Source organism: Pseudonaja textilis, chromosome 1 (assembly GCF_049901715.1).
Source record: "Pseudonaja textilis isolate UNSWEBS1 chromosome 1, rPseTex1.2, whole genome shotgun sequence".
Taxonomy (NCBI): domain Eukaryota; kingdom Metazoa; phylum Chordata; class Lepidosauria; order Squamata; family Elapidae; genus Pseudonaja; species Pseudonaja textilis.
The window spans coordinates 248,721,320-248,848,881 of record NC_141990.1 but is presented as its reverse complement, the minus strand read 5'-3'; the positions used below and the strand labels follow the sequence as shown (position 1 = coordinate 248,848,881).

The window sequence follows — 127,562 nt, the reverse complement described above, 5'->3', positions numbered from 1 at the left end:
CTATACTTTATAATATATTGATTAAATTGCTAGATTTGAATAAACTATGGTCTATATAACCACAATGGCTGGGATAACAGAAGTCACAAAGTAGTTTGATGTGTTTTGGCTAGGGATATTGCCTGGAATCAGCCAAAGAGCACAATGTTAAAAAAAATTTTTGGAAATGAAGGTAACCCTAACTAAGCATTGGCCAAAAGTGGTGACATGAAACACATGGATTTGTTTAGAGGCAATATTGCATTGACTGGGGAATAGCTGGGAGTATGGATGCTTTTCCCCAGAAAATATCTTTTCCTGGACCTTCCTTATGCTACCTGATTTAGATTCTCTCTTTTCTATTTACACAAATAACAGAGTTAGTGGGAAAAGCCACGGTGCTATATTCTTGCAAGATAAATTAGGGAAAGCTGTCACTTTTAATGAGGACTTTTTCAGTGACGAAGAGTTCAATTTGTGCCGAATAGTGAAATGTGTAGAGCAGGGGTGTCAAACTCGCAGCTTATGGGCTGGATGCATCCCACCCCAGTTTAGTGAAGTCACGCTATATCACGTGACGACGTGATGACTTGAGTTTGACACCCTTGGTGTTGAGTTAATACCACTGCCTTCCCAATGTAATATCTGCTGTGTATAAAGACTGAACATATTTTTTCAAAATGTTGAATCAGTGGGCAACAAATTGCTCAATTAATGAAAATGCTCCATAGAATAGAGTTGCTAGAAATGTACCAATTATGGCACTATGCTCAGACAAGAAATTAAAACAACAGATCTATAGTTAGAAACAGAAATCTCCATAGAGATCCAAGTGGGAAAAAAATAAATAGGCAGGGGTTTATGCTATCTGATTTGTAGATTTCTAAGGGGTTTTGATTAAAGCTGATTTTCCTTTGAATTTATTGGCATGTTATTTCTCAAAACTGAATAACATTTGCCAAGTTCTTGATTAATTTCCAGAGGTATTCTGTGGCCATATTCTCTGATAATATTGTATTGTGGTTACCCCTAACCATTATCTGGAATGAAAGTATGGGTCAAACTAACTGAGCTTACATTACATAAATTATGAACTATTGTTACATTACATAAATTACGAGCTATATGTTGCATTGTAGTTGATTTCTGATTGTATGTTCTAATTATATGAAATATTTCAATATACATTTACTGATAATTTTGCAGAAAATTAGAGACCATTTTTTCAGACTACAACTGTTGATCAAAATTACCATGAGTTGCAAGCTCTCAGTTCTCTTTCTCCCTCTTGCTTAAACATTACAATTAATTACGTAAACTTTCCTGCATACTGGATTAATGGCTTTTTTAAAAAGGCAAAGCAGAACTTTTCTGTTTTTGGTATTTTAAATGATGTTTGCCTTTTTAAATGATAATGAATATTTTGAAGTGTGATATGAAGAATATGAAATAGTTTGGGATAATCATATTTTAAAGAAAAAATTTCATACATTAAAATTTAGAATGTATTCAGTTTTGTGACAGAGGGATAAAAATTAATGAAAAAGGAGAGATCAAATTCAAAATATTTCATTCAAGAAATACTGAGGATATACTTCACATGTGAAAGACATGACTGGATCTCCCAAAATCCAAAGAGAGTAAAATAATTGCCAAATTGCCCAATTACAAAACTACCACATTACGTAATGAAACTTAAGTAATGCAATTAATAAATTGAAACTAAATTATTACACAAATAACAATCTACTTGGGATAGATTGGAGAAACAACTATTGGAAACTGAATTTGAGACAAGATGTCAATGAGAACAAAAAATAAAAATGCAATTCCACAATTCTATCTTAAATATTTCGGACACCTTCCATTGTTTTCAGTGAAAAGTCTTTCTGTGGAAGTATGCCTGAGTTAAAGCTAAGAATTTCAGGCTTTGGTTACTGCTATTGACGCTATTATACATAATGACATTGTTTCTAGAAAAGGATCTTTCTAGACCTGGGTTAGCCAGAGGTTTTAAATGATGGCTTTAGAAATGCTGAGGTTTAGCTAAGCCTTTAGAAACATAGTAAAAATATTTTTAGCAGGAAAAGAGGATATCAGCTGATGTTTCACTCCCTCTCTCTTTCTCTTTTTCTCTCATCACATATTTATATGCTACACAAATAATTCATACACTTAAAAAAAAAATTGATCCAGGCTTTAAGACTCTAGAGAAACAATACAAAAAGAAACAACTAAAAGGAACATTTGGAAAAGAAACAACTGCTACATAAATGCTGGAAATGTCCACATTGTTGTTTTTTCATACACATAAACATTCAATATTTATACTCATTTTAAAGAATTATGTCACTTCTGATGTCTGAAAGCAACTCCCTGAAATTTTCAAGACCTGGGTTTATAGAAATGGGTCTAGTATATTCCAAACCAATTTTTAAGATGTTTTTAGATGTGAATCAACAGGCCTATTTATTTCCTTGATTTGATTGGGAATTTTCCAATTTTCCATAACTGGTTTGAATGCCAAACCTATAAATGGCATCTGATTGAACAAGAACTCTTCCTTACTTGTCCAGATTTGTTCCATTGCTCAGTAAAACCAAGTGATTGCCCTTGTATCTGGGCTACACTACTTTCAAGTAAGAGTAACACTTGGTTAAATAATGGTTCTCATTCACAATAACTTTCCCTACCTAATGAAAATTGCAGCCTATGGTTTGATGGAGCTGCTGGTTCTCCTTTTTTCTTCACTTGCAAATGTTCAAAAAAATGAGCCTTTGCTTTCACTTCCAAAAGGTATTATCCCAGAAAAGCTTTTTTCCCCTTTATAGTAGTTCTGCATCTCTAATAAACAGGCTTGGAAAGTCACTTGTGTGGCATGTGATGCAGGCAGTGTGTGATTCAGAAGGTGAGGCATTGCCACAATATCTCTGCTGTTATTTTTGGACTTTCATATGTTATGTTTGGACCCAGTTCCATGGCATTTGGTTTCAGATTTTCTTCCCCTCTTGGATTTGGCTTTTTAAGAATAGAAAAACATATTTAAGCAAAATCCAATAAAATGTAACTTTCAGAGCAATTTAAGGCCAAGGTTGGTTTCAAGCTGGAAATACACTGTTCTCTGGTTTTAAAGGATTCAGCAGCTGATCCTAAAAATATTGTTTCTAAATTATTGCTACAATGGTAGGAATGGCTGGGGGTGGGAGAGAGAATTAAATGAACATTAACACTGAAATGCTTACTAAACAATCATTATGTCTTTCTTGCACATAATTAAAGTTTAAACCCAATGAAGTAAAAAAAAAACATCTTCTGAGTTATGATAGTGCTGTCTACTTTTTTTGCTAGTTTTTCCATTACAGTGATTTTTCTAGCATATTTGTCACTGTATGGAAATACTCAAACCTTTTCCTGTTTATTCAAGTCTGTCTACCTGTCTCATTAGCCGTCTGGCAGCAACCAGTGAAAAATCCGTCAACTGTCTTTAATGTTTAGTTGTTGTTGTTGTTTGGATTATCAAAAGGAAAAAAAGAAACAGAAAAGAAATGAACCAACCAAATAAACAAAAAAAAAAAAACTTCTGTGAAGTCAATTTAGAATCTAATATAATCTGAGCTATTATTTATACTTTTTAAATGAATATTTCAATTCAAAAAAATTAATCCAATTAATGATCTTTAATTATATAGCATAATTAAAGTATTATGTGTGTGCATGTATGTGTGTGTGTGTATGTGTATACACACACACACACATACATTACATACACACACACACACACACACATACATATTAATTAATTTAAAACCGAATGCCACAAGTGCTGTATTGTAAGTGTGATGGACTTTATCTCTCAAACACCTTCTCCCCTTTTATGTGTGTTTGTGTAATGGATTCATCACCCAACAAAACAGTATGTCCCCTTTTTATGTTAATTCAAAAAATCTTAGGTTACAAAAAAGACAAGCTAAACTCTGGATTAAAAATGTTTTTTTGAACCTCAGCATATAATTTGAAAACCTTCTGACTACTGTGGCTGTAACTCCAAAGCATAAGCATTGTGGGAATAAAATAATGCTGCTGTTGTACAAAAAACAGCAACAACACATTTAATAGTCTTATTTAAAGTTACACCATCCTTCCACAACCTGGTAAATATCTTTAGAATATTTGTGCTGAAATTTGTAAACTAACCCATTGGAGTTCACCTGGCTCATGAGAGGTGTTTTTTTTTTTTTTGAGTCATTTCAGCATCAAGAGAAAAGTTCATTTTGTAATCTCTGAATTGTCTGATATGGTTGAAGCACCTATGCGGGGTAGGCCTAGATGAAGATTTAAAACCAGGAGTGTTCAACCTTGGCAATTTTAAAACTGCCACATTCTGTGAATTGAAGTCCACAAGTCTTAAAGATGTCAAGCTCACCTCACATCAAGCCGATGCCATTGTAGTTCCAACCCTTGAGATGGTCTGGGACAAAAATTAGGAAGTATCAGCTCTTGTGCCCTGTGAAAAGCTGAATTAATTTTGGGTATAAACGTAGGATCAGGACAAAGGACCACTCAGTCAGAATGGAAGACACAAAGATCTTGTCTGATCGACCAATCTGCAAGTTCTGAAATACAATGAGCAGAAGTGATTGCTACAAGGAAAACTACTTTATATGCCAGAAATCGGAGACTTGACGATTTCAAGGGTTTGAAAGGGCCCTTAGTGAGTGCAACAAGGACCCAGTTAAGGTCCCAAGTGGGATAACGGTGTACTGCTGGTGGGCGTAAATTTGTGGCTCCTTGAGGAAAACTCGGTATGCGTGGGTAATGGGAAAGAGATAGTAGACCTTCACAAGTGATAACTGATGCCAAGGCCTCCACCTGTCTTTTCAACGTATTAGGTGATAACCCCTTGTCAAGCCCCGCTTGTAAGAAGTCTAGGATTTGAGCCACAGATGGAGAGATGGGATCAATTTGAGACTTTGCAGAAACTGGACCATGTGGTCCAGTAAATGCGAGTTGTTGAGGGATGTCTGGTGGCTTGGATGGTGGCGATAATTCTGTTAGAAAACTTTTCGCTCTTCAGATGACTCCGCTCAACCTCCAGACAGTCAGGTGCAACCATTGAGGGTCCAAATGTTGAAGGGGTCCCCGGGTTAGCAAGACCATGTCCGGTGGAATTCTCCATGGTGTTGATACAGATAGAGTACGGAGGTCTGCAAACCATGGCCGTCTGGGCCAGAAAAGAGCTAATAAAAGCAGTTCCGCCCTCTCATCTAGCAGTTTCTGGATGACCTTGGGAAGCAGTGGAAGTGGCGGGAATGCATACAGAAGCCCCAGGGGCCAACGACAGTGGAGCGAATGGAAGTTTTCCGCTCCTTGCGAGGGGTACCTGGAAAAAAATCTCGGGAGCTGAGCGTTGAGGGGGAAGTGAACCGGTCTACCACCACCTGTCCAAATGTCCTGACCACATCGGATGGAGGCACCACTCAAATTGATTGATCATGGCCACTGTCATCTTTGTTGTTTGTGTTAACCTTGGAAGTACTAAATAGAAATATTAGAGAAGAAAAGGATATAAAAGGGATGAAAATTAATAAGGAAGAATTTAAATTGCAAGCATTCACAGATGATCTGGTTTTCATTTTAGAAGATCCACTAGAAACAGCACTAAAACTGATAGAAAAGATAGAGGTATATGGAAAAGTGGCTGGTTTGAAAATAAATAAAGACAAAACAAAGATTCTGACAAAGAATATGTTATTAAGACAAAAGGAAGAATTGGCGGATGTTTTGAAAATTCAGGTCACAAATAAGATCAAGTACTTGGGGATACATTTGATAGCAAGATGTATCACACTTAAAGAGAATAACTCTATTAAACTCAAGCAGCAGATAGCACTAGATCTGGCCAAATGGGAAAACTTACAATTGTCATTAATAGGAAGAATATCAACAATTAAGATGGATATATTACCCAGAATTTTATATTTGTTCCAAACAATTCCAATTAGGCTTGGAAAAGATTATTTTGAAGATTTAAATAAAATTGTGTTGAAATATATATGGCAAGGTAAGAAAGCGAGAATAAAGCTAAAACTCTTGCAAGATGCGAGAATAAGAGGAGGATTTAGTTTGCCTAATTGAGAGTTATACTATCAAGCTACAAATCTGATGTGAGTTAAGCAATGGATAACATTAAGAAATACTAGATTGTTGACATTAGAAGGACATGATCTGTTGTTGATGGCATGCTTTTTTATGTTATAAAGGAATCAAAGCACAGGGGTATTTTAGAAGACATTATATACAGGAGTCTCTGTGGTTAAATTGGGAGAAGACTAAAAGGCAATGTTATTTGAAAATTCCAGTCTGGCTATCCACTACTGAAGCATTTTCTTATCCTATAATATATAAAAAGTAACAGTTAGATATGGTGAAATATTGAATGAAACGGGTAAACTTAAATCTATGCAAAAACTAGAGGAACAAGGTATAAAGATGAATTGGTTTTCATATGCGCAAATACATTCTAGGTATGATAAAGATTCTAAAACAGAAGCTTTCTATGATAAATTGATTTAGATAAGATTTTGACAGGTACTGATGAAAAGGTGATTAAAAAATTGTATGGATATTTATTAGAAATTAAACTAGAAAAAGAACAAGTCAAAGAAACAATGATTGCTTGGGGGGAAAATTTTGGATATGGGATTGATTTTGAGAAATGGCAAAAATTGTGGTCTCAAAATTATAAAATGACAATGTCAACAGCATATGAAGAAAATTTGTATACGGTGTTTTACAGGTGGCATCCCCCCCAAAAAAGAATAGCAAGAATGTTCAAGAACAAATCTGAAAAATGTTGGAAATGTCATCAGATACCTGGCTCATATTACCATATGTGGTGGACGTGCGCGGATGCTAAAAAATATTGGGCTAAAATCCACACATGGTTGGAAAAAATGACAAAAAAGTATATAGACTTGCAACCAGAGATATTTTTATTGGGAATTTTACCTGAATTATACAGTAAGGAATTGAAATATTTGACTGTAAATGTATGAACAGCAGCTAGGATTGTATTTGCTAAAAACTGGAAAAATGAGAAAATACCAACGCAGGAGGTAGTTATTAAAAAAATATTAGAATGTGCTGAAATGAGTAGATTGACATTTGAAATCAGAGAACAAGAAGATAAATAATTTTATAAGATTTGAGATTTATTTTATCAATGGTTAGACAATAAAACATGGTAATGAAATATGTAGATTTTTAGAATATAATGAATATATAAAGATGTTTTTATCATAACTATAGTATAAATTATAGGATAGATTTGGAATGATAATATGAATTGTCATAAAACAAATTGTAAAATATGGATTATCTTGTAAAACATGAATGACTAATAGAATAGTCAAATGATTAACAATGATATTAATGTATTTAGGAACATTTGATTGACAATATGAGAATATATACAATGTAATTGTAAGTGATGACTATGAAGTGGATGTACAAAACAATTTGTAAAGCAACCGACACACTGTATGAATATATGTGGAAGATGGCTTGATGTTTTTATGTTGTGTTTGTCTATGTTTGTCTTTAAAAACAATAAAACTTTTTTTTTTTAAAGAAGCAAAATATCTTCAAAGAAAATATGGAAACTGGACAAAGAAAGTCCAGTTGCCTCTTGAAAAAGCACCTTTAGGACAACCATGACCTGGATGACTGAGAATCTCCATAGACATTATCTTTGGGACAATTTCTTCTGTATCATTTTTCTGATTGTTCATCCATTCCAGGCTCTATTTAAGAGAACGACAACATAGGATAAGCTTCCCCAGTCCAGGATCCACTAGATTTAATGGGAAAGTCACCTGCTGACTTTTTTTCTTTTCATTTTCTCCTTTCCTATTTGACTGCCCACATCCCGGATAGTTATTTTAAATTAACTATCAAGCTGATTTTCTTGCTAACAACTGAAAGAAATTGTATAGTTTTATTCACAGAAAGAAAAAAAGGGGCAGAATTATCTGTGATTAGTTGTATGAGGGTAAACAGCCATTATCCTGTTCACTACTACAACTTTTTATGTTTCTTCTTTGGGTTTTTTTAATGACAAGCTTTTATGCAATTATATTTCACATGGGATCATTCCCAAAAGGAACAGCAAAATACAGTTCATTCTCCTGAATTAATATGGATGATGTTTTTATAATATTGTTGAACTCTTTTATCCTGAAATACTATATCCAAAAGCAAAGCTGTTTTCAAGAGCTTTTTCAGTGTCATGTTATAGCAGCATTAATGGCCCCACCTGCAATAATAAAATTATTATTTTTAATAAAAAATGATACTTTTGCTTGGAATGTTCTCAAACACAGTTGCTAACTTGGAAGGCAGTTCTGTCTCAAATCATCAACTGAAACCATTTCCAAATCAGTAGGAGTTCGTTTCAAAGCAGATTCCAGTGAAATGAAGAGAAGAGAAAATGAAATAAATGAAATAAAAAACAGAACCCGAGCTTCCTGCTAACATTTTAAAATCAACTCTTTGTTGAATAAGATCTTTCTTTCATCCAGTACCTAAGGTTTGGATCTGATCCATCCTCTCCAGTATATCTGTCATCTGAACAATAGTGATTATGTATGGTTGTGTTCTATCAAAATGCAATTACCATCATTTTGAGACAGTTAACAACAACCCCCCCCCCCCATATAAATCTGTATGTGGTGGGAAGCAAGGCAGTTCTTCAAAAATGGACCCCGAGATATTTTCACATAACATGCTCGCTCATTTTCAGGTAAATCAGAGTTTACACACTCCAATGTTCTGGATTTGGTGCCACATTGAACTATTAGTGGATTTACTCATATTATTCTGTATCTATCAGTAGCGTAAACATAAAAATGCATACATTGTAGTTGGCCATATCCCAGTATTTGAAATCTATTAAAAATTCACGCTTGTTTCAGATATGAGGGCTGACTAAAAGAAATATATTGGAAGCAAAAATCCATATCTGATTTTCAATTATGGTTTTCCGTCAACATTTTGAATTAGGGTAGACCTGGATTTTTGTTTGTTGTTGTTTTGTTTCTTTACATTGAGGTAAGGAAGACTTTCAAAGTTTGGGAATTGTGGCTATATCAGTTTTCTTGATGGAGAATGTTTCCTCACAATGGAGAAACAAAATATTTTCTTTTGTTTCTCCAATGATATTTGAAACTGTTTTACTCAGATAGTACTGCCATATGCAATCATATTTTACTTCTCTTAATTAATTTAGTGTACTAGAATTATATTAAAAATGACATATTGAACCATAAGCTAATCACATGGGTGAGGCAAAATTGTGGCTGAATACTTTGAGGTTTGGTGTGACATACAAGCCCACAGTCCATCTTGTTCTAATGACTGTAGGCAGTAGATACAGAGCTATTTAATGTTGAGTATTCCCAAGCATGTACATGTCTTGACTGGTCTAACTATACAATGCATTTCTTCTTTGTATGAGAAAGATGGTGGTTCCATTTCTTATTTATTCTTTCCAATTCAACAGAGTGTTGGGAAGAAATTATGTACAAGGGGGCTTAGATCTCTATCCATCTGTCTGCTACAGGATTACTCTACAAAATCAGAACAGAGTGGGATTTAACGTAATGTGTTACGTTAGGAAGAAAGCTGGCAAGAAAAAGGTTGAGTTTTAAAAGGGCAGATCAGGCTGAGGGCTTCAGGAAAAACAATCCAGGAAAAAAATTCCCCAACATACCCCTATGGAAAGATAATTGGGTAGTGATAGTTGCTAACTTTTCCATTCCAAGGCCATTTTCTCCCCCCTCTTAATAGTAGAAGCTGGAGTGGAATATGTACAGCCTTCTTTATAATCCTAGCATACATATACATATAAAGAGATACAGACACAGGGGAAAAAAAACAGAAAGGTACACCAATTGATGGCAAAATGTTACTTCGTTACACAGAAAAAAAAATACAGCTGCTTTCTCTAGCTACTGACTGAAAAAGATTAGAAAACAGTCCAGAGACATGTTTCCCCCTTGTCAATCCTTAAAGATTATTTTAAAATGCTGATTTCGTTAGACATATAAGATACCAGTAGTTGATTGAATTGAAATGTTGATCATGTAAGTAAATCTATTTTCTAAAAGCTAATGTATAATTTTACGTTTGGCAAATCTCTAGGTCTACAATTCCTTTAACTTACCTACAACCCCGCCCCCCCCCAAAAAAATCTCTCCTGCTCACTGTCTATAATTAAGTCTTTCTGATTTGATTGGAGAACACTGATTTTTCTTATTATTATTCTACCATTACAAATCCTTTCCTTAATAAAAGTCTAAGGTCCCTGTCTCATGATTCTGTACCAAAAGCATACACATAGTATTTGTCTGGACTGATTATTCACCAGAGTCAGTTTCAACCCTTCCTTTTTTATGTATCCTTTTTTCTTTTTTGATTTATTTGATTTATTTGATTTTTTCAATCGCTTACAAGATAATAGGTATAAGTATAAACATAGTTATGAATATATGAAATGGATACATATGAGCAAAAATAAAAAGAAACAATAGGACAGGGATGGTAGGTACGTTGGTGCGCTAATGCATGCCCCCTAAAGACCTCTTAGGAAAGGGGTGAGGTCAATAGTAGACAGTCTAAGGTTAAAGTTTTTGGGGTATGGGGAAGAAACCACAGGGTCAGGTTGAGTATTCCAGACACTGAACACGCTGTTGCTGAAGTCGTATTTCCTGCAATCAAGTTTGGTGTGATTAACCTTGAGTTTGAATCTACTGTGTGCTCTTGTATTGTTATGGTTGAAGATGAAGTATTCATTGACAGGTAGGACATTGAAATATGTAATTTTATGTACTATACTTATATCAAACCAAAGGCAGCGTAGTTCTAGGTTGTCTAGGTCTAAAATTTCAAGTCTGGTGGCATAAGGTATTCTGCTACAAGTAGAGGAGTGGAGGACTCTTGTAAAATATTTCTGGACTTTCTCAATTGTATTAATATCAGATAGGTAATGCAGGTTCCAGACTGATGAGCTGTATTCAAGTATTGGTCTAGCAAATGTTTTATATGCTCTAGTTAGTAGTGTGATATTACCAGAGAAAAAGCTACGTAGGATTAGGTTAACAACTCTTAATGCCTTTTTGGCTATGTAGTTACAGTGGGCTCTAGCACTTAGGTCATTAGAGATGAGTACTCCAAGGTCCTTGACAGAGTTTGGATCATCAACAAGCTTGACTATTCAGCTTGTATTTTATTTTCTGATTTTTTTGCCAATATGTAAGACAGAGCATTTATTTGTTGAGATTTGAAGTTGCCATTTGTTTGACCATTCTGATACATAGTCGAGGTCTTTTTGAAGGGTAGCAGCATTATCAGTAGTGTTGAATAGCTTTACATCATCAGTGAAGAGAACGCAGTTGCTCTTAATATAATCACAGAGGTCATTTATGTAGAGTATGAAGAGAATTGGTCCTAGAATGCTGCCTTGGGGGACACCACTGTTGACAGGTACAGAATTTGATAGGACGCTCCCAATTTTGACCATTTGTTGTCTGTTTGACAGGAATGCTTCTATCCTTGCTGCATAGATAGATCTTTTCCAGGACAATCTGTCCCCAATCTGGTCCATTAGGTCTTCCAATGGTCCAGCATTGCCACAGTAACTGAATCCATCCACTTTCTACTAGTCATTTTCTTTTCTTTCCTTCTACCTTTTCCAGAATTACCGATTTCTCTAAAGAGCTACGATTTTGCATTAGTGTCAGATAAGTTAGTGTCATACAGTATGTGTCCTGAATGAGAACTCTGGGTTGATTTGTTCAATAATTTATTTGGTTTTTTTTCCCTTTGTTATTGGTTGTCTTCTCCAACACCAAATATGTAATGTAATATAACATCAGATATGACAATGGGATTCTATTTTCACCATACTACATGCAGATAAATGTTTTTTAATTGATAAATGGCAATTTCTGCTCTCTAATATCTTCCACAATCATTTGAGGTCAGGAGACATGGATGTAGTCCTGGAATATTAATTCTTGTGGTGACAAATGAGTTTAATAATGGCAAAAACTCAAAATCATTTGAAGCTCAGTATCCCTTAATCCTTCTTTTGGAAGCATTTCAGCTGTCCTTAGAGAAGCTATACATCAGTCGTTAAGATCTCGTGTTAAGAGTTCTTCCTCCACTGAGAGTAAAATGAGTCACTAAAGGTTACGGATGCTAAGGAATCTGAAGATATTGTTAAATCTACTCAATAATTATGGTGTAGATTCATGTTGTCTTAATTACAATGCTACTAGATTTAGTTTGGAAAAAACATTGGAATCAGTATAACGACCCCAGGTGTTTGCAGTGCAAGCAGATAGGCTTTTATTTGAATTCTCTCACTCTATAACCAAAGATATTTCACGCTTGGTGATGGTAGGGCACTATCTTTCTATTGTCTTTGACTATCCAAGAAAGTCTCTCAGTTATTTGCTTAGCATAATTTTCATGGCTGAAGGTCAAGCCTTGGCATCCAATGATGGATAAATGACCATCACCATCAGGACATTGGCAAGTAGATCTGGCAGGAAACGTTAGCTGAAAAAGACTTGCTAAGACACACCAATCTGATGAGGCTTGGCAGATCTTTTTTTTTTTTTTGTACTATATGTGCAGGTTGATAGTGAAGATGCCAATTTCTTAGTTTCTTTAAAATATATATATATTTTAGAAACAATATACTTGCTTTGGAAAGTAAGATTTAAATTGCTTAAGGTACAGTAGCTGGCATCTCTTGCACCCTCCTGGTTTTTTTTTTTAATGTATTCTCTCAGCTCTGTTTCTTTTCATTTATTTATTTCATTTATTACTGTTCTGTTGGTGGGTCTTGTGAGTAAAATTCTGTGCAATTGCTCTACAGTTGGGAGAAGCATATAAGCACACTTCAGATATTCTCCGTAGTGAATATACAGGCTCAGTCATTATTATGTAATGTACATGTGTATGCATTTGCATCATTGTATCTGCAAAGCACCAGTTAGAATCATTTTCCTAATTACATATCCGGTCCTATTCCATTCACTCAATTTGATAAGAACAAAGTAAATACTTTTGGAATACAGTATTATGGAGATGACTCTTAATGTATCATGATTCTGTTTAAAATTGTTCTTTCTACATTCTGCAATGAGTAATAGATCTGGGTTTTGTTTTTTGTTTTTTTTGCCATTGTCTTAACCGAGACCAGTGAGAACACCAAGATTCGGATTTCTTTGTTTTACTATTATTTAAATTGAAAGAACTGGTTGTGACTTAACTCTGGACTTTGACTGTGAAATCTAGTCAAATGGAAGCAGCAACCAAAATACATTGATTTGTGACATTTAATTATATGTAGAAGAGGGACTTTCATAAAGTAACTGTTTCATCAAAATATGAAATTCGATGATAAAGCAAAAAGTTCTGCCTTTTCATAATTGTGTAACAAAGTGACATACAAACAAGATATGACCTTTGTACTATGGTGCATGTTTTATCACTCATTTTATCACTCATTTATCACTCATTTCAGGGCTATAGATGTCTGTTGGTCTCCACTATTAATAAATATTACTTATCACTAACAAGATAGTTTCTTGATGATGAGAAGGAAGGCAAGGTTCAACTGACAACCAGAAAAGGTAAGGTATGTATTCACTACTTCTTGAAGACTGTTGGGCCAATGTTACACGTTCTGTAGCAAACTTTTGTTTAGAAGTTTTGATCCTTATACTACAAACTTTAGGACAACTTTCCCTTGTATCAATCTTTTGCTGCTAAAATCTTTTTGCTGTTAAAAAGTCAAGAAGAGCTATACTTGCCACTATCTCCAAATCCGGCAACAAAATCCTAAATGGGATGCTTGTCCACATCTTCAGTCTTTCTGGCTTGAAATGGGCAAGTATGTGCCAGACATGTTCAGTTAATTATAAGTTGGTTTTTCTTCCTTTAAACCCATCTGACAAACTTGTCTGGCAGAGGTCTCCTTCTTACAAACAGCTTGCCAACAATCAATATACCTTCTCTTGCTAGTCACAGTGCCAGTAATGTAAAAAACAAAACAAAATCCATCCAATTTGATAAAATAGGAATTGGTAGAGCCCACGTCGTACCCTGGAGGAGTACAACATTAGGATGCAACAAGATAGCTGCACTCTGATTTCTGGACTCTAGTGTTTTTCTGATCTTGGTTGTTTGTTTGCAGATGTTTCATTACTCAACTAAATAACATCATCAGTGCGAGTGTAGGGTTTGCTCCTAGTCAAAGTAGTTTGCCTGGCAAATATTGGTAGCGTGCTTTTCTTTTGGGGAGTTCCTTGGCTAGGATATTGTTTTCTGCTTGCTTGTCTGGTATTAATCCCTGCTTTTCTTGGTTTGGGCTGTTGGATGCATGTTTCCTCATAATTTTTTCTCTCTCTTAAATGGTAAGTAAATATGATTTATTTCTATGTGTCTTATTGATGGCTGATTTGTCTGAATGCCAAACTTCCAAAAATTCTCTAGCATTTTTGGATTTGCTAGATCCAGAATGCTGAGTTTCCTATTTGGAACAATGGTTGATTTTTATTGTATCTTCTGACTGCTCATTGGTGCACTCTGCTGATCTTCTGCCTGCCTGTGGCAGGTGCAGCTTTACACAATATGTTGCAATTCTTCCACAACACCCTAATCAAGAAATTGCAAGGAGAAAAATCACAGGGCAATTAGCTGCAGGGCAATCTAATGTATATAAACAGGGGGGAAACCTCACACTCAAGTAGTACTGATGTTACCCTACTTGGATAATGAAACGTCTGCAAGCAAAAAACCAAGTACAGAGAGTACCAAAGACACCACTATTAAACTATCTCTTTTATTTGGGACTTTGAATTGTTAGCTAGCTCATGGATCTGGCTTGTAGTTGGATCTTTTTTGTCTTCTCCTCCCTCTTTAGAGGCCACATCCAGATTAAAAATAAAACCAGGAGAAAAAGCTCACTGAAAAAGCTGGGAGATATTGCCACTTGCACAACAGTTAATAATTACAACATGTTTCCCCCAGTTTTTAAAATGAAGATTCTGAGAAAATAGGAAGACTTTGAACACCACTTAGGATAGATAGCATTACAGCAATATCTCACTTCCAGAAGTTCTGCCTACTTAGAATTAATTGGATTGCTTTTTTTTAAAACCAACCACACTTTTTTCAATATTCCATCTTAAAATAAAGTTTCGGATGTATGCTTTGCACCATTTTGGAAACCAACCAAGTAATGTTTTTCTTCTTCCCTATTCACCAGTACATTATATTGACTGAACTGAGTCTAACATGTACACTCATGACCAATCTTGCCTAAAACCTTATTCAGGCGGGTAGAAAACCATATTTGTAATGCCATAGATAAGATTGTTCAAGAGCTTTCATTCTGAAGTTGCTATTTTTAGAGATGTTTTTTTAGATGCAACACATTCTACAAGCAAAGCAGAATAATACTTCTTTCCCAAGGAGACATGAAGGCAAAGATAAAATTAAATATGGAGAAAAAGGTCAGTTTTTAACTGGCCCTCCTCTCCTCTCCTTAGTATAATTTGTTGGAGCATCTCAGATAGTGTGGTATCTTAGTACTGTCTTCTCTAATTTTAAAATGTGTTTGCATCAATTCAGGGTTGATTTGTTTAAGAAACCTATTATTTTTTGGATAATACAAATTAAACACCAAAGGCAAATTGTAAATAAGTATTTTTTAAAGAATAGCATGAAGAGGTATTTCAAATCTTTCAATGGTAGATTAGAACCACACCTTTGCTTTGTTCAGTAATTTCTAAATAAATTACTGTGGGTTTAATTGTAAGAGGCCAATTCATGAGTTCCTTATATTTAAAACTATAGGGGTCTTGATTAATATGCTAAATATATCTAAGGTGAGTCATAATTAAATGTATTTACTATTAGAGATTATGAGTATAAACAAGTCTAGGGACTTTATAATCATTTCTAGACAAGACTTGATTGAAATTAAGGCAATCAAGGGTTTTTCCTATGCTACCCCAGACACTTGGCAAAATAATGACGACTACAGTACATTCACAGAGCATAAGACTGTTTTTTACTAATGACTTATAGCATCTCCATGACATCACCCAGCCATCACTGAAGTGATATAAAGTCTGTCTTTCATTAGTTATTTTACCACAGTGATAGTTTTGAGTGTAGAAGTCTCAGTTGTTTGTGGACAAATTACATTAATCTGTGTACTGACTTAATCATATTTTCTGGGGTCTTGGGAATCTAGACCATATATTAAGTTGCCCTCAAGATTGCTTGAGGAATATGGTGTAAAATGTTTGATGATTTCTAATTTATTTCTTGGTAGATATTTAGGAATTTGAAATAATGCATTTTTAAATTTTAAATAAGTATAGCCATTTTATAGAATCTTGTACTGTATACTACAATCTCTGAGTAAGTGATGTGGAAGAGTATCCTGAAAAAGCAAAGTGTAACCTTTCTGTCTAAAATCCCTTTACTACATAATTCATTTTACCATCTGAAAATTCCCTGCACCATGTCAAAATATCTTATTTTCTTCTACATTTTCATTTAAGGTATTTTTCTTTTTTTTACTGTGGAGTTAAATGTATTGGAATAAATCTTATACCATGCAGACTATGTGACTGAGCTATTCACTGTTGTTAATCCAACCTAGTCCACATGTTTGTGCCAAATAAAATAAAGCAGCTATAGCCATAAAAATACTATAAATCTGGTTTTCCCTCCACCCAGAAGAAATTACCTGATGTTATAAGCCCTGTTTGAACATCCATGAATATTCAGTGTATAATAACCTTGCTGCCAAAAGCATTTTAAAACCACCAGCTGCTGCAGGCATCCACGTGTTGAATGTAAATATTTGTAGCAAAGAGACTTATTCACTATTAGTTTTCATTTGAGCAACAATCCTGCATTATAAGGATTTTTTAACTTGCATGCAAACCAACCTAATTTGGCTTTTGCATCTGCAGCATCTGATTTAATTTGGGTGACATTCATGGGGAATGATTGAGACTATTCCCTCTTTCAGCATTTTTCATAATGAAAATGGAACAGGACTACAGTGGAAGAATTACATGCATTTAGATGCTCAATAGGAACAGTATAGGAAAGTTAAAATTTCTTTAGGCTATTAGAAATACTTCACTTGAGACTTCTGGTTTGTTCCAGAGCGGAATCTATGATCATGCGAGCTCACTTGCTGGAGGGTCCCGATCGAGACCAGAACCACCCTGGTGGGGTGGTGGGAAATCGCCTGGAGGGGCGGGGCGAGTCACAACTCCCCTCCCTGACAGGAAAATCCTTCCCAAAGGCAAGTTGCAACAGTGGTCCTAAAATGGCCACCACGAAGATAAAGAACACTCTGGGAAACTAAGTTTTGTGCTGGAGCACAGAAGTAGCGAGGAGAGTGTGAACCAGGCAAAGAACATCACTTTTGAAGTACCCCGGTATTAAAATAAAGGGCTATCTTGGAGGGAAGTATGTGGAAGCGGCGACCAGAGAAAGTGAGAAAGAAATTGGATCCTATAAAACTTGGATTAATTTGGAAGAGAAAATTTAAAGGAAAATACTTTAACACAACAAAGGTTTAGAAATTAAACTGGATAACTATTGAATTATGGGCACTGAAAGGGCATAATTAAATGCTGAAATTGAGTGTGTTGAAAAGAAAAGATATAATAGCTAATGATTGAAATTAGTGAACTTATTTATTTTATTTATTTTATTTTTATTTTATTATTTTATTTTTTTTATTTGTCAATTGTTTACGAGATAAGTAAAAGTGTATACATAATTATGAATACATGAAATGAGTACATATAAGAAAAATAAAAGAAAAATAAAAGAAACAATAGGACAGGGACGGTAGGCACGTTGGTGTGCTTATGCACGCCCCCTACAGACCTCTTAGGAAAGGGGTGAGGTCAATAGTAGACAGTCTAAGGTTAAAGTTTTTGGGGTTTGGGGAAGAAACTACAGAGTCGGGTAGAGTATTCCAGACATTGACCACTCTGTTGCTAAAGTCGTATTTCCTGCAGTCAAGCTTGGTGCGGTTAACCTTGAGTTTGTATCTGTTGTGTGTTCTTGTGTTGTTATGGTTGAAGCTGAAGTATTCATTGACAGGTAGGACATTGCAATGTATGATTTTATATACCATGCTTAAATCAGACCGAAGACGGCGTAATTCAAGGTTTTCTAGTTCTAGAATTTCAAGTCTGGTGGCATAAGGTATTCTACAACGAGTAGAGGAGTGGAGAACTCTTCTTGTGAAATATTTCTGGACTTTCTCAATTGTGCTAATATCAGATACGTAATGTGGGTTCCAGACTGATGAGCTGTATTCGAGTATTGGTCTAGCAAATGTTTTGTATGCTCTAGTTAGTAGTGTGATATTACCAGAGAAAAAGCTACGTAAGATTAGGTTAACAACTCTTAATGCCTTTTTTGGCTATGTAGTTGCAGTGGGCACTAGCACTTAGATCATTAGAGGTGAGTATTCCAAGGTCCTTTACAGAGCTTGGATCATCAACAAGATCTTGACTATTCAGCTTATATTTTATTTTTGGATTTTTTTTGCCAATATGTAAGACAGAGCATTTATTTGTTGAGATTTGAAGTTGCCATTTGTTTGACCATTCTGATACACAGTCAAGATCTTCTTGAAGGGTAGCAGTATTGTCTGTGATATTGAACAGCTTTACATCATCAGCAAAAAGAACGCAGTTGCTCTTAATATGATCACAGAGGTCATTTATGTAGAGTATGAAGAGAGTTGGTCCTAGAACACTGCCTTGGGGGACACCGCTATTGACAGGTACAGAATTTGATAGGACACTCCCAATTTTGACCATTTGTTGTCTGTTTGACAGGAATGCTTCTATCCAGTTATGCAGTTGTCCAGAGATACCATAGGATTTTATTTTTAGTAGTAGTTTGTCATGTACCACTGAATCAAAGGCTTTACAGAAGTCTATGTAGATTGCATCTATTGTTTTGCCCTGATCAAGTTGTGTAGTCCATATGTTTTTGCAGTGTAAGAGTTGCAGATTACAGGATAGTTTTTTTCTGAAACCAAATTGTTTATTGGAGAGTAGGTTGTTTGTCTCTAAGTGGAGGATGATGGATTGGTTAATAATTGATTCCATGACTTTACAGGTGACGCAGCATAAGGAGATTGGTCTGTAATTTTCAACTAGGCAAGGGTCTCCTTTTGAAGATGGGGATGACTGTGGCTTGTGACCATAGGTTAGGCAAGGAACTGGTCCTGAAAGATTTTTCAAAGATTATGCTTAGAGGTTTGGCTATGGCAGTGGATAACTTTTTTAAGAGATAGGCACATATTCCATCTGGTCCAATAGATAGGGATGGTTTTAGATTGAGTAGTGCTTTTTCAACATTGTCTTCTGTAAAATCGATATGTATTAGATCACTGTAGTTATCTGTGGTTCGGCTAGGAAATGCTGGGCATGATCCATTGCTGTTTACAAATACTGAGCCAAAAAATGTGTTAAAGATGTTGGCTTTAATGGTGTCGTTGTTGCAGTCTTTACCATTAGGTCCTATCAGGGGTGGGATGGACCTTGAATCTTTTAGTTTGTTGTTTACAAAATTGTAAAAAGCATTGGTGGAATTGGTGCTTAGAAGGTTTTCCTCTTGTTTAATATGATAATTGGTGCATTCGGTCTTTATTTGGTGGCATAAATTTTTGTATCGGCTTTTGAAATTGGCAACGTGACCAGATTTGTTTTTCCGCCAGAGTGATCTCTTTTTGGATTGAAGTTTCCTTATTGTTATGGGCAATCTGTTTTTTTGTTTTGTTTTGGGAGTAGTTGTTGGTACATATAGTTTGATGACTCTTTTGACTTCAATTAAAAATATGTTGTAATGGTCTTCAACAGTATTGCATCCAGTGAATAGAGATTGCCAATCAAGGGATGAGAGATCGTTGTTTATAAGATCATAGTTGCCTTTTTGAAATTATAATTGGGGATCACATCATTGTGGTGGTTTTTGTGTGGACGTATGTTGAGACAAAAGTCAATCATATTGTGGTCACTGCTGGAAAAGGGTTCTTTAGTTTGTATTCCGTAAATTAAATTCAAACTATTGCAGAAGATGAGATCGAGGCAGTTGTTTAGTCTAGTGTTGTTGGATACTAGCTGTTCCAGTCCCAGATTTGTAACAGCATTGTAAAAGGTTGCATGTATGGTTTCAGTTGTACATTCATTTAGGGTCCAGTCAATATGAGGCAGATTGAAATCACCAAGAAAGATAAAGGGTATGGGCAGGATGCTGCCCATGTTAGTAGTGTATTTAGCTTGTTTACATGTTCAATGTCATAATCAGGTGCTCTGTAACATAGTAAGAATCGAATTGTGATATTTAAGGATAGTTCACAGATAATGGTCTCAGGAAGAGCAAGCTCCTGGGTAACTTGGATATTTTTTAGATGTAAGGACTTTTGTAGAAGATAGCAACACCACCTCCTACTAATTTCACGATCTGATCGGTAAACATGATAGTCTCTTACTGTGGTAATGGAGTCGGGGAGAGATGCATTGAGCCATGTTTCACAGACAAATATAATGTCGAATTTAGCCATATTTAGTAGGAGGAAAAATTCAGGTATTTTATTTACAAGGCTTCTTGCATTGAGTAGCTTGCATTTAAGGCCAGCAGTAGTTGGAGTTGAGGTAGTTAGGGCGTGCGTGCTAGTCTTGGGTGATGGTGGATTGGTTGAGGTAGGGTTGTGGTTGAAGGTTAAAGCTGAGTTGCGGGATGTGTGACTTACTTTTGATACAGTCAGCATGGTAGTCAATGTACAGGTCCTTCTCCCATTGTCGAGACGTTTTTTGAGTTCAGTGCGGAGTACACGGGAGCGGGCACGTTGCTGTATGGTTAGGTCAGGCGACAACGGAGGTTCTTATGGTTGGTGTTGGTTTTGGCGAGTGAATTTATAGTGTAAATGAATTTGCATTTGCTTGATTCATTTTTGCAAATGATCCTGCAGAAGCGTGGGGTCACAGAGCCGTCACTGTTTTTGAGCTCTCGGCCAATGCGGGAAATGTCAAGTATTTCATCAGGGGAGATGGTTGATGCTTGATAATCACTGATGATGTTTCGGACGGTTGTGATGTCATCATTATCATTGATGCCCTCTAGACCAAATAAGATGGCGTTTGGACGTTTCCGTTCACGCTCAACAGCCTCTCTGATGAGGATTGGGATATCAATATTTGTCTGGGTTATGTTTTTTTGTGGATTGGGTTGTGGTTGTTGAGTAGAGATGTGGTTTGTAGCTATTGGGTGTTCAGGTTTTTGCATTGTGTCTTTTTTTTTTGAGGTTGGATAATCTTTCTATTAAGGCGTCCAGGGATGCTACTTTGGTGTCAAGGGATGTTAATCGTGTTTCAATGGTATCGACTCTTTCCAACAGATCCAGTATGGGTCTGCATGAATTGCAGAGAAATGGAAACTCATTGGATGTAATAAAAGTATTACATTCAATAAAGAAAGTTAAAGGTAAAAAGACTCAAGAGCGCCACCTGATAGTACAGGAAAACTTCAGTATGTTTTTAAAAGTGTCTGGTCTTCTCAAGAGTTTGGATTTTGGAACTTAAAAGAAAATAAAAGAAACTATTATTGTTATAGAACCATTTGAATAAAGCCTCAAAAGTATGGATTGTTGAAAATAAATTCAAAAGATATTGGCTGAAATAATATACTGGACTCTGGGATTGAATATATCTATTAAAGAAGAGGATTTTAACTATTAAGGAAGAGAAAAGGAAAGGAAAAAAGTAGAAGATATAATGGAGAAACTATTTGTTGATATAAGATTGGACTTACAAGAGTCAAGGTTGGATTTGCAAGATATAAGGAACATGATAAAAATTTAACTTGAAAGATGCAATTATGTACTACAGAAATTAGAAATGGTGACTCAGCATATACAAGAACAAAATAAACCAGAGGGGGAGGAGTTCTATAAAGAAGAAGCCAACATTGAAGGACAAAACGAACAACAATTATTTAAGCGGGGGTGGGGGAAGGAATTAGAATTAAAAATGTGTGGTCTGATGGGATGATAAAAGGGAGAATGGTTTGGAAAAAGGATAAAGAGAGAGGGAAAAAGCAGAAAAAGAAAGGGCAAAAGAAAAATCAAAAGAGGGAGAGAGAAAAGTTTAATAACTGGAATGAGAAATGGAAGGGAATAAGAATGGGAAAAAAGGGAATTAAGAGAAAGGACCAGAAAACAAAGAGGAATAGGAAACAAACAAGAATGAAAAGAAAGTACATTGTCCAAAGAGTGAGAGATAATGGGTGATAAGGAAGGAGATTCCGCAAGGTAATATGTTGTATAAGAATATATTGAAAAGTGTTTTGTAATGTATAGATGATTCGTAAGGTGTTTGAGAAAATATAATGTGGAAACTGAAATATATATATATATATATATATATATATTTGTGTTATATACTAGATAGGGAGATTGATATTAAGGTAGAATGAAGGTGGTTAGCTTGAATTATTAAGCAGAGGGGACAATTGTATTTACAGATAAGGTTTGATAAAATGACAAATGTGACAGAAAAAATATGAGAAATGACAACAGAAATAAGATGAGAATTTTAGATAACATTGTAAAATAAGATATGAATATGTATTAATATAACATGAATTGGAATTGGATAAGCTTAATATTTAACAATAAGGATGATGCAATATGAAACTAAACAAATATAACAGGTAACTATGGTTATGTTTGTATTGAGATGTAAAACCTAGAACCACCCTGCTTGCCAAATGAGAATTTTTTATTTTAAAAAATAAAAGCAGGGAGAAAATTGAATAATGGAATTACTAGGTATGTTTAACTGATATGGTGGTAGGCATATGGAGAGAGAAAGGTTGAAAATAAGCATTGAAGGATTATAAATTAATGTGAAATTATGCATTGAGAGATATGATTGATATTATTAATTTTGCCTATACTAAAATGTATGATATATTGATGCCACACTGTTAATGTATTGGTGTGCATATGCAGATTGAAATAAAAAATTTGGGGGGGAAAAATACTTCACTTGAAGCATTTATTCTTGTTAACACTATCTCATCAAATTCCATTGATATTTAGAAGCCAAATATATTTTTCTTTAGCACTTAATAATGTTTAATATAACTGACTGACTCAGCTGCTGTTTTAATCACTGATCTCTTATCTAAGATTATGTTCTTCTTGATACCTCGTTTTAAATATGTTTTAGTCTAAAATAAATTATCACTAAAAGTGTGAAAAGACATTAATAGAATTAAATTTAGGCTACAATTTTATGATGCATTTTCTTAACTAAAACCTCTGGCAACATAATTAAAAATCTTTTAATTAAAAAAATCAATAACAAACTGATAACTCTTAATCCTATACAGTGGTGTTTTTAAGAGTTTCATTCTTATCAATTATGCCATTTCACAACATTCTCCTAAGCCCTTCAGTGATTTGAATTTTAGAGAAAATTGATAACCATGTTATGCAAACTGAAAAATGCATCCCTTTAGCACCCATTGCAGATACATGCATATTTTGCACATATACTGATTGGTTAGATCACAGAGGTCATTGTTATTTTGTTTCCTCTTAAGACTCAATAATATTAAACAAAGGGGAGATTGTTTCATTGCTTCAGACATGGGGATGGGATAACTTGGATGAACAAAGCATTTCTTTCTGAAATTTGAAAACATTTAAACAATATTGTCTATAGTCCATCTACTTTCCATCAATATACTACCTCTCACAGTAATGCTGTACTATGCCTTCTGTTTATTTCATGCATTTCATGCATGCTAGGAAAGGAAAGCAGAGGAATTAATGACTAACAGCCTTAGGTTCATGGTTCTTGTCTTCTTCATTCCCAAACAGACGGGCTTGGGTTGAGATTGAAACTCTGCAATTACAAAGACCAGATTCAATGAGTAAGATAAGAGAATAAGTATAGCAACCTGCATTTAACATATATAATAAAAGTATTACTTAACATTGTTTTAAAATAATTACTAAGCAAGCCTTGTATCATTCATTGGGTCAGCAGATTTGCTGGAACTGCTTCCATTTCTGCCCAGTGTTTGGAAGCCTGATGTACAAGCTCTTTATATCCACTTTTTTCCATAGCATGCTTCTATAGTAGAATGTCACAGCACTATTGAACCGAGTATGGTATGCTATACTGTTGGCATAATCTGTCTCAGAATTCATGGGATTTAAGATGAAGAATGGGCTACACCAGGGGTGTCAAACTTGTGGCTTGCAGGCCGGATGCATCATGTGCTGGCCACACCCACCCTTGGTTTAGCAAAGGGGGGGAAGTTGTGATATGTCACATGAAGTGTCATCATGAGTTTGACACCCCTGATCTACAGCATTCCAATGCAAAGAATATAACAGAGGATAAAAGTATACAGGCAACTTCAGCTTAGTTTTTTTTTTCTAAGCCAGGCCCTGAAAATAGTCATTACATGTACAGCTATTTATTTTTTAAAAGGTTATAAATTGACATGTCTAAAATCATCCAGTAAAGATCAAGGAAAAACAATAACAAACATAGAGGTAATGCATATATTTAGGACTGATGCCAATGAGGTACTCTTGAGCAATTGCTTGAGGAACATTTGCCATTGTCTATATTGAGTCCTATGGCACTGAGAGCAGCATCTGATTGCTGAGCAAGCTCCACAATAGCCTGAAGTTCTTTGATATTACAGGCATTGTAGGAAAACAAGTTTGACCCAACTGCCCAACGTCACTAGAATTACTGCTGTCAGCTTTATTTACAGAAGGCCAATTTGTAGACAGCTGTGCATCATGTTCTGCAAGGCAGTTTAAAATTACCCATAGCATTTGGAACTAGAGCACCATCTTTTGTGAATAAATTAAACTCTGTTGAACTTGATGTCTCACGCTATTAAAAAAAAACCCTGGATATGCTAATGAGATTCAAACTGAATTCATCTATGATTCATTTTGTGCAAGTCTTTTTTAAATGACTGATGCAATCTCTTCTATAAGGACAGAAAATGTGCAGGAAAAGGATTATAATCTAGTAGCTTCAAAAATTATGTCTCTTTGCCTGGTTACTCAAAATATTAAAAAATAAAGCTCTTTCATTCATTAAGGAAGAAAAAAAAGATTGCTGAAATTATTTTTCAAACATTATAAAAATGGCCTGGCTCTCTAAGGATTCTTGAACATAATATAGTATTCAGAATGTTCAAAACAGGATTCCCAGCTAATGGCAAATGGATTTAATTCTAATCAGTTTCCTAATAATGTCAGCATCACCAAATTGTATTTCTTGCTGCTTAATGTTTGTATCTATTTCCAAGTTTGTTTTTTTAAAATGTTTTAAAATGTTCTATCAAACAGTTTTCATTTTATTTTTCAGACAATGTTGCAGTGATCTCTTTTCTATAGAATGGTTGAAAAGCCTATCTGGATAAGCAGCCCTTGGTTTTTAAATTATGACCAAACCATATAGAATACACTTTAGTTGTGCATTATTTTGTTAAACTTATATGTAGAAGATATAGTAACTGCTTGTGTATAATCAACAACTTTATGCTTTAATGTGTATATTTTATAAGCCATTAATAAAAATCATTAGTCTTGTAACGATTTGTTTTATTCCTTAAACAATTGCTTTTAAAACATAAAAAGAAACAATTTATTTAGAAATTACAAATTGTATTTATTGGCAGATACACTATATACTTTATAAAACTTCTATTTCTTCTGCTAGCTTAAGATTTAAAATAAATACTATTTATACAATTACCTACTACAAACCAATAGCATTATCAGAAAAACTAAGATGAAGAGAAAATATATTACAAATATAGTACATATCTTTTATTTCATATTAAAGGGATGCATTTCACAAATCAATAAATAGAGTATTAGAATGTTCAGCTCCACACTCTGCAAGTTAGTTTAACAAGCATAGTTAGATAAAACCCAATACAGTTAATTGACTTTATAGGCCCAAATGGATTAAAATCCAAAGCCTTAGTTTTAGCTTGCAGCCAAAACTTTGATTTATCTTTCCACTGTACTGTGGTGATCTCGTAACATTAGCTAGCTCAAAAAAAGCACAAAAGCAATAGAAGTTGCATATGTAAATATAATACTTTTAAGTATTTAACACAAAGATATGGCTCACAAGATATCCTATATAAAATGAAATTATCATTTATTTTTCTACTAGGTGCTTTAACAATAAAAAATGAAAAAGTATCAAAAGCCAAGAAATCATAGATGTTTACATGTCACACCTAATGCAACACTTTAAACTTCACTAATATTATACACAAAATGCCTATGCTATTTATGAAGTCTGTGTAATGATCCAAGATAAACATTACTCTTGGATTTTTGAAAAAGCACTGATGAAGATCTATGGGTGTGACTGGATAGAGGCCTCTTATTTTTCTTCACTGAAACATACTTCTCTTCCTTAGGAGGAGGCACAGGAATTGGTTTCCAAGGTATGGGGTTGTAAAAGGCTGGAGCTGGGTAGGCATTTCCATCTGGGTATGCTGAAAAGTTCAGAAAGCAATAGTTAAGAACTAGTATGCAGGCTAAATTTTACCTTCAAACTGAAGAAAGCAATGGATTAATTATAAAGTATTTGACAACCTGAGTTAGTCATAACTTGAAGATTTAAAGAGCTTTTCTTGACTGATTTATCTGGCATTCAGTTGCACTTTTTAGCCTTATCTACCTAAAACCATTGATACTCCTTTCAGTTCTTGTCTATAATTTTCATAGGTTCTTTCAAATATTAATCAGAATTTGCTTTCATGGCAGTAGCACTTGTTTTTATATTGTTTAGCAAACAAAATACCATCATGCCTCTAATCGTATTTTTTTCAGCTGCATCTTTCCCTTCTCTGGGATTCTGTAGTGTACCTCCACCCCTAGCCTGGTTGGTCCCAGACAATCCAGTAATCTACCCTGGTTGGTCCCAGACAACCCAGTAATCATTTAATTGTTAGGTTGTGCAATACTATCTTGTATTTATCGTCACTGGAAAGAAAAATAAACCTCTATGTCTTTCTCTTTCTTCTTAGGTCAGGAGGATTTAAAAAACAAAGTCTGTTGTCACTGGTAACAGCAATACAATGTGACACTTTTTAACCTATTTTCTATAAATAATGAAGTTGGTTATATTTGTAGGTATATGAAGACCTCTATGAGGTCACAGGTATGCTGTTAAGTATGCTCTGAAGGCCTGCCTTGGCACTTAATTCCTCTTCATATCCAAAATATTTATGACCTGGCTCATTAACATTTTAAAGAAAACTTGAAAATCAACATTTCTATACAAGTTGAGGAAATATTGTATTACAGTAGTTGATTAACTACTGATACAAACTTGCAAGTTTCCCATTGACATAGGCACAGCCAGCAGAGGCTGGGCGGGGCTTGTTTTTAGAATTCTGCAGCCATTCTTTGAACATCCTCTCTGATTTTTCTTTTTTCTCCTGTAATTCAGCTTCCCGTAGCTTTTCCTTTTCCTGCAAAAGTAAGCATGTAACAATACCTAAATACAAAGTACCTTGAAATCCTGCAAAAACATATTTCATCAAGATAATTGGCTGCTCTAGAAACAATTGAGTTATAGTTACACTTTTATAAGTCACGCTTATAAATATGGATTATTTAAGCAAATGCTTAATTCTCACACCAAAACGAATTTTTTTAAAGGTGCTTGTAACCTAGAGTGAGTTTCAATTTTCCGAACCAGATTTAAAACCAGTAATATTTTTACAATTTAATCATTATTCTGAGTAGATACAATATACAGCATCTACCTTCTTTTGGTGGAACTAGGGTAGCAGTACACTGACTTGTAAGGTAATATTTAGATTAGAGATGCTGGTTTGTATAAAATGTGAGCAACCTTTGGATAAAATTGAGTTTAGATGGCCTATAACCGTGATGGTGAACCTATGGCACATGTGCTAGAGGTGGCACTCACAGCCCTCTCTATGGGCACGGCTGCTGGACCAGTTGTCTAGTGCGCATGCGCATACTGGAACCCAGAAGTGCTGCTGGCCACCGTGCACATGTGCACCAGCCAGCTGCTCTCTTCCTGGTTCCGGTGCTCTGGCGTGCACGCACTCCAATTCTGGCACTCAGTGCCGAAAGTTAACCATCACTGGCCTATAACATGCTAGCCAAATCTGCCAAAGCTTACTGGTATTTTGTCCTTAACATACAAGCAAGGAATGCAGTGTGTGTGCCATAGGCGAAACTTAATCTAACAACCCAGACTATTTTTTCCTTATTAAAAATAAATTGACTTTTGTTTTTATCTTGGAATGTTTTCTATTATAAGCTACCAGATCTGCACTGTTCAAGTCAGATAACATATACATTTTATAAATAAACAAAGTTTTGTGAAAGCCTCAAAAGATGTCAATGTTCATGGCTGCATGTATTTATGATTATGCCACATGAAATACCGCAGTTTGGAATGTAAGAAGAATGCAAGGTTAAAAAGCATAAATTAATGAATGGAAGTTTTAAAAATATGATGTATTCGTAAAAATAACAGAATAGGGAAAGACACATTAGATCTAAAAGGTAGTCTGATCTTCAGGAATGGAGTTGATGAATATATTAAACTTTGCAAACCATGACCATATACGACTTTCTTCCATGACCATATACTACTTTATGTTCTTTAAACTGCTCATCTCTTTCTGAGAAATTCACCAATTCCACCAAACTATAACCTTTTTGGTCTTCCTTTTTCTCTAAGAAGGAAGAGTATAATGAATGTGTGTACATGTATGTATGTAAAATTATTTCATCTACTCTTAACTGGTTAATCATATTGTTCACAGTAGTTACTGTATTAATCACATTGTAACAGATATTTCAGGACAATATATACAACAATAATTTAAAATTCAACAATAAATGAATATAGCACCAAAATATATAAATGTCTCAAAGAGAAGGCAGATTAGAAAATCCTTAGATTAACATGTGTGTAAAAAGAAACCCCTGTGCTGAAAAAAACTGTCAAATATGCAAACTGAGTTGTTGTGGAAAAATATTCTACAAGTGTTACTTCATCACTGAAAACATCTTTCCCTATACCACACAATTGTGGATTTTTTGTGCTTCAGTCTTTAACAAACAAGATCCAATTGTCTTTAACCAGAAGAAAAAGGAAGAAACACATTCTTTTAAAAATGTTAGTAACTAACACCAAAAAAGAAAGATCAGTTATTGGTTTTCTACAAATAAAAAGCTAAGTTAAACGTACTTTCTCGTCTTTCTTTTTTTGAAGATCTTCCATGTTCTTTTTCTTCAGCCATTCCTTATACATTTCTTTTGCTTTTTCCTTTGACTGTATTTCCTCAAACTGTTTTATTTCCTTTTCTCTCATTTCTCTTTTGAGCTTACGCTGTCTTTCTTTTCTTTCCTGCAGACAGCATTATTTTAGAAAATATAGGTAGAAATATTACTACTCACAAAATCTAAGTTCTTGATACCCTGGTTATTCAATAATACCTGCACCTGAAAGGTATGAGTCCCAATGCAGATTTATTACCTGGCTTATATACCATGGCTATCTATAAAGATACTATACTCTTCTTTTGCAAATTGAACCTGTCAAAGCAATCTTATTATAGCACTTTTTGATTTTGCTACTTACCAGGGTGGATTTGATTTAAATCAAATTGATTTAAATCACTAGTAAAAAGGCTGGATTTAAATCAACTCAATTTAAACCATAATTTTAAAAGAGCAACTGTCACCTCTGTCCCACAGCAGCTCCTTTGATCCACTGTTGACTCACCGACAGTCCCATTCACTTTAATGGGGTAGCTGATGATGAGGCAGTGACACAACAAGGTGAGGGATGTGGCAGGCAGCAGGTAAGTGGTTGCCCACTTACAGGTGCTACCACGATGGATCTGAAATGACAGGTGTTCTTTAATATTATATTCATAAACTGCTTAGAAGGTTTCACTTTCATTTTTACTGCTTCTCCTTCCTCTTCACACTTAAGGTCTGGTAATATAGATGCATTTCTCTCCAAACAATCATACAGTTTGTAGTATACATAGATTCGTAAAACAAGGGGATAAGGGAATATTCCTGAACTTTATTTTATGATTTATCTCATCGTTACTGTAAAATTGTGTGAATGCATCAATCCAGTGCATGTCATCTCAGCTTGCAGAGCTTGGATTCGTTGAATGAGTTTACCAAAAATGTAAATATTGCAGAATATACAGCCTCATGCTACATAACTAAGCACCATTTCATGCTGAATAAATTAAATTATCAATGTATCTTAAATAGAAAACTATCTTTAGATAGATTTTTACTCCAAAAGCATTTTATTAAAATACATTTAATAAAAAAAATTTAAAAATCTGAATTTAAAAAATCTAATTTAAATGTTAAAAATCTGATTTAAAAAAAAAATCATTGATTTTTACCCACCCTGCTACTTACTGGCTTTATGACAATTATTTACCAGTTTAACCAAGAAACTTTGGTTATGTATGTGCTGCTATTAAAACTGTATCAGGTACACTGGTAATGTACAACTTATAAGTTTCTTTTAATTGAGCATGTAAAAAAGACTATTTTCATATTTGTAGGCTGACTAGGTAACATCTGGATAAGATTAGTCATAGTGGATCATCAATGAACAATTACAAAAAAAAAATGCATGTGACCATCTCCATTTTAAAGGCCCATTGACCATCTTCAGACTCAGTGGATTTATATAATGTTTTGTCATTTTATGCTATTATTTTTTTCTCATGTTTTTCTTAATAAGAGTCTGCCCATAAATATTAATATTATAATTGTGTTTCATTTACAAGACAATTGTGATTGTTTGGCTTATGTCATGCTCAAATTAGCCAAGGTAAGACCAAAGTTAGTCTGAAACAGAAAAGAGTGGGTCAGTCCCTAACCAAATTCATGCCACTGTTCAAACTTATTTCAGAATGGCTGACATTAAGAACTATTCTTAATTTTTTCCATGTATTGTTGTTGCTGGGAGGGGATTGTTTTTTTATTTTCTATATTGTGATTTCACTTCTTGTGAACCACCTAAAGTCACTGTGAGTGAGTAGGTGGCCATAAAATTTTCCCAAATAAATAAATAGGTTTGTATACCACCTTTATTATTTTTATAAACAACTCAAGGCAGTGAACATATCTAACATATCTTCCTTCTCCTATTTTCTTCACAACTACAATCCTGTGAGATGGATTGGGCTGAGAGTGAATGACTTGCCCAAAGTCACCCAGCTAGTATTTCATGCCTAAGGGCAGGGCTATAACTCACAACAGCATGATTTCTAGTCTAATCCTTAACCACTAGACAATATTAAGGGAAATGCCAAATATTTCTAGAATTATCTGTAAAAGCAATTTATAACTCTGTAATACTATGATCTATGCTGTAGTGTGTATCTAAGTTCTTATCAGTAGATAAAGAGATTCAAAAAAATGTAGTGAGTTTTATTGAACCTATTGAGCCAACACTCACTGTCCTTGTTGGAAAAAGATATGAAGATTTATATATAGTAAGGGGGCACCTGCATCAGCAGCAACTTAAATGTTTATTTTATGGGTTAATTAATTCTGCATATTGAGCTTAAAAGAGTTCTGCTCCATTCCTCTTTATAGAACTATTTCAGCTCATTAATACTCCGTCACTGACTGTAGGATATCCAGATCTCAAAGTTGCAAAATATCCATACCAAAATATTGCCATTGCCATATTTCACAGTTGCCATACTCCAACAGACTTGATACAGTTGGTTATAATTAGGAAAATGAAAAGAATGGAAGACAAATCTTCTTTTGAATTGGAATCAAGTAGTTCACTTGGATAGCCAGAACATTTTACATTTTATTCATTTTGATAGACAAAATTGAGAATGTCTCAAGTGTTACAATGGGAACAAGCACTCAAGCCATTTTAAAGACTCTATTATAACGAATAATGGCAAACTCAAAATAAATCCTGTGTCTTTTTTACCAAACTGCAGCATAATTGCCTGATGACTTTTTTTAAAAAAGGAAAACATAAATTTCCACTTGAAATATTAAGACATGATATTTGCAACACATTATTATGCTAAGCAAAGCAATTGCTGCTGGATTGATACCAATAAAGCCCAGAAGATAACAACAGTAGTATCAGCCATAGGCTCCTGCAAGACTTGTTCCTTATTAAAATGTACATATATATATATTTTAGATTATAAACCTGGTCTGCTGGCATCAGCCGAAAACAACTTATGTACCATTGGAGGTTAACTCTCTCTAAAGCAAAACACCAAGCAGCAGCAGCACGTACCAAATATCAACTCTGCACATCTGAACATGCCAAAACTAGTATAGTTTATGCTTTGTATTTAGCAAAAGCAGCCTGAAACTTCAGTCAACAAAACTGATTTTTCCACTTGTCTATAGTGCCTGCACAGGAAAAAAAATAGCACGACACAAGTGGCAAACAAAAAATTACAATATAACAGTGAACAGAATTATTTTATTAATTTTCCTAAAATAAAGAATTTAAAGTATCATGTACTTATATTACAAAACAATTTACTAGTTATATAACATTTCTTTTTGTTTTTGTTAAATTTGCAGTTAGAATTTTAGCCTAGTTGCTAAATCTCCTTTGGACCATGTCATTCTTGGATGATTTGGCAGCTTCTAGAAGATTCTGGCTCACAGGATTCTGTGAGCCAGAAATAAATGGAGATGTCCCAAGAGTGATTGAGACATTAAACAAGTCTGTTCTGTCTGGAAAGTCATGTCTGAAGTGCTTCAAACTGCATCAGCTTTGGACAATAAATTGCTATGCTGACCCAGGAATAGCATGACCTGGAAAAGGGCTGGCATTTTAAATATCTGTAATTGATGGTTTTGGAATCTTTCTGGGTATAATATATGTAGGACTTAATCTCAATATGTCTTTGGGGTTCCTAAATTATGTGGACAATTTTTATGGCCAGTACTCAAAGGTTACGATGAATTATCATCAGATAAAATAGAAAGTAAAGTTTGATCCTATAAACATGCTAAGTTATTATATGGTAAAATTTGAGAATAGAAGGGGCAGTGTTCTTGTTGGAGAACCTGGGTAGAACATGGAAAGCATAGTTAACAGGTAATTTATTTTTTATGTACTATTTGAGAAGTTGTAATATTAGTCTTTTGCTGAAACCTAATTAAGTTGGTAGTTCTAAATAGCATAGAATGTGATTGAACATGATAGTTAAAGTAATGTATGTTCTTAATGATATGAGATTATAATAGTTATTTATAAAGTGTTAAAATAATTAGATGTTAAAACTAATACTAATACTAATGAATAAGGAACTGGAATAATCATGAATTAACACAGATGAAACAGCATTTTTTCATCTGTGTCTCATTTTTACATATTTAAAATATAATTCAACAAAATATTTCATGCCTATGGGAAACTATGTAAGATGTTAGGCAGCAACTGGTGTCTTTAGCTAATTATTGACAATATGATGCTTAAAGTATGTTATTTCATAAAAAGCGCCTGCATGCTATAGCACCTCCAGTTTTGACAAATTATTTCATATATTAATTTTATTCTACGAGGCTTACTGATTTTTATACATATAATATTCTCTTTTTGTATAAGCATGGTTTAGAAATTGATAGAGGATTATTGTAATTAATATAACTTTTGTATAATTACAAAGCAACTGATACAGCTAGGCTGAATGAAGGACATTCATTTTTCCATCAATTATTCTAAAGAACTCATCTTTCTAAATCTGAGCCAGAATTGTTCTGCTATGAATTCCATTTGTTACATATGTTCCTAAGCCAAAAGACTTAAAATTTAATTATAAAATATGAAATTTGGAGAAAAATCAGTGTAATTTTTTTCCTGAAAAATCCAGAATATTTTGAATGATTTAATGTTATTCTTCAGGATGCACAAAATGTTGATGTGTTTATCCCTCAATGACTTATAATACACATTAAATAGGAATAAGATTGATAGTAGATCGTTTATTTTTGTACATTGAACACAACTTAATGTCAAAGCAAGATGTCCTTGTGATCTAAAATAGGCACCATTCTCACCAAATGAAAGCCATATCTTTTTTCAACTTTTTTTTGTTGCAATTTTATTTTTTCTGTTACATTAGATAGATAGATAGATAGATAGATAGATAGATAGATAGATAGATGTTTTCTTAAGTTTTCGTGGGTATCTATATGTATGGTATTCAGCTTTGTTCGGGTATTTTCCCATGTCATTATAGTTGTGCTTTTTAAAGTTGTAGCAACGTTTTGGCAGAATCTCATCTGCCATCATCACATAGCAAACTCCAAGACCAATAAATACAGACCAAGACTCCCAACCAGTCAGGATGAAGAAAAAACCATTCTGGCACAGCAGCAGGCTAGCACCAAATTTAAAACAGAAACGGCTGTGAAAGTCTGACTCACAGACGAACGTAATACAGAAGCCTGATGATGGCAGATGAGATTGCTTCTAAATCAACAAAATTGAATTAAACATTAAAATTGGCATCCAAACACTAAAATAGGCATCACAGATAATAAAAACCTGTTACTCCTATTATATTTTCTAAGTGTTGATAATTTCACATCATGGATTATCAAAATAATTAATTCTATTATATAGTTTAAATAAAAGTATGTTCCAGACAACTAGAAGAAAGTTGGCCTGTTTTTAATTCTATCTGATATCCAGTATCTAGTGCATATTTCCCAAATTTCCCTACATATTCCAAAATTCTTAGCAATAGCCAAGTTGATACAGTAGAAATAGCAATAGCCAATTGACAGTTAGAACAATTAATCAATGGAACAATTTGCCTTTAGAAGTTGTGAATGCTACAACACTGGAAGTTTTAAAAAAGATGTTGGATAACAATTTATCTGAAGTGGTGTAGGGTTTCCTGGACTAGAAGACCTCCAAAGTCCCTTCCAACTCTGTTCTTCCATTCCATTCCATTCCATTCCATTCTATTCTAAGGTGGCTGGGAAATTCTATAATTTGAAATTCCACTTGTCTGAAAATTGCCAAGAATGAGGAAACACTGCTTGCTATATAGCAAAGAGTATTCCGAACTACTTCAAAGTATATATAAATCATCATAAACAATGTAAGTATAAGCCAAATTATTATTATTTGGTTATGAATTATATAATTTGTGTTTAATCATCAGAAAGCAGGTATTTTTACAAGAATTTATAAAAAACTCACAGGAATTTCTATTTAACTATGAGGAATTTACTTCATCAGTGGCACTGAAACTAAACAAACTGCTATGCAAAAAAAGAATTCCTCAGTATACCACATGGAACCTAATTCTGAAAATATGCATATGTTTGTCTGCTATTAATTAATTGATCTTAATCACTGTTATTAACAAAATAAGAAAGGTCATATTTTCATGCTATGGTGAAGGAAGTACATTAATTCTTACTGAATCAACAAAATAAAATCTAACTAAAAATCTGCAGTGGATTTTAAAAGTTTAGGAACTACAATATTATTTTGGTTCACATTAAAAAAGATACTAAATGCCATGTCACAAATACAATATATAGCTGAAAGAGAAAAGCAGTTCTTCACCCTTTTCACCTCTTCATTTTTTTTTTGGACCCATTCTTTGTGTTTCTCTTCAGCAATTAATTTTTTTCTTTCTCGTTCTTGTTTTTCCTTTGTTTCCTCCATTTGCTGATTCATTTCCTATTGAAAGAGATGAAAATTACTCTTTGTTTCTTGATTACTTTGCATAAACCACAGCAACTTTGAATCCAAATACAGTTCTCACTGCAAAGTACACGTCAAATTTGTTTTATTTTAAAGTAATGAAAGTAATAACTTCCAGAAATCTTTTTGCTACAAGATGTTTCATTATGATGTGTATGTTTAACTTATCATGAAGTTTTCTCTAATGAATGAGTATGCAGTTGTATGAGGGGTTAGGTGAGTTAATGAATATCTTGGATGCCTTGTCCTTCCAAAACCTATAATTTGTCTTGATGAAAACAATAAACATTGAAGCAAGTCTAGATAAGATCCACAGGCTGAAATTCATGTTTTGAGGCATATGTCCAAATTCTTCTTCTCTTCAGAACACTAATTGTAAGGTGCCATTCTCAAGTCACCCCCAATTATATTCAGCAGAAAAGGATTAACCCTATTTTCTTGTCAGAGGCAGGGCATGACTTTGGCAAACTGCGGAATTGCCCTGACTTTCCTTTTCATCCATCCCACTGACTTAAGCTGCAAAATACTATGTGCTTGTACATTTCTTGAATGTGCCAAACATCTTAATTTTACTTCTGACTGACTGAGGGAAATTATTCATTAATGCCCCTTGTTGAGGAAGATGAATTTTCCTCCAAGAATTAGAAACCCCAGTTTGTGCAGGCAATGAACTTAAACTCCAGATTGCTCCTTCACTCAAAAAAAGTTAATGAACAGATTATCACAGTAACATAGGTAAGGATCCCACAAGGGACTCAAATGTCTGACCATTATTGCCATTACATTTGTGAACATTGTGGATATTGTACTGATTTTTGATCAAATGTAAGGGCCTTGAATGCTCTCGCTCAAGTTCCCTGTGTGGAGGAAAGCAAGACTGTGCAGGTCTGTTCTATTAACCTAATCTTTCTGCTTTTCTCATGTTTTTGCTCAGAATATGTGAATTAGGCATCCATGAATAATATCCAACATATATCAATTAATGAAATGGAATAATCTATTTAGTGATATCAACATCTCTGTGCAATTATTGGCTACAATCAAACATTATGATTAATGAAGCTCTCACTGACACTGATCGGGCTACATAATGTTCTAAGCCATAATGTAATTGGTTTTTTTTATTAGCATATTGTGTAAACCCAGCTCTTAAGATTTGTAAACAGGATTTATGTAATATAAATATGTTTATTCTTGTAACCATAGTTCACAACATATGAAGATGCCATAAAATACAATAAACTAACCATAATGAAATTATAAAACAGCGTAATAGAAGTATTAGAAGTAAAAAGGTTACAATAAAGTCAAAGCTACAACAAAGATCTTAAGTATTCCTAAGTGCAAATGACAACAACTTTGTTTCCTGACTGTTGGAAACAGTTTAATTTTGCAAGGTTAGAGGCCCTGAGTTTATCCGTCATTAATAATTTGGGCCTAATCCCATTGTAAACAAAGCAGTGGAGGATATAATTGATAACATCTTCCACTTGATCAGCCCCACCAGCACCAGGACAGAAGCATTGTTCAATAGGAAACTTACAAAATTTACAAAAACTCCCTTTGTGATATGCAGAGGGCATGGCTTGCAGGCAAGGGATACTACAGACATTTCTCAGTGAAGAAACTGGGAGAGGTTTCTATGTTTTTTATAGTAATGATACAAACATGAAAATTTGGATGATTGTACTATTAAAAGATGATTTGTGGCTTACCACGTTTCATCCCAGCAACTATTGCTTAATTAATATAGTATGTTTAACAAAATTGAAGAACCACTTCGTACCCTCATTTCTTTACTTAACAATGGTTTGGACTTAGAGAAAATTATTTCTTTAGTCTAGGCCAAACTGACTTCCTAAAGATTGCTCAGAATTTTTTTTACAATAAATTGAAAATCTAAAGCAACAAATTTTCTTCTTTGCCAAAAGCCCTGTTTGTTTCTTCAGTAGCTAGGATCCATACCTGGTAAACTGCAGGAAGGTTTACATTAATTAGATAAAATAGTTGGGACAATAAAGTCTTTTACCAGTCATTCAAAAATTACTCTTAATTATAGTCGAAAATGTCCATCAGCATAGATAGAATTGAAACGACAGAATTTTTCATAAAATGCAGGTAGTGCAAACAATATTAAGACTGCATCATCTCACAAAATGAAGTGAGACTATTCTGAATATTACCAGAACATTAGATAAGTTCATGAGTAAAAAGGGTACTAATATGATACTTTTTAGAAATAAATTTAATTTTGAAATGGACAAAAGCTCAACATATTTCTCTAACAGTCATGTTACATACTACAGTTTATCACAACACATGTCAACCATAATATACTTTTATAGCCAACCATCTCTTACCCTGGATCATAAAATTTCACTTACCCATGAACAGCACACCTTTTTAATGTGTTAAAGCTTCAATACATATGTACGAAACTTTTTTTAAAGCATTACATTTTAAATTTAAATTTAAACATTTAGGAGGGAGTTGATTAAGTAAAATTCAAGTAATAGCTTCTATCAGCATAACATAAATAAAAACAGAGTAAAAATATTCACTACTAGTAATGAATCAGGACATAATCAGCAAATAAAAAGCAGGACAAATATGATAAAAATACAAAAAACAATCTGTATTTTAAAAAATAATCGGGAAAGTATGCCTTTTGATGTCTCACAATCTGTTGTTAACTATAAAGATAATAAGCTATGTTTTCACCTCCAAAGCTTTCATTTGTAAACGAGCACGTAGTTCTCTCTCTTTGCAAAGGAACCATTCTTCCCATGGTGAAAGACTATTGTGAACAGGTGAAAGTTTATTTGTATCCTTAATTTGTTCCAGACTGTGAATTGACAAATAAGAGATCAGATGCAATAGTGTTTAATGAATACAATTTTAAAACAAATCTTTGTTTTCAAATAAAATGAGAAACAAGTAATATTATGAATTGTTCTTTAGATTACTATAATTATGGGATTTTACCCCCAAAACTCTGTTTGCTACTATACTATAGTATAGTCTTCTCTCCCTTCTCTCCCTTTAAAAGTCTCCATGCAATTCTCCAAATCTGCTTCTGTAGGAAAATAGAATGTGGTCACAGCAAAGAGAGAAAAATTGTAGTCTAATGGAAATCATTATAACCTTAGAAGATTTCATCCAATGTTGCTCAGAGTTCCATTCATATAGTACAATGTCTGTCTCTTCTGTGTATAGAAACATGTAACAATACTTAATAAATTCAATTAAAATGAAAGTTTTCCTCCAATAAACTTTTTTTAAATATATACTGGTCGTAGAAGTTATGGCTTTTATGTATTGCATTAGTATAATGTAAACATTTATTCAGAGTGTAAACAATACATAGAATATTGTACTCAGATATATTTATTTATTTATTTTACTGAATCCCAAAGAATATCAAAAGCCCAAACCCACGATTTCAGAATTGCAGATTTTTCATAATTACATGGGGTGGAGGGAAAAAGTGATATAAATTCATGATTTGATCTAAATACGTATTTTCAATATATGTGAAAATGATTGTCTCTAAATTCAATTTTAATTAAAAATGTATATCATGAAAATGATAATCAGGATATTTCATCTATGACTCATTAAGGTCTTTATGATACGGTAGTATACAGTCCTATCATATCACATTGTTTGCTAGCATATCAGTATGCAATTGTTATCATAGTACCCTGTTTTTTTCTGAAACAACCACAGTATTCAAATGTATGTTTTTGATTTTTGATTTTTAACTATGCATTAAGTTAATTATACATGGCTTTTGGAATTAACTCAAATGACAAGGCCTTGTGATAGAATAACAATATTTGTTTCCCTAAAACATTACAATAATGTATAATAATGGTTATCAATTTAAAGGTGCAAGGGGAAGGTGAGTGAAGTTTCTGTCAGATTTTTTTTTTTGTTGAGAAATGCTCCTATGTTAATGAATAACTTCCTCAAACACATTAAACATAAATAAAAAATGATAAATATTTAAAATATATTGTAATCCAAGAACATTCCTTTTTCAATTACTTTTTAATACACTTGATACAAGAACTAGGAATATGTATCAAGCTCCTTCCTGTCATGGTAAAGATGTCTTGCCAAATAATATTTGTAGGCATCATTTCTTTAGCCTTCCAAACCTGGTCTCTTTCAGAGATACATTGGTCTAGTCAGGACTACCATTTTTGCAGTTTACCTCTGATTACTTTAACAGCTTTATTTTCCTTACCTTTAACACTAAATGTTTAATCAAGGCAATGTCTTTATAATAGTGCTTATTTAATCCAGGCTCATTTGATTTACTAAGAGCCCCAAACATGGACATTTGAAAAGTAATTAAAATAGGCAAAATTAACTTTATAAAATTATTTTCTATATTATATAAGCCATTCATGCAATGTTCTCTAATTTTGTTCAATCCCAATTTATGTGTCTCCATCTAATTTGGAGGAAATTCAACCCTCCAGAACAATTTACAAAAATCTGATGGTTGTGCCTCTTATTGGATGTAAAGTACTTGAATATTTAGCTTATTTCTTAAAAATTTAGTAATCACTAAGCTTGTTTTCAGTTATTTATTGATATGACCATTGTAACTTTCTAACTTGACATACATACATCTTTGTCTATGGGAAAGGAATATCCAATCAATCTCCGATGAAACACAAAATAGAAATAAATTTCTAGGGAAGAAATTGGATTTCTAAGTTTATATACCTGTAAGATGTATAAGCTACTTCAGTCTAAAACGGCTTTATGCAGTACATAAAGCAGAAGCCATTTTCTCTTATCAATTAGTCTAGAATCACTGTGTAAAATAATGAAGATTAATTTTGGGGGCAAACATGCCATTAACCAAGCTAAAATACCATGATGCATTTTCTTCAGAGGTGGTATTCAGCAGGTTCTGATCAGTTCTGGAGAACCGGTAGTGGAAATTTTGAGTAGTTTGGAGAACCGGCAAATACCACCTCTGACTGGCCCCACCCCCATCTATTCTCTGCCTCCCAAGTCCCAGCTGATTGGCTGGGTCTTCTTTTGTTGTCTTGCACAGGAGAATGGACCTGGAAAGCAGGTTAGTGGGGTGGGAAGAGAATGGAGATTTTACAGTATCCCTTGCCTGTCACGCTCACCAAGCCACGCCCACAGAACCGGTAGGAAAAAAAATTGAATCCCACCACTGCTTTTCTTGTATAATAGATGCCACTTCCAATGCTATGGGACAACTTTGATGACACTTTATTGGGGCAACAATAAACAGCAACACTGCACAATAGAACAAAGGGGGATATTTTTTACCACTTTGCAAAACAAATCTAGGCTCTGTCCAGTAGTGATATAATTCCTTGTTTCAGTTTGTGACACCTCAGGGCAGAGGAGTTTGGATAAACAAAACACTTCCCACCAATATTAAATATAGCTTTCCAGTGTGCCTTCTGAATTATCTGGGCCCCCATTTGCATCATCATCATCATAATAACCACCCAATAAAAATAGTAAGTTGCACTGTGCGAATGTCGCATTACCTATGGTGGTGTTTCATCTTCTGAGGGATGCTCGATCCCCTGCTAGTTGTTGTTGTTTCTCCCTCTCCCCCATGATGGAAATCTGATAACTCTGGATGGAAACTGTCAGAGATCAGGGAGAAAGTGGAAGACTTGCCGGCCCCCTCGTCGTCAGAACTAGCAGGGGAGGAATAGACTGCCTCCCGCCTGCTTTTGGGGGGCTCGGAAGTAGGCATGATGGTGATTAGTACCTGTGAAGAAAGGAGCAAATGGAGTGCCAAGTTTTCCCGGACCCCCCTTTTTCCCGCTTCTCCGCCTCCAATGACGCTCGACTCTCCCCACCCGACTATTCGGGGATACCCCCTCAACCCCTCTCGCCTCCATCTGTGGGGCTCTCCCTTCACCCATCCACACACACCCCGCCTTCGCGCCTCCCTCCCGCCTCCCCCTTCAACGGTCCTCAAGGACACAACACCACCTCGCTACCTGAGGCTGCCTCTTCTAAACCCGCAGCGTTCATTCGCTTCCCACTCGCCCCTGCGGCAGAGCCGACTCCACCAATCACTATGCGCAATGGATGTCATGGCAACAGAGACGCCTCTCTGCCATCTCTCAGGAAGCCCGCCTTAGAACGTCTCGGTCCCCGCTCCGCTTTGGCGGTGCGTGGGATTAGGCTCCTCCTCTTTCCCTACTTTTCCCGAGAGCCAGCCTTCATTTTTAACCTTTTCCTTGCCTGGGTGACTTACAGCGGTTTAATAAATGCCCAGAGCCCACAGCTGCATGTGTGGGTCTGTTATAATCCTCCCGGCTCTTTCTCTCGCCGTCTAGTTATCTCTGGCTGAGTTACTTCAACAATGCATCGCCTCCGTCACTATCGCAGGCGAAATTTCATTTCACCACTGGGCATCAAGCTGGCGGGAGTGTTTTTGCGCGGCATGTCCAAGCTTAGCCAAAGGGCTTAAGTTCCCTCTGAGGCTGAGGCTTGGAATGAGGAAACAATGGGGTTCGAGTGCTGCTTGCATGTCTCTCTCTCTCTTCCCCCAATCTCTGCTCTAATGTGAATTAGAAAGCTTTTCAGGCAAATAAATCCGTTCTGAACCCCTTCAGGTTGTGAATTGTTTGGTTGTTGTTTTTTACGTTCTGCTATAATTTTCCTGCTAGCATGGAGCAAATTCCAAAAACATATGTTGAGACTTTGGGGGAAAAGTGCAAAGAAGAGCAACTTAAGATGATTAAAGGCTTGGAAACTAAAACATGAATGGTTGCAGGATTTGGGTTTGGCTAGAGAAGAGGGCTGGGGGGGGGAGGTTATGATAGCAATATTCCAGTAGTTGAGAGGCGGCCACAAGAGGAGGGGTCAACTTATTTTCCAAAATACCAGAGGGCAGGACAAGGAAAATGGGTGGAAATTAATCAAAGAGCGAAGCAACCTGGAATTGAGAAACTTCCTAACTCTGAGGACAATTAACCAGTGAAACAGCTTGTCTTCAGAAGTTGTAGGTGCTCAAGAAGAGACTTGGTCACTTGTCTGAAATGGCATAGGGTCTCCTGCTTGAGCAGGTGATTGGACTAGAAGACCTCCAAGGTCCCCTCTAGCTCTATTCTGATTTAAGTGGCAGCTACTATTGTATTTCCATCACTTCCCCCCCCCCCCACAAACCTTAGAAAATTAAAAGCTCCCACAGATGAGTTTCAAAAATCCAGATGAGTGGATGGCACTGTCTTCTAGTGATTGTTTGAATCTTTTTGCAATATATGTATATATTGGATACAGTAGCCCGTCTCCATCATTATGGATGCAGTTTTACTGTTTCTTAAATACGATCAGAACAGCTACCTTGTTAGAGAATCCTGTTTCAAGCAGATGTTATCCCTGCTTATGCAATGATCTTATTCCATAGGTTCCTCACTATCAAGACAGCCACGCTCTCAATTCATACCCCGGATTGCACCACACTTTGATTCATGGCTTACTGGGTGACCCCTCTGCCCTTGAGTCCAGAGTGCTGTTCATACTTTTCTAGACTTTCTTGCCAACTGCTGCATTGATTGGGAAGGCAGAAAGATAGCAATACCAACTGAGTGTTGACATATCATGCCCCAGATGTGGGCACACCCAGTTAGGTGGATCTGGTAGTTCAAGAACCTCAGGGCAACAGTCCAAATACCAAAATTGCCACGTTATGGTTTGGAGCTTGTTAACTGGTTTCATTTTGAAGAAATGGACTTAGAATTTAAAACGTTTTAAAAAGCAATAAAAATGCATTTTCAGTATTTTATTTTTGGAACTGAAATATTTTGATATGTTGGGACTTGGAGATACTGAGATATTTTGAGTCTTGAGAGATTCTTAATTCCTCGAGAATTATTTATATTTCTAGCTTGATTCAGGATTTCACTAATCATTTCAAGGATGTCAAAATCGACCAAACATTTCAAGGAGGGAGTGTATCAGATCAGGAAGGAGAAATCTTCCTCCATGGCTAAAAGCTAACTCTTAAAACTTTGTTATATTCAGCCATATACTGTACATCCAGTCTCTGTGCAAAGAAAGCAATCATGCCTCAGAAATTTCTGCTTCACCCTGAAATTCAACAAATACTGGAACAGTACTGTACAAAGAAATGAGTCATAAATCAGTGTAAGACAGTTTAGACTTTTTTGGCCCTGTCTCATGAAATAACATATATAGGTCACTATTCCCGATGGATTATTTTGGATTTAATCTTATCATGGAAGTAATGTTACAATTAATAACGTATATCTTATTGTGTTAACAGCAGGATTATAAACAACTGTGGTAGGAGTTCTGTTTGGGGAACCCAACAGGGCAATAAATCTATGAATGTGCAAGAAGAATAAAAGTGTTGATCTGATGACAGTGACCTGGTGAATGTTCATGACTACAACGTTGCATGTAATACTATATGTAAAGTTACATGGCACTGGCCTGTAACATTAGGTTAAATATCTAAGAGACTTAAGTATAACAGAACATATCAGAATACTTTCTTGTTTTCAGTTTTCTATGATTTTACTAGGAACAATTTAGGCTTACAAAATTATAGTATACAAGAATGATAATAGCTTATTTTTTTACAAGTTAAGTAATTTTGGTACACAAAGCTTCTGGCTTTTATTATAGTAACAATATACAACTGAAATTTATTTACAATGGAAAAATATATAAACCACAATTTAAACATTCTGCTACTGGCAGCTTCTATATTTCAGGAGGTAGCTTTAATTAACAAAAGGTACTGAAGCCACATTTCCCATCAAGTGTTCTATCAAATAATTTACAAACCAAGAAAAATTCTTTTTATGCACACTTTGTACAGTTTAATTTTTCTAACTGCAATTCTAATGTTATTTAATAAAAATATGTGCCAGAATTTCTGATTTGGCAGTTGAATTGCTCTCATTTAACGTTTTGTTCAAAAAAGATGTAGCTTATATGTATTGATAACTAGAGAAAAAGGTTAATTCTAAAATGCAATGATCTGTATATCTCCTTGATTGCCCTTTTAAGAAAAGTCAGCCTGGTTTCACATTACTGTAACATAACAATAAAATAGAAAATCCCAAGTATAGGTACTTAACATTGTTCTGTCTCTACATTAGGAACATCTGAGCCTCTTTTAGCAACAGTCCTCTCTAAACAGTTTTACAGAGTCAGCATATTGCCCCCAACAATCTGGGTCCTCATTTTACCGATCTCGGAAAGATAGAAGACTGAGTCAACCTTGAGCCTAGTGAGATTCAAACTGCCAAATTGCAGGCAGGCCAGTAGAAATTGCCTGCAGTACTGCATTCTAACCACTGTGCCACCACGGCTTTTACTCTTAATAAAACCTATTCTGTTAATATATTCTACCTCAGACTTTGCGGTGTACCTTCCAGATGTATAGGATTCCCTATAATTAATCTACATCTGGAGAGCACCAGGTTGCAGTATGTGCTGTAGCTTCACTGAAAATGACACTTTAAAAAGATTTTCATCTACACAAAGTAGAGTTAATTTTTTTGCTGTCAAAATAACATATATAACCCAACATGCACATTTAAGATTATAGGATGACGAAGTATTCTGTTGCCTTTGTGAAAATTGTTTGAACTGGCATTAGAATACTCACCATATGTCCATTTTCCAATGTATGTAGATATGAACATATCCATTTTAGAGGCAGGAAACAACTATTATGGCAGAACTCCAAAGTGAATCTAGACTGTAGGAATGTTCTAATAGTATATATTTTCATTCAGAGGTTAAATATTAGTGCAGCAAACCTGAGTTTGATGTCATTTAAGTATGCTAAAGATCAGTTTCAAATGGTTTTCAAGCAGTACTCTCAAAATAAAAATTACTATGACAAACTACTCAGAATATATTATAGGGGTGATAAGTATTTGGCTGAAATAAATAGTTTTAACTATAGAAAAATTAATCCATAATTTGACCGAAGAAAAAATGTTTTGCCTGTATTTATCTCACAGTTGCATATGGGAAAAATATTCCCATCTTTTGGCCCTGCAGTAAATTGTCCTGAGATTCAGTCAAAAATGCTATACAAAAGTTAGCAACAGCCCCCCTGTGCAGCTAAAAAAACAACAACACCTATAATATTCTGTTGTTTGTGCTTATTTATAAAAGTTATCAGGATCAATATCACAACAAAAAATGAAATTAAAATTGGATAACATGGCAATAAGCTTCAAATATATAGTTGCTTGGGAAAAAGTTTTTAAAGATGGATTACACATTTTGGTTTTCTAATTATTTACAGGAGCAACAGCTCTTATTTAAACTATATAGTACTTAGGCATACATCCCTTATTTATAATTAATATCATACAATGATTAATAAAAGTGCTTTCAGATGAAAGAATGAAACAGGTATGGTCTATATGAAGCATCATGCTTCCTCCTTTTTAGTATATGGATTGCTTGCAATAAAGCCTTTCAGTCTTTAATCCTCGGGGTGTTGTAGGCATAACGAACTAACGGAAAGCCTCTGCTCTGATAAAAGCAAGCACGTCCACAGGCCTGCACCTGATCTGAACTATCCGATACAAATGAGTCCTCTTCATCAGCGTAATCAGAATGAGCAGACTGTGTACCACAATCTGACCAACACCCATCAGGCCTTTGGCAAGGCACTACAGTCAGAGCAGGACAACTGTGAGATTTTACTAAATGTTTACATGGTGCAGGCTTGGATATAAGGAGTGACTCACAACATTCGCACATGGTTAAGCTACCCTGCAGATGGGTGTACATGCTGCAGTCATAGTAGAAATCCTGAGTCCTACAGCCAGTTTGTGTATTGACAGCAACTGTTCCGGTCCCATTCCTCTTGGTGATGTGCCATCTCAGTAACTTCCAGTCTTCTTTGAATTTGGGGTTGAAGAACACATATAAAACCGGGTTCAAACAAGCGGGCAGTGGGAAAAATATCAGAGTGACAGACTTCATAATTTCAGGGCTGATGGCAATTGCAGTGATGAGTGGAGCAAAAGAGAAAAATGCAACAGGGCAAAAAAAGATGCAGTTGGTGAAGATGAGCCAAGCAACATGTTTAATCATGCTAGCTTGATTGTTCTTGGAGAGATCTTCCTTTTCTAGCTTGCAGTAAAGTTTTGTATAAATAACAGCCATTAGCAAAAAGGCTAATGAGTTAAGGAGCACGAGGGTAACCGTGAAGCCCAAAGAAGGGGCTTCTCCAGTAGGAAAGGGTAAGCAAAGGGGTGACCCAGAATATTCTCCTTTATGGAAGACTGGCAAGCATGCTGCTATCAATGTACACAAGAATGCAAACACGGCTGCAATTCGAAATTGGTTTTGATGGCTGCTTTTACCCTTTTTAATGATTTCCTTGGCAGACAAGCTCCGTTCAATAGTAGCCAACAAAAGGAAAAAAATTGCCCCTTCTGAAGAGAATATAGCCAGAAACCGAGCCACTTTACACCCATTGCCAGTCTCCCACCAAATACCAAATTCAGCAAATCGTCCCCAGGAAACTGCATCCAGGAAAGTTAATATACCGGTGTAGATCCCCATCAGTAAATTAGAGATAGAGATCAAGCCAATGAACAATTTGATCGAAGGAAGTGAAGTAGAAGAAACAAATATACTTAAGATGACAAGCATGTTGAAGACTAAGGCCACCAAAAAAATAAACCAGACTGTAAGACGAATCATCCAGCTTCCCAGTAGGTATTCGCATGGCTTGAAAGCACCTAAAACAGTGGGGAAAAATATGCTAAGAAAAAAAGATTGCTAGTTGCAGCATATTATATAACAAACAAGTTTTTTTTTCTGAAAACAACATAAGAACATTTACAATCAGGGTTAGATTAATGGGTTAGACAGAGCAATAGGGTAAGAAAATATTCTTGAAATAATAATCAAAATGAAGTCACACTTGAGAAGCCGTTTCATAACCTATGTGAAATAGATCAAAGTTCAATTAAGCTTCACTTAATCAACTGACTTGTATTTATTTATACAATTAGGTGCTTGATTGGATCCAATTTCCAGATGACACTTGGGGAATTTCCCAATGATCTAGAGGGCAGTTGTATTTTTTGTTGGCCTAGTTGAAGATATAAATAATAAGAATGCTAGACAGGACATCTCCCAAGTATCTCTAGGCCCACAGATGCCAGGAAACTCTGTGGCATACTGAAGAAATTCATGTTGCAGAGCTTCTGCTATGGGTGTGTGTGTGTGTGTGTGTGTGTGTGTATTTTAACCATAGTTATACTCAATATTTCTGATATTATGTATTATGTGTATTATGACTGCATTGGCAGAAGCTGTGGCTTTTGTGCCCTGTTTAAAGAAGCCTTGACTAAGCGGTTTAGAAATTCAGAATTGAATATGTGTAAAATAGAAGTACTGATGCAATTAGTATTTTCAGAAAAGGACAAAGAGGAATGAATACTAGGAGCTCTGAGCTCCCTACATCTGGGATGACTCTGCTACAGGTTAGATTTGCAAACAATCTTTCTTTGGAAAATTAGAAAAGAAGCTGCTTGTCAATTCTTCATAACTCTCTAGTTCTACTCTTCCACTTAGTAAAACTAGGAAGAAAGTGGGATGATACTTCACTTATTCATACTTCTACTACAAAATTTATTTTGCATCTGCTTCCAAACCTTCTGAGCAATAGCACATCTAAGCATCGTAAGGATATAAAACATTAAGCAGAAACCCCAGGGCACAGGATGAACAGGATGACAATACTCCCTGGGAGCAACTGGATAATGCAGAACTTGCAGTACGTGCCTGTACTATTGCCTCATCAGAAAATAAGGAGAGATTATGCTAGAAGAAGAATGAGAAAGGACATTATTTTTGATCCACAATAAATAGGAAAATATCAGTATAAAGTGGTCTTATAGCAGATGCATATAGCAGCATATTTCTAGGGATGCTGAGGAAGCTCGCATTTCTTATTTCAAAGCCTTGGTCTGCACTTTTTGAGAATTCAGTTTATCAGTCTGAATTCTGAGAGAATGCTAGGACACAGGCATGTTATCTTTGACGAGAGTAGAAGGATGAGTGTATGCGAAATTAAGATTAAACAGCTGCATGTTAATAAGGACAAAGCAGTTTATTAAGGATCAGTTAGAGAAAAAATGCTTTTTATTAATAGCCAAGATATTTATCAATAACTAGTCAATCCAGTGAAAAAGCCTTATCTTTTTTTTTTTCAAAATAGCATGATAAATGAAGGAAAACCAATTCAGCATAATATGCAAGAAGCTCCTCATTCTGCTGTTAAAAGAAATAAAATGTAGGCTGGATAATATTCCTCTTTTTATTTAGAATTATTTGGCTACACAACTTGCTATAGCAATTCTGGACAGCTAACAGATAAAAACACAAACAAGGGGAAAAAACCCAAATATATTAAACCTATAACGCCTTGCATATATAGGTATCAAAACAATATATACAGAAGAGATATAGTCCAAAGATGTAAAAAGGACCCAGTTATTTTAGCTCATCAAAAGCTGTATGTGATGCAGCTACTTACAAAATCAACTTTATACTGCATAAACTTACAGTGTCTGCATCAGATGATGTTAATTACTCTATCCTATTATATCCTTGAGCATTGCCATGTCTATGTGCTATATTTTAGTAAGGTCATTAATAAATCAAAGTCAGAAAATTCAATTCTATCAGAATAATTGAATATATTGAATAAGCTTAGGTTGCAAAAGAGAAAATTAAAACACAGTCTGCAAACATCTCATGATGTCATGCAGAAGGCATGAGAAGTAGCCACAGATGCAAACTGGAAAGAAGGCAGTCTTTGAAAAAACATTAGTTATTACCAGTGTCAGGCAGTGGAACAGATTGCTTTAAGAAGTAAAAGGTCTCTGAGAGAACGTTTAAGCAGATGCTGTATGCTGTAGATGCCTCCTCTACTACACGTCCTTTATTCATGTTGAAGAGTAGGCAAAATGTCATCTGACAAAAAGTGGACAGCCAAAAAAACCTACCTGTATCCTTTTTCACACAATTAATTATGTACATGCAAACATCTATCATGTGAAATAAATATATCTGAAATAGAAGAGGAAATGGAAACAGAATATGTACCTGTTGTGGGAGTACAGTGGATTACTGTTTGACCTGATTCTTTCACTTCAGCGCTGCTTAAGTCATCTACATCTGGTGCACCTAGATTAAAAGGACCGAAAAACAGACTTACAGAAATATTAAATTCTTGCTTCATATATTCTATTTTTTAAAAATACAACTCAGGAAACTAAACTTTCTTCTCATCAAGTCAACCTTGACTCTGAGTGACTGCCTGGACAAATCCCTGCAGTTTTCTGGGCAACATTTTTAGAAGTGAATTGCTATTGCTTTCTTCCCAGGACTGGGGGGTGGGGGAGGAGAGACTGGCCCCAGGGTCATCAAACTGGCTTGTGCCAAAGGCACAAAGAATGCATGGTGTCCTAGCTTCTTGACCTGTGTTTTGACCACTACACCAAACAGCTTCTGTACATTAAATTAGAATTACTTAGTACAGGGGTAAGCAACGGATTCCTCAGGGACATTGTCATAAACACCCATCAAGACTTCATTAAAAATGTGTAAAAAGGTAAACAATTATTAAATGAGAAGGTAACATCCAGTAAAATGTAGGCTTCAGCATATTATTTATTTACAAGAATGTGTTTGAATCCCTTAGATTATACAAATATTCTTTAAAAAATTAATGTGATAGGTGCTAAAACCTATGCCCCCTGCTCTGTTGAAAACATGGGTTCCTGCCATACATGTTTGGAGGAAGCCAAGTTGGGAAAAGCTGGGATATAGTAAATTACAACACAACAGAAGATAAATAATTATATCCTGAATTTCAAGGACATAATGTGTCATTAGAAGTCTCAATTTATGATAAAAGCCTCTAGCCATGATTGGGATAGAAAAATGGGAAGTCTTCATTTTCTGTCCCAATTCATGAAGCCAGCACAGATAGATGAACGATTTTTAATCTGAAAGTATTTTCTCTGTGATTCAGTATTATTTATTATCCATGTTTTCTGGAATATTGCTTAACTCAAATCTGTCCTTTCTCCCTATATCTTAAAAGTATTGATATTTTTGTCTCTATATAAATCATTCCTTTAACTTATCAAGTTTTTATTTTCATTTTGTGAATTGTATTTAGAGCTCTAATAGCTATGCGTTCTTTTCCTTTTAATTGTGATTTTTTAATACTCAAATATGCCATTTCCAATACAATTTTATGACATAGGGGCTGGAAAATTCTCACTGCTGTTCAATCTCGTTTTTTTCCAGTCATTGCCTACATTGCCTCTTTATGGACACTATGCAGTACCATCTGATATTTCTCAAAATTCATGAACACAAAGAGAAAAGGTGTACACACACATGTGCTTTCCCTCATTTGATATAAATATATTGTAATACAACTCTTGAATTTGTGATGGATTATTCATAAATCATTATCAATTTAAAACATATATTCATGTTTCTAGAACAAATAGATAAAAACCCCAGATCTTACTCTTATGAGACAAAGACCTTTATGGATGTTCCTATAAATGCCAGCCACATCTAATCAGATGTACCATTTCTGTGAACTGTTTATACTTTGAGGAAAATAAAGAATTATTTTAGCTTATTAATTCATTAATAAATTTATTCTTATTAGTTTTTGAATTATTACAGATAACTTTTTACCATTTTGCATATGGTATGCCTGCATGGCAAACACTTTGTGGAGACCCACTCCACTTTTTTAAAGTTCCAAATGAATAAACACTAGGTAATAAACAATCCAGCAAAGATAAGCTTTAGAAATTCTTTTAAATAGGGCAGCTTTTCAGGGGAATCACATTTACATGGAAATATATTCAAGCACAAGCATATTGTTACGCAGTTATCCTTCTTCAAATATATAATTAAATTATTCCATGCAATAAAAATGATTTGGACCAGGTCCTAATATGCCATTGCTTTGGAATTTTTTGACCAGAAATATTAAACACGTCTATACTCAAATCATGGCAAGTGAACATATGGATTACATAGCCACAGCTGATCTCAATCATGAAATGATATACTATAGAAACAAAATATTCTATATGACTGTTCAAAGTATAAACATAGTTAACATCTAAATTCATTCACACATACTGTGTTAACACCATTGAATCCTTTTAAATTTTAAATAATCTGCATATATTATGATTGTATCAGAGCACTCACTTTGATCATTTATGATTTCTCGACTCTGATTTTGGAGGCTGGGATCTTCAGGATTAGAATTCAAATAAGAGTCACAACCCCAGAAAGGACAACATTGGTAGGCATAAGGAACAGAGAGAGATCTGAAAGTTTGAAGAGAATAATAGAGGGGGAAAGTTTATTTAGTTTACTTAATGTATTTGTATTTTGGTACAATTTGATTGTGGAACATAGAAATAAAGTTACAACAATAATGTAATAATAAATAAAATAAAATAATAAAGACATCATAATTGTAAGCCCACAATAAAAAAGCATAACTTTCTATATAATATCTGACCAAGAATTAGCTGCCCCATTCTAAAACTGCTGCATTTCCTAAGGTTACTTTGAGGATATCCCCATTTACAGTATATTATAGTAACTTATAAGGAAAGTGGTCATTGGTGGTAATACTGGCTGGGCCAGAAATTTCTAGAAAGAGATGTAGTTGCTAAATCCATCACTGATAAAAATAGGGGCTGTTCACAATCACGCTATCATACCCAGAGACAATCCTGACCTCGTGCCTCCATTAGTAATATTGCCAAACTGCTGGCAGATCTGAATAACTTTCTCAGAGAAAACAAAAAACAAAAACACAAAGCTTTCCTGGTTTGCCATCACAGACTCTAACAGACCTTCCCAGAACTTTCTGGAGTTATATCAGCATCCATATTAGCAGAAGAGCTTCCTTGGGTGATTTTCCACAATTCAATAGCAGCAGAGGAATAGCTTTTCTTCCTGGTATAGGCCTTCTCAAACATAATATGGTCAAATTAGTTTTCTGCACTGACAGTCTAGCCATAGGCAAGACTGCTTCATCACCCAATTTTTCACTTAACCAAGGAGATCAACTTCTTTCAGTGAAGAGCCAAAGCATATTTAGGAATCAATTATTTAATAGCTTTGGTTGGTCGTTCCAGTCTGTCATACCAAAGGTCTCAACTGAAAGATGGAATAACAAGCAAATTCTGGAAGTCACAGGATCCAAATGCCATTATTGATGCACCTTTATTAACTGATCAATCCATGATGAAAGGTTTAATGACAAGGGAGTAGCTACAGGTTATTCCACTCACGGAATACCTTCCTCAGTGCAGAACATCTAGTCCAAAGTGTTCCCTGACAGAGAAGTGGAAGTAGGTATTACCTAAAATAGGCTAAAGAAAGTCACAATTACCATGAACTAAACTGCATTCAGGAGGTTGAAAATCCCAAGTACTAAGCTAAGACACAACACTATCTCTAAGACTAGCACTATTAGTTCAATTAGGAAAGTTCCTGAGCAGCAGGGTATCTAGTATTCCATCAGGATTCCTGTCTTAATTTGCTCACATTGCTCTAGGTACACACACTCAGAACCCCTAGCCTGTATCATTTTTGGCTTTGTCATGAGAATGGAATGGGAATCCTTTACAATGATGGGAACTCTTCCCTCCCTGAGGCCTGCTTCATAGCTTTGCTTCAGATCACAGAAACCAGGTAAGAATAACTGAGATTAAATGATACTATCCAGCTCACCCAACCAGGTGTCTGTCACATGTACTAACTTTTCATTCCAGATCAGATAATTTATGAAGTGGGTCTCATTCAGGTCCCATCTGGTATTCTATATTGACAAGCTTTTCTCCCCTCACCTCTGTAACCAGCAGCGTTTTTTGGAAACCGATTTTTCAAAAATATGTTCTAAGAAAACCTTGTAATTAAAATCAGTGTTGACATTTTCTAAAGCTTGACTTTATTTAGACAAAAAGGATATAGTTTAGATTTATACAAGTTGAAAATTAAGAAAAATTCACCTGAGTGTAATCCAACATTATGTTATAGTGTTGTTATTTTTAGGGAAGCAAGATGTTTTGTGAAATCATGTTGTTACCTGTGCATATTGAAATGAACATTCATCAAGTTGGCTGGAGAGTAACACCCTTGCGTAAGTGAATTCCCAGGAAAGCACAGCACTAAGCCCACACCTGTCACCCTTATTGTTCTCTCAGGTTACATGAAATTCTATGTGAAATGCTGCAGTCTGGATTTCCTGCACTGTGCCTCTCTCTTAACTAATTCAAGGAATGCCAGAAACATTTCTGCATTCAGAACAGGTCAGATCCATAGTTTATATTATTTTAAATTATATTCTGTCACATAGATTTTGGTTATTAAAAAACTAATAACTCCAATTAACCTTAAATATACAACAAATAAAAAACACCACCATTAGAACAGTAAGAAGTTATCACTGCTAACAGAAATAGGACACTAGATTAGCTTCTCTTGCTTTTTGAGTGAAGCCAACTTTCAAGTAGCAAGAATACATCTGGCCTGCTGGACTTATCCAAAATGAGGTTTCCATAGGAGATGCGTAAGGAAAAGAAGGAACAGGAAGAAAAGTCACAACCAAGACAGCAGTCAGATAAAGGAAATCTAAACCTGGGTCAGAAATGTAATTTGAGAAAGTGTTTCAGACATGATCCTCTCTAGATCTCCTGGAGATATAAAAAGAGAAAAGGGGGAAGCACATTCAGACTTGCAAGATTCTGTTACTATAACCTTATAATAAGTTGTTGTGTGTTTAAGTTGTGTGTTTCTGGGTTTTGTGTACCTTGGAGGGCTGATAAAAGTTATTAACAAACAACAGACAACTGCCCTTTATTTCTTCTAAACTAGCCTTAATCAACTCAATTCAAGTTGACTTCTGAGAATGTTTTATATATTTGATATACTATACTTGTGTATACTTGTCATACTATTTTCTTGCCACTGTAGACGGAGAAGAAACAATGGATGTTGTTGCTCTTTCAAGAGTATAATACTCTGGACAAACTCATTTCATCCAGTAATTAGGCTGACAATGTCAGTGTTAAAAGATTTACAGTGATCTACTAGTCTTCCTTACCCTGGGTAAGAAATGAAGGGAAAAAAGATAAGGAAAAGATTAAAGCATGATTAAAAATATATTACTTGCTGCTCTAAAATAATGAACATCTGATTGAAAGCTGAAGAATCCTAACAATTGGGATCTCTTACACCCAGACATTGTACTGAACTATACATTCCTATTCTACATAACAGATGGGAAATGTACTTGTTTCCCTATTTTCTTTATGATGAACACATAGAACAAAAGCTTAACTGTATCAAAGTCAATATACAGGTCTACTTACTACAGTATCCTGATACCAATACATTACAATGTTAGCTGTGACTATCTATTTAGCAGCCAGAATCCAGTTTAGAGTATGACTATACAGCAGCTATTGCCAACAAGTACAACTGTCCCATGCAGCCAGTCAGCCAAATACAGCAGTAATTAAATGGGGATGAAAGGAGTATGAAAGACTTTAAGAGGACACAACACAATTAAGAGGACACAACACAGACTAATCAGGAAAGCAGAGCATTATATCTCCTAGGTGGCTTGCATTTCCACCCATCACCTTATTTTTTTTCCACTTTTTTTTTATAGCCAAAATCTATGCTATCCAAATTTGTCCATTTTTTTACTTCCTAATTTCAACAGCATGATTTTAGGATGCTATAGGAGTCCCAGAAAGATGCTAGGAAGCATAAGTGGTCCCCATATTGTTAAATCTATGATCAATCACAGTTTCCAGGGTGGCAGGTCAATTTATTTGCTCATGTACCTTTCTTCTACACATGAAAAATGTAAGAAGAGTGCTTGCTAAGATACAAGGTTTTCTTAACTGAATTGTCACACTTTGGGGAAAAGCAAGTGTAATCTGAACAGAAAAGCTGTATAGTTAAAATATGAGAGTACGAACTTATTATTGACTTACCTGAGTTTCGTGAAGTCCTTTGGTGTTAATGTTTCTTTCAGTTCAATATTGCCTATCAGCTTAAGTTGCTTTAATTTACTCAGACCTCCAGTTGGAAATGAAGTCAACATATTGAAGCTTAAGTCACTAAAGGGATGGTGAGAAAAAAAAAAGTATGAGGGGAAGCAAAAATACTGAATACTTGAATTTGCAAAACAAAAACAAGAAAAAATAGCAAGTAATTCTACAATAAGAAGGTTCTACTAAAAAGCTGCAATCTATTTTTTTTTTTTGTTTATACTGTTTGTAGCCCTCCAAAAATTACAGAGGCATATGCTTAACAAAAGCAAAACAACAAACCTTAGTTGAGAGATGAAGGCTAGTACAAGATTACCTAGTGAGTTTCATGGCTAAGAATGAATTGGGACCTGACCTCTTTTACTGACTTTAGATTTCCTGTTGCCATTAAAACTAATACATATATTTTGTCTGGCAAGCATCTTATTCAACAAGCAAAGCCAGATGATATTTACCAGTCTCTTTTGCTTTCTCATGCTTACAAGGGTTGTCATTTCTGACAACACAGCAGCTTTTGCCACCTTGACAAAGTATAACTGTCCCATGCAGCTGGCAGCTAATGACTGGCCAGTAGTCATTAAGTGGGGATGGAAGGAGTATGAAAGACTGTAAGAGGATATGACATAGATAATTTAGAGAAATTAGAAAAATCTATTGTGTATGAGCTAATTAAAGTTTTCCATTAGAAAGAACTTCATTAAAATTCTCTATTAGAAATCTTATAACTTGTCCCATATGCAGATCCACACATATGCTGGATAGCTCTGGGAATTCTCTGGGGGAACCTACTGAAAAAGCATACTTCCTAGGTCCCAGGAGATGACAACATTTAAGGGGAGCATGCACACTGTATCTGAAATGGGCAGATAACTTCAAGAAAGATGATTCTGTAATAACCTGGCCTGTGCCATGTAGAGCTGTAAAGCTGATAACTAGCACCCTGAATTGCACCTGGAAAGGAAGTGGGAGCCAATGCAGGTTGAACAGCAATTGTGTAACATGGCAAACTAAGAGGTGCCCAATTCTGCACAAGGTGCTGCATTTTGGCTGCCGTGTTGTAACTTGAAGCCCTATGTAAAGCTTGTTGCAATAGTCCAACTGGGAAGTAACAAATCACTGTGAGCAAGATCTTCTGGTTCAGGAATGGGTTCAATTGGTATTTAACATATTTCTTACCACCCAGACCTTTACAGAATCTAGCACTGGGGAACAAGGCATCCTATTACTGGACAGGGATGGAGATGTACAAATGTGTATCATCAGTGTATTGATGATATCACACCTGTTGCCATCAGATAACCTCACCCAATGATCTCTGAGATATCCCACACTGTAAATGCCTAGGGCTGGACCTCTCCTTCTACCTCCAACACCAACTGCAACTAATTGTGGAGAAAGGAGAAAAAACACTGAAAACAGTGCCTCTCTCTAATATTCCCCACAGCCTGTCCAGAAAGACACCATGGTCAATGGTATTGAAAGGAGCCAAGAGATCCAAGATTCCTTTTGCACGAGGAAACAGGAATTTGGGAGAAAATCAATGAATCTAGATTTCCACAGGCCTTTTCATTAAAGTGCAATAGGATTTTAATACATGGTGTAGAAGAGAATTTTTTGAGAAGAAATTATAGTATTTTAAGATTGGAAATGTTCACTATGCTAAACGTCCTACTTACAAGTTGGTAATAGCACCAAGTGTAGTAAATGCTTCCTTGTTAACCCGGTGGATCAAGTTTCTGCTGAGATCACTGTAATTTTAAAAAGAACTATTGTGTTAGTGATTTACACTGACACTTTCAAATGGTCATTGCTTGCAGTTCAGTGATTACATTATGTTTCAGGTCACACTAAGTTTCCAACGGATAAATAACCTGAGTTTATCTGTATTTTACAATGTCATCTTGACAAATTTCTTCATCTAATTCTTTTAAAACACTTAATTCAATGGAAAGCTTTACAGTTTGGGGACATAAAGGTCTAAGCTCCACACAGTATGAAACTGTAATATTCTGTTTGTTCTCTGTTCTCTAGGGCACCAGCTTACCTAAATCAGAATGCAATTACATCTTGAAACCTGGGACATGAACACCTGCTTTGTTGCCAGAAAAGGACACATTCCATACATGAAAATGCCTTTATGGACACCAGAATGAAATGTTAAAAATGGTTTATCTTTATATTTAAATTCACTTTTGCATGACAAAAAAATGTTAGTCAGTTGCTTTCCATCATTGGGTTAAGCTATATGCTATCAGTTTAATGGAACAATTTCCCTATAATATCTGCATATTATCCAAGCCTACATTCCTTTATGGAAACTGATATTGAAGAGCTGATTACCAAATGTGTATGTGTGTATGGGTGTATTATTAATTTCTTAAAGCCTATCACCGTCAGTTCTATAAGGTTCTCCTCACACATATGTGCTAGTAATTTCCAGCTCTAGGGGGCAGTGCTCATCTCTGTTACAAAGCCAAAGAGGGACTGCTGTTGGAAGACGTCTCCGTGGTCAGTGGCCAGCATGACTAAACACCAAAGACGCATGGAACGCTGTTACCTTCCCACCAAAGTGATCCCTATTTTTCTACTTGCATTTTTACATGCTTTTGAACTGCTAGGTTGGCAGAAGCTGGGACAAGTAATGGGAGCTCATTCCATTATGCGGTGCTAGGGATTCGAACCGCCGATCTTTCTAATTGACAAGCTCAGCATCTTAGCCACTGAGCCACCGCATCTCTCTTCTGCTATAAACCTGCACTAAAAGCTGGGACTTTCTGTAGCCACTAAGTGAAGGAATCTGTAATTCAAATGCATTAACAATCAGTTTCATTTAAACCTTTGTCAAGAACAAATTATTTACTAATCCCATCAGAAGTCAACATAGGTTTATGTGTATTTGATTTACTTTGCAGAAAACCAAATCATGGAACATCAGAACTCATATGCTGCACAAGATATATCTTTAGGATTCAACTTGTCCAAGAAAACATTTCACAATATCCTATTTGCTTACTTATTATTAATTTGGTGAAACTTTTAAATGAACTAAATGTGTAAGAAGGATGTTGTATTTAGACAGATTAAATACATAGTCAGGAGAAGTGGTTTGGATTTAGGCTGATTCTAAATAAGGATTTGTTAGTATTCTGTCTTATTTACAAAAATTGGTAGATCCAGGTGACAATATCTAATATGAAATTTTTTATATTACTACTTTTTTCCTTTTTCATTCCAATGTACATACAGACTTACATATTTAAAATATTAAGGAGGAAAAAGAGTAGGGTTTATGTAATAAATTTTGATTGGTATCATTGATTACCACCCCAAATCTGAGGTAGGAAACCAATAAATATTTTACTGATTTTTGTTTTGTTTTGAATAACCAGTTTGTCTTCCAAAACTGAATACAACCATTCACTTTCAAACTTCTCTTAACTTAAAGACATTTGTAAAGAGAAAGAATTCTTACAGAGTATGCAAAGACGTTAATCCCAGGAATGTATCTTCTTTGATTTCCTCAATTTGATTATGCTGCAAATATCTGAAATGAAGTAATTAGTTATGTAGGAAAATCTTCATCAAGAAAAGCTATACATCTGATGCTTCATTATATTCTGGTGAAACAGAGTCCCATTTAACCTATCACTTAACACTAATTATTGCTTATAAAATAGTGTGAAAAACCAAAAGAATGTCTTTGAGAGAGGAACAAGACATAAAATCCTTTTATCTGGTGCTTTCATAACATAACTGAAAATGAAATGGAAATGATTCTGAGTCATGACCTGCAGTGCTTTTGGCAAATTTCTGTTCCTGTCTGAAAACAACCTGGCATACATTTGCATCCAGTATAAGCTTGTAGCACTGTCTAAAAACAAAGAATGGAGCACTGAAAGGTTAATACTTCACCTCCTAAGAGAATATGAACGATCATTAGATCACAAAGAATGTGCTATATTAGGAACTGACAGAGGAAGTAACTCTCCAAAGGGAACAGCCTCCTACAAAGAAGAACATGAAGCGAATAATGACAACTAGAAGAAATATATAAAATATCCTATACTTCTACAACTCAGGGACATCTTTGAGACCTAGCTGAAGCTAAAGAAAGAGGCTAAAAATGAAAGAATTAAATTTAAGAGACAGGAAAGAAACCAAAATTAAATTCACAGTACTGTATGCTTCCAACACTAACTACAACAGATCATCTTCTACAAGAAGAATACAGGTTTAAGCACAACCACTTGCTGTGAATTATAAACTTAAGTCCCCCTTCACCTTAATAATAAAGAAATATCCTTCAAAAATAAACCATCCACAAACTAAATCAAATATACCATCAGAATTACACAAAAGTGGAAAAAAGAAAACAATTTGCTTGATTAATGTGGTCACATTTGGGTTGATAAATCTTCTTCCAAATACATATATTCCAAGATTCAAATTAACAATCATAGTATACCTTTTCCCCTTACTTGTTACCAGATCTTAATTGCTCTCCTTTATCCAGAAGGGAAGGAATAGACTAAATCTCTGTAGGGAAACAATTCCAGAATTTGGGAGCATTAATCCAAAAATGCCACTTCAAATGGACTGTCATATAGACATGACTTGGACAGTGTTGATGCTATTCAACCTAACTGGACAAGCAGATAACAGTAAAAAGACTGGTTCTGAGAACTACAGGTCCTGAATCAACCAGTGCAACGCTCAAACCAGAATGTTTTCTGAGTATATATGGATATACTCGAAAATGCATGGGCCACACTTTGTACTAGCTGAACCTTCTGAATCCTTTCCAAGGGTAGCCTCAGGTTGTAGTCCAAGTGGGAGATGCCTCCGAGAAGGGTTATCTGGCCCGGAATTATTCAAAATAATCAGGTCAAAAGAGGATTTCTTAAGCAGGGTGTATACAGCAGCTTATTCCAGAGATAATCTATCTATTCCAGAGATAATGGAAATATCCCCTCACTCCAAAAAGTATAGATTGCTGCTTGAATCCATTCTCCTGCCATTTAACAAGAGGCCTTAATCAATTATGAGAGATGGTAGAACTGTATTGGATTTCCTTATGACTCAGACTGATTTCAGATCCCCATTGGTACTGTCAGATAACCAGAGTTGGAAGGGACCTTGTAGAACATCTAGTCCAACCACCGGCCCAAGCGGGAGATCCCACATCACTTCTGACAGATGGGAGCCCAATCTCTTCTTGAAAGTCTCAAGTGATGATGCTCCCACAACTTCCGAGGGCAAGCTTTTCTATTGTTGATTGTTCTCACTGTCAGAAAGTTTCTCCTTGTTTCCAGGTTAAATCTCTCCTTGTTCAGTTGCCATCCATTATTCCGTGTCTGGCCTTTGGGTGCTTTAGAAAATAGTCTGACCCTTCCATCTCTGTGGCAGCCCCTCAGATATTAGAACACTGCTATCATGTCTCCCCTGGTCCTTCTCTTCACTAGACTAGCCGTGCCCAGTTCCTGTAACCGTTCTTCATATGTTTTAGTCTCCAGTCCCCTAATCATCCTGGTTGCTCTTCTCAGTACTTTTGTACTCTGTACTCTCCAATTAGATGTCTAATGTTCTTTGAACCTGAAAAGTTCATTGATCATATGCTATGACAATCCTTCATAATTGCTCTTCAGGTCTTCTTGGCAATCATCTTTCCTTAAAAGGGAACAAGTTGATTTAGAAAGGGCCGCAGGGCAGCATTCAACAAACACAATGAGAATGGCTACCTTTTTGCCATTCAAATTCCCACTCAAACATGTCCTGTTACTGCTGTCTGATTAGAGTCAAACTCGGCTGTTCTTCTTCCTGCCCTAGGCATCCACTCTAATATTTATGGAGATTCTCAGTCATCCAGGTCATGGTTGTCCCAAAGGCGCTTTTTCAAGGCAACTGGACTTCCTTGTTTTTCTTTGGAGACGTTTCACTTCTCATCCAAGAAGCTTCTTCAGATCTGACTGGATGGTGGGGAATGGAAGGATTTATATACCTTGCAAACAGCTGGTCATCTGCATCCTTTTAGAGAGTCATCAAGGCCCAGAACAGAGGGGGAGGGATATGACATCATCTATCTCCAGTCTACAACATAGTCCTTTCAACCCTTCCAAGAAAGCTCCACATCCATTTGCACTATTCAGATGACTCTGAAGACACAGATAAACTTCCAAATCTTTAAAGCTTCTTCCCAAACTCCTCAGTGTACAGAGGAGCTGGACTGGATCTGTGAGGGAGAAGCTGCTTTGGTGCAGTCTGGTCAAGCACCTATATTTGTTATCTTATTATAATGGGTAAACCAGAGTCTCAACCAAACAAATATTAAGAGTCTGGACAGTCACTTGTCTGAAATGGTATAGGTTCTCCAGCTTGAGCATGGGGTTTGACTAGAAGACCCCCAAGGTCCCTTCAAGCCCTACTCTGATTGATTGAAATATGGAAACCAAACAAAACAGAAATCACTAACAAATTAGATTTAGTGTGTTCTTTACTTACATTTCTTCTAGGGAACTGCAACCTTTAAAATGTGGAAGTTCTTTTATATTGTTGTAAGACAAATCCCTTAAAAGATAGGAAGAGAAAAAGAAAGAAAAAGGCAATCTTAATTTATATAAAATTGTTTGGTTTTTACTTGAGCTTTGTCAGCAAATCATCCTCTTATAATATTGCTAATAACCATTTTCCCTAGTTTTTTTTTCTTAAGAAACAGACATTATTTCCATTTAACTTAATTCAGAAGGATAGAACAGAAATAGAGTACTTAAATTCAGCAGTACATAAAATTAATGCAATAAAGAAGTATTTATGACAGTGTGTTCTCTGTGGGAATAAAGTAAATAATAAATTGATGTACTGCATTAACGATTAAAGGATTAGCTATTTTCTTAAAAGCTCTCTTTATTTAGCAATGGTAAGCCTCACAATTTTAATCAAGTTAGAAATAAACCACAATAATTTATTAGAAGTTACCATTTATTCATTAACTAGATATTTGCTGTTTCCTAGCATACCTAATGTCTTTTGGACAGGACTTGCTATAAACTACAATGCATAAGTTAGCCCTATAATAAAAATGTGTAGCATACCTGGCTTTTAATTAAGGTTTGCTTGTTTTTTAAGTAGTCGACCAATTTGCAAGCTGCCTAGAATCGTCTTTGGCAAGATGGGTAGCATAATTTTAATAAGTAAATAAAACATGCACAAATTTGTTTTGATGTGTTTTTTGTACCCCCAAAAGCAAACTATTACCAAACTTACCAACATCAAATTGATTTCCTTACATTATTTTCCCTATTTATAAAAATAGACTAGAACCAGAAATGATTACTTACAAAGTCCGAAGTATCTTTTGCTCTTGGCATAGACCAGTGGGGATATTACTTATTTTGGCTCCTGTAAAAGTTCTGTTGAATAAAATACCAGTATCTGTAAGAACACTAGAAACAGAATTTTAAAAAGTAGCAGCTTTTCTAGAATGCTTTAAATCACGTGAACCTAGCTTAACCAGGTATCGTAGAAGTACTGATGTATCCACTTAAGCCACTTCATAATAATACGCTTATTTAGTGCAATAGGTTTAAATAAGGGTTCCATTAAAACAAACAGTAAGCTAACATTTCTGGCTTACTGATAGCAAAGAACAGGATTGGTACACTTATTCTTTCATGAATTTTCCAGTTACTTTTGCTTTGAGGTATTAACTGTATGCATCTCATCATTAAGTTAAAGTTGGATAAGAACTCTTCTTTAAAATATCCTGAGTCAACGATTTGGATATATTGCTAAGCTATCCATGATTATCAAGTTCCTGCTGTTGTTATTTAGTTTTCCTTTAATGAGAAACAATTGGAAAGCATATACTGGCAAGTCCTTTAGCATACTTAGAAATTCTGGACTCCCATTTTTGTGCTAATACAATCAAGCAGAAAAACTGCTTTACAATAAATATCCAATATTAAGAGATATGTTAAACTTGCTTTTCTTTGTTTTATCTCTATTCACTGAATCCAAATACAGTGTGCAAAAATAGGCACCATAAATATGTCTTTGCCTTCCAATTTTTTTGGTCTATGATTTTAATAAATCATATATATAATTGCCCATCACACTAAAGGTGACCCTGGACAGTGCATAACAAACAGGTAAAATCACATACAAAAGTTATATATGTATAAATATTACAAAAATCACAGTGACAGGAAATATTATAACAACAGAAATACAAAGCCAAGGTAAAAAAAGAGGGAATAAAATTAGCCAACTCAACAACAGAGTCATCTAAGCAATGGAGCCATCTAAGCATGTCTCCAATACCGTGGAAGCTCCAGGCCTGATAATATAATCAAGTCTTGAGGGTCTTCTGGGATATCAAAAGGGATGGAGCTGAACTGATTTTGAGGGGCAGAATGTTCTACAAAGTGGGCACAATGGCAGAAAGGGCACGTCTCATAAGACCCATAAAATGTAGGTCCATAGCTGATGGATTGCTTTTACTAGTTACTTCGTTTTTGAAGTTTGACAGTAAATACTTACAGACTCTCCAGACTGATCGTTCCTGTTAAATTAGGAAACCATTGCACCATGTTGGCTCCACGAATGACTCTGAAGAAAAACAAAAACAGTAATGTAATATATCACAGCTATACTGTTCAACAGAAAAATCAACCCTACAGGAACAGAAGGTTTCATTAACATTTTTGCTAGTATTTTATACTGAGGTGACTTTTTCTTTCTCGTTAACATTTACTATTGCAAAATTAAAGCCATGGGAGTTTGTTTGTACTGAGCTATAATGAACTATGATGAATGATGAAAATATGAAATATTTATGATCACCAGAATTTGGATTTCTGAGAATGCACTAATATCCTGCAGATGATACCATAGTCAGTTTTGAAACCAGCTCTATTGCGAAACTGAATGTATGATGTAATTATTAAACCATTCATTTTATTGTTAAGTACATCTTATTCTAAGTTTTATGAGTCTGTTACTAAAATTAAAAATACAGATTTATCAGCTATTCATACATTTATGGGATGGACAGCAACTTATAAAATAAATGTAGTAATTCTAAAAATGATCATTTTATTTTAAAGGTTCAAGTAACAGATCAAAGTAGTTCTGGAATTAAATGAAGATGCATTTAACTTGAGCAGTAATATAAAACTCACACTCAAAAGTAATCAAATTTCAACATAAGTAAGAATCACAAACATTTGCTTGATTAAACCTTGCAGTCTTCTGTTTCTGTTGGATGTAACCACTAAGATGAGCTTTAGCAAACATACCAAAATATATATAACCAATCAGCTTCTGTGCAATTTTGCCAGATTAAACACCTCCACCCAGCAAGGATAGAAGAGAAAAACAATAAAAACATTTCTCCCTACTTTTGTAATAAATAACAATGGTCAGTAATACTGCCATTGAAAAATTAATACATAATTATGGACTTCTGGTTTGGGTCTCTTCGGCGACAGACGGAAATCTGCGATCGTGTGTGGTTTCGATCTGTGCTCGCCGCTAGAGTGCCCTGATCCTTTGGATTTGGGGCTGAAGCCACCCCGTAGAGATGGTGAAGAGGCGGGAGATTGCTAGCTGAGTGGAGGGGAGCCGCATCTCTCCTCCTTGGCTGGTCTAAACTCCCTTCCCCGAAGGCGGTTGCAGTGGTGGTCAGAAATGGCCACCTCAAAGAAGAACCCGACTGGATAAGATTGTGCAGGAGGAAGACAAAGAGGAAAGCAGGACAGACTGGGCTAAACAACAGAGAACATCTAAGCAAGGCACCCTGAATCTAAAAGTACCTAGAAGGATACTTCTGAAAGAGGATCTTTAAGCGGCAAAGGAGAGAGAAAAGGAGGTTAAAAACCCCTTTTTTAACCTTTATATTGACAATTACAAATGGTGTGGAAAGAAATTTATATTAATCTATTTTGACACTAATAGGCAACCTTAAGCTGAAATCTAAGTGTCAAAAGGAGAATAAAGATTTTTTCTTGGTCATTTTAAAGCCCTAAAAAGGAGAAGAGTGGAGGCAAAAGGGTGCGACTTGGAATAATGAAAAAAATGGAGTGCCACCTGTAAAAATAAAGAGGATTAACAGTGAAACTTTGAAAAGACTCCCGAGGATACATTGTAACTGAAATCTTATTAAAAGATACAGTAACTCACAGAAAGGAAAAGTAAAGGAAAGAAACAAGAAGGAACTGTCTGGGATCATTTGGTGATTTAAAAAAAAAGTTTTGGGCATTGGTTTTTTCTTTCTTTTTCTGTTTTTACTTAAAGTCAATTGGGTGGTTGTTCAAAAGTGTTTAAAATGCCATCACTCCTGGAGGAATTGAAGATGAGTCTTAAAAAACAGAAAGAAGATGCAGAAAGGGGAGGAAGATCCTTTGGCTTCGTATTTGAATTTTTTGAAATGGAGATCCTGAACTATGAAAAGGAAAAGGAAAAGCTTCAAGAGCAAGAAGAAGGGCAGGACAAAGAAGAACCCATTTTCAATGATCAAATAATGCAAAGTGTGGTAATAAGGGGAAAAAGGGGGAAAGGAGTTAAAACTTTGATATCAAAGGGAACAGCCAAAAAGAAAAATAGTCTGAAAAAGAAGTATAACAGCAAGGAGATGCATTTTAAATTCACTGCAAGAATACTTACAAAGAATGTAAATCTGATAAGTTTTGAAAGGCTGAGTTCCCAACAAAGGATAAAGGGTTATCATACAGATGTCTGAAAGAGAGAAAAAAAGGGCAACCTTTATCATTAAAACATTTTTTTGATCCATTAAGCCCCAAAATTTATTTTTTTAAATTAAAAACTTACATTGTTCTTAAAAGCGGATTTCCTATAAATGCATTATCAGGGATCATGGAAATATAATTGCTGTGAAATCCCCTAAAAACAAATTGAAATTGTTGGATTAGTTGTTTACTATTTGGGGATCATATATAAAATCTTAGTAATTTTTTTCAAAATGTGTAAAAGGAAACAAACTAAAAACAAATTTTCTGTAAGAAGAAACAGCTGCTTCTCTACAATTTCAAAAGTTCTTTATATGCAAGTTCTGTGTACTGGAAAATAATCTTTCCCTAAGTTATTTCAATAATTACACCAGGAAATGCAAGTGTATCTTTCATGAAAAAATGCACAACAGATATTATAGTCTGGTAACTCAAGCTGAACCTGTCCAGAAATATCTTTAACCAAACTTCTCAGCAAACAGAATGAAACCAATTGGAAGCCAGTCTAGAACCACTAGAAACCAATGTAAAAATAATCTGAATTTTAAAAGCATACTGGAAGAATTTGGTAAGAAAGGCCTGAAAAGAGATATGGAGAAGACTTACCTCATACAACATATTGAAGATAACTATATTGTAAAAAAATTACATATTTCAAAACTAAATTTTAAAAGGTATAAGAAAATAAAATCTCTTTGAAAATGAAAATTATAATAGTCATGTTAATTCATTAAAAAAATAACCTATATTGCACTCAACTAGCAATACCAAATATGACAGACCCAAAAGCCAGATCATTTATTATTTTAAGTTGATCCTGTAATGTTTTCCCCATTTAAACTTAATTCATTTTAGTTTACCAAGACGAAAAATGTAACCTTCCTGAACCTAAATATTTTTTGTTGTAAAAAATAAAGACTATATAGTAATACTCACAACTCTTTAATGCTTGGAAGTGATTTAATTGCTTCTGGAAATTCCACCATGCTGTTATAGTTTAAATCCCTTGAAAGAACATAAACAATGGCATTATGTAGTATATTATGGGGGGGAAATGAACAATTAAAATTTAAAAATTATTTAAGAAATTATTCAATTTGTTTAAATCCTCTTGGTTTAAGCTTGCTATGTGTCTACTATGCTATAAATGCATGAATACACATACACTTGATGCACATTTGTTTCAAATACTTTATTCTCCCTTAGGATAGTGTTAATTTTTCACTTATTCTGGGTGTCCAACTTAGCTCATTAATTTTAACAGATTTTAGAATCTGAATACTGAATCATTAGAATTATCTCCTTCCAATCTGTCCTTGATTATTGAAGTGCTTGCCTTACCCCCTTGCAACAACTCAGGGCTGTCTTAATGCATGGGCCTAATGGGTATTTGCCCATGGGCCCCATGAGCATAGGGGCCCCATACTAATCTGTGTATGTTAACCCTTCAATGCACCTTGTATCATATAAGTACAGCAACATATTTATTACATTTTACTGCATTTTTATTAATACTAACATGCCAATATATTTTAAATTTTATCGACCATTTACATTTTTATTCCTGTGAGTAGTTGTTGTAAGGGCCCCATAATGATGTTAAGATGGGCCTGATTCAACTATCAAATTACAAGTTCTTCTTGGTAGGAGCCAAATATCTTCTTGCTACAGGGTAATGTCAGTTCCCCTTTCTCAATCTCCCCCTATTCTGAAATCTGGGGTTATTCTTGGGAATGTTATTTCTTTTCACCTTACAACAATGTGACTGACTATAATGATTCCTTTAAGATAGTTCCTATCTATAATTTCTTTCTCTCTCTGATCTTCTTCAGTAATGCTAAATAATTGTAGGTTGATATCAGCTTACCAGACCTTTCTAATATATATCTATTTTTTGTAACTTATACTCATGCTTGGGTCTCAGTCACTAGATCAAATGTGTTGCATAATCACAGCATTTTGATATCTCAACTTTCCATAGTTGCATACTTATACCCCCTAAAAATAACAATTCATTCCCCTTCTTTATCTTTTTGTATTGTACATCTTTTTTGTAATGTAGCTGGAAAACTAGGAGGGAAATAAAAGCTAAAACCAGCCCAGTTACCAAAACTGAAGAGATACACTGAAGGAACTGTTCCCTATTCCTGCAACAAAATAACTTGAGAAAGAAAATCAAACCAAGTTATGACCAGTTCTGTTTCACAATAAAGCATTAAGTATATTTATAAATGTATGTAAATCTAGCTAACCACGGCAAAATTATGTTTAATTATAACCCTGTTCATGTTTAAACCAAATTGTTTAAATTCCTAATGTCCATATTTCAAGACATTAAGTCTTTTGTAATGCATGTTGTTCTGTTACAGAACCTCAAAGCCAGGAGGATACTCACAAAGTTTCTAGGTTGTTTAATCCATAAAAACAGTGTTGTCCCAATGTTTTTATTTTATTGTTATGGAGATGCCTGAAAAAAAAAAAGGAGGGGGGGTGTAGAATCCATTACTTCATGAATCATTTCTTGCCAGCTTCCCCAAATTAAAATTTATAGCAAAAAATGCATCATATTATTAACATATAAAATCCCTTTGGTTATCAAGCAAAGTAATAGAAAAACAAACAAATTATATATTTTGAAATTTACTCTGCATTTATTTTTTGTTTTTAAGAATAAAGTTTCCAGGTGTGAAAAAAGCAATCCTCCGATTCTGAATCTATGGAGGAATCCAGAAATGATTTTTAAAATGGATTTTCACAGAGTTAACTTTATGATTCCCCTCAAGTCACAAGTAGGACAGGAAAGAGAATGTAAATCTTGCCTTCCAGAAGCATCTTGGAATGGATTTTTCCTTTATAAAAACGTAATGAAGTTCTAAATCCATTTTTCCCTTAAATTAAGTATTCACTGAGATTACAGAATACAAATACTTACAGGACCACAAGGCTTGATAGATTTCTGAATCCAAAGTCAGGGATGTGGATTATTTTATTGAGAGCCAAAGTTAAAGCTTGCAGTGAGGGAAGATTGCTGAGTGGGATAACAGGAACTTCAGTCAAACTATTATCATCCAGCCACAAGTGACGTAGTTGAACTAGACCCTCAAAACTGTCTTCTGGGACAACTGTAATATGGTTAGCATCTAAACGTCTGAAGGAAAAGAATAGGAGCATTAAACAAACATGAGAAGCAAACTATTTTTTTTAAATGTAAATGATTAGAAAGCAGTAACTATTTGAAACTGTGAGAATGCAGCCCACAAACTCAGTCAGAGATCATGCAATCCAATACAGTCTATAGAGGGAAGGCACTAAGCTATACACTCTGTATAGTACAATTTATCTATCAGAAGAACACAAAACTTAACAATTTACAAAAACAAATAATTGTTCAGTTACTCATGGATTCAGTGAATACTCCTTTTAAGTACATACAAGGACACCTTTATTAATAATTCACCTCCTGCACAAGCAAAAACTGACCTGATCTAATACAACTCTTCTCTCAGCTAGCAGGAATTCCTGGATGTTTATTATTGTAATCACGGTTAAAATATCCTTAAAGAGCTGGATTGGCTACTTATGAACAATTCACCCTAATTCAAGATGACAGCATTGATCTATAGATCTAAACAGTTTAATAGTCAGGCTCTGCAGTATCTGTCAGCCCCTGAATTGCTGATAAGGCCTGCTTGTGCCTCCATCTTAGGAAGTCATCCACAGTGTGACAATTCTTGTTTTCCTGGAATTCTCAGTGATGACAACCCAATTACAGAACTCCTTCAGAAAATAATGCTATCAAATTTGATATAATTTAAATCACTTTTTTTTACTCTTAGCAGCTACAAATAATACCTCAGAACCAAAATGTTTCTATGCTGCATTTATCCATTTTTCAACAAACCTAAATATTTGTGAATGTTCTAGGCACTCCAGTGCCTGGAGTGTCCATAATTGAGCTGTGTATATTGTTAGGCTTTTATATTACACTTGATAAATTCCTTTAGATATTTCTATTTATTTTATACACCATTAAATGAATGAATCAATTAATTAAAAAAAGAATCTATAATAAAGTATCTGGAGTTTCCATAATTGAGCTGTGTATACCATTAGGCTTTTCTATTACATTTATTTAAGCTTTAATTTAAAAAGTGTTGCATTTGCAATGGTTAAAGAGTGCTGTATGAACTATCCTGTTAATTTTGGTTTCCAAAATACAAAATAATTCATGAAATATAAAATATGAACCCAACTAACACGAGTTCAGGCATACTACTTACAAGGATTGTAATCCACTGAGTCCTCTGATGGCCTCTTTAGGAATAGTTTTCAATTGATTGTTCTGCAAAGTGCTAGAAAAAAAGAGAAAGAGCTACACGTTGATGTCTATTATTTAGCACAATTTGTTCCTGCTGTGTGTTTTACATATGTCACCTCCCTCATTTTGGAATTCTGAATTAAATGTAGTTGTCTAATATAATATGATGCTATATAGTAATCTACTATAATAATAGTACACAGTATAACTGTCATATAATATAACTGAGTAATATAACTGTGTCTCTTAAGAAAATCTTACTCTCCTTGTTATATCTGTTTTTCTTTTAATATAATAAAAAAGAAATAAAAACCAATAAAAGAAAACACTTTTAAGAATAGAGGCAATCCTTCAGGGACTAGTTGTATTTTCTTTATCTCAAAACATTTTATCTAGTATCATAACGAGGTACAAGTGGGACATTTGCTCACTTGGATAAAATACTGGCTAACTTGTAGATACATTTTGCAAGAAATTCTTGCAAGAAACATTTCTGTAAACTGGAAATCACCTATACTATTAGTTGAATTTCAGCTCTCTATTAGACACAATTTGACGTAGCATGACAGAAGAAATAACTCCTGGCAGCTTTTCCCAGCTATTTTGTCTCAGCTGAAACCATGGCATTCTGTGCATCAACTCTCTCTCGCTCTCTCTCTCAAAAAAAAAAAAGAGAGAGAAAGAGGTACAAATACGTATTGTTTTTTTCTCAGCAACTAAAAGGTTGATGTTACATCTGAATTATGAGAAAAATAAAACTTTTTTCTTGGCTCTATACTGCATTAGAAACTAGAGCAAAAACATATTGTTCTGTTCATTCTATCAGTGAACATGCTGACTGGACAAGAAAGAAGAATCATACTGAAATTTGATTACTTACAGAACTTTGAGTTCCTTCAACCCAGACAAGGCTTTTGGATGAATAAAAGCAAGGTCATTGCCAGCCAGTCGTCTGGAAAAGATTGCAATAATAAAATATACATAGTATTTCTATTTGTCTGATAGATAAATTATAACTGTAAGTATACAAATAATTTTTTACACACATTCCAGAAACTCTCTCCCAATGATTTTATATTCCATTGTCATCAATATCATATTTCCTTATTCAAAGCAAAACTCAATGAATATTAATTGTGCAAGATAGTCTCTTACATTTAAACTTAGTTTTATATTTACTATTTACAACACTTTATTTTAATCAAAATTCTTACACTCCCCCCTGCTCTCCATAAATGGACAAGACCAATTGTCTCCATAGTCTAATATTGTTTTTTTTTCTACTGGTTATGAGATGCTCAGAAATTAGGTACAGTGTGAGATTTTTAAGGGAATCATATTCGATGTCTGCACTGATGTTAAGGATCCCAGCCATTATAAGCACGATTCTTAATGACAGTAAAATTTGTGTAGTGTAATGCTAAGTAAAGCCATCTAAGTTAGTAACCACCACTACATTTTACAGCAATTAATTTTATATAGTTTAACCTTGTGTTGTGCATAGATGATGTTCATCTTTTTGCTTGCTGAGAATCTGTCATTTGATTTAACAGGATGTCTGGATTCTAGAATTACAAGGGGGTGGTATGTAATTCTTGTTTCTTCTACAAGGTATTATTTTATAACTGTCTATCACTGACTTACACTTTTTCTTCAGACAGGATCTAATAAATAAATGCATTTATTAGATCAATAATATGAAATAGTTTAAGCAATTTAATCCATAGTTTGTCAGCTCATTTTTCAAATGAATTGTACAGCTTGTGTGCTATATTCAAAGTGGGTCTGATTCTTTACATCTCAAAAACCTGGCATTTTAAAAGACGTGTTTTTATATGTCTTTTCTATATCTACTGCAGGTGATATGCTATAGGAACACAGTTATATTAACATATGGTTAGCAATTACTTTTTTATTGTAAAGTGTGTGTGTGTGCGTGTGTGTGTGTGTGTGCATGCACACGCATGTGTGTGTCTGCATTATAGAACACTTTAAATTGAGATAAAGTTAAAATATTTTTCTGGACAATGCTAGTTGATTTCTCTTTTCTTTCTCATAATAATTCCATCCTGCTTTGATTTAACTTTCAGTTCTTTATCCTTTAGTTATTTCAATGCTTCTTTCAAGCAAATTTAATAGCTAAAGTTGCATGATGCTAAATCTCAATCTGAAGAGGGTTTTCCCTGCCCCATCTCCAATTTAATGTTAAATAATATGGGGAATAAAAATTCCCCATATTAAAATTCCACAATCACAGTCCAAAGGCATAGGGAAGAACAGAATCATAATTCATTACCATTACTAAGGGAAATACAAGCACTGTAGCACACCATATAAACATGAATGATGTAATTTTCATTTCAGACAAGGAATCCCTGCTAATTTACACTCTTTGTTTCACTTAACCCTCTGTTAAGTCCAGTCTCTGTTCCAGTGAGCATGATGTTTCCTTTCTATAACATGGATGTAAGGACTCTTCTCTATAAGCACCTGGGAATTGTGCAGCTGTACAAATATCTTGCTTGAAGTACAAGGAAAGGTTGCAAAATATTTTATTCAGCAAAATATTTTATTTATTGATAAAAAATTTCCTATATCTGCCCCCCAAAGAATTTCATGCAAAAATAGACAATAAAGTGATAAACTAATCTTTTAAAAAAGGTGGGGGGAGCTTAGGTGTTATAAAATTGAAACTTATTTATTTACAGATTACTTTGCAACGCACTACCAATTGATATCTTGAAACAAATAATTGATTCTAATGGTTGTTCCAAATTATGGGAAATTTCTATCTTCCAGTGTGTAAATTAAAAAAATTAATTGGCAACCTGCTTAAAAATGTATCATTGTGAATAGGTGAACACACACACCTATAACACAATACAGATTTTTTAAAAATGAGTTTAGAGAAACAGAGGTTGCTATGTTTTAGATCTGAAAACCATATTTACTGAAGATATCATGACTTCTTTATTAAAACATTCATCTGGAGAAATGCAACATCTCATAGAATAATGTTACTTGCTTTGAGAGATAGATCAAAGCAGAAATTTGTGACTGCTTGATCAAAAATAATTACAATATACTTTTATTTCTGTCTCTGATCAACACAGCATGTGGAGATAATAGAATCAGCAACTACACCATAAAAAGCCCCAAGAACTTGTAAGTAGTCACTATAATGTTAAAAGATAAAAAACTGAAAAAACTGCTATAAAACTAAAAACTGAGTTGCTATACGGCTACATAAAATTAAATTAAAATTCAAAAGATGTTACATGGTGACACCTACAAAAGTAAAATAAAACCAGAGTTAAAAATTAAGCTGCAGCCGCAAGGCCATGAAACTGGAGATTAGTGACAGCAGTATAAGTTCTAAAATTTATATTTGCTTAGCCTATCCAGATGTGGGTTTTTGAAAAAGGAGAAGTTTGAGAAGAAGTTTGTACAATCCAATACTCTGTACCAAGAATCTGAAAGTGTTGGTTCCAAAGTAGACACAAAGCATTGCATTGAAAGTGCTACAACAGATTTTGGAATGCTCACTTGGCTGCTTCTGCTTCACTTTCCCCAGATGTCTGCACACACATACGTGTATGAAAACAACTCTTCCTTCAAAACTGCCAGCAAAGCTGTCCATACTCACAAATGCATACACAGTATGGGATAGGCTTTGAAATTTCCAAAGAATGCAGTTACTTTAACAATCCAAGAAAGAGCTTTTCATTGCAAAATATTTCTTTTAAATACTCAGCACAGCTATAAAACATCAGATTAGATCCAGCTTCTTATCATGAATTTCCTTGTTTCATTCCCAGAAAAGCTTTTATATGTAATCACAGTCATTTCTCTCCTCTCCCCCTCCCACTTTACAGGAACACATCCTTAAGTATATTCACTTCTTTGGGTGTCTTTTCGTTTGTATATACCTAAGTATGATTTTTGTCTTTCTTTCTATTGTTACTAAAATTGATGCCATCTTGAACTTGAATAATCACTACTATTGCAACAATTTGTGCACTTTTGAAATGATAAATAAATTCTGGGATTTTAAGTCATCTAATGCTAATATAGTTAGGGGATAATTAGAGGAGTAGCTATAACTGCTTTAATTTATTTAAAAATAATTTTGTGGAATACATTCAGATATTTGTACAGAACTGTAGATATTTTACAGGGAAAGCAAGACAGCTGTCAAACTTTCCAGGAATTCTAATCCCCATCTAATATCCAGGGCAGCAACATGCTAATTACAGCTGCTTTACAGTTTGTAAAGGAATCTTGGCAGGTGCACATGTAACATAAGTGCTCAGAATAGTAAAATGGTCTTAAAATAGTTGTATCAAGCTTTCAAGAATGATTTTCACAGCTCTAATGGTCATGTTGACATTACATAGAGTACACATATAATTAAAGAAAATGGCAATTGATAGTCTTCTGTAATGCCTTTTTATAAATTATTTTCAGAAGAGTAATTGCCACAAAAGAAAGAATTTCCATTATATTCATTAGCATGCTACAGATTATTAAATACTAATATTATTATGTAAATTGTATAGACACACTTGGCCTGAACAGTGTATAAACTATAACTCTTTCATTTGATTAGACTTATAATAATTAATGGTCAACATGAAGTAAACAACTTCCTCATGATGGAAGGAAGGAGAAAACAAACCAATATAAATGTGACAGAAGAAAATCTACTATAAATATTAGTCAACTTGCATATCTGAATATAAGATAATTTCTAAACTAATGTAAAAAAAGAGAATGTGGACCATGCCTGTTATAATAGAAGGGATTCAATAGGCCTATATTATAAGGGACCTTCATCCAGTTGGTTGGACATAATTTTAACAATATTTGCAATATTCAGTAGAATTTGTTCTTGAGTTCTGGTTCTCATATTTTTATTAAGTTTACAACAGCAAATATTACAGACAGTACAAGAGTTCTGAATGTCTATCTTAAAGTACAGAGAAATGGTCCCAAATGACTATGCTGCTCTCACCTATAAAGTTCTCAACTACTAAGATAAAGTTCCCAAGTAAGTAGTAAAGGATGTTTCAGCTTTGTGAACTAGTGTACATCAAAGGTCAGCAAAATATTTTCTAGAAATAGACAATTTGGATGGCTTTCCTTGAGGCTTTTGTCTTTGGGTGGAGCCTTTTAATAGAAGAGACAATTTAGGCTGAATAGCTAGGTGAGGCTTTTTTCAGTTTCTATGCTTCTGGGAATTTTAGAACTTTTCCTCTTAATTTCTGTGATTTAAAAACATTGTCCATTATGTATCTTGCTTTCCTTCAACAAAAAGAGATCTGGAAACGTGCAATTCCCGTCACAAACATCTAAGTCCAATGTAATGAGAAAACTATATATTGATCCTATTCATACCACTATATAGCCAGTTTGCCAGCAATTATTCTACTAAAAGAAATGGTGTGTGTGTGTATTGTATGTGCGTATCTGTCTATCTATATTTTCTCCATGATTTTTGAATTGGCCAATATGAACTTTAAAAGAAACATCTATTAAATTATTTCAAAATTTTAGAAAGTTGCACTAGAAATTTAAAATTATTGAAGTTTACAACAAATTATGTTCACAGCCCCAGGATAAAGTGATCTGGCTAATCTTAACAATTTATTTTTAAGTTTTTTTTAAAGAATGAGACAAAATTTCATCATGTCCATCTAGTAACATCAGTGAACATCTGTAAATCTTTGAAGCAAAATTGGTGCTTAACTACAGGAAAGTTCCCAGCTTATCACATTTAATAAGTAGCAATAAGTTATTAGTAGTTAGAACAGGACATTTTTGTAAAACAAAGAGTTGGTACTTTTTTCTTGTTCATGTGTCCAAATTAAGCAAACTGGTTAGTAAATGATTGATAAGCTGGGATCATGAATTGAATAAGGTACAAAGATACCACATCTCCTTAGATGATCTAGGTCTGCCCTAATGGTTTTTGGGAATCTGTGCTTAGATATTTTTAGGAATTCTGAAGTATGCCTCTGATATAGTTGCAAGTACTGAAGAAATGAAAGGTTTTTATTGTTTGCTTTTTTGACTTTTCAGCTGTCAAATTAGACAAGGTAAAATATTTTTCCCTATCATTCAGATGTTCCTGGCACCTAGTTAGCACAAGAATTTGTCACATATTGTATATAAGTTATGCAATCAGTATAGCACATCTCCATTTAAAACTGTGGTAATTAGACACTCCCATATTACCTTTGGGCAACACTGTAATTGCACTATGTCATCACTGGAATCACAATTAAAATAATTACTATGAAAAGGTCTTGTGCAAATGGTATTTGAATAAATATGTTTTCTCTCCCATTAGCACTGTATCATTACTGTTCATTATTTAGTTTTAAAGGAATTCTTCAGCCAATCTCCACTCATTCATTTTCTATACCACAAAATACATTACATTTAATACTCACAGCTCTTCAAGATAAGGGAAATTCTTGAAAGCATTCTCTGGTAATCTTGTTATATTGTTCATACTGATGTCCCTAAATGTTGAGAGAGAAAAATTACAATTCTGTGATAAAAATATTTTGATTAACTAAGTTAAAGTATTAAGAGAGTATCTGTAGCTCAGGGTTAAACTGTGAGCACCATGGTGTTCTCTGAGCTTGGTTGTTTTCTTGTAGCCATTCCATTACCCAACTAGATAAACTCATCAGTGCTAGTAGGGAGTGGGGTTTGTTCTCCACAAGAAAATAAGCAAACCCCATTCCTACTAGCACTGATGGTGTTACCTAATTGGGTAATGAATCATCTGCAAGAAAACAACTAAGCTCGAAGAGCACTAAATTAAAATAGCTCAAAGAATACTGTAATCTGGCATAATAACGAAAATATTAAATGGCAAACCCCAAAACCAAATAAGCAAAAATACATATTAAAAAACTGAGTATTTTGACAATTCAAAGGCCTTTTGAGTGTCAATTCCATAAATCAACTATACACAAAAGGAAGACAGTACTGGGACTTGAGAACATACACATAAAACATTCTTCTCAGGCTAATTGGAGAACTATGTATACCCATTGCATGGAATAATAACTGAGCGTTATGTGTAGGTAGCTGAGGTGGAAAAACAGAACAAAGACCAGGTGAACAGAATGAAAAATATGTCTGAGTAGAATAGGAAATAATGGTTTTGCAACAATCCATTTACATTTCTTTCTTTTTATGGCTCTTACTTTAGATATTTACTGAACAGCCCGTTAAGTTTGATAAGTATCTTTCATATACAAATTTAACAAGAAATGTAAATGTATATATTATCTTTATTTAGGTAAGAGTACTAATTTAAGTACATAGTTGTACGTGCTTCACCAACTCAGAGCTATAACTCCACTGCATTTCTTTGAGTGTAGTTATCAGGACACATATGCAGACATGAATTCTGCATTTTATTAAAGCTATTTTTGTACTACTATTGAAAGCTTTTTTAAGTGAGCACCATGAATTTAAAAATTCATATCAATCTCTTCCTTTAAAACAAAGTAAAAGCAAAAGCACAGAAACTAACACATTCAAAACTTAAAAAATAAGCCCTTCAAGCTGATAAGTATATAGTAAAAAACATGTCTCAGCCATTTCTTTTTCCACTATGCCCATTTTTCAACTAAAGTACTATTTAATTCAACCAGAACACATTGTTCACTTCAATTAAATGGCTCCCTTGAGGAATTCAAGTTGATATGCATTCATGAAATAAGGCAAAAGAAAAAAAATGAATTCCTTTATGAATGGCAAAGATATAATATGCATGCAAACATTATTTGCTATTTTTCTGTACAAATGTTTTACAATATGTATTGTTACAACTAAAAATATTCATAGGTAACTAAAAAGAACTAGATTAAATTAAGTTTTATGTAATTCTCAAATGGAGTGGAATGGAGTCTCCGTCCCAATGAAACAAGAATAGTTATTTTTCAGTAAATACTTGTAAAAAGACGTTCTAGTCTATGAACACAAAGGCCAAAAGGTTAAGAAAACCAAAATACAATTTTAGGAGCTTTTCTATACTCATATTAGGATATATGAAATAAATGATAGGTTCATGGTACCAGAAGGCACCCACTAAAATCACAATTAAAAAGAACAATAAAACACCCCCAAACCAATATTTACAAAGAGATTTGAAGTATGGTGATTCCACCATTACAAATGTATTGGCTAACTGATAGAAATGTGTGAAATGTCAAGCACAACCAAATTGTTTCTGCAGATGGGAGAATTTTGAATAGCAAATGTAAAAAATGCATAGGGAGGTCAGTGTGGCTTCTCAAGTATTGCTGGGTTACAATTCCCACCATACCTGGCTGTGATCATGTCAATGGGAACTAGAAGCCTATAAAATCCTGAAAAAATGATATTGGTCTACTATGGAAAAAAACCTGTAATAAAATTTTTAACACTGCTTTGTGATGAAAATATCAGTCAAGCCTCCTTAGTAAAGTATTTCATAAACAGGGTGCCAGCAGAGTTTTCCAGTCAATGTATTTTCATCCCCAGTATCACCCTAAAATGTATATCTAGATAATTATTTGCTAAGTAAACTATTATCACAAACCTGCATGCTTTGATTTGGGGAAGGGGACTCCTCATCTGCCTGGAAGATGCTGAAGAAAGTTGTCACTTTCCTCTCCCATTAATATGATAGTGTTGACAACTGCTAAGAAAGATGTGCTGGCTCTTCTTGTTGAAATTAGAGAAGATATAAACACCACTAAAGACTCTGTTAATCTATTCAGTGTGTTTCTGAATGGATGTTGCCATGATCAGAGTAACTCAGCTGGAAGAGTGTGGAAGTCAGTTAATATAACTGATGTATTAAATGATGGTAAAAATATTTTTAAAAAATGCAATAAATTTATTAAAGAGGTTTCGATAACTTTGATAACAGTCTAGTCTACCTTCCTTGGATTTTCCAGAGGTCTCTTCTAATCTAATCATTAACCAGGTCTGATTCTGCTTGTTGCTGTTTTTTAATCATCCAATTTACTGAATTACTGCCATCTGCTATGATGGATATTTACAGAGTATATTAAAAAGTTATATCTCCTACAGGTTTGTTATGAAAAGCTCTAGGCTATCAGATGGCTTTTCTTAGTAGTACTTGATATTCTTCTAAATTTTATGTAACCGACCCTCTTTGTTATTGAAGACCTGGAAATCATACCTGGAAATCATCATTCCAAAACTACCCCTCTCTTTTTTTGAAGCTTATTTTTAAATACTAAAAATATTAAATTTTGAGATTCAACCAATGTTTTTAGAAAAGCATACCAGATCATATTAAAAGTGGGGGGTTTGGAAATAGCTTTATTGGAAGTCATGACTGACATATTTCTAGAATTTCTGGTTTCATGCTTGCTCCTTTTTAGAAAAGGATTTAATTATGTCAAAATAATCTGACAGTTTTAAATTCACTGTTTCTAAAATGTAGCATTACATTACAAATACTTGAGTGGTTTATGTTTTATTTGCTTTTATATTGAAATGGGATTCCAGTTAAACAAGGTGAAGCATTGGCAAGATTGATTTCATGTTACAAACCTGGGAAAGTGCCAAGGATGCTCAATGGAAGTTGCCACCAAAAAGACTAAGTTGCAGTGTGAAAAGGGTTGGGAATGCAAGACTATACTTGAAAAGACATGTGTGATACCCATACCTAAATAATTCCACACCCTGGACTGAGGGTTTTTTAAAGATTTGTTTTAATTAAAATAAAATTAACAGAGTAATTGGTAAGTTGCAAGTGAAGCCTCTGCAAATCCATCTTTATTTTAACATTTTAAGAATGTATGTGGTTCCTTTGTAGAGTGCAAAGGCATTATTTTTAAAAAAGTGTCACCATTTGCTGATAAAAGCAGGGAGAACAACTTAAAAGAGATTAGTTTCTGGTGTAGACATATTAACGTGTACTACGTGTTTTTATTTAGTGTATGTGTTAATCTAGTTTATCTGAAAATGCTCCATTTGCTGGTTCTTATTTCTCTCAGTATATGAAATTGGTATTTTGTTTTGTTCTGTGAGAAGCTAATATTTGATATTCAGAACTTAAACCTAAATATACATTTTGCATGTAACTTCTTGGCTAGGTATTTCTCTCTGAGCCTTGTCATTTTTATTTTATGAAATAGAATCTTCAGCAGAAATTTGAAAATTCAAATATGGTTTGTGTTTTGGAATTCATATTTTATCTCCATTTTGTTCCTAGTTTCTTAGGCAAATTAAACTTATTTTAGACTTTTTAGTTTGATTCAAATGTAATGTCATTTATATAGCAAAATTAGGGGTGGTTTAGAAGGTGAAAGCACTAATACTTGAGTAAAACAATAAAAAGACATATTTCCAGAACAAGAAAAAGAAGAAAAACATCAGATACCATTTTGTATATTGGAATACATTCCTAAAATATTTTTTACAAAAGTGATTAAATACTAATTGTAACAATTGCTTGCTACAGGTGGTCCTTGCTTAATGATGATTTGTTAAGTGACCACGCAAATTTGTGATGACATTGAATGAATACAAAATCAATGGGCAAGCTGCAGGGAAAGTCACAATTTATGATCACATGATGCTTTGGTTAACAGCAGCAGCAAAAAGGATAATAAAACTAGATGTGATGCTTTGCTTAATGACAATTTTTCTGTTCTCTACTGTAGTTGTAACTTGAAGTTTAGCTCTATAATCATAAAGGGTGCATACAAAATGAAAACAAAGCCTCCAAAAGCATTATGTTCCATTGGAATGTGAGAGATCTTAAATGTTCTGATGGAAAGGCTCAAGAGAGTAGTTTTGTTTCATGTTCAGCACCTACAAAATTTTCCCTAAAAATTGTCCTGTTAATGGTTGTAGAGAAAGCCTGAACCCCACCCAAATGCTTAGGTTAAAGAAGCTAAGAATCACATGGCAGTTCATTAATAAATAATGGAGAAATCTTAATCTACATTTTATGATTGGATTGTTGTGTGAGATCTTAGATTTATATACCACTTCACAGTGCTTTACAGTCCTCTGTAAGCAGTTTACAGAGTCAACATATGGCTCCCAACAATATGGGTCCTCATTTCACCAACCTTTGGGAGGATGGACATCTGAGTCAACCTTGAGCTGGTGAGAATCCAACTGCAAAACTGCTGAGAAGAATTAGGTTGCAGTACTGCATTCTAACCACTGTTATTATTCTTCTCCTACAACCAGAAATCTTGCTATAAACTAAAGCAATTACTTACATTACTATAAATATTTTCTGAAAATTCCTGGAGCAGAATCTTCTTACCTCTCTTTCTCCCAATCAAGCTAAGCTTGACTAAGCTATCCAGCTTCACTGTTTTTTTGCACTCTGGAAAGCAGCCCTTTTCCTTCTGGGAATCTATATTACATTCCACCACATCTGAGTTTAAATAAATTCTAGGCATTTGTCTTAAAATGAATGTTTATATGAAAGAGTTTTGACTTTTTCAAAACTTCAGACTTTTTCACCAAGTTGCATAATTATACAGATAGTGAAATGTATATTGCTTTTCAAAATAGACATATTTAAGAATATGAATTCAGAATTCTTATTGCAGTTTCTATTATTACGGATCTAATCAAAAGTTAAACAGAGCAAAGTTGTGTTAGTTTATAACTTCAGATTTATTAAATTTGCACACATATGCATATTTTTTCCTTTTGGCTCTCTAGAATAAGTGCCGACAATTAAGACTTTGTCTAGCCAGAATTTGGACTGTTAGTGAACAGGTGCATTATGTTATCTACGTTTCCACTTAAATGAGTGTGAAGACTTGAGATCATTTGGGGGGAAATGACAAAATTAAGTAGAAAATCTTGCTTGACTGATTTGGTACGGAAAATCCATGAAATCAAGCCAGGACATTAGGGAGGAAAAACAGATGCATTTACATATTTGAGGTTTGAGGATTTATACCACATTCCAAAACTTTTCAGTAAAATAGGCAGCCTTTCCACCATGCTTATTTTGAAATATAGGAACCACTTCTTCAATACATAAAGTTCCTCTTAAAAAAGTATGGAATACATCCAGGTAAAATGTCATGTTAAGAGTTGCAGACTTCCAGATGAAAACATGCCTGGCTAGCACATCTCAGCAAAACAGCAGAGATAATATAGAGGTGAAGACAGACAGTCAGGCTATATGCCTGAACTAACAGAGCTTCTCAGAAAAAAGATAAGCCATGAGATTGTCCACCGAAGCCATACAAAGAAAACATCCTATGCTCATAATAGCTTAAGTGAAAGCTCCTTAAGAGACACTGGGTGTGCCCTATCTACTTTCTAAAGCAGTTTAAATGGAGCAAAATTAAAGTGCAAAGAGACCTTCAGAGTATCACAGCACCTAAAGCCATCTGGAGGAATGTACTTTCCATCCGAAAAAAAATTAAAGAAAGAAACTAATTACAAAGAATTTTTTTTTAAATTAAATGCAAAGTATTTTGGAATGAAAAATTTAAAAACAGAATAAAGGGACAGTTAAATCTAGAATATTACCTCATTTGATTTTTTTTAATTAAAGAAAATATCCACACACTCTCATTTACCCACTCACCTCCATTTCCCCCCCACAACACACACACGCATCCATCCATCCGTCCCAAACAAGATTGTTTAAATTTGTTAAGTAAGCTGAATGGCTGACCTTGTTAAACAGAGGTAAGTAGAAAAAGAAGGGAAACATGAAATTCTGAGGCTGACAGGTAATTACGAAGTATGGAGTGCTCAAAAGGACTAATACACATGGGAAAAAATATCTCTTATTTTTTACTCTCTTTTTATGAATTAAAATTTCAAATTAAAAGTTATTACTAAATGGAATCAAAGTTATAGAAGGGAGGGGATGTTTCCTACCTAAGCAGGGTGTTGGACTAGAAGACTTTCAAGGTCCCTTCCAACTCTGTTATTCTATTCCAGGGGTCTTCAAACTTAGCAAGTTTAAGACTTGTGGACTTCAACTCCCAGAATTCCTCCTCCTGTTAGCTCAGGAATTCTGGGAGTTGAAGTCCACAAGTCTTAAACTTGCCAAATTTGAAGACCCTTGTTCTATTCTGTTGTTGGACAACTCCAGAAGAATATGACATTTATACATTTAAATTGTAGCAAAGAAAACTATTTTATTGGCCAGATTATGTGTATAAAAATGTAGATATGATGAAGTACCCACAATGGAAGATAAAAGACATAATACAATGTCTTGTTTTGCTTTTGAAATATAGATCTAGGTTTTTAATTATATAAATAAGCTCTCAATTATCAATTCTACATGTAAGCTACATTAGAGCATTCTGGAGTCAATATTTAGGGATTTTGTAAACATACTTTTAAACATATGTCATGTCTACAATCAAAAGTTACATAAATTTAACATGTGTAGTCCTCATTCAGACGTGATATTGAATTCAATGGGACTTATTCGTACATAAGTGGGAACAAAAATCCAACAAAGAAAATCTAGATTACATCATAATTGCCTTTAAAAAAACCAGAATACCTAACAGGTACTCTCCATTCCTATTTTGCAATTTTAAATATCTTAACATGCCTTCTGTTTCACTTATTTTGGTCCTCCTTTACCCATACCCAGTGTTTAGAAAGCAACATGAGCCTCACATTTCAGAATAAGCCTGACATTTGGAAAGCTAATATTTAAGAAGTGCAATAAAACTGGAATAAAATCAAAAATATAAACATAGCTTAGATTGTAACTATGCCAATTAGGATAGGATATTTTAAGCTCACTAACTACATAAATGCTAGGAACATAAATAGTGATCTGCTGGATCAGTTCCTTGGCTGCTAACCTTATTAAGAAGTCTTTGATTAGGAAATTTGTCAAAGCCTTTTTAAAAATCTAAGTAGATGATGTCCATTGGTTCTGTGTAGTTTATGAACCCTAAAACATTCTGGTAGGTTAGTTAAAAATCTGCAACATGTCCCTACGCTTGGCCTCTGTAGCTGAAAACTGAAAAGTGGTCAACGTAACTCCAATTTTTAATAAGACTGATGGTGAGATGTAACAATTTAATAATAAAAATATCTCTACCAATGACCTCCCAGACTCCTGAATATGTTTTAAATGTCTTGAAACCATTGATAAAAGCAAAATTTACATCAAATGCTGCCTATGCGATAATCTAACTTACCCTGCCTGCTTAAATGCAAACAAAAACCTAGCTGATACGGTTAAAAATTCAGATACATTATTTTTGCTATGTCCATCACGTTCTCCTAAGCTAAACAAACTGAGTACCCTACCTGACAGAGTTGAAAGCATAGAATCACTCATTCACTCAATAGAAGAACACTTAGCAACACGTTTTGAAACAACTATACAAGCAAGCATAATTTCTCTTGAAAAAAAAAAAAAATACAGCACAAATAAGTGAGTACCTATCAGCTCAAAATCAAATCCCACAACAACTACAACCACTAGCTCAACTACAATTACAACTACAACCAAAAATAACCACCAAACCACAGCCACAAAAAATTACTATCCCTTCAAATAATTCCACAAATAATATCTCCTTACTCATCAGAGACACCATGGAACGTGAACAGAAACATCTAAATGCCACCTTATTTGGTCTCGAAGACACCAAGGAATCAGATGACATCACCAAAGTTTGTGATATCATAAGCAACTCAAATACAACAAACATCTCTCCTGAAGATATCATTGAAATAACCAGAGATGGCCATGGGTACAAATACAATGACAGCTCTGTGGCCCCAAAATTTTGTAGAGTTGTATGCAAAAATGAGTCCAGCAAACGCATATTTATTCATACAATAAATGCCATTGCAAAAGCCAATCCGAACCACAAAAAACTTCGCTCAAGACCAGACTTATCCATACTGCAAAGAATCTCCATGCAGAACTCAAAAAGCGTCTAGACAATGGAGAAAAGGATCTATAGACTACAGAGCTGATTGCATCAAAAGAAAGTCACACAACCCACAACTCCACATCCAACCCCACCCCATACAATCCAACATCACTCAAAACTAGGCATGTACGCCCCTAACTACCTCTATTCCAACCACAACTGGCCTTAAATGCAAGCTACTCAATGCAAGAAGCCTTGTAAATAAAATATCTGAATTTCTCCTCTTACTAAATACGGCTAAATTCGACATTATATTTGTCTGTGACACATGGCTCAACGCATCTTTCCCTGACTCCATTATCACAGTAAGAGACTATCATGTTTACCAATCAGATCGTGAAATCCGTAGATGAGGTGGTGTTGCTATCTTCTATAAAAAGTCCCTACATCTAAAAAACACCCAAGTTACCCAGGAGCTTGCTATTCCTGAGACCATCGTCTGTGAACTGTCCTTAAATATCACATTTCGGTTCTTACTATGTTACAGAGCCCCTGATTATGACATCAAACATGCAAACAAGCTAAATACACTACTAACATGGGCAGCATCCTGCCCACACGCATATATCTTTCTTGGTGACTTCAATCTACCTCATATTAACTGGACCTTTAATGAATGTACAACTGAACCCACACATGTAACCTTCTACAATGAAGTAACAAATCTGGGACTAGAATGACTAGTAACCAACAACACTAGACTTAACAACAGCCTCGATCTCATCTTCTGCAATAGTTTAAATTCAATTTATAGAATACAAATTAAAGAACCCTTTTCCAACAGTGACCACCCACATGAATGACTTTTGTCTCAAGATACGTCCACACAAAAATCATCACAATGACGGAATTCCCAATTATAACTTCAAAAAAGGCAACTATGATCTTATAAACAACGATCTCTCATTACTTGATTGGCAATTTCTATTCTCTGGATGCAATACTGTTGAAGACCATTCCAATATATTTTTACTTTAAGTCAAAAGAGTTATCAAACTATATGTACCATTAACAACTCCCAAAAGCAGAAAAAAACAAATTACCCAAAACAATAAGGAAGCTTCAATCCAAAAAAAAAATCACTTTGGCGGAAAAACAAATCTGGTCACGTTGCCAACTTCAAAAGCTGATACAAAAATTTATGTCACCACATAAAAACTGAATGCACCAATTATCACATCAAACAAGAAGAAAACCTTCTATGCACCAATTCCACCGTGCTTTCTACAATCCTCCACTTAGAAACAAACAACCTACTCTCTAATAAACAATTTGGTTTTAGGAAAAAGCTATCATGTAATCTGCAACTCTTACACTGCAAAAAGATATGGACTACACAACTCGATCAGGGCAAAACAATAGACGCAATCTACATAGACTTCTGTAAAACCTTTGATTCAGTGGTACACAACAAACTACTCTAAAACTAAAATCTTATAGTATCTCTGGACACCTGCATAACTGGATAGAAGCATTCCTGTCAAACAGACAACAAATGGTCAAAATTGGGAGCGTCCTATCAAATTCTGTACCTGTCAACGGTGGTGTCCCCCAAGGCTGTGTTCTAGGACCAACTCTTTTCATACTCTACATAAATTACCTCTGTGATTATATCAAGAACAACTGCATTCTCTTCGCTGATGATGTAAAGCTATTCAACACCACAGACAATACTGCTACCCTTCAAAAAGACCTTGACTATGTATCAGAATGGTCAAATAAATGGCAACTTCAAATCTCAACAAACAAATGCTCTGTCCTACATATTGTCAAAAAAATATCAGAAAATAAAATATAGGCTGTATTTTAAAATATATACCTGTGTAAAATACAGGACCAACGCCCGTTCTCCCCTGAGCTGTTCAGAGCATGCAGTAGTGGGACATTCCAAAGCTTGGCCTGTCCTATGGGTGGGACCCCATCTGGATCTATGTTCCCTCTTGGTCCCTGCAGACCCGTTGTAACACTTTCCTACCAAATGAGGCCTCCGCAGAGGCAAAGACATCCATTTTATAGTGTCAGATGAAGGGTGATGGAGAAGCCCAAGTTGCTGCCCTACAAATTTCTTCTATTAGTGCTTGCGTGGCCCATGCTGCCGATGTTGCTGCACTGCTTGTGGAATGCGCCCTTATGCCTCTGGGCACTGGAAGTGATTGAGCCTCATATGTCTTAGCAATCGTGGCTCTTAACCACCTGCCAACTGTCGAAGATGAAACTTTGCGCCCTTGGGTGGTAGATTGAAATGAAACAAAAAGAGCTTCAGTTTTCCTAAATCCAACTGTGCAATCTAAATAAATGCATAAGACGCGGCTCACGTCAAGCTGATGCCATTGGTATTCAAGTCTGTGAGATGGTCTCGGGCAAAAGTTCGGGAGCACCAACTCCTGCGCCCTGTGGAAAGCGGAATTAATTTTGGGCACAAACGTTGGATCTGGACGAAGGACAACCCTGTCATGATGAAATATACAGAGGTCCTTTCTGACAGACAAGGTGGTTAGCTCGGAGATTTGTCTTGCTGATGTAATAGCTATCAAAAACACCATTTTGTATCGTTAGGAAATGGAGACTCGTCATCTTCAGATGCTCAAAGGGTCCCTTCGTGAGGGCAGAGAGGATCTTGTCAAGATCCCAAGTTGGGTAGTGGTGTATCATTGGGGACTGTAATTTTGTGGCTCCACGAATGAAACTACGAATGCGTGGATGATGTGAAATGGAGCACAGATCACCACAGGAGACGACCGAAGCTAAGGCTGCCACCTATCTTCGCAAGATGTTGGGTGAAAGTCCCCTGTCCAGACCATCTTGAAAGAACTCCAATATTTGTGCCATTGATGGAGAAGTGGGGTCAATACTGGATTTAGTGCACCATCGACAGAACATATTCCAGGTGACATTGTCAATGCAATTTGTTGATGGGCGCCTGGCCGCTTGGATGGTGGAGATAAACCTATTGGAAATTTTCTCGCCCTTCAGATATCTTCACTCAATCAACATATGGCAAGGTGGAGCCATTGAGGATCCAGGTGTTGAACAGGACCCTGAGATAGAGCAACTCTGCCTGGCGGAATTCTCCATAGTTCCGCTAATGACAGATCCCCGAAATCTGCGAACCACAGTCTTCTGAGCCAGTATGGTGCTACTAACAACAGCTCTGCTTTCTTCTCCAGAAGCTTTTGGATTATCCTGGGGATCACCAGAAGAGGGGGAAACACGTACAGGAGACCTGGGGGCCAACGGCAACAAAGGGCATTGATATTCTCTGAGTTGGGTCCTTGAGTTGGGTACCTTGAGTTGAATCTCAGGAGTTGGGTGTTGAGAGGTGAGGCGAATAAGTCGATCACTGGTTGCCTGAACCTCAGGCCTGCTTCCTGGAACAGTGTTGGATGTAGTTGCCATTCCGACTGATCGACCATGGCCGTGCTCAGCCAGTCTGCCTGGATGTTTGACAGACCTGAGATATGCTCCGCCCTGATGGAGAGCAGGTTCCTCTCCGCCCAAAGGCACAACTTCTCCACCTCTCTCATGAGTTGTCACGAGTGGGAACCCCCCTGTTTGTTTATATGAGGCTTCATTGTAACCTTGTCTGTTAGAATCAGGACTTGCTTGGACCAAATTTGTGGAGACTGCGAAGAGCCACATGGACAGCTCTGAGTTCCAACAGGTTTATGCTGTACGATTGCTCTTGAACAGACCAACTCCCTTGAGCTGTGTGGTGCTGGTAATGTGCTCCCCATTCAAATGGGCTGGCATCTGTCGTGATGATAGATCTGTTGGGTTCTTTGACTAGGCAACCCTTGTTGATGACAAGTGCGGTCCACCAGCGGAGGGATCTGAGGACCTTTGGTGGTATCATGACTTGTGAGTTGGAAGTGTCTCTTCCTGACCTTTGGAACGGCAACAGGTACCATTGTAGGGTTCTGGCATACAGCCGGGCCCAGGAAACAATAGAAATGCAGATCAGTTTCCCCAACAGTTCAGATAAGCTGGCCAGGGGTACCCGTTTAAGGGTCCTGATCTCCTGAGCTAATTGTTTAATGCTTTCCTGCCTGTCTGTGGAAAGGAAGACCCTCCTTTCCACAGTGTCTATAATGGCTCCCAAATGAATTATGCGAATTGATGGAGTTAAATGACTCTTTGCCCAGTTTATTGAGAACTCATGCGGTTGAAGGGCCTGTAGAGTAAACTGGGTATCTAATTCGCTTGAAGAACCGATGATGACAAAATTAGAATGTCATCAAGGTAGCACTGTAGCCTGACAGGTCTACCCCTGAGACGTCCGGGCAGAGCTGCCAAGACCTTAGTGAATGTTCTGGGGGCTGATGCTAGCCAAAAGGGAAGGGCAACATACTCAAAGTGCAGGTTATTATAACAAAATCTGTGAAATTTACTGTGAGAAGGCCAAATCGGAATGTGCAAGTATGCCTCTGTCAGGTCTATCAATGTTAAAACATTGCCCCTCCTGGTGCCAAGTAGAATAGATTGTAAGGTGGTCATTTTAACTTTTCAGTACACCAGAGAGCGGTTGAGGCATTTTAGGTCTAAAATTGCCCTCCATCCCCCCGAACTCTTTGGAACCACAAAAAGGTGTGAGTAAAAAGCCTGTCCTTGCTGATCCGGTGCCACTGGTTGAATGGCCCGGATCTCAAGCAGATGTTGTATAGCAGTTTGCATAAGAGATCTTTTGACAGGGTCTCTGGGACAACGGAAATACCTGTTTCCAGCCCCACAGAAAGGTCTCTTGCCTTGTCCTCCCCTTCTATTCCTGTCTCCAAAGACGGACCTTTCAGGTTGCTATCCTTGTCTATATCCCGGGGCCCTCTGGAATCTGATAGAAGGGATGAAAGAAGCTCTTCTGAAAGGACTGAGGGCTCCTATTGTCTGATTTCCGAAAAAGAGAAGGATTTTTGTTCTTGTTCCTGGATTCTATTAGGAGCGGATCAAGAACAGTGCCAAACAGCTTTTCGCCTGAGATAGGCGCAGAGGCAAGCTTCCACTTGTGTTTGGTGTCAGCTTGCCAATGTCTGAGCCATAGCAATCTACATGCAGATACCTGAGAGGCAACAGCTCTGGAGGAAAATTTAACTGCATTAAATGTAGCATCCGCAGAAAATTCTGCTGCGGCTATCAGTTTGGCAATGTCCTGATGCGCTCGTATATTGGAGTGAGGGATGGTGTCCCACAGATGGCAAAGCCATCTTAGATAAGACCTAATAAAAAAGGATGTGGCCATAGCCACTCTTATGGCTACGCATTAGCTTGGTGAGCCCTGCAAAGCGTTAGTTCAGTCATTTTCTCTTCTGGTTTGAGTACCTCCTCCGCTTCACTTGGGATAGTAGAGGAGGATGTCGAAGTCACTATGGGATCATCGACGTCAGGCATGTTAAGGATGTTAGCAAAATCATGGGCCAGATTATAAAATTTCCTGTCATATCCCGTGGGAGCAGGGTAAGTAGCTGCGGAAGCCCACTGTTTTGGATGAGATCCGAGAACATGTAAGTTACTGGAATAACATCTGCTTTGGTGACAGGTTGAGAGAAGATTAAGTCTTCTGACTCCTCCTGTAGGCTTGCTTGTTGCAAAGCTGTGGTCGGCTTGTCAACATGTGCAGTATTCTTGGCCTTGAATAATAGTGACTTAAATAATTGAGGGCGGAACAGGCCTGTGAATATTGGTTGGTTGGGAATAAGGCCCTCATCATCCAACATGCCCCATTCTGGGCTGACCCTCACTTGACCTGTTGTAACTGGTCATCGTGCTCACCCTCCTCCTGCAACCCCTGGAGAAGAATGTCTGGGTGTATAGAAAACTCCCATGGGGAGGTACCTGTAGGTAATGCTGATCCATTCTGCTTAATGATCGCAGAAATTGTGAATCACAATCTGAGACTGTGGACCATTGTCTGATGGCTATAGACTGTTGGACCCCCACTGCGATGCCCTGACAAATCACCAGCTCCATCCAAGCCTTCATCTTGGCGGGGACTTCGTCTGGTAAGATGTCCTCCTGACAAAGTCCGGCCGCTGTAGGAGTGAATGTGGCCTTGGGGGCCCGTCGTGGGATGGATGTTACGGCCGAGCTCACAAGGTGAGGTTGCAAAATGGATCCCCGCCTGGACTGTGAGGACAGGTCCAGGGGGAGAGGCGGGGGGTTTGGGGCCTCAGCTGGTCAAGAGTAGGCAGGACTGGAATGGTCTTCTCAGTCTCCTGCATACAGCTTTTTATGTGCCACTCAATGGCCTGATGACATCTTTGAGCATCTTTTTTGGAGGCTTTGGAAGGCCTTTTTAGATTCCTTGATTTTTCGTATGCCCTGGTCTTGAGGATGAGGCCCTGTAGTTACTACCGCCTGCCATTGCCTTGCGTTGACTACAGAAGATGTATATCTTTTTTGAGCAATAAGACTGCATCCTGGGGCAGTACACTGCTCAAAAAAATAAAGGGAACACAAAAATAAGACATCCTAGATCTGAATGAATGAAATATTCTTATTAAATACTTTGTTCATTACATAGTTGAACGTGCTGACAACAAAAGCACACAAAAATTATCAATGGAAATCAAATTTAGCAACCCATGGAGGGTGGATGGAGCGAGACATGATGTCCCAGATGTGCTCAATTGGACTCAGGTCTGGGGGACGGGCGGGCCAGTCCATAGCATCAATGCCTTCGTCTTGCAGGAACTGCTGACACACTCCAGCCACATGAGGTCTAGCATTGTCTTGCATTAGGAGGAACCCAAGGCCAACCACACCAGCATATGGTCTCACAAGGGGTCTGAGGATCTCATCTCGGTACCTAATGGCAGTCAGGCTACCTCTGGCGAGCACATGGAGGGCTGTGCGGCCCCCTAAAGAAATGCCACCCCACCCCATTACTGACCCGCTGCCAAGCCGGTCATGCTGGAGGATGTTGCAGGCAGCAGGACCTTCTCCACGGCGTCTCCAGACCCTGTCACATCTGTCACATGTGCTCAGTGTGAACCTGCTTTCATCTGTGAAGAGCACAGGGCACCAGTGGTGAATTTGCCAATCTTGGTGATACAACGTTTCAAGGCAAAAGCCTCCTTTCACCCTTGGAGCAATGAAGGCGCTGACGAGGGATCGTAAACACTCTGACGCTTGGATCCTCTTAAGAATACTGACGGAAGTTTTCAAGGGATTTCTAGAGGGCAATTAGAGACTTTAATTTAATAAAGAGTAATCAAACCTGAGGTTTTTGGAGGGGGTTTTTTTGTTTTGTTTTTTGCTATTCCGGCCAACGAACAGAAAAAGCTGCCTAATCTTGTGAAGGCTCAGCAAAAACTGGGGGATGCTAGGGAGAAGTACCGTGGAGCAGGAGGAGTACCCTTGTAATTAAGCCCAGCCTATCCTAGGAGAGACTGAAGCACCTCCCCACTATTGGATGCTCTGAACAGGATGATGAAACATTTGGCCATAGTCACATGATTTCACTAAGAAAATGTCCTCTTTAGCCAACTGGAATGCTTTTAGGGTGTTAATAAACATGTAGAGCCAAGGCTTCTCAATAAGGTTAGCAGCCACGGTAAAAGGGAAACCCATATTGTGAATAAGCAGCTAGCTAAATAACAAAAAACAGGAATAAATAAACATTTCTCACTAACAGAGGGATGTAATTGATGGGATCCTACAAAGTTCTGTCCTAGGGCCAGAGCTTTTAAAATTTATAAACGATATGAAAGTGGGCATGAGTAGTGAAATAGTCAAGATGGTTGTTCAGAGTGGTTAAAAAAAAAGGAGGGGGCATTGCAAAGAGCTCCAAAGGAATCTTTGCAAATTAGGATAGTAAGCATCAAAATGGCAGATAACATACAATCCACTAGCAGTTTAGATGGTGTATTATACCCACACCCTTTGAGTATGCATTCAACAAACCCACCCAGCTATCTATATTTCTAACGTTTGGATCCTGTCCCACCCGAAGACCCATGCCACAAGAGGAGATTCCTCTTGGTAAGAAAAAAAGTTTTGCTCTTAAGAAAGCAGTCTTCTTTAAGGGAGAACTTTTCCTTAATCCAATGTCCTCTTTCTCAAAGATCCTCATTCTCTGATACTGTCAAGTAGTTGCATGTGGGATTCTACTATCACATCCCTGAGAGCCCTTTCCACCTGGTTCTCTTTTCCTTTCTTCCTTAAGTAAAACCAATTAGCCTCAAAAGGCTTGTCTTCTGAGGCTTGTCTACACCAAGGACACATCCACAATCTCTGTCCAGTGGTTAGATAACCATACATATGACACTCAAAGCAATATACCATGTATATCCCATACCCCTGCTATCTGCCTACTTTCACATATATTTTAGTAGACATATGTTTACATTTAATATTCAGCCTTACGTTCAATATATTTTACAAATCTTTTTCTTCTGACTTATATCAAGAAACACTTATACCACATTAATCATTTTTGAACTTACTACACATAATTTAAAAATAAAGTGTTGCTATTTACAGCAGCAACAATCTAAAAATAATTAGATATTAGGTGCTACCATGGAGTATCAATGGCCAGAATAAAGTTGGTGAGACATGAGTCATGCCATGAAAGTCACTTGATAGTAAGATGGATGGCATATAAATATTTTTAAAATTAATATGTTCCATATATATAAACAAATTAGATGAAGTCTGGAGCAAGGAAGGCAGAAAGGTTATTAATGAATGGGCAAAGGTAGCACAGAGTACAGTAAAATCAAACAATAATTAAAATGTCAGCACAATAAAATTAATATTTCATCATGTATTAACTTTAGATTCATTGCATTTTGAAATAAATATTTTGATTACATTTTCTAATTAGAATTCCGTGGATTCATTTCAAGAAATGCTGTCTCATGATTTTTCCAGTTTCAAAGATATATGCCTCTCTTTCCTAGAAATAGTCAAGGCAGTAACAACATTAAGGGGAAAAAAGCACTTCATGTTAAAACAACAATGTACATTAACTAGTCTTAAAACAAATGGACAATCAGAATCAGTTACAACTCATCATTAAAAAAGCATCTCTCTAAAACACTATTGAGATTCAACTACTAGGCAATAGTAGAGCTAGCCAAACGGATCTATGAAGAAAGAAGGATCACTCTGTTATTTGATGCCAGGAATGTGGGTGGCAATCTCAGCCAGAATCCAAAGAACCATTTAACCAGTTCCACATGGTCAAGAAGACTTTGATTCATGCTACTCTGCATGTAAACTGAGGAGAAACACCATTCCTACAATGACAGAGAGAGACAAACAGATAGTGTTCCAATGTTGCAATAGGAGGAGGGGGAATCATACAGTACTTGCATTTAGTTAAATCAGTCTGCAACTACTCTGTGGAAAAGAGTGCCAATAATTGGCTTCTTTCACCTCTGTTAGCCATGAACAAAAGCGTCATTTGATTTCACAAGGGGCAAAATGAACCAAAGGTAGTCAGTTAGCTGAACCAATGGGGTGGAATAACAATAATCTGCAGCATTTCAAAGTTGTTAATTAAGACTTACACAAAGCACCCCCACTGGACTTTTTCAATAAGGCATTACATGCCTCTTTACTTGTATTTTAAAAAGAGAAAGGAGCCTAAACTTCTGAAACATGGTAACTAGTCCAATTATTTTTGTGTATTTTTGACAGAAAAATACAGTTACAATTTACTTCCTGAAAATTATTTTCAAGAAAATATAGATATTGTGTGAAGTTTACTCTATCTTATTTTTAGTGTAATGTTAAAAAAAACACATTTTTTGATAAATACCTCCTTCTCTGATAAAGAGGTTATTTCACAATTCGGAGTCAAAAGAAACGTAAACGCACACTATGGATAGCCCTCGACTTTTAACTACAATTGAGCCCAAAATTTCTGTTGCTAAGCAAGGCGGTTATTAAGAGGAGTTTTTCCCATTTTGCAAATTTGCTTGCCACAGTTAAGTGAATCACATGCTGTTAGGTTAGTAACATGATTGTAAAGTGAATCTGGCTTTCATTGACTTTGCTTGTCACAAGGTTGCAAAAGGAGATCATATGACCCTGGGACACTGCAACTATCATAAATACATACCAGCTGTCAAGTGTCCAAATTTTGATCATGTGACCACAGAGTGCTGCAATGATCCTAAATGTGAAAACCAGTCACAAATCACTTTTTCAGTGCCGCTATAACTTCTAATGGTCTTTAAATAAATGGTTCTAAATCTAGGCCTACCTGTCTTCTCAGGAACCATCTAATGAAAATCCAAAAAGGCCTTTCTTAGAATACAAAACTGTGTTTTTAGAGATTCATGACAGAAAGATACCTGCATTTCTATAACAATACAAAGCAATGATAAAACTGTCTAAAAACACTATCTAAATTCAATATTTTCTTTTTTTAACAGACAACTTAGAACCACTTTTGAAATTCCACTTTGGTAAAGTAATGGATTAATACCGAAACTAGAAAAAATAGGCTATTAAGCTAGCTTCTGTATATTCCAGTCATGACTACCAATCTTCTTAATTATTTCAATTATACGTTTCAAGTAGAAGTCTATACTCATAAACCAGAAGTTCAAGCTATCATTCAATCTCAAAGCTCACTAAATTATCTTGGGTTATTCACTTTGGGTCACCTTCCTTCCTTCCTTCCTTCCTCCCTCCCTCCCTCCCTCCCTCCGATTTTCTGTCTCTCTCTCTTATCTTTAGTCTTGAATTCCTGGAGATATACTGTATAAAACTTAATAAATTTATCTAAATTATTTTGTGACATAAGACATACATATAAGGGAATGCTTTAATATTGTTATCTTAATCAATCACTCTGGCAGTAAGTGCATGCCTGAAAACACGTGTTTTAACAGGATATTGATGCTCCAATATTTCTGCTGTTCGTTTAGCAGACCAGTCAACTTGGAGCCCTTAAACCTACCAACAAATAAACGGCCAATACTTCAGCTGCCCTGGAGTAGTGCATTATTAAAAAGAAAAAGCAGGTCCCCTCATCTCTTGCCTTGTTCAAAACCGTCCAACAAAGTTATACCTCTTTACCTGTTATGTTCACAGAATTTACTATCAAGCTTTAAAAAAAAACTAAAACTAAACAAAGACCTCTGATGCATACTATTTTAAGCTATTATTTTAAGAGGTTCAATGACTTGATATTGATACTCTATTAACCTGTAAAAACAAGAGATATCTTGAACTGATATACATTTCTGTAGGGAAATAACAAGCAAAATGAGTTGTGAACTACAACACAGTTAATGGATTTAAACCCTATCTAAGCCCTGGTTCCCTAACAACGTGCATCTTAGTGTTGGTATACGATTCTTTGTTCTTCTAATTCAAACAGAAAATTAAATGGGATGGTAGCATGCCTCAGACGTTATTTAATTTCTAATAATGCTTCTGGGCCCTTCAAAATCCCAAGGCATTATAATAAAATCAATCTGACAAGAGGTATTGGGCAGGAGTACAAAAAGAGCACATGAATGCCACATATGACCCTGGGACTTAGTCTTACCATTATTGTTTAAGAACAGCAGTGATTGGGTACTCAGAACATCATACGCCAAACTCAAAATGCATTAGTGTTTCTGGCAAATACAGCCATGAAATTTTAACTTCTAATTTCTTTCAATAAAAGTATAGCAATATTTATTCACAAAACAAGTATTTTTTACAGACAGACCACATTTCACCATCTCCTATGAATATTCAACATGGGTACATAGGCAGATAAGGTCATGGTACAAACCTAACTCTTTCATAACACTAGTTCTGTAAAATATTAACAAGTAGATAAACATTAGAACAAGGTCTTTCAAAAAAAAATCAAACTTGTTAACATTAAGAGGATCGAGACCAAACAGAGATATAGGAAATACATCCTACTTACTAGCTACTGCTCTTTGAAGTTATAACAGGTTTCTAACCCAAGTTCTAAGCATCAGGAATGTTATCCAACCCTTTTTTCTTTTATTCTAAATGCAAAACTGCCATAAAGGTAATCCTTGACTTACAACCATTTGCTTAGTGACAATTCAAAGTTATAGCGATGCTGAAAAAAGTGACTTATGACTGTTTTTCACACTTATGACTGTTGCAACATCCCTGTGGCCACGTGATCAAAATTCAGCCACTTTGCAACAGATATATATTAAGGACTGTTGCAGCCTCTTGGGTCATGATAACCTGTTGTGACCTTCTGACAAGCAAAGGCAATGGCAAAGGTGTTATCACCTGCAGTAATTCACTTAACAACTGTGGCAAGGAAGGACATAAAATGAGCAAAACTCACTTAACAACTGTCATGCTTAGCAATGGAAATTTTGGGCTCAATTGTGGTTGTAAGTTGAGGACTACCAGGCTATAAGTTTCCTTTACCAAGCAATAGATGCATGCATGTTTCCAATTTTGTTCTTTGCCTATTTTTGGCCGTCCTTGTAGTGCTTATTTTGAGGGGAAAATGTCTCTTGCTGAATTGTGTGGTTGAATAGCTTATGATCTTGTTATTTCTTCTGTCTTGTGAACCATTGATTGAATACTTTCTTAACAGATGTTTGACAAGCTGGTCAAATATTTTTTATGTATGAGGATTTGTGCCATTTTGGAGGTGGTTCAACAGTTTCCTGGAGTAAATTCTCTAAATTAGAAGTTGGTTGAAGTGTTCCAGATGAAACTGGCCTGTTTTATGGCAGGGTCACCCTTGAATCATTTTAAACTGATTCCAGTCCAGAAGATTTATTTCTGGAAAGTGCCATATTGCCCCTCCCCCGCTTCCAAGTAGCATGTTCTGTCGGGATATGGAACATTCCAGCATGTGCACATCTCTACTTTTGGGTAAGAAAACTGAAATTCTACTATGATGCTCTAGTACCTTTCTATTTCTCCTACTGTGTTTTACTTAACGTGTATGTCTGTATGTTCACTTTTTAATGCAGATATTTTTAATTAATGGAATGCTTTAAAATTATCAGCTATTAAGTAATTAGGACACTCAAGATCGTCAAGAATAAATTGTTCTGCATTTGTAATCAGACTGAATCTCATCCAAATATTTAAGGATATTTCTATATTGCATTTTTATGTTGTTATTGTATAATCCTATAAAAGCTTATTCAAATTCTGGATGTGGTTGTGGTGGGAGAAAGGGTGTGAACATGTTTATATGGCTTGGAAGTGAATATACAAAGTATTAACTAGTTTTTTAAACAATAACAGTTCCTGAAATAATGAAAGAAAAGAACCGGAGATGCTTAACACTTCAGAAGTTATTGAAGCCTACATCTGCAAGTACTACATTACCGAAAGAAATCTATGTTTCTCAATCTCAGCAAATTTAAATGTGTAGACTTAATCTCCCAAAATTCCCCAGGTGGGTGCTAGGGGGAGAATTCTGGGACTTGAAGTTTACACATCTTAAAAGTTGCTGAGACTGAGAAACAGTGCTATAAGAGTAAAAAGAAAAATTAATCAACCACCGTTGATAGCATAATCTATTAGATATCTCCAAAGTTTGTGGAATTATTGAATCCATTATTTTTGTCTTATTAGATTCATATCTACTATCTTAATTTATTTCATTCTTAACCTTTTACTTGTTAGTATGGTGCACAAATTGTGAGAACTCTCTCATACACAGTGAGGCTAAATAAAGGATGCTAGAAGATGATACAATACCCCCGCCCACCCCCGGAAAATAGCTGTTAGCAGCATAACTACCAGTTTGATTTATCAAGGCAAGAAACAAAACTGAGATATGTAAACCCCGAAAGTTTCTGAGAGAAAAGGCTGGAGAGCCTTGGTTTTTATCCTCTGGGCTCAACCACATTGCTTCAGTACAGAATGAAAATACTCATGTATTTTAGTTGTTTGTAGTATTTAAAACTAAATAATTCATTTCATATTCCCTAGGGTCTAATGTACCATATTTGGATTGTGATGTCTATTTTAAATTGTAGCTAAAAACATATGTAAATATTTTAGTCTCATTCATGAGTAAAGTGGTTTTTTAAAATTATTATTGCTATTTTATTTATCCTGCTTAAGACGGCTAATAATTAAAATCGGTAGCATTTCATGTAAAACTCCTTAAAATACCATGAAACTAAAGAATTATACCATTAAAAACCAGGCAGATGTCTAATTATGGTAAAATACCAGATAAAATTTAGATTCTTTTGGAATTAAATGCCTTCCTAAAACATATCAACGAAATATACTACATTGCAGGAGTTTTAAACTGGGTTCCATAGAACTCTGGTTGTCTGTAGGAATTTGGTAGAATTTTGTGAGAGACTAAATCTTCCCTTCCCATCTTCCCCCCCAAATTGAGCAAGCCAATTTTCTACCACTAAGTCTTTGCCTCTTGTTCAAGGGATTATAGTTTTAGTTTTCAAACAATCAGTTAACTAAGGTTAAAATTCCTAGTTTAGAAAGGATTTTTTTTTAAATTACAACTTGTATTTGTATGTAGCTGGTTCATTGTTTTTCTGAAAGTAATACTTTAATTTCTATAGCACTTAGTGTTCAATCTATATGCTCTTTGGCAGTATACAAGTGTCTGAAAATGTATCATGATATTCCAGCTAAATACCAGTTGTTTTGTGTATCTACAAACATATCTTTTTTGTTATATAGATATATAAATATAGTAAAAAATAAAAGACATGAAATATCCTTCAAAATAATACTGTTTTATTATAAAAATGTGTGAAACTGCCTATTAGCTATATAAAGTGCAATAATTAATAATGATTTATTAATCATTACTTTGTGGTTTATATTGTTGTTCATTAAGTGCATTAGCATCTCACTGGAATAATTAAAACGAGCTGTGATTATCTGCGATGTACACAGAATAATTAATCCAATAATGTTTTATATGTATTTAAATCTCACAAAAGAAACTTCATAAAAGAAACATGTTTGACCAGTGGTAGGCAGAATATTGAACATGATAATTATTCTCTGATAAATGGCACAGCCTTGGTCTAATTTGTACTCTTGGAGGTATAGCACTTATTTTTTTCCTTTGTTTTCTTCTTGTTTTCAGTTGTCTAGAAAATGAAAAACATGTTTTTAAATGAGACAAAAGATAGATACTGTCAGTTTCTGACTGTATCTTTTAAATGTTGTATGCTGTTGTATAATAACACTAAATTGATTGTACAGATATAGAATACCTTTGTCACTGCATTCCACGAATACAATGAAATTTGAAAGCTACTCCAACACAGCGCCCCAAACACCACATCACAATCATACTACTGAGTAAATAATAATAATAATAATAATAATAATAATAATAATAATAATAATGATAGGACTAAATCACAAATGCACTGTTTGATTCAAGACAATTACTGCCTTAGAAAAGAAACTTTCTCAATCTGTTAGTCTTCATTTTAACGCCTCCCTGATGGTAACAGATCAAAATATGAATGTCCAGGATGAGAACGGTCTGTGGAGATTTTTAGTGTTCTCGAGAGGAATTTCGACTTCGCAATCTCTTCCAAAGAAGAAAGAGAGCAACCAATGATTTTTTGTGCTGTGTTTATAATTCTCTGGAGCATCTTCTTATCCACTGCAGAGCATCCAAAATACCACACCGTTACAGTGTATGCCATAATGCTCTCGATGGTAGAACGGTAGAAAGTAACCAGAAATTTCTCACCCAGACCACTCTTTTTCAGCAGCCTCAGAAAGTGCAGGTGCTGTTGGGCCTTCTTTGCAGTGGCCATAGTGTGGACCAACCAAGTAAGTAAATATAGGTGAGAGCTTTATTTTGCCCTTTATTTAAGGAAACAAAAATAATAGAAAGGATATGCTTTTAAATAGGTAACGATGCATCAATATTTACAAAAGATAAATGTGCTGATGAATTTTTCTGTTTTTAGGTTTTTGGGGGAGATTTTTTACAATTGTTTTTACAATTGTTTTACCAAGGACTATAAACCAAAATAAATAAATAAATATGATACACTCTGTAGGGGGTGTAGCATTCAATCATCTAATTAGACTAAGGTTACTTAAAATTCATTGTAAACATTTAATGAGTTCTAATATGTACAATGACATCTTATAAATTATTTCTCTTCTTTCTGTTTACTGTTTCTTAGCACAGCTTTAACTCTCTTCTAGCAAATTCTGCTTCAGATTGTCAGAGGGTTTTTCCCCTAAAATATTCTATATTCATATTCATATATATATATATATATATATATATATTTATATATTCATATATTCATATATATATATTTGTTTTCTGAGGTTCTTGCGGGTATTTTTATGTGGATCTTTGGTTATTCGGGTTTTCTTCCACGTAAAATTGGAAGTATCTAGGTGACGTTTCGATGAAGTCTCATTCATCACCTTCTGGCTTGTGTCTTCGGCTTTGTGCTTCTCGGAGTAATTCTCGGACTTCATCAAAACATCGCCTAGATACTTCCAACTTTACGCGGGAGAAAACCCAAATAACCAAAGATACACACACACACACACACACACACACACACATATTCTCCTACAATATTCTTTTTCAGGTTTTATTTTAACTTTGAGGGCCCATATTTTTATGTGTATGCATATAGGAAATTGAAATGTAGACCAGTTCTAGGACTGATTTAACAGGTTAAAGGTGTGTTTTCTAAAATATGAGCAGAATCTTTTTAGTTCATACCGTGTTTCTCCAACAATATGCCCCCCCAATAGGAAGACCCCAATTAAACCCCACTCAATTTAGGCCTAGTTTAAAACATGTGAAATTGGGGCGGGAGGAACTTGCCATTAGGAGCACCCCGCAGGCAGCCACGCCTCGCCGCCAGCTGTTCCCAACGGCCGATCATGGTGGAGCATGGAGAGCTCCCTACCCCCGCCAAGCGCCTTTGCTACAGACCCGGGTATGGTGCTAGGTGCAGGCTGGGTCAGCGGGCGGCAGCAGCGGTGGTGTGGATGTTGGCCTCAGTGGTGGTGGGGCACTTTGCCCGCCACTGTTGTTTCCTCTGCCGCTGTTGCTTTCCCTTCTACCCGTGTGCTGCTGCGTTTGGAGTGCTACGCATTCCTCCACCGGCAGCATTTCAGCTGCTTCTCGGGCAGGGAAGCCATAGCTTCCACAGTTCCCGCCGGCACTGGCACCCCTCTCACCAGCACCATCTCCAACAACAGCAGCAGTGGTAAGACAGACCCCGCTGGCGAGAACCACCTGCCCTCCCACAGGGGCATCGCTTTTATTGACAGCAGCTGCGTCGACAAGGTCCTGCAAGTCGGTGAGTCTTTTGGGGTTGGGTGGACGGAAGTGGCGGCGAGAGGGTGATGCGATCGTTTCTCTCCCCCCCCATGCCTCGGTTTGCTTCCCACCCCAGAGCTTCGGGTCACGGTCTCATCCCTTGTATGGTCGGGGACTCTCCTCTTGCTCCAGCTGCCCACCCACCCCCGTGGACCTTTCCCCATTTAAGTTTTCTTTACTCTCATTCTGTCAGTTCCCTAAGAATACAGACCGGCCAGGCAGCTTCCTCCCCACCCCTCCCAGTAGTTTTAAAAAGGGAACCATCTATCCATTTTGCCCTTCGAGCAGAGGCAAACCTTCCAATCCAAACAGAAGAGAAAGGGAATCATCCTACAGACCCTTAGCACCAAGCTTCCCAGAGGATTTTCCCAAAGGATCCACCCCAAAGGAGGATTCATCAGAGGATTCAAGACGGCCTACCTGCTTTTTCGGGGGTCAAAAGAAAATAAGGCCCGGCCTTATTTTCTGAGAAACACAGTATTAAGCAGGTGTGTGGCTGCCAAGCGTATTCATATCCTGACTTGCAATAAGCTCTTGATTGGCCATTTTGGAAACAAGTTCCATCAATATTTTAATGCACATTTTTAATCTATTGTAACTGTATTGTTACATTTTAATTATTTTTCTTTTGTGACTTGTTACATACAAAACAGTATAAACTATACAATATATATGATTTAAAACTAGATTTAGAATTAGAAACTAAACAGTTTCTGATTTAGCCCAGCACTTCCATTGTTACTGCTATTAAAAGTGCATAATTATATGTGCCATGTTAAAGTTTTATTTATTATGCAAGAATTCTTTGGAAGTAAATCCACTCTCATACACAGAATCAGCAATGTAGTAGCATATCAGCAATGTAGTGGCCATCAACAAATCATCTGAGAAAACTGCTTATTATATAGGTATTTAATGATCATGCTATGCATGATCATCAAATAATACCGTAGAGTTGGCAGTGTAACATGATATAATTAGTCTCTCAGATTGAGTAAATTAATACTACATTCATTATATAGGTAATCCTTGTTTTAAGACTATAATTAAGGCATATTACAAGTGAGTTTTGCCTCATTTTAAAAATTTTCTTGCCACAGTCACAACAGCTGCTAAGTTAGCAACATGGTTCCTAAGTGAATCTACTTTCTCCATAGACTTTGTTTGTTAGAAAATTGATCACATGATCCCAGGACACAGCAACCATCATAAATGAGTCAGTTGCAATGTGTCTGAATTTTGATCACATCAGTGGTGGGATTCAAATTATTTTACTACCGGTTCTATGGGTGTGGCTTGGTGGGCATGGCAGGGGAAGGATACTGTAAAATCTCCAGTCAGAGGTGGTATTTGCTGGTTCTCCGAACTACTCAAAATTTCCACTACTGGTTCTCCAGAACTGGTCAGAACCTACTGATTACCACCTCTGGATTATATGGCCACGGGCAGAGGTGGTATTCAGCAGGTTCTGACCAGTTCTGGAGAACCAGTAGCGGAAATTTTGAGTAGTTCGGAGAACCAACAAATACCACCTCTGACTGGAGATTTTACAGTATCCTTCCCCTGCCATGCCCACCAAGCCACACCCATAGAACTGGTAGTAAAATAATTTGAATCCCACCACTGGCCATGGGGATGCTGTAACAGTTGTAAGTATGAAAAACAGTAATAAGTCCTTTTTTCATGTCATTGTAACTTCAAACTCACTAAGTGAACTGTTGTAAGTCAAGGACTACTGTAGATGAACATTTAGTACCATATAGCCTTCGATAAGCTTCAGCACTTTTAACCAACATCTTCACTGTCGTCTCTCATTAATGTTTTTTCATAACTCTGTCAGCACATTTTTGCATACTTATGAAGGTATTCCAATTCTCTTGCATGGGAATCATGAAGCCCCCAAGTTAGATCACCTGATATTTTAAAAAGCTGGTTTCCCAGAAAAACTATATTGCTTTATAAAGTAATACACTGTCATGCATATACACTGCTCAAAAAAATAAAGATAACACTTAAACAACACAATGTAACTCCAAGTCAATCACACTTCTGTGAAATCAAACTGTCCACTTAGATAGCAACACTGATTGACAATCATTTTCACATGATATTATGCAAATGGAATAGACAACAGGTGGAAAGCATAGGCAGTTAGCAAGACATCCTCAATAAAGGAGTGGTTCTGCAGGTGGTGACCAGAGACCACTTCTCAGTTCCTATGCTTTCTGGCTGAATGGTTTGATCACTTTTGAATGCTGGCGGTGCTTTCACTCTAATGGTAGCATGAGACGGAGTCTACAACCCACACAAGTGGCTCAGGTAGTGCAGCTCATCCAGGATGGCACATCAATGCGAGCTGTGGCAAAAAGGTTTGCTGTGTCTATCAGCGTAGTGTCCAGAGCATGGAGGCACTACCAGGAGACAGGCCAGTACATCAGGAGACGTGGAGGAGGCCGTAGGAGGGCAACAACACAGCATCAGGACCACTACCTCCACCTTTGTGCAAGGAGGGACAGGAGGAGCACTGCCAGAGCCCTGCAAAATGACCTCCAGCGGGCCATAAATGTGCATGTGGCTGCTCAAACGGTCAGAAACATACTCCATAAGGGTGGTATGAGGGCCCGACGTCCACAGGTGGGGGTTGTGCTTACAGCCCAACACCATGCAGGACATTTGGCATTTGCCAGAGAACACCAAGATTGGCAAATTCGCCACTGGCGCCCTGTGCTCTTCACAGATGAAAGCAGGTTCACACTGAGCACATGTGACAGATGTGACAGGGTCTGGAAACGCCGTGGAGAAGGTTCTGCTGCCTGCAACATCCTCCAGCATGACCAGTTTGGCAGTGAGTCAGTAATGGGGTGGGGTCGCATTTCTTTAGGGGGCTGCACAGCCTTCCATGTGCTCGCCAGAGGTAGCCTGACTGCCATTAGGTACTGAGATGAGATCCTCAGACCCCTTGTGAGACCATATGCTGGTGTGGTTGGCCCTGGGTTCCTCCTAATGCATGACAATGCTAAACCTCATGTGGCTGGAGTGTGTCAGCAGTTCCTGCAAGACGAAGGCATTGATGCTATGGACTGGCCCGCCCGTTCCCCAGACCTGAATCCAATTGAGCACATCTGGGACATCATGTCTCGCTCCATCCACCAATGCCACGTTGCACCATAGACTGTCCAGGAGTTGGGGGATGCTTTAGTCCAGGTGTGGGAGAAGATCCCTCAGGAGACCATCCGCCACCTCATCAGGAGCATGCCCAGGCATTGTAGGGAGGTCATACAGGCACATGGAGGCCACACACACTACTGAGCCTCATTTTGACTTGTTGTAAGGACATTACATCAAAGTTGGATCAGCCTGTAGTGTTTTTTTTCCACTTTAATTTTGAGTATAACTCCAAATCCAGACCTCCATGGGTTGCTAAATTTGATTTCCATTGATAATTTTTGTGTGATTTTGTTGTTAGCACATTCAACTATATTATGAACAAAGTATTTAATAAGAATATTTCATTCAGATCTAGGATGTCTTATTTTTGTGTTCCATTTATTTTTTTGAGCAGTGTATTTAAAACCAAGTACTGAGAGATTTTTCTCAACCATTCAATTGATTTACATAAAACCCTACAGATAATAAGAACTTTATCTCTACAGCAGTGGTTCCCAACCTTTTTTTCGACCTGCACCCCTAAAGAAATTTCACTCAAACCTTGCACCCCCTGAAATAAATAATAAATAAAAATGCCAACATATAGCCAATATTCTATTATTTACCTGGACTTTACTCACACCCTCTGGAATACCGTCTCATACCCCCAGGGGGTGTGAGCACCCCAGGTTGGGAACCCCTGCTCTACAGAATTAAATCCCTGATAAATTAGTACTGTTTTGTTTGCAGATAAAATATAGGTAGCTCTTGACTTATGACCATTTGTTTACTGAGAGTTCAAAATATCAGTGACAATTATAACTGGTCCTTATACTTAAGACATTCCCTTCAGCCATGAGATCAAAATTTAGATGTTTAGCAAATGGCATGTATTTACAATGGTTGTAGCATCCCAGGATCATGTGATTGCCATTTGCAACCAACCCAGCTGGCTTCTGACAACCAAAGATAATGGGAAAAGCTGGATTCACTTACTGACCATGTGATTCCATTAACAACCATGCCAAAATAAGATCATAAAAATGGGAAGGACTCATTTATATCACCACCTCACTTAATGATTTAAGTTCCAATCCCAATTACAGTAATAAGTCAAGGACCCCGTACACTAATCTAGTTTTTCTTTGAAAACAGAACACTTAAGCCAGAGGTCTCCAAACTCCAAACTTCTGGGAGTTGAAGTCCACAAGTCTTAAAGTTGCCAAGTTTGGGGACCCCTGACTCAAACATTTTAATGAACTTTTGTCTATATAAAAGTAGTCCTCGACTTATGACCTGTCACTTAACAGCCGTTTGAAATTAGGTCAGGCCTGGAGCAGGTTTTTTTTTTTACCTCTAAAGCACTTCTAGCCATTGTAAAATGCCCTGCACAATCACTCCCTGCAGTCATATGGCGTTTTGGTTGCTTGACAATCAGTTCATCTTTATGACCAGTTGTAATGTCTCAGAGTCATAACCATGATTTTAACATTTTTTCCTGGTTTCTGGAAAAAAACCCACACATTTAGAAGATACAGGTCACTTAATAATCATAGATTTGCTTAAGGACTACCATAATCCACTTAACAACCACCACAAAATGTCATGAAATCAGCCAAAATCACATGGTTGACTTATGATCTAACAACTTCCAACCAAAACTCTGGTCCCAATTGTGCTCATTAAGTTGAAAACTACCAGTATAGAATATTTCTAAAATGCCTTATATGTTGTTAAAAGACATATATGGTAAGAGAAGATTTGAATACCCTTACAATTAAGAATGTGTGCATATTTATTTTTATTAAAGTAATAAAATCAATTTAAGTCAAGTTTCTTCCAAGATGAGCCCCAAGATATCCATGTAAGTATTTTGGCAGCTATCTGGAATTCACTTGTATTAGTGTCTTCCAATATATATATATATTTAATTTCCCAAACTATTTTACACTCCTATTTCCTGAAATCTCCCTTTATTAACTGATCTGATTCTGCTTAATTTGCACATCCAGACAATGTCAGCAAAATGCTACTACCTTTTAGACACAATCACTTATTCTCACAAAAAAAAAAAAAATCTGCAGAACTTTCACTTTCATTCTTGGACAACATTAAGTATTTTATCAGTGTAAACAAATATGTGCTGAAATTCAAACAATCCATTTTTACACACTCTACTTAAAATGGAAACAACAAAAATCCCTGATGATACTCTGTTAAAGCTACAACTGTATAACACCTTTGAAATAAATCCTATTGAATAGAGATACATTTCTCATGAGATACATATAACATGTGTTTTAATTTGGTGTTTTCAAATATAGTAGTCAAATTTATGCTTGCACAGACTGTACTGAAACAAGGATTTCAACTACTCTTTACAGATGAATAATATTAAACCTTTTACACATTTAAACCCATAGCATATTTGAATAGACAGTGGTTAAATATCAAAATCAGGACCTTTTTGGCAAATAAACTTAGCTATAGTAATGATGAAAAAGTCTTACTGCTTCTCAGCTGCTATTTAAGAAAAAAAGAGAGGAGTGATTTCCAGTTTCTATTTAAATCTAAACACTTACACAATTTTCTGTAAGAAAATTATGGAGTTAAGAATTAGGAAGGCTAAATGAAGGCAAGTGGTATGAAAGAATCAAACTAAATAGAACTCAGTAATTGTGGCTTTACTATACATAGGATGAAGAGATTGAAAAAGAGAGAAATAAACCAATATAAATAAATTCAAGAGATCCTGTAGAACTGTAAGTATCATGCTGAAATATTCATTTGACATGTCTGTCTCTTAAAATAAAGGTTAAATTACTGCAACTTAGTACAAAGTTTAACAAGATAATGCTTTTCTTAGAACTAATATTTTTCCTCCTCTACCCCCCTCCATGAATTTACCAAGCTATACTATACAACTAAGAATGTCTAATTTAGTGTCTATGAACATTCAGAATTCAATAGATTTCTACAACATTCCCAGAACCTGTTTTTTTCACTGTGAAACAAAGCCCTTTCATAAGAGGCACCTGAATTTAAAAATTGGATCAGTAAATATTGAAATGGATTGTTCTTTCTTCCTATGGAAGCTACCATGCCCTTTTGAGTTCTTTATGCCACGATCAAATATCTACCTGTAATCAGAAGGATCTCCAATGGAGAGACAGGATTTATCTAAATTTATCTATTTTATTTATTTAAAACATTTATGCAACCATCTATTTTATAACCAAGCTCCCGATCAATATCCACAACACTTAGTGCTTACTATCAATCATCTTCCCCTCCCCCTCAAATTTCTCCCCCTTTTCTCACCCTATAATAAGAGAGAAGGAATGCAGACTGCTCCATGTTTGATGGGGAATAGAAACCAGATATTTTCAATCCAATTTGAATACCTTAGCCAACACACCATACTGGAATAACAGACCTGCAAGTTGGTTAGGTGAAATAGAGTTTCTTCTTGGAAGATAGGAGGCGGCAGTATCCATATGGTAAGATTTTCTTGAGCTTAGAAATGATAAGAGATTCACTCAGCATAACAAGTCAATCTAATAAATTTGTGATATGGAGCTATATTTGCATATCATATTAGACATCAACTGTCATGAAAGAATGAAAACAATTATTACGACATTTATATACTAGTAGAAAGCAATCATGAAATCAGATATTCAGCAATTAAGCACTTGAATTATGCAAGCCAAAGCATTCTTGACTACAGTACTTGTTAGCTATGGTTATAACATCAATTATTTTCTACTTGCCATCAAATTTATACTGCTATCAATCTCTATTACTTTTTGCTATCAGGCTCTTTTCTATTCAATTCCCCCCTATCATTATTTATTATACTAAACTAGAGGTAGTCCTCCATTTACAACAATTTGTTTAGTGACCATTCAAGGTTACAACACTGAAAAAAGTGACTTATGGTCATTTTTCACATTTACAACCATTGCAGCATCCCCATGATCACGGGATCAAAATTTGGACAATAGCAACTGGCATGTAGTTGGTTGCAGTATCCAGGGTCATGCAATCACCTTTTGTGAACTTCTGATAAGTAAAGTCAATGGGAAAGCAGATTCACGTAACAATTACGTTACTAACTTAACTGCAGTGATTCACTTAATAACTGTGGCAAGAAAGGTTATAAAATTGAGCAAAATTCACTTAACAACTGTCTTGCTTAGCAATGAAAATTTCAGACTCAATTGTGGTAGCATGTTGAGAACTACACTGTATCTGTATCTGAATTTCCAACAGAATAAAAAAACATATAAATCAGGCTCGTAAACAGTTATTTGCCTACAAGTTAGGAAGCCTTTTATAAAGCAGGATAGAAAGTTCTTTTTTCTATTATAGCAGGTCAATGAGATACAAATGATTAGCATAATTATCTGTGAGGAAAATGGATAGTATAACTGTACTTTATAAGGTAGTGGATTGAATCCAATTTTGGTCTCATGTAAACATAATTGTTCCTATCAGCAAAAGCAGTATGAGGTAATTCTCTAATCTCTCCCTATGGCTCCCATTCATCGGAAGACCAGCATTAGTTTCTACCTGTTTGCAAATCTTACATTATATTTAACAGTATCAATGTAGTCAATAATCTTCCTACTATATATTCTAATTTATACTCCCGTGTATATGTTTAGAATATACTGAACATATTCAAAGCCTAGTAAACACGTTAGACAAAAATAGATCATATGCTAGTGCTGGAATTGGAATTTTTTATGTTTATCCTGATGGTCTTCAAGCCTCAAAACACTGGATGTGCTAGTTGGGATTGATGGAGTCCGTACTTGAAAACATCTGGAGGAGATCAAATTGCTAAACCTTAATTTGAAGTTTGAATGTTCTGCAAGCTCTTACATTTTCCTTCTACATAACAGTTTTCTCTCTTAGGTCTTGGTTTTGTCTAAATACTGCTCGCCACAACTTCCAGAATAGTTAACTGCCTAGTGGTCTTTTCAAATCATGGTTTATAAATCCATTGTAAACTATGGTTTGGAAATGGCTATTATGTACAAAAATAAAATAGAAAACCCAAGGGAATGTAAGACATAGGGAGAAAAGAATCAGTATATCCTCAATCATCAAATCATGTTTTGACAGATTTCATTTATAGCATCTCAGTTGTGGTTAAATAAATTGGTAGATTATTGAAAATATACAACAAATAGCAATGCTTTCCTTTCAATATTTGTATACTATTTCTAACAACGAATGTACAAAAACAAATATTTCATTATTTCTAAGCAACTGAAAAATGTACTTAATTTTCTTTTAAATGTGATTTTAATTCTCAAACTGACTCAACTATATCACCAGTATAGCTATTAAGAATGAACAAATCAAGACAAGATAAGTTTAAGCATACTACCACAAAGCTATACCTATACTTATACCTCAATTCTATATAGGGTGGAATTATTTTTTAAATCATCGATTTTTATCCACCCTGATTCTACAAATGTTTGCAGAAAAAACATCTCCCGCATATAATTGTGCTAAAAAAAAATCTGCACTGTATTCAATTGTTGCCATGTACAGAAACAAGTCATAGAAAAAATATAGTATGAAACCTCCAGTATAAGATACTAGCAAGAACAAAAAATAGATCACTTAAATTTCTTCATTATATGTAAAAATAAGTGATAAAACTTATAAAATCAATTTTCTTTAATGAAATGTTTGCTTTTCCCATCCTTTGGTGCCATTTAGTCACCTATATTTTATATTTACCTATATTTTATATTTTATATATTTTTTCATATTTTAAAAAACAAGAAATGGTTTATAAAATCAATAACTTTTGCAGTTGTTGTCTTCATCAGTATAAAATAAAGCTTTCCCTAATGTGGCAACCAAAGAATGTTTGGACCCAAAACTCACAATAGGCTGATGACCCAATGTACAATAATCGCAATTTAGAGGAAAATCTAGTTACTAACAAGAAAAATTACCACTTAAACCAGTTTTACCAAGCATATTCTATTCACTAAAAAGTTCAGATCATATGCTTATATTTGTTTTATATACGAATATATATTTATTCTAAAAAGCCAGAGTTACCTTAATAAGTGACTGCATCTCATTATAAAATCATATTATCTGTTTATAATTTTAAACTCTTAAAAAAATAAAGCACACTCAATATGCCCCATTATAAAAGATTTGTGGGAAACTTTAATTAACAGTGGTGAATTTTTAATACCACCCATTTAAAATCTTAGTTGAGTGAATGGGATAAATGATGATGCTATTATGTGATCCTGTGCTAAATTAGATGCATGGTGGACTGCGCATACACACATATGTAAAAGTTCCTGTACTGGGACTGGTACCAAAAACAGTAAGTCCTAGGGACAAACATGTTCAGCAGTGGCTTGTTCCTTAAGAAACTCCCTTCTAAGAGACATATAGTCTTTTAAGGTATATTTCAGCTTTTCATTCAGTATTTTTCTTAGAAACCTATGTATTTTCAAATGGATATTCACTTTTTAAAAATTATGCCACTGATTTATTTTTTGCTGCTGTAGCTTTAGGAATTGTTTACACTTCTTTAATAATGTTAGTCTTATATAGATATTATTTGGGGTTTTTTGTTCAAAAATAGATGTTTTATTCTAAGATTGCAAGTAAATTGCTAATTACAAAATGAATATTGTAACATTGGGAGCAGACATCTCAACATATACACCTGCCTGTTCTCTCCAACTATAAAACATATGATACTCTCAAATTCAGAACCATGCTGGCATCTCAAGCAAGTTTGAACTCTCACATCTTAATCTAGATTTTGTTATTCTAATAAATCTCATTTAGGCTTCATATCTTTGATATTAATTCTTCTGTTTCTTGACCCTTAAGCAGCACCTCACTGCTCCTAATTCTTTTGAAATTAATAGTTTCTTACTGCCTGTTCTGTCTCAAAAGTTTCAGCTGAAGTATTCTACAATATTTCCTTAATCTGTCTTGGTAATTAAACAAGATTTTTGCTTCATTAGTCCGTGAACATTTCACACCTGACTTGAAAACTATAGCTTCTCAAGTAAGCTCTAATTACTAATATTAAAACAAAAGCAATTTTTAGGAAATTCAAGACCTTTATGGTCTGCAAATTCAGCATAAAGAATGATTAACACCAAACCACATACACACCTTGTAATAGTATTCCACACCCTTGAAATCCTAGATACATTACACACCTAATATTGCGTTCTATAAGCTTATCCTTATAATAGTTTTGTTAAAGAGAAAAGCTGGAGTTAATTGAATTGATGCCTTAGTTTTGCTGAATTTGCTTTCAAACTAAGCCTCAGTAATATTGCCTGGATTAAGTGATTTGACACCTGCATTTTTGCATAAATAGAAAAGCATCAAATGTATATGTGTGTGTTTCTCTCTCTGTGTGTGTGTGTGTGTGTGTGTGTGTGTGTGTGTGTCCACGCATGATTGTGCCAAAAGATTGTGTCATTTTGTGGACTGGACTGCATCTGTATATTCACCCAAATGTGCTATTATTCATCCAAGAAATCAGGTAAACTCTTATTTTCTATTTGCTTTATGCAGTAGGCGGGCAGTTTATAGTCTTAGATCAGTAAAAGCAATGTGTTCACCAGTGCCTGTGAGTACTTTATAAATCTATCTTGAGACAGTAAATAAAGTAAGGCAAATTAAAAGACATTTATAAAACAATTCAACTAAAATCCATGAATGAAATCCAAAAGTAGCAATCTAACTCTAAATGATAAAGCAGTATCTATAATTGTGATTACATATAAAATTACAAAAATATGGTATCTTAAAATTTACGTAAAATGTGATATGTAATATTACAAAAGCTTGATGTTTAAGATTGCATGTCCATCGTGTGCAGCATTTTATGGAGTATATTTCTTATGAATGGTCTCTCCAAGAACCCTGGGACAGCACCATTGTGTTCCAACCTTTCTGTTCACTCACATTTTTACCTGTTTGCATAGATCTCATCTCTCCATGAGGAATGTCATGGGGTCATCCCTTTCTTTCCCACCTTTACTCATTATAAAAGCCCAAAACAGGAGAAATGGAAAAAACCATAGACTTAAGAGATGGCAAACACTGAGAAAATGTCTGCCGATTAAAAAACAAACAAACCCATAGACATATTTATTTGGAAGTGCAAGTAAAATGTGTTTAAGGATTAAAGGCTACCACAAACACTATGCACAAGATACATAACAATTCCCCGCCAGTGAATCCTACGTTACTCAATTACCATGTTTTAGTTCCTCTCCAGTCAAAGTTCTTAACAGATGCCCCACTTTCTCCACTTTAAAAAGACCTTAAAAAGACCAAGAACCTTGGCACTTCAAGCATTTTGAACAACAAAGTAGCGAACAGGGCAATTAACAGAATTCCTAAACTAAGCCATTAAGTTCAGGCAGAGATTTACTTCAAACAAGGAAAGATACGTTCAACCTTGACCTAAAATAAAAAAATACAAAATCCTCGCGTACATTTCACACCCACGAAAGTGAGAATTCCTCCTCGGGCCGGGTAGTAAGAATAGCCCAGAATGCGCATAACAATGCACATACAAACTCGAGCCCAGACACTTTTTTTTTACGCGTTAGTAAATCGCCCCCAAATCAACAGGGGAACTGCAAAGCGGTCGATTTTCCTCCGGGCGGGAAGGATTTCTCCTCACAGGTGAAGGGCTGCAGTCAAGCCAGGAGCTGGAAGAGAAGCAAGAGAGAGGCGCCTTTCTTTCTCTCTCTCCCTCGCTTTTTAGGCCAGGTTATGAAGCACACACAACCTGTTTGGCAAGATAAAAAAAAAAAAAAGACGAGCGTGCCACCCACCCACCCACTCCCCGTATTCCCCACCGCCGCGCCCCCCCCTTCCCTACTTACAGCAAGTGAGTGAAGGCGCTGAGTCCTTCGGGCACGGCGGTGAGCCCCCTCCCGGAGCAGTCCACTCCTCCGTCCCCATCGCAGCTACAGGAAACCGGGCATGGAGAAAGGGAAGCTCTTTCGCTGGGCCCAGCCAAGCAGCCAAAGCCCCAGGCGAAGAAACCGAGCAGAGCCAAGCAGCGCATCGCCAGACCCTTCGTCCTTGTCGCCGAGGCGGTCAAAAGCTCCCTCGGCGCGCACCGCCCGACCGGGGACTGTCCCTTTTCAGCAACGGGGGGCCAAGTGCCTTTGCGCTCGCCCCGCCTGGGCCCTGGAGCTGCTCCGAGTCCTTCGCCTGGCGCCGCTGGCTGGCTGACTGGCTCCCTTCCTTTCCCACCTCTCGGCGAACGCTCGGCCGGAGCGAGCGTCCTCTCCGTTCCCCTTCCACGCAACGCAGTCCCGCCAGGCGAAGAGGCGACGTTTCAGCGCCTCGCCTTCCTTCCTTCCGACCCCATGGAAAGGCGGCTGGCTGTCGTCAAGTCCTCTCAAGGCAGCAGGTAAAAACGTGCCCCGTTGGAATTTGCCTTGACGCTCTTCTCCCCCGAGCTCTCCTTTTGCAACGCCGCCGAAGGTAAGCGCAGCTCTCTTCTAGGAAGTGAAGCCTTCAGCCATTCCAGCACACGCGCTCGCCACTTCTTTCCTCGGCTCGGCCGTTGCGCTTTGCCAGCAACTGGCCGCCCGTCCGCCTGCCTGCTTTCCTTCGCCTTCTAGGGTTGCACACAATACGGGGGACTGCGTGTGTGAGCTTCACTCGCCCGACTCCCGGCGCCTGCTGAAGCGATATGCAAAACAGCGAGGTGTGTATGCTAATGAGAAAATCGTGCTGCTCGTTCTTATTGGTCGAAGAGGAGCCTCAGCCTAGTAAATATATACAAATCTCGGAGCCTATCACTTACACACACACACACACACACACACACACACACACACACACACACACACACACAGAGAGAGAGAGAGAGAGAGACAGACAGACAGACAAAAACACAAACATACACACACGTACATTAACCTTCGGCAGTCCCGAACAGAAGAGAAAGAAACGGCCTCCCATTGGTTAAAGCGAGCTACGGGTAGGCGGGGCCACGAGCGATTAGTGACAGGAGAGGCGGAGGTTTCCTTCGATAACCGAGAGGGGTTGCGGGGTCGAGAGAGACGATTTCTTCTAAGATGGAGCCTCTTATTGGACACGACTTGCCCTGCACAGCTGCTTGTGGACGGTTCTTTTTCTCCTGGGATACCAGTCAAAGATCTCTACGCCCCCTTGCTAGGAAACGGCCTGCTGGAATTGCTCTCCTCGAACAAAACAGCCGTTCAGACGTCCAGAAGGAGTCTGCAAAATTAAGCACGTGCTGGCAAATACTTGAACCAAGAAGACATCTAGGCCTTAATTCATTTAACTTTTGAACTGAACTTCTTTTTTGCCTAGGTTGATAGTGTTGAAGCTGTCCTCCAAAAGCAGTATTTGGGGGGAGGAAATATGGCCATAAATCTGGTGACAGTTGAAGAACTTGCTAGAACTTTGAAATGGACCCTAGGCATATACAACAAAGAGTTGAAATATTTGGTTGTAAATGTATTAACATTTTAAAAGAGAAATTTAAGGGAGAAATTAAAATACCTAGGCAGGAGGAAGTTATTAAGAAAATTATGGATTGTGCTTAAATGAGTAAATTGGCATTTGAAATTAGAGAACAAGAATATAAACAATTTGTTTTATCAATGGTTGGATAAAAAGACATGGTAATGTAACAGACTAGATAATTCTGTGATAGAAATTTAATACATTGATATAAAACATAATATAGACATATATTGGTTGAAAGTATAACATAAATTTTAAGATAAAATTTGGAATATCTCGTATAAAATGATGGAATAAATAGTTCAGTCATGGATGATTAATAACTGATAAATATATAAGTGTTACTTTGACAATGTGAAAATTGATATAAACTGAGTAAATTACTATAAAAGGATAGCACAAAAGATTTGTAACCAACTGACACACTGTATGTATATAAAATGGAAGATGGTTTTATGTTTTGTATGTGTATGTTTTTTTTAAAAAATAAAAACTTAAAAAAAAATGGACCCTAGGCAAAACAAGTTAAATTGCTAGGTTGGTTTTCCACGTCTGCTGATCTGCAAACCACTGCAGCTGATTTTTTTTTTAAAAATGAAGTAATATTGCTGAAATAGAAAGCAATATTGACCAGAGCTTTGACAGAGCTGTTTATGATGAGAAAATCCACTTACAGGTAGAAGCAGAAGGGAATTTCCAGGAACACCTTTGGGGCTATTATCCAGCAGTACAGTCTTATAACATCTGATGGCGTCCAGATGTGTTGAATGTACAATTCACGAGGAGCTAGAAAACACATCTTAGAGAATGGATGTCTATGCTTCTATATGCTCTTTTAATCAGTGAAGACTATGTAAGAATATTACACTTGCCATCAGTAATGGGTATTAAAGAATCTGGTCAATGCCGTTTTCATCTGCAGTCTAAATACCCAAACTAGCTGCCATTACAATATTTCTTACAAGTCTTATCACTAGGTAGTGTGAATAGTTGGATTACTGGAGGATGCATATGTGACATGACAAAGTCTCAATGCTTCTCACTCCCAAGATAGAATTTAGGGGCTTCCAAACTGCTACCATATCTACTTCTGGATGCCTCAAAAGAAGTTTGAAAATGATACATAATCAACTATCTTGTCTCTGTTAGCCTTTAAAAATTGAAAACAGCATTCAGTCACAACCTTGTTGCAGCGGCCACAGGTTGTGAAATAAAAGAAAAATAAATTACAAGAACATTTCTTAACCATTCCACTCCAAATATCCTTTTTGAATGTTGCCATCCTTCATGCCTACTTTTACATTAAAAAACAGTGATCTATCTGAAGGAGAGTTGTTGCAAAGCCATCAAACTATCTCTTTCCTGGAAAGACTGACAAGGAAGCTAAAGCCTAGAAAGCTGTGAGACAGGAGCAAGCTGCTCGCAAATTATGTTACAGTGGTACTGTTTCAAAGAAAAAGCATTTTATAGCCGTTTCAAATACATGATAGCTGAGGCAGCTGAGTTCTTGTATATCATCCACACTGGATTCATAGGAGTCTAAAACTGTTTTTGAGTCAAATATTCATAAGGAAGGGTCTTTAAATGGCTATGGCCATTCAAAGTTTCATAAAAATAAAATCATACTGGATTGTACTGAGCTGCCATCTGTATCCATATAGGAAAGCTAATTTAAAAAAGCATGCTCAAGAAAAAATTGTATTCCCACCACCACCACATAAGTGATTTTCACATTCCTAAGCATTCTTTTTCAAAATATATTTCTAATCAAGTCAGTTGATAGTAGACGAATATATGTTCAAGGTCAAAGTTTTACAATGACTAAATCCTTTACTAAAGCTTTTGCAAAAACACAATAGTCATGATACATTCACATTAATAAAACCTGAATCACTGTCCCCCATTTAATTCAATGGAAAATAAAACTGCTTGGCTGGATTAGATGTACTATTGTCTAATAATTATAGGTACTGAATAACGTATTTGCTTTTGTCTGCGGGAAACAGGTTAAGACATGATTCTTAATAGAAGCTTGTGTAAATCTGATGACATATTTTAACATGAGTTCAGTAATAAGCCTTAATCACCTTAAATGATGGGACTGAATGAATGACATTGAAAAGGCTGCAATTGTGTGCAATGTACTATGAAGGACTCCTTTGTGCAGGTTTGCATCATGTAAAGAAACAACTTAAGAGAATACGTTGATGGGTATTGTGGTCATAGAAGTGGAATGATATAGCAGGTTTCAGCTTTGCTCTTCTAATTATCAGCAACTTTGTCATATTTGGAAAATAACAGTTTCTTTCACTCAGAGCTATTCCTTATATTTTAAATGTGCCATGTAACTTTCTCATTGTGTATTTTTGGGGGAAAGGGGAAGAAACCCAGAAACCTTGCTGAGTTTGGATACCTTGAAAAGGAAAAAATATCAAGGAAAAAATTGCAAAAATTTGCAAGTGAAAGTAATCTTCTCATACCACAAACTGTAGAAACAAACCACTTCCTGGACTTGGTCAAAACTGAACTTCATTCATTTGAAGTTAGTGGCAGCAGGAATGTCACTCTATAAGTAATTCATACAACTATAAGGAAAGGAGCACGGATTTTTTTTTTTAAAAAAACTCTACTTTTCTGAAGGTTGATTGATAAAGGTAGCAATGATTAATTATACTAATGGGCTTGTATTATCTAATATTGCTTGTCTCTTTTCAGATATTTTTTCTCTCTCTCCCTCTTTTTCTCCTGATCTCTCTCCTCAAACTCCCCATATCCTATCAAAGATATACAACAATACCAGTAAATTCTGGACAAGAAAACAGATTATCATTGTACTTTGATTTAGTTAGGTTCCAGTGGATTGGATTGTTTTGGCTAGAAAAAGTAACTCAAGAATATCACAGTAAACTTTATAGGATTTATTTCAGAAGAGATTTGCATTTGATGGTCTGTCATTGGCTTATGAGACTTTCATGCTATATTCTAAGTTCCATTAACTTAACTTCCATTCACATAGTCAAAAGATACTATCTATCCACAAAAGGAGAATACTAATAAATTCAAAGAAATCCATGGTTTGCAGAATGAAACAATGATTTCTAGAAAAATAAACCAGAGGAAAAGTGCCAGCAGCTTAAAGAAATCATAAAATGAGGTAGAAAACTAATGCCGAGGTGATTGGCTACAATCAACTTTTTCTTTTTGTCAGACATAAAAGTTGTTCAGTAGGTGCAGCCATTTGAGTTGTGCTGCAAACCATCATGGTCATAATTTTATGAGAAAACCTTGTGAAACAATTACAATGTGAAGATTTTTCTTGAGGCCCCCACTAACCAAGCCATATATAACCATAAATAGATATCCACAATTTGGTAATAATATATTTTTAATAGTTCAAAAGTGAAATGGGCTCTGTGTCTCTAAACTTGCCCTACCTTCTTGACTCACTGCATGACAAATCTTTTATTCACTTCTTTTTTTAATACTACCAGGTGCAGCTGGCTAGCATATGAATATTTTATGATGAGAGTACAGAAAGTAATTTTAGTACTTGGAACAAAATTGTCTAATATCTGAAAGAAAATTACAAGCCCAGTTCTTTGACAATGTTAGTATATAATATATAAACTATACGAGAGATGGACTGGTGAGCCATCTTGGTTGATACAATTTGTTCAGAAAATGGTGGGGAGATAGATTACAAAAAATGAGGCATAAACTATTAGTAATACCTAGACACCTATCAGGAAAGAGGCACAGTAGCTCAGTGGCTTAGTGATGCTGGAGATGGTCTTTGCTCCAATGGTTTAATTCCTAGTATTGTGTGGTGGGGTGAGCTCCTGTCACTCACATCAACTTCTGCCCACCTAGCAGTTCAGAAGCATGTTCTATGCAAGCAGATAAATAGGAACCACTTCAGCAGGGAGATGAGCTGCCCCTTCATGTGGACAGTTAGATGGTATTAGTAATACTTTGACATCTATTAGGAGACAAACTCTACCACACATGATATTTCCAGGAAGTTCCTGATTTGCCTTTTGATAATTTTTCTTTCAATTTGTGACGGAAAGTATGAGATATTAAGCAACAAAGAAACCTTGATTGAAAAATTAGAAGTAGCAAGGATATCAAGGGAAAGTGACTCTGTAATGCTGAAACTCTTCATTTAAAGGGAACTAAAACTGAGTGTAATCAAATTTGTCATTCATTCTACAGTTTTTATAACCTGCCCTGGGCTACAGAACTGGGCAGCATATACAGGTGAAACTTGAAAAATTAGAATATCATGCAAAAGTTCATTTATTTCAGTAAGGCAATTGAAAAGGTGAAACTAATATATGAGATAGAGTCATTACATGCAAAGCAAGATAGTTCAAGCTGTGATGTGTCATAATTGAGATGATTATGGCTTATAGCTCATGAAAACCCCAAATCCACAATCTCAGAAAATTAGGATATTACATGCAATCAATTAAACAAGGATTGTACATAGAACAATATCGGACATCTGAAAAGTAGAAGCATGCATATTTACTCAGTACTTGGGTTTGGGTCCCTTTTGCAGCAATTACTGCCTCAATGCAGCGTGGCATGGAAGCTATCAGCCTGTGGCACTGCTGAGGTGTTATGGAAGACCAGGATGCTTCAATAGCGGCCTTCAGCTCTTCTGCATTGTTCGGTCTCATGTCTCTCATCTTTCTCTTGGCAATGCGCCATAGATTCTCTATGGGGTTCAGGTCAGGCGAGTTTGTTGGCCAATCAAGCACAGTAATCCCGCAGTCATTGAACCAGGTTTTGGTGCTCTTGGCAGTGTGGGCAGGTGCCAAGTCCTGCTGGAAAATGAAGTCAGCATCCCCTTACAGATCGTCTGTGGAAGGAAGCATGAAGTGCTCCAAAATCTCCTGGTAGACAGCTGCGTTGACCCTGGACTTAATGAAGCACAGTGGACCAACACCAGCAGATGACATGGCTCCTCAAATCAACACAGACTGTGGAAACTTCACACTGGACTTCAAGCATCTTGCAATGTGTGCATCTCCATTCTTCTTCCAGACTCTGGGTCCTTGGTTTCCAAATGAGATGCAAAAGTTGCTCTCATCAGAAAAGAGGACTTTGGACCACTGAGCAACAGATCAGTCATGTTTTTCCTTAGCCCAGGTAAGACACTTCTGACATTGTTCAGGAGCGGCTTGACAAGAGGAATATGACATTTGAAGCCCGTGTCCAGGATCCGTCTGTGTGTGGTGGCTCTTGATGCACTGACTCCAGCCTCAGTCCACTCCTTATGAAAGTCCCCAACACTTTTGAATGGCCTTTTCCTGACAATCCTCTCCAGGCTGCGGTCATCCCTGCTCCTTGTGCACCTTTTTCTTCCACACTTTTTCCTTCCACATAACTTTCTATTAATGTGCTTTGATACAGCACTTTGGGAACATCCAACTTCATTTGCAATTATCTTTTGAGGCTTTCCATCCTTATGGAGGGTGTCAGTGATGGTTTTCTGCACAACTGTCAGGTCAGCAGTCTTTCTCATGATTGTGATTCCTACTGAACCTGACTGAGAGACCATTTAAAGACTCAGGAACCCTTTGCAGGTGTTATGGCTTAATTAGCTGATTAGAGTGGGACACTTTGAGCCTAGAATATTGACCCTTTTCACAATATTCTAATTTTCTGAGATTGTGGATTTGAGGTTTTCATGAGCTGTAAGCCATAATCATCTCAATTATGACACATCATGGCTTGAACTATCTTGCTTTGCATGTAATGAGTTTATCTCATATATTACTTTCACCTTTTAAGTTGCATTACTGAAATAAATGAACTTTTGCACGATATTCTAATTTTTCGAGCTTCACCTGTAATAATATCTTGGATTTTTAAAAAGAGGCCTTTTATGTCAGAACAATGATAAGTAGAATTCCAGTGGAAGAAACAAGTGAGAAAAGGTGTTCATGCTAGGAGGGAATTTCTTTAAAGGAGAAATTAAAAGTAGAAGTATAAACAATTTCAACCCAGAAAACAAAGAGGAAAGCCAAAGAAGCCAATGTAGCCCCCATAAATCTTACTGAAGATCTAAAGGAAAGATATAGTAGGTGGAACCAACAAAAAACATCTAACAGGTAGCTCTGATTATGGCATCAGGAAAACTGAAGCTCTAAATGAACCGAAGTTAGTAAAGTAAGCTGAAAACAGAAAAAATTATTGCGACTGTATGTGCATCAGATATTTTCAAAATAAAAGCAAAAGGACTATTATACCAAGATGCAAATAAGAAGCAATGAAACTATTTTGATTTCATTCTTCAATGTTGCACCAGATAATTGTGAAGAGCAAAATGAAATTACAGAACTGATGCTTGAAATGAATAGAAATAGGATCAGGGAATATATCTTTCATTCCAATCATTGGCCCTGTTTTCAAAATGGAAAAAAGACAATTGAGGGAACATCCGACCAGTTAGACTCATATTAACATTAAGGAAGAGTTTAAAGCAGACTATAAGGAGAAAATCAGTAAACATTTTGAAAGCAACCAGTAACAATGGGAGTTTTTAAGATCAAGTCTTGCTCAACTAATCTTACTGTTTGATCGGGTTTCTTTCTTAGTAGCTTGTGCAAATGTTATATACAATATGTAAAATATCTTAATTTGGGGGAAAAATAAAGCATTTACACATTTTAAAAATGACGTTCTACTTAACAGGCCAGTTTAGTGCTCAGTTGATATAAAATCTGGCTTGAAAAATAACACTCAGAGTGTTCATCATTGCTTCCTCATCAAACTGGAATGAGATATTGATGTGTGCTATAAAATTCAGTTGTTGGTATTATAATCTTCCATTATTATTCCTTTGAATTGATGATGGGACGGGGGAATACTTATCAAATATTCAAATAACACAAAATTCTATTGGATACAGAATTACAGGGTTATCTTGGTAGGTTGCCAAACTGGGCTGAAAATAGCAACATGAAATTTAACAGAGACAAATAGAAAGCTATTCATTTAGGATAAAGAAGGGAAATGTGAGATCAATGTTGATTCCAGGCAACTTCCTGGACAAACCAATGCAGTTTTCTTGGCCAGATTTTTCAGAAGTGGTTTTCCATTGTTTATTTCCTTGAGTTGAGAGAAAGATTACCCAGCTGGCTTCCCACCTCAAGTGGGACTAGAACTCTCTCAGTTTTTAGCCTGGTGCCTTAACCACTAAATTAAACTGGCTCTTCTAATAGCATTATTGGAGATTAAAGGTGGCCTGTAGGGTAGCCAGTCATAAATCACATCATGCTACAGAGATTTAAAGATAAGTGCCAGAACTAGTTGGCAGCTAAAGATGGGGCGAAGCCAAGAAGCAAACAGAAGATCAGAATCAGAACAGGAATAATGGCAGGCTGTAGTAACATCTATGAGTCAAAGCATGTCCAGTATTAGGAAAGCACTATGCATCTGAAGCCCAAGAGCTGAGCCAGAAACTAGGTCAGGAAGTCATGTCAACAGGCAAAAGACTTCTGCCAGAGTGAAAGGTAATGTCTGGAGCAGAAACCAGGCAGGAAGAGGGGAATTACATGAGAACATCCCACTGCAAAGACTGGAAACATTGTCTTCCTAGACCTAGGACATCATTAGATTAATCAAACATATCCTGCTTCCTGCCAGAACTCCATATTGAAGTGAGGACATTGGTAACTAGAAAATATATGAGGCAGGAAATCCAGTTGCCAGAAATCTGTCAGTTACACAAACTGTAGCTTCTGACCATTTTTTTTCTTCGGCAAAGAATGGAACAAACTGATTTGCATGTTGTTGAGGAACTGAGCTCACCATATGTTCATAATATATTTTTGTGGCAAATCCTTAACATGCAATGCTTATGATGGAAATGAAAGGGCAGTTAAGACAAATCTCACAAATAAGAGGCACTAAGAAGGTGTATGTATGTAGGCTAGGTTATTATAAACAACAGAAATAGCAGTCCTGTAACTTATACAAAAGGAAGATATCTATTATAGATCATAATTCAAGTAGGGGTCTTAGAGAAATATAGAATTCCTAATATAGGAAACTTATAATGAAGGAATTAAAGCTTTCTTGCTTCAACCCATCAATTCTTTTTCATGTGCCTCCTTATTATTCTTCATTATTTGGTGAACATGACATTGGCAACAAACTATGCAGAAGCTAATCAGTTCAGAACAGAAAGGATTGGATAGGTATAGGAAAGATCAAAGATAGGTGGGATGGTGTGTGGTTCATTTTTTAAAATCATTGTATTTAATGTTTTTATATCTACTGGATGAGCCCAATAACAAATAAATTATTTGTTGTTAACAAATAAATTATAAAACAGATCTGTTAACAATAGAGGCATGACTGTGAATATACATTGAAGGCAGCATTGTATGAAAGCAATATTTGAAGGCATTGAAGGCAGCATTGCATGAAAGCAACCCCAGAATCATTGAAATTGGGTGGCTTTAATAAGTAATACAGAATTATACAGATAATCAGAGTTGGAAGGGACCTTGTAGGTTATCTAGTCCAACCCCCCGCAGTAGCAGTAATAGCAGTAGCAGTAACACTGAATGCTTGAATTTGGGGTATTGTAGATGGTAATAATCATAGAAGCACTTGGAAAAATGCAAACCAATATAAGAGAAAAAGAGTGATTCATACCAGTTACAATACAACTGGTTCCTAAAGGATAATTTCAGATATTATATTTTACCTGAGATTGACTAGCTGAAAATTCTCAGGAGTGAGTAAGACATAGAATTCCTAACAAAGAATCAGAAGGGAACATAAAGATTGTCCCTTATACAATACACAGCCAGTAAATATTTAGATATGGAAGAGCTACTGCCAAAAACTAGAGTGGACCTTTGAATAGAGGATCAACATCACTTAGTAAAATTTAAGTCAGTACATATTTATTAGACAGTAAGTAATGTTGAATGCTTACCTGATTTTTGAAAAGATATGCATATGACAAGTCATAAATATAGATATGACTTACATTTTACAGTTAACTTCTTCCTTTTTTAGTTTAGTTTTACTTTTATTGTCATTGCACCTCGTACAACAAAATGAAACACCATCTTCAGTGCACATCATGACCATGACCATGAGCATGAAAATAAATACAAACACACATCCTTCACCCTTCACACATTGAATCGAAAATCCCCGACACCACACCAACACTGCAGTATACAGCAGAATTCAAAAGAGCTACTGCCCTGGGATAGAAGCTGTTTTTCAGCCTATTTGTCCTTGTTTTTATTATTCTGTACGGTCTGCCAGATGGTAATAGTTCAAAAAAAGGGTGCCCAGGATGAGATGGATCTTTGAGAATGTTTTGAACTTTCTTAAGGCAGCAGGAGCTATAAAGCTCTTCCAAAGAGGGGAGTGGGCAGCCAATGATCTTCTGGGCAATGACATTAACCGTCTGGAGTGCTTTCCTATCTGCCACTGTGCAATTGGCAAACAATACAGAGGTGCAGTATGTTAAAATGCTCTCTATGGTGCAGTGGTAGAAGGTCACCAGCAGTTTTTCATTCAGTTGCTGTTTTCTGAGAAGTCTCAGGTAGTATAATCTCTGCTGGGCCCTTTTGACCAGTGCTGCAATGTGGGCACCCCAGATAAGGTCCTCTTTTAGGGTAACACCCAGAAACTTAAAACTGGCCACTTGCTCCACTCAGTCTCCATTGATAAGCAAGGGCTGGATGTTTTTTTAATAGTCTGTGTGATCAGTTAATACATATTAGGCCAAAGAGCTACCTTCGAACTGTAAACTACCTTTGCCCCCTTCAGCAGAGAAGTTTTTTTTAAAATTTGGAACAAAAATGACAGGACCATGGAATAAGTGTATGCTAAACATGCAAACTCAACGTTTTTAGAAAATGAATGGCTACAACTACACAGATTTAAAAATTAAGAGAAAACATTGGAATATATTATTTGATATTAATAGTTTGGAATTACATATTTAGTCAATATAATTATTTTAATGAGTGAAATGTTGAAAAATGCACTTAAGAATTTTGCTTGATTTAATTTTAATCACATTATTTATAATTTATGAGTAAATTCTGGATTCTCTTACTATTAATGCAAATTTAAAGATTCTGTGACTTAATTAGCCATTCAGTTCCATTTTGTTGATTGCAGTTTGTTCCTTCCTTTAAAATATCTTGCCACAGCACAACATTTTTGTGATAATTAACTTTCAGTTCCCTCTGACTAGATGAACAATTTTTCACTAGAACTGTTGGTCAGTAACTATTTCTGAGATCTGGTAAACTTATAGTCATAATATTAGTTATAATATTTAGTGCTCTTGCCTTTTGTTGGTCTCTTTCTCTTTGTCTCTGATTATTCAAGCATCAGAATCTTATCCAAGGATTTCTGCTTCTGCATTATGTATCCCAAAATATGTAAGCATTAGCATTGTTCCAGTGGGTGGTCTGATTTTATTTCATTTTGTGCTGAATTATTTTTTCTTCGT

At 35.8% G+C, this 127,562-nt stretch overlaps 2 protein-coding genes across 7 annotated transcripts; both read right to left on the bottom strand.

The window, feature by feature from the left end:
* Positions 1 to 22,722: 22,722 nt before the first annotated feature.
* On the bottom strand, positions 22,723 to 42,083 carry CCDC34 (coiled-coil domain containing 34). 5 transcript variants are annotated; one of them, XM_026706236.2, is made up of 8 exons: positions 41,942 to 42,061; positions 41,477 to 41,706; positions 38,649 to 38,772; positions 35,787 to 35,903; positions 29,412 to 29,570; positions 27,507 to 27,648; positions 26,577 to 26,667; positions 22,723 to 24,023 (listed from the first exon to the last, which is right to left on the bottom strand). In XM_026706236.2, the coding sequence occupies exons 2-8, from the start codon at positions 41,689 to 41,691 to the stop codon at positions 23,945 to 23,947; spliced, it is 927 nt and encodes a 308-aa protein (XP_026562021.1). In that variant the 5' UTR covers positions 41,692 to 41,706; positions 41,942 to 42,061; the 3' UTR covers positions 22,723 to 23,944. The 5 variants fall into 5 exon arrangements, with proteins under 5 accessions (XP_026562021.1, XP_087777368.1, XP_026562013.1 ...); XM_087921242.1 differs by having other exon boundaries at positions 35,796 to 35,903; XM_026706228.2 differs by lacking the exon at positions 22,723 to 24,023 and having other exon boundaries at positions 25,737 to 26,667; positions 35,796 to 35,903; positions 41,942 to 42,083.
* Positions 42,084 to 44,463: 2,380 nt separating this feature from the next.
* LGR4 (leucine rich repeat containing G protein-coupled receptor 4) lies at positions 44,464 to 116,414 on the bottom strand. 2 transcript variants are annotated; one of them, XM_026706206.2, is made up of 18 exons: positions 115,432 to 116,414; positions 77,605 to 77,676; positions 72,030 to 72,101; positions 71,112 to 71,183; positions 69,764 to 69,979; positions 69,227 to 69,298; positions 67,768 to 67,836; positions 66,914 to 66,985; positions 66,749 to 66,820; positions 64,625 to 64,693; positions 63,424 to 63,495; positions 62,588 to 62,653; positions 59,562 to 59,633; positions 57,766 to 57,837; positions 56,033 to 56,158; positions 52,218 to 52,339; positions 50,073 to 50,153; positions 44,464 to 47,695 (listed from the first exon to the last, which is right to left on the bottom strand). In XM_026706206.2, the coding sequence occupies exons 1-18, from the start codon at positions 115,614 to 115,616 to the stop codon at positions 46,419 to 46,421; spliced, it is 2,859 nt and encodes a 952-aa protein (XP_026561991.1). In that variant the 5' UTR covers positions 115,617 to 116,414; the 3' UTR covers positions 44,464 to 46,418. The 2 variants fall into 2 exon arrangements, with proteins under 2 accessions (XP_026561991.1, XP_026561997.1); XM_026706212.2 differs by lacking the exon at positions 57,766 to 57,837 and having other exon boundaries at positions 115,432 to 116,412.
* Between the last annotated feature and the right edge of the window lie 11,148 nt (positions 116,415 to 127,562).

What these genes read in the sequence shown, in the direction of transcription:
- CCDC34 (XM_026706222.2), bottom strand. Translation starts at nt 41,691, where the DNA reads ATGCCTACTTCCGAGCCCCCCAAAAGCAGGCGGGAGGCAGTCTATTCC. An exon ending in TACAAATGAAAGCTTTGGAG is followed by an intron (nt 35,904 to 38,648) that starts GTGAAAACATAG and finishes CTCTTTCAATAG; the next exon opens with GAAATGAATCAGCAAATGGA. An exon ending in AAAATGAAGAGGTGAAAAGG is followed by an intron (nt 29,571 to 35,786) that starts GTGAAGAACTGC and finishes TGCTGTCTGCAG; the next exon opens with GAAAGAAAAGAAAGACAGCG.
- LGR4 (XM_026706206.2), bottom strand. Translation starts at nt 115,616, where the DNA reads ATGCGCTGCTTGGCTCTGCTCGGTTTCTTCGCCTGGGGCTTTGGCTGC. An exon ending in TTCCCTTATCTTGAAGAGCT is followed by an intron (nt 72,102 to 77,604) that starts GTGAGTATTAAA and finishes AATCTTTTCCAG; the next exon opens with ACGACTGGCTGGCAATGACC. An exon ending in TTAACGTCTTTGCATACTCT is followed by an intron (nt 57,838 to 59,561) that starts GTAAGAATTCTT and finishes TTAAAATTACAG; the next exon opens with TGATCTCAGCAGAAACTTGA.